This window comes from Salarias fasciatus, chromosome 5, assembly GCF_902148845.1.
Source record: "Salarias fasciatus chromosome 5, fSalaFa1.1, whole genome shotgun sequence".
In the NCBI taxonomy this organism is placed as follows: Eukaryota; Metazoa; Chordata; class Actinopteri; order Blenniiformes; family Blenniidae; genus Salarias; species Salarias fasciatus.
Genome location: NC_043749.1, coordinates 374,313 through 495,392, shown reverse-complemented (window position 1 = coordinate 495,392; position 121,080 = coordinate 374,313). Strand labels below are relative to the sequence as shown.

Here is a 121,080-nt window from a genome sequence, read left to right as displayed (position 1 = left end):
TTTAATTTACACAAACAATAAATAAAACCATTAGGAGACACTATTAACTATTAGCATGCCAAACCGACAGGCGGCAGTGTAACGAAAAGCATAACGTCCTGTTAGCCAATCAGAACCCCGAGGCCAACACTACGCAGCAGGCCAACTTCTTACCCGGGCGAATCACCATGGTAACCACTAACCTGCTCCGGGTTAGGTTCTGTTCTGGATAAGCGAACAAGTTTATTGACCTTTGGCTCAAATGACCTTCGGCGAAGCCACACCCCCCTTAGTTACTGTTGCTGACTCAGACAAGCCGCCGCCGCCGGCTGCATGTTTCAAAACGTCTGCTGTCAGTTTCAAAACCAAACCGCGACAGAAGCCAGACAACCTTTGGAGCCGACATGAATTTATTTCATCGAGGAGTCTTCGGCAAGGTCGGCACTGTACAAAGAAGGGCTCAGCGCAGAACGTCACGCTGGGCCTGAATGACTAGAACCTTCAGTTTCAGACCCGACAGCCCGAGGCTGAATCCTCATCTGACCTCCATCATTACTGAAGGCTGCTCGCCAAGTTTACCAACAGTTAGCCGCCCAGCTTACTTTATTAGCCAGCGACGCTGACACCGGGGTTCATCAGGTAAGCTAGGTGGCTAGCTTAAAGGAGGAGTGGGTTGATAAGATTATATATACGTTGCTGTATGTTGGAATGAATGCAGACGTCCTTACACTGGGCTGGCAGTGCGGCCTGTCACTCAGCTTCATCCACATGAGACTGTTGTCCAGGTGTTGTGTGTTTGGTTTGGGAAATGAGACAAAATAAACCCAGTTGCTTATCCTCGTTTCGCTCTCACATGTCACTCAGGCACATCGTTTAACCATTGTTTAATCGGAAATGACTTAAAGAGCCCAGAAAACAGCTAAAGCGTCTTCAGCTCTCGTGGTTCTCTGTAGAGTTTGATGCTGAGGATGTCTGAGGAGTCTTGTCTGGAAAGTTGGTAGTTGAATGCTTTTGGTGTGTTTGTGTTTGTTTGTGGGGCAGAGCCAAAGGTCAGTTAGTGCTCTGGACCATTTTCTAGTGAAGCTGCTGCAGGTTAAGACTGATAGGAGACTTTTACTGCACTGAGCTTCTTTACTTTGTACTTTCTCACTCACCGTGTCTCACTATTACATCCCTCTCTCTCTCTCTCTCTCTCTCTCTTGCTCTCTCCCTCTCTCTCTGCAGGACCTCTGAAAGTGGAATTTAAAGTTCCTGGTCTGGGCCTCCTGGCCCCCCATCACATCTGCAACATGTGGATTCGAGACTTAGTTAAAACAATCTGCTTTTTCAAGCGTTGCCATCCTACCAGGACCAGGGTTTGAATCCCTCCCCACAGTCTGTCTGTGTGTCCGGTCCTTTTCCTTTATTCTATCTCCTAACTCCAGCTGGAAGAGTCGAAAGTCTCCTCCTCTGAGTCTGGTTCTGCAGGTTTCTTCCTGTTAAAAGAATTTGTTTTCCTTTCCATCGTGGTTTATGCTTGCACATGTCAAATTGTTGGGTTTTTCCATTGAAATAACTGTGATCTATATGAAAACATTTGAACTGAATTGAATTCATTCTCCTACAGGTTAAATGAAGTACAATTACACCGTTGCTTGTCTTGACCTGAAGGTGTGCTCTATTTTATAAAATTATGTTCCTAAGGGCCAAAAGTCTTAATTTAAGCTCCCCGTTAGTAATTTTTTGATACCACCACTGGTGACAGTTGATATTGGACCAATGAGGGCATTTTCTGCTGCTTCGCTGTGAGAAGATGTCCAGATCTGAGCTTGTGTTCCACCACAAGGATACACAGAACACACAGCAGATTGCACACTTCCTCTCCTAATATCAGAAAAGTATGTCTCGTTATCCAGACGGTGGCACCATCTGTCGCGAAGGCTTGATGTCTAATACTGTTTTTATTTCAAAAGGCCACACAAGCTTGAGATGACGCTGGCCCTTACGGGGAAAGTAACCAACCAGTATTCATGTGAAAATGTTCGTTTTATGACGTATTTTCACTTGAAAACTTGGCTGAAACACTATGAAATTCCACAGAAAGCTCCAGTCAGTGGAAACCGTCACCAGACATACAAGAACAACTGGATTCTTGAGGGGGGGGGGGGGGGGGGGGGGGGGGTTCAACAAATGAAGTTGAAATGTGGAAATGTCTGAGGTATGGTTTCCCAGAGGAGCCAGCACCACAATGGCAAAAAGTCCCAACACAACAGCAAACAGTCACAACGCTCTCATGTAAACAAGTGGAAAACTCAACAATATTAAAACGCTCCATCTCTGAGGTTAAATATAGAGACGCTGAAAGCCATGTAGTTCTACTGTAGGGCCATGAGTTGGTGCTGTTGGTTGTATTTGTAATGAAACCACACACACAGCACAGCACACTATAAACATTACCAACCAGTACACAGACTCTTGATAGTCTGCAGGCCGCCACTGTTGTTACTGTCCATCTCCTCGCTCATGTTCAGAAGAGCTATTAAATATGGCCGTGGTCTGCGTGTGTAGCATCAGGGTTTCAGAAAACACGCATCTTCTTTCCTTGTTTCCAGGGTCCAAAAACCAAAGTTCTTTTGAACAGACCAGTGTGGTATTTGTTTGTTTACCTGACGGTTTCGAAGGCTGTCAGCCATCTTCCTCAGAGTGTTGGTCACATGATGTTGCTGTGAGTATCTTGTTAGCTTATTTATACAGGTTTTGGTTCTATTTTCCCACAAGTGGAAGCGGGAGAACGGCGACTTCTTCAGTACAGCATCCTAGGTGTGTGAAAGCAAAAAAGCTCCCTCGTCCCGGTTAAAGGGGCTGTATCATGCAAAATTCACTTTTTGCAAAACCCTAGAAATGGCATTAACATGGTAATAGTTTATTTTTGGCACTAAGTTAAAGTCATTTTGTGAGAAATAAAAAATTTTCTGGGACTAATTCTGAAACCTGGAAGAGAAAACGCTCCGTTTCACTGAAAATCCCGCCTCTCCCCCTGTGGACTTTGACTGACAGCGTACTTCAACCAATCAGTGCTTCAAAACAAATACGCTGGCTAGCTTTAGCTCTTTAGCTCTAGCTTCTCTACACGCAAAAACGTCTTTTCCTGTGAGAAACTCACCAAGTGCAGACCCTTCAGACTCTTGCTCTTGCTTGATTGTTGCTTTCAAATGATGGTTAAAGTTTATCTCCGTAATCTGAGTTATAGAAAAGCGGCAACGCTGCCTGCCGAGGGCCTGCGGGAGGGGGGCTCAGGGGAGCCATCTTCTCCGTGTGACGTCAACGTGGGAAACAGAGCGTTTTCATGGGTGCGGGAGGGGCTGCCTCTCTGAGCAGCTGAAACACGAGGAAAGCTCAAACACAGAGGCACGAAGGAAAAAAACGCTTTGGGGGTGTTTTTGGTGAGTATATAACTATATAACAAGGTTAAAACATACAAAAAGTGAATTTTGCATGATACAGCCCCTTTAAAGGTATAATACAGGATTTTCTCGAAAAGACGAAGCCAAACGTCTGTTACTCATTTTTTGAACAACGCGCATGCTCCAGACCATCCGCCCGGCTCTCCTGCTTCTCCCAGGGAACGCGGAAGTGTACGAGCGCGATCTCCTCTTCTCCAGGCGTGCACGGCTCTCTTTACAGTTTCTGCAATCGGCCTCGCTCATACATAAAGTTTGTTTTCCGTAACAGAGTTTCATTATGTCAGACTCGCCATCGGTAAGTACTAGCTCAGAAGCTCACCGGCTACACAAACACTCTGAATGCGCATGCGCAAAAGGGAGAAGCTGATTGGGCGCAAGCACGTAGAACCGCCTCACCAAAGCAGCTCATCAGAATGATTGACAAACAGACCCACCAATTATTTAGGTGATCCACCCGGAAATCAAAATCCTGTATTACACCTAAATATTAGTTAGTATTAGTAAATATTATAAATTGTCAATGGATAAAGCAGCATAAAGTTTACTGTGGTTGAAACAAAGGTCTTATGATCAAGGGGAAAAGGCGGGAAAACTCTTGGCTTGGAGAATTAAGAAATTACAGATGGAACGGGCGAATCTGATGGAAACCTAACTGTTGAGCCACAAGAAATTATTGATAATTTTCAATATTTTTATAAGCATCTATATAAATCGGGACCTGCTCAAACATTAAAGCTGTAGTGCGTAACTTCGGTCGCCCTCTAGCGGAATTCTGCGTTCTTACAACAATAAAGCCGGCGCTTCAACATGACGTACGCCCAGGTGTCCCCGGTGTCCCCCCCTCCCCCTCCCCCTCTCCCCCCAACCGCTGCCACGGTGATTCGCGTTTCCACAGCGGGAATCACCGTTTGAAACGGTTTTTATTCTGTGTGAATAAGGACAGCTTGTGAAAAAAAGATGGACTCGTCCGAAGAGGTAATTATTGTTTTCTTTTTTTTGCCACAGAAACGCAAATAGCTTATTACAAGGTGACAAGGAGACAAGGTGCCTGCTTTACAAAAAATAATAAAGTACTTATATAATTATAAACCAAGTCACTTACTTATCCAACAGCAGCAAGGCAACATCTGTGTCTGCCCTCAGCCCAATTTCTGCTTTCAACGCTCTCCACCGAGGAGAAGCCACGCCAATACAAATCCCAGTTTGCCTTCTCCGTCGGTCACTTTCCTTCTTCGCCAGCAATCCTTCTGCCGACCATCCAGGCTTTTATTTTGGTGGTAGGATCCACTAACCTGACACGCCAGATGGACAGTTTCATATGTCCGCCACGGAAATATTTCACAAGTCCATCTGGGTAGCTGCTCTTCCGATTTGATTTCAGAGGCGGGACCTTCAAAACAATCAGATATACATACACATTCATACCTGCATACATACATACATTCACACATGTGCACAATACATACATACACAAACAATTGTAAGGAAAACAACAGCCAAATAATCAAAACAATAATAACAGCAACAGAACTCTGCCACCAAGGAAACCAACAAACAAAAACAAAAAAATAATAAATAATAACGATACAAAAAGTAAATCAACAAGTAAATTATACAAAGCAAAAACAAATGAATAGCAAACGCAAGGATATCAACAGTGGCGGTGGAGGCAACAAACTCAAGCATCATGACCATCAGTGACAGCTGCAGCAAAAAAAAAAAAAAAAAATAAATAAACCTCAATATAACAACAACAATCACAACAATAACAATGATAACAACAATAAGAACAACAATAACAATAACAACAATAGGAACAACAATAACAACAATAATGACAACAACAATCACTCACCATCACTGCTACCACAACACCGACACCACTGCACCCTCTGCCACCCCCAATAATAATGATGACAACAACAACAAAAACAACAATAACAATAACAAAAACAACAATAAGTATGTTATGTGAGAGTGGTTTGCTGTGGGTCATGATTACAGAGAGTTCATGAATGTTTGCCAGATGGGGTTGTGGGGGGTGTCAGAGGAGTTTGTATTTTCTAGAGAGATGTAGTCGATGAGGAAGTTTTTCCAGTCTGTCATATGTATGGAGTTCCGTGATTTCCAGTTCATGAGGAGAGTTTTCTTGGCAACAGCTAGCGCCACAAGAAGTCAACGGTTTGGTGTATGATCAAGTTTTGATGTGGATAGGTCTCCTAATAAAGAGGGTGGGGGAAAGTGGGATGTGGCAGCCCATGATTTGTGACAGGATGTCTGTAATGTTTCTCCAGAAGTGGTGGACAGGTGTGCAGTGCCAGGTTGCATGAATGTAGGTATCTGTGCAGTTTTCTGTGCAGTGTGAACAGTTATCGGATGATGAGAAGCCCATTTTTTGCATTTTTTGTCCAGTCAGATGTGTTCTATGAATGATTTTGTATTGGATGAGTTGTAAGTAAGTTATTTTTGAACTCTGAGAAAAGACTTAATCCTGCAGTTCAGACTCCGTTCTTAAATGCAAAAGAGGCTTTCACCTATTTGGGAGCGAGGATCGCCCCTCATGTTGAGGATGTGGTTCGAATGAACTGTGATCCTTTAATATCTGAGGTGCAGCAGTCACTTGATAGATGGATGATAATGGCAATTTCAATGATGGGGCATATAAACATACAGTAGTTAAAATGCACATTTTGCCAAAGTTCCTGTATTTTTTCAAACCATACCTCTTCCATTACCAGAATCTTTTTTTGTTGGACTCAATAAGTCTATACTGAGCTTTATTTGGAACAATAAGAAAGCCATATTAAGATTCAAATTACTTTACATGCCATATGAAACTGGAGGGTTACAACTTCCCAGTTTTAAAGGTGCTGTAGGCAGGATTCCGCATCTCCGCCATCTTGCTTAGGGTTACCTAAGTAAGATGGCGATTTGACCCATCTAAGATGGCGATCTGAAACCCAGCACAGCCAATCCTGTCCTGTTTTCTCAGACATCACGCCCTTACACAAGTTAAGCCCCTCCCACAAGAACGTGTGACAAATGCCCCTCGACCAATCACGGTTAGAGTCTCAGGGGCTCTTCTGATTGGTCAAAGATACCTGGAGCTGTGGAGATTCCTTTTCAGCTCAGAACAGAGACAGATGGAAACGCTGCGCCCTCGTGGTAGTGCAATTACGCTACACTCCTAAAGGATTATCAATGGATACTCTAATATTTAATCCAAAGAAAACACAGAAAAATTAGCATCGACTAGCAAAATCCTGCCTACAGCAGCTTTAAGTGGTATTATTAGTCTGCCCAAATACGTTCAGCTATGTATTATTTCTCAACATTACCGCTACCCGTTTGAAGAACAGTAGAACAGACAACAATACCACATCTTTTGTTAAACCATTATCTCTACTCAGATGATCCTAAAGTGTTAAAAAAAAGCAGACAAATAACCCTTTCTTGAAGAACACTATTGATGTCTGGTATCGGTCACACAACCAGATCGGGGACACACCTCTGCTCTCACGCTTTCCTCCCATCTGGGTAATGTGAGAGCAGATGGAGGTCTCAAACTCTGGGCAGATAAAGGTGTAAAATTGATAGCTGATATATATGTGAATGGAGAACTCTTACTTTTTATTAACTTTCCCAAACGTTTTCCATTCCCAGTAAGCATTTTTTTTTTCAAATATCTGCAATTAAAACATTTCATGTCATCACAGTTAGAAAATATAATGCATGAGGCTTCTTTGTCTTGCTTGGAAGATATTGTCCTGTCTAATTTACAGGGAAGGAAACTGATTTCTTTGATTTACAGAAGAATCAAGCAAAGACAGGCTGGGAGCCTGGAAAATAGATATTCAAGAAAATATTGAAATAACAGACTGGGAAAGTGCATGTATCAAGGCACAGAACCAAAGAATTAATTTGAGAATGAGGTTATTACAATATAAATGGCTCATGAGGACTTATGTGACTCCTGTGAAAGTACATCAGTGGACCCCTGACATTCCAGACACCTGTAGCAAATGCTCTCATGAACAGGGTACTCTGTTTCATTGTTTATGGGACTGAGGGAAAGGTAGAACTGTTGGAAATCTGTTGTTCATATTATGTCCACAATAGTCGTAAATGGTGTTCCTCATTGTGCAACACTGTGCATTTTTAGGGATTTACCTTAAAGACTTGATGGTTCATAAAAAGACAGCCACCCTCATTGGCTTTGGTCTCCTGCAAGCCAGGAGAACGACTGCATTATTCTGGGAAAGGGTGGACATACCTCCCATAAAAGTACGATTGTTGGAAATGACATCTTAAGTTGCGCTTGAAAGACTTAGATATGTGACAAGAGGAAAAGCTGAGGTTTTTAAACAAATATGGAGGCCCTTATTAGAATTTTTGAAAAAGATTTAACTTGTGTTGTACTTGATGAATTTTGTGTTCTTTTTGAATTCACTGTTGTTGTTTTTTATCTTAATGTTTAATTAATTAATTTTATGTTACTTTAACGATCTGTGTGTGCGCACACGTGTGTGTGTGTGTGCGTGTGTGTGTGTTTTCTTGTAAAATTGTGTAAAAATCCAATAAATACGTTGTAAAAAAAATATTAATGGAAAGAATAATTTGAGATCAAAAGTGTTTTGAATTGTTTCTAAATCTTTTCAGAAAATTTTTTATTTTTAATTCTTCTACCGATTGAAATGTCATTTTGGGAAAATAGTCACCATCACTGTGATTTGTTTATTCAATAGATTTTCTGAAATATCACACAATTCGACCTGCACTTGATATGGATCATACCTGATACTTATTTGTGACTTTTAAGAATTGCATCATTTGGACTGGGGGTTTTAAACAGAATCAAAATAATCTGTGAAACAGTGAAAAGTATTGGGTGGGCATTCCTGGTCCTGGAGGGCTGCAGTCCTGCATGTATGCCATGTCTTCCTGCTTCAACACACCTGAATCTCATGAAGATTCATGGCCAAGTCCAGCAGAAAGCCAGATAACGAGCAGCTGCGTTGAAGCAGGGAGATATGGAAAACATGCAGGGCTGCAGCCCTCCAGGACCAGGAATGCTCACCTCTAGCTGCTATTTAATGAGAAGGAAAAGAAACATTAGCGGCATCTCACACAGGAAAAACCCACCTTCATATTATTATTTGCTAATTATTCTCTTTGAACTTATTGATTTTTAAAGAAAAGAGAAAAAAGAATTTGAAGCGATAACTGCTCTGAAGGTTTAACTGGAGGTGACGTGCCTCGAGTCGCTTTGTCCTGGGGCAACCTACCTGGTTGCCTCTCCATACGGATATTCTTGTGTTTGCCATTGACAATGTTTGGCGTATTGTTCTCTGTTCGCCTGGACATGGAAACCACATTGTGTTTCTGCCGTTTTCGTGTAAATGGACACAGAGGTGTCAAGAAAGTACTTTCCCACGCCATGTTTTTGTTGTGCCCAGTCACTTAACAAAGGGCTGGGCTGATTTGAATCACCTGCAACAAACAGTTCTGGGCCCAGGTGATCACAATCAGCCCAGCTCTTGAGAACTGACTGGGTACATGGAAAACATGGCATGGGAAAGTACTTTCTTGACACCTCTGAATGGACAACACTGCAGTGCAAACATGAAACTTTTTTATAACCAAATGCAAAACTGATGCATTTTCACTTGAAACGTCACATAAACAGGGCCTAAATCCATTAATATTCTATCTAAAGCTCCGGTCTGTGTACATAATCACCTCAAATAGAAGAAACAATGGATTCTCTTCTGATTCTCTTTTCCAACAGAAAAAGCTGGACTAGAGGTGAAATGTGGACATGTTTGGGCAGCAGGGGATGTTTGGTGACCCTGAATATTTCAGAAAGCCAGTCCATGGCCTGTAGCTGCAATGTTGCAGGTTTCAACGTGACCTGCACCGTCCATGCAGAGTGCTACCTGCAGCTCCTGCTGCAGCAGGTGAGGCAGGAGACAGCCAGCTCCCGGACGTGCAGGCCGCCCTCACACTGCACGGGCCGGCTGTGTGCACGCGCTGGAAGTTGCATGGTTCCACGCTGCTGTTTATGAGAGCAACGCACAAATTGAATGTTTGCATCCAACCTGAGGGCCTCTTTTTGTTTTCTTAACACTGCTTTTTCAACCGAGCCTGCTAACGGAGGCGGGGACCCGTGTGCTGGAGGCGCTGCGACGGGCAGCTGCCTCGGCCAATGGGAAGCGGAGTCCAGGTTCAAACCGGCCAATGGCGGCGCCGGAGCCGCGCGCTGCGCCTGTCAGGGCTCGGCGGGGGCGGGGCTTACCGGCGGAGACCCTCCCCTCCAGGCCGCGGGGTTTGGCTGCACACAGGCTGCAGTTTCAGTTTGTTTTATTCACCATTTTGAAGCTGAAGGTAAAAAATAAAGAATATTTGCGTTTGGAGCACGAGCCGCGGCCGCACTTTTGTTTTTCACGCGTGAGCTGGGACGGTGGAGTTGTGCGTCACCCTCGCGCCCCCCTGGGTGTTTTGCAGAGCGGGAATCTACAGTTTCTTTTTTTTCCTCCCCCCCGTGCTTTTTCTTCTCCCCCTTTTTTTCTTACATCCTTAACCTCCACAGTATTCCTGCAAAATGTCCAGACCCGTGAGGTAGGTGTGCTCCCGCCGCCCGCTTTACCCCGCCGCCGACAGCCTCACGCCGCAGATAACATGCGGCGGCTCCTTCCTCCATGTTGTCTTTTATGAGCTGGCAAATGTGTTTATTTCATGAAAAAATAATGTGAGCGAGTGTGTGTGTGTGTGTGTGTGAGTGTGAGTGTGTGTCTGTGCGCGCGCGTCCGCTTCTCGCGTGTGCAGCCTGGCTCTCTAACATGGATCCCGGCGGTGTGAGCCGCGGCTCGCCATGTCCGCCGGAGCTCCGCCGCGTCGTGTCTCGTGTCTCACGACGGGCTTTGTGCGGCGGCTCGGCGGAGGCCGAGCGGACCGTCGGCCGGGGTGATTTTAACCGGGCGGCGGCGCGCGGCTCGCCTCGGCCGGGCCCGGGGACAGTTTGGGGCTGAGAATGAGAATATGGCTACCCCATTCATCCAGGGGAGGCTCCGAGACGCTAATACCCCCCTCCCTCCCCGCCAACACGGGGGGAAAACCGGAGGAGGAGGAGGGGGTGGTCGGCCTGTTACCGCGCAGACCGAGGCTGGTCGCCATTACATCACGGCTCCGCTCGGTTTCACGCGTTTTTCGACGGTATTTAAGAGGAAACATGGGGGGAATGGTGCGGGTTGTGTTCACGGAGAGAGGGGGAGACATGGAGGGAGAGCGGCTCCACACTCCCAGCGCCGGGGCTGGCAGTAAATTAGAGCCGCTGGCTGATGTCAGAGGGAGGCGGAGAGCCGCCACACACCCCCCTCCTCCCGTGGCCCCGGAGAGCCGCCACACACCCCCTCCTCCCGTGGCCCCGGAGAGCCGCCACACACCCCCTCCTCCCGTGGCCCCGGAGAGCCGCCACACACCCCCCTCCTCCCGTGGCCCCGGAGAGCCGCCACACACCCCCTCCTCCCGTGGCCCCGGAGAGCCGCCACACACCCCCTCCTCCCGTGGCCCCGGAGAGCCGTCACACACCCCCCTCCTCCCGTGGCCCCGGAGAGCCGCCACACACCCCCCTCCTCCCGTGGCCCCGGAGAGCCGCCACACACCCCCCTCCTCCCGTGGCCCCGGAGAGCCGCCACACACCCCCGTCCTCCGGTCAGACAGGGCCGCCACACCCCCCTCCTCCGGCCCAGGAGACCGGGGCCATCCGGGCCCCATGTCTCCCACATGAGAAGCCAGACTCCCACATTTTTTTTTTTTTTTTTTTTTTTTTTTTTACACAAATCTCGCAGTTTATCGCGAGAATTGGATAGAATTGTCAGATTAAAGGTGAACATAGCTTGGCTAATAACATGCTGTTCTACTATAAAAATCCTGCAGAAGACTTTGATGTTATTTTGTCCAATTCTTTCAGGATCTTGAGGTTTATTTCATAGCTTTTGTCAGAGCAGCGTCTTCACATGTTTACCAAATGTTGTTCGGTAAGATCAAGACTTTGAAATCAGAAGTCACTGTTAGGGAAACATAGAACAATGGCACGATGACCTGACATTGTTGTGGTTTGTCGCCGAGACTGACAGATCGGTATTAGTGCATGTTTAGTGAATATTGTGGTGTTGTATTATTAAAATCTTGCCGTTTGTCTCAATGCTTCAGAAGAACAGCTCAGTATCAGAGGAGTGTCCGGCCCTCTTCTGGTCCCACATCCAAATGACTGAAGCTCAATACAACATTCAACAGCGGTTTACTAGTTTTTTTTTATCTTGAGACTTTGATAGAGCAGCACAATTCTGTGATATTAGGCAAACCTGTGATAATCACATGTTCAGCTAGTGTCGTACTGTTATCAAAATCTGGTGGTTTATGGAGAGACTTTCATAATAAAAGGCGCAATACCTGATAAGCTTGTCATAACTATATGACTTCCATTCAAAAGCTATTTAAAAATGAGGCAATCGTGGTTTTTATTGATGGATCCATTGAACAGTAGTCTTTCTCTTGTTGGACCAAATTTCAACCAGACGCAGATGTGCTGTTTATTCTATCATAGCAACAGCAATAGTTTATTTTTTGAACATTTTCCTTGATTTTTGTGAAGGTTTACTTAAGCAAAATAAGATATACACAATACAGACAGGTAGGTCAATTAACTTCATTGATCCTATGTAGGAAAAAAATGTTGCCAGGGCAGAATTAAGACAATGAACATACATGTGGAATACAGTGTTTAGTAATCATAACAGTAATTACAGTTCAACACACTGAGGAAAATGATATAACTGTTTAATTCCATGAATATGTATTATATTAAATATCGTATGATGTAGTATCTTAATATTCTATGTATCATGATATATTAAAAACAACTATGCAATGAAATAGGACTTACAATGGGCATTACTCTATTTAGAATTTAGTGTGGCTGCATTTCAACCAATAGTATTTTGGAAATTTATCTTCAAAGAGCTGAGAAATTTACAAAAAAAAAGAACATGTATACTTTTTCTTTAAGTTGCCAGGTAAAATACGAAACGGCCTGCAGACATCAGTCAGACATGTTCAGCTCAGCCTGGGACTGATAATGACCCCGGTACTTCTTCAGGGTTCCGATGACTGTAAGAAAAGTTCCTGCTGATGTTGAGTACATCAGTATATGGAAACACATTTCACTCAGATTTTTGTGATTTTAATATTCTTCAAGTGGGATTGCTCATCACAGTGATCCCCAACAACCACAGAGAGGTGCCAAACATCTGTCGGGGGTTGGGAAGACCTCCTGAGTTTAAGGGGTGGAAAAACAGAAACTATTACCAAGTTCATGCATTTAAATTAAAAGTGAATTAATTCTTAAAGTTGTAAATTTATAGTTGAAAGTGTATTTTGCGGTGAGAAAGTGGCGGAGTGACAGTTTAAAAAGGCGAACTAAAGCAGCAGCTGACCACCAAACATCCCGAGACGGTGTGTGAACCCACAGTTTATCCTCGGAGGGGTCGAGTCTCACGACAGCTGGCTCCATTTGGCTGAATCGGTAACGGAATAGCTAATCGAATAGCCAAAGTGAATAAGCAGAGCTATATGTACACCGTATACATAAGTGTGTTTATTAAATCCTATCGTTTTTGCGATTCTTGACATTATTGCATATTGCGATATCCAGTTATTGAAATATGCTTTTCAGTGGATCACCTGCTTACATTGGCCCCTTAGATAAAAAATAAAGCTTCAGTTTAGTTTATGTTTAGTTTATTCATTTATTTGATCGGGGACAATGCACAGTAAAACATTAATCCACAAAAGGAAAATATGCATGTGCCAGGTTATAGCAAAAAATGCTAATTTCCACCTGTAGTCCCTGGACAGGTTGATGTTATCAAAATCAAACTATTAAAATTTACACAAGTAAAACATCAACAATCATTTTTAAAACCAATTTCACTTGTACAGGATGGTCACAGTCACACATACAATTACTGTTTGTTCAAACTTTTTAGTTATTATTATGAAACTATCCAATCCGATGTGTGCACCTTGTTCTGTAAAGTTGTGTCAATTAAAAAGGAATTATTCAGATGATTAGACACTCTTTCTCATGATTAAAAAAAAAAACCCCATCAAATTCAGGTAAAAGTGTGTGTAAAGACCACTAACTTTAGAAAGAGTGGCACAAAATATTGATGTGCTACGAAGACTCTTTGGTCAAATCCAGAAAAAAGAGCAGTCAGTCTTCAGACAAACCGCCCGCCACTTTCACAATTAAACTCCAACATCTGTTCATGTTTATGAAATGTGAAACAGGAAACGTGTATCAAGGGACAATCGGAGCAGAATACAAGGCTTAACTACACACGTTTTCAATTTGTAAACAATTTTCTGACTTGGTTTTTGGAAGTCAGCGTTGAAACTCAGGCCCTGTTTACACGACGACGTGTCGTAAAAACGCATCGTTTCAGAAACGCCCTGTGTACATGGCAACATTTAATACTGTGTGTTCACACAGAAGCAGCAGAAACCATGAAAACAGTGCAGTTTTCATGTTAGGCCATCTGGCCTGTCCTCTCATGGTGTAAACATGTGTCTTACTCAACTCACAAAATATAGAGCAGATATTTAGCCCAATGGGTTAATGACAGGAAATAGGGCGTTACGTCGGGCTCACGCCGTGGGTTATTTTTTTAGTTTGTATAAATAGAGCTGTGAGAGTTGTTGATAAGATTACAGGGCGGACCCAGCCTGGGAAGTCTCATGGTGCACTCCAAATGGTTCGGGATCAATAAGCGCCGCTGTTGGGTCCAGATTAGATTCACATTTGTTTTCTGATCTGCAGTTTGTTTGTGCTGCGTCTCAGTGCCTGACCTGAAGCCCCTGAGACGGTTCTGATCAAGCATCGACTTGTTGTATTATCATGAGAAAGAACTGAAAGTGGACATGTGATTCACACCAAGGCTCTGATTGATCTATCGGTTCCCTTATTGACAAGTAGCTTGACTGAATTCCACATATCCTTTGGTTTCTCCTCATTCTGGGAAACAATAAGAAATGGGACGAATTAGATTACAGTTTAAATGAATGGAATGAATGACTCAAGTTCATAGAAAACAACAGAAGCGTGTTCACGTTGATGTCTTGATCCAGACTGAAGGTCCTGATTTCGTGGAGCGTCTTTAACTCCGGGGCTCTCTGGACTTTTAGTTAAGCTTATTCTGCTGTTTGGGGCAGTTGTTAGGTTCCACCGGCTTCTCTGGAGGGTAATTAAGGAGGAATAAGCTCACTGATTACTCAGGACTTTATGGTTTGTGGAATTTGGTCTGAAAAAGTGTAAATAGATGCAGTAATGAAGAATGTCCTGAGTTGAAATCCTCCCTGCTTCCTATCGACTGCGATCTTTTGGGTTCTTGAAGTGCTGGTCACAAGTTCCTCAAGTTCGGAGAAACAGATGTGTGCTTTTTGTTTTCTGGAACTAATAAAGCGTCACGCCGAGGCTGAGCTAAACCTGCTATCACCCACATCTGAGCGCGGAATCATCACACTGTGAACTTTCTGCTTCTACAACAACAAAACACATTTTCTGATCTTGGACGAGTGGAAATTCATTTGAAAGACTTATTGTGTTCAAAGTTAGCGACCATCTTGTTTTTTTTTTTTTTTTTTTAATTGTCTCCTTGCGCGGAGCTCCATCTGGTGTGAATCCACGCCGTGGAGCACGCGCCCTCCACGTCTGGGTGTCTCCTGCAGCCGGCTGTTGGCGGGTGCCGTGAATCGATCCGTCACATTCACACGTCGCCCCTTCGTCACTCTGGTGACTGTTCGCCCGGCCCGCCGGCTGTGGAGGGAGGAGGGCAGGGGCTCCTCTCCCGCCTTTGACGACAGTGACGGAGCGCAGAAGTCCTGTACAGCGTCTGCATGAGGAGTGTGTGTGAAATCCAAGTGTGTGGCTCGTTGGTCCCTCCCCTTTTCACCAGACACACACACACCACGCCGCTCCGGCACTGTCTCTCATCACACACTGATATCTGGTTCATTTCCCTGACAGCTCTGGAAGATAATCCAACAATCCAATGATTGATTTTGTTTTTACTTTTATTTAAATAAACAAGAGTGTGACGGCGGTTGGATGAGTTTCTGGTTTAAACCACACTGAGATGGTCGTCTTGTACTCAGGCTTCAGCTGCCTTCCTCCAGGTCTCATAGTCTGCAGGATCGACCCGTTAGAGCGGCGTAGGGCAGTGAAGGGACTCCAGATCCCCACGGTAACGGGACCCGCTGTGTTTCAACCTGAACCGGGGCTCCGGTGTCACTGCAGGCGTCTTTGCACACACTCTTCCAGGTCAGAAACCGAAACCGTAGCCGGCGGTCCAGTGTCCGGTTCAGCCCCAGACGGAGCCCGTCGGCGCTTTCTCACACCGAATTCCAGCTTCTGTTCCTTTTAGCGGCCATGACGTCTCATAGGTCCGACGCTCTCCTCGCTCCCAGGCGATCCTTTAATGTCGTCACGTTCTGTGATCTGACTGTTTTTTCTCCTTCTTCTTCACAGGAACAGGAAAGTGGTGAACTACTCACAATTCAACGAGTCGGATGCAGGTAAGATGCTTCTCATGAAGGACATGTCTCAAGTCATCAGGGAATCTGTCACGTGATCCGTCTGCAGCCTTTATCATCAAAACATGTTTACTGTTTAAAATGAGGAAAACTAATATAGAACAATGGACATATTTTTGTAGTTTCTTAGTTTCTTTTCAAGCTGTCTTTTGCTGTTTGAGTCTTTTTACCTTTTTTCATCCGTTTTCCTTTTTACCTTTTGAAGTGATTTTCTCCGTAAAACTATTTTAGTAATGTTGCCATTTTAATAGTTTTAACTTAGTCTTTTTTATTTTAAACTACTTTTTGTATATTTTTTCAACAGTTTCAGCTAATGTGTTTTTTGTTTTTATTTTGTTATTGTTTTAGGCATTTTTATCACTTTTCAGCTATTTTGGCTGTAATAGCAATTTTAACGATTTAAACCTGTTTCTTGTTGGAACCCTTTTCCACTTGAGCTGTTCTAACTTTTCTTCACCTTTTAACCACAAGCTGAGAGCCATTTTAGGAAATAGTACAATGTAAATGGTATGAAAATAAGATGAGCAGGTTTTTGAAACATATCAGCGGTTCCTCACCTTTTTTGGCCATGACTCAGACATTTCTGGTGAGCCCAGAGACTTTTTTTCTCTGAAATTGGTTTTTGATCATGTATGAAGTACTGGGTTACAAATACAGTTTCCAGGATTTGTGCAGAGAGTGAAAATGTTATTTTCCCTGCTCAGAATAAACCATGAGGCTGGGAAGTAACTCAACACTCATCAGTCAATCCGTCAGTGGAGTAACTCTATTAACCAATAAGTTACTGCGGCACTTTGAGCTGGGAACAGTACCGATCTGTTCATGTGAAACAAGTGCTTCTCTTTCAGATGGCGCTTGCTTTGTCGTCCATCCGCCTCTGAAATGAACCGGGAATTTTCTGAAATCATGTGACAAATGTCTTTCAGATTTGTCGTTAGTGTTTTACTTTTCCGGGGACCTTGAACGCATCCCGTCGCAGAGCCTGTTTGATTGCAGCGTCCGTCCCGCCCACGGTGTCACACAGTTCACCAACAGCCAGCCTGACCAACACAGTTATAACAGAACGGACACTGATAAAAGGACAAGTGCAGAAGTGGAGGTCAAGAATAAAATCAAGTACATACTGAATGAAAAATCAGAGAAGATTAATAATCAGTCCAGTAAATAGCTCTACCAGTTACTGATTGAGTAATTACCAGACCTTTCAGGCAGCGCCTCGATTGAAAAACACTGCGTTCCGTTGTCTGGTAGCTTCTAGAAGCCTTACAGAGGAGCTGAAGAGCTGCAGGTTAGACTCCCCTGGTCTAGTCGGAGTCTGAAGCTGGTTTTATGGCAGCGAGACTCACCGATGAACCAGGTCATAGCCAGCCACGCCCCCTGGTGGGCTCCTTCTCGAGTGGAGAATCCCTGCTTCGCTCACCTCCGAACGTTGATGGACACGCGTGGGGGAAAAATGGCGGCCTGCCTGTTCTCCTGCTCTGGTTTAGCGCTGTGGCAGGTGTGTGTTTGCGATGTGCTGCCCCCTGCAGTTTGGTGTCATGTGTCATGACTCCCAGTCCAGATCCTCCTGGTCCTGGTTCCAGTCCAGATCCTCCTGGATTTGGTAGTTTTGGAGTTGATGGTCACCGTAACAACAATCCACCTTGTTTTTTTTCTGTCACACCAGTGTCTGTACACTCCCATTGTTAATGTAAAGAGTGTATTTTTCTCTGCACACACATGTGTGTGTGTGTGTGTGTGGTTTAACTACAAAAACAATTTAAACAACCAACTATTGTCTAACTAGTATCTAGCAACATTGTTTTCAAAATGTTTCCATGTAAACGTAAAACTTTTCTGGAACTAAAATGCGATGAGTTTTCACCTGAAACGTTTTAAATGAGGCCTTCGACTGATGAGTGTTTGGAGGAAAAACCCTCATGCCCAATGGTGGATCGTGCCAACTCGTCACAGAGCGTCCACACTGGACTCAATCTGAGAAGAGCTCTGACCACGACACCAACCTTTAAATCCTGACAGGGAAAAGCCAAGACCAAGTCTGGTCCAGACCAAGTATCATGATACTTTATAGCAGAAGTGTCACCCTCACTTGGTTCGGAGGCCAAATCCTCCCCGAGTGGCCGGACCAAGAAAGTGACACCGCAGTGATCTATAAATAACTCCCAATCTTCATCCTACTCCATAGAATTGAGGAGCACGTTGGATTTCTGCAGTAGCGCCTGTCCCGCTCACCTTTCAGTTTTCATTCCTGCTTTCTGCATGAAGACCTGACCTGACCTTTGTCTCCCTGCAGAAGAGGAGTATGGCGACAACAAGCCCAAGAAGGTTCGCGCAGCCCCTCGTGAGCCCAAGCACAAGCGCTCGAAGAACTCACAGGAAGACAGGTGAGTCCTGAGTGGAGGGTTTGCCGCCGCTGGTCTCTTCATCACCGTCCCAGGATTTTCTGTGGCTCTGAAGCAGCTGAACAGCGGAAGAAGTGCGACTTGCTAGTCGGGGAGATACGGCAGCTGTCTGGAAGTCTCCGCCCTGTTCTGTGGGGTTCAGGTCTGGACTCGGTGCAGGACAGTCAAACTGGGTCCTCCAGGTCTTTCTGCGTGATGCAGCTTCCAGACTCCTGTTTTCAGAGACTTTAAAGCTGAAATGGCAAAAAAAGCTATTGAAGTAAAACATTCTCATGATGGGAATTCTAATGATTTAACAGTAGGTATGAAATTAAAAAAAAAAAAAAAAAAAAGGTTTTGTCTTTCAGAACGACAAGCTTAGCAGACACGCCTGAATTGAGTGTGCATAGATGGGGATGTAGTGATACACTATTTTACAATACACGATATTCAGCTCACGATACGATATATATCACGATTTTTGGCTAATGATATGATTCAATATGGTTCGATCCGATTTGATAAACTAACATCATTTTCCACAAGATTTTCAGGAGGAAGTGTGATTTTGGTGACTTCTTGTGACTGTTCCATTGACTTGGGTGGATTTAACCGAACTGATGAATGAATGCATCAGATGCACAATATATGGCTCTGACGAGGCAGAGACACAGTCTACAGCTTGTAAATGCTGGACACAATTAATCAAAGACGTGAGAAAATGTGTTTCTTTAATTGAAACGGTGCAAACTGTAGCTTACAAGCCTTTGAGAAGTAAATAAAATGCAACAGCATTACAATACACCCAGTCGGACAGCTTTTTAACTGTACACTTAACGTGTGAGGGTATCCCTCTGGCCACCCATAGAGGGGAGCCTGTGGGAACAGCCGGCGTGGCTGTCCAGTTTGGTTTGTTTTGGGTCACGCCGCAGCTTCCTTGGCTCCTCAGTTGGCATTACCTCGTCCGGGTGGTGACGTTTGAGGTGCGCTCGTAGGTTGGTTGTATTTCCAGAGCGTTTAACGTTTGTGTGACACAGCTTGCAAACCGCCAAACTTTTATTGCAAATCGACGCTTTCTGTCTTCTCTTTAGAACCGAAATGCTCCCACACTCAATGAGGGCGCTGGAGTTATATTCTCTGCCATTTTCTTGAACCTTCTCGCTAGGGCTGGGCGATATGGCAAAAAAAATGATCACGATTTTTTGTTTCATATCATTCAATCTCGATTATAATCACGATATGTTATATTGTTTTTAAACCAGTTTTAAAGCATCTGCACTGAAAACTAGAACTATGGAACAGTTTAACATTTTATTAACAAACCAAGTAAATAGCAATGCAAATTAAATAATATAAACAGAAAAATATAAGAACAATCTCACTTAACAGTGCAGTAAATGGAAAAAAAAATCTAGGACCAAGATAATAAAATCTTGCGATGCACCGTTTTTTCAGTAAAAGAGAAGAACTGAACCATCGTTAGTTAAAGTGTGACAGTTTACAGCCCTGAGGATTTTTGTTGCTATGAAAGATTAAAAAACTACAGAAACCCTCTGGGGATAATGAAGGTGATTTAGAATGTAAACATTATTTTCAAGTTATGATGCTAAATATGCTGCTGCCATTATTAATGCTTGAGTCAAATGTACAACATTTAAATAATCTAGATTGGACAGATTAGATTTAAAATGTAACAATACAAAACTACAATAATAAAAAAAAAATAGACCAAATTAATCGTTTTTCTCCTCTCAGAATGTTGCTCGTATGGTGCAGTGGCCTGAAAAGACGACACTGGCTCCGTTTACGTGCAGTCAATGTTCGTGTTAAGATAAATATTCTGGTTTCTGAAACATTTGGAGTAACCCCAGGAGATCCTCATTCAGACCGCGGCCACAGACGACGCCATGACTGCATTTACACTTCCTGCCACTAGGTGTGCTGTTTGCATGTTCAACCTTATTTTACACAGACACCACAGAAGAAGAAGTTCGATGCAGGCGCTGCAGGCTCTCTCTGCATGTTGTTAGAAGAAGAGTGTTAGCGGCAAGACGTGGTGATCTGTTCAATGATGCGAGGCATCGTTTTTTCAGTAAAAGAGAAGAACTGAACGATCGTTAGTTAAACTGTATCACCAGTAGTTCCTGGACTCAAAAGACCAGATTCCTTGCGGATCGCTGTGTTAGCAGCGGTGTGCTAGCAGCGGTGAGGGTGGAGCAGCCTTTCCTGTCACCAGCAGCCTCATCTTCAGAGGATAACTCCGACGCATTACTGACTTCATCTGCTTCGCTGCCCTCGGCTCCACGTTCAGCTCCATCTCTGTTTACTTCTCAGACAACTTACAGGCGGATGTTCAGCAGGAAAAATTCGACTGTGATTGGCTGTGGTCACGCACATTTCTGCCATGTCTGATCGAGTAAATGTGCCCCCAGCTGATCACCGTGATCGACGGGAAATTAATCGTGATCACCGATCACGATCATACAATCGCCCAGGCCTAGTTCTCGCTCTTTCTTCTTCTGTGTATTGACAGAATTTAGACGATAACTTACTAGAAGTGGGTCTACAGGTCAGACGGGGTGGGGGGAGGGGGCCAGCGGGCAGAGTGACGGACGGAACAAGGGGAGTTTGAATGAGAGTTAATCTGTCGATACTTACGGCTGAAAGATCGATACTTTCTGAGGAAAAAAATATATAAATTTATATCGCAGAATCAATAAAATTGCTCAGCCTTGCTCGTACAGAACGGTGTCAGGGATCGCACAGTGTTCAGGTAATGACTGACACAAGCATGTTTATGCAAATGAAGGCAGAACAACCTGATGTTTGTAAAATAAAACGGGAATTGAAATCAACTCTGATTGCCCAGGAGATTATCTCTACTCTTTCTTGAGTTAATGACCACATGAACAACTTCAGCATTTCTTCCAGTTCCTTGTTAACTAGTTGTTTATTGAAGGAAATTGTTCAGCACAGGACTGAAGTGCTGCCAGCATGTTTCACCTTCTTGCTCTGGCGAAGCATCTTCTCCTTGTAATCAGGTTTTCAAAAAAAATATTTTCCATCTGTTGAACTTCACTGAATGATCTTGGGGATTTATTTCTCTCCTTTTTTTTTTTTTTTTTTTTTTTTTTTTTTGCAGCGAGGACTCTGATGACAAGCTCTCCAAATCCAAAAATGATTCAGCAGGTAAGCCCCGCAGCCCGTCGCTCGCCGTCTCGTGGGCGGCCCCCCGACCTCCCGCTCACCGGCTCGTGTTTATGCTGTCGCCTGCAGACGACTTTGGCAGTGATGAGGAGGACAACGACTTTGGAGAGGAGGAGGAAGAAGACGGCGGGAGCGACTATGAAGAGAAAAAGGGGAAAAAGGGAAAGAAAGCCAAGGCGGAGAAGCCCAGCAAGAGGGGGCCGAAGAGGAAACGGGCCGCAGGTAACGCTCCAGCTGCGTACGTTTGGTGTGAAATGCTCCCGGATGCTGGGCGCATTAGTTTGCGATGCTGCTGCATGTGAGCGTCTGACAGCAGAGACGGGATGGAAGGAAGACGCCTCACTCCCACAGAGGTTCTGTCAGCCTGAAGTCGTCACAGATAACTCGGCTAACGTGTGGAAATCACATCCGTTTCTTTAACCTTCTCTCCCCTCTAAGCGTGAAAGCCTGTGTTTAACTCTTCCTGAAGTTAGTGAGGGATTCTCCGAGACGCACGGCAAAGATTGACAGGCGTCCCGAGCTCTGGTTGCCTGGCAACCGGCCCCGAATGAAAACATCCCGGCGCGTCACCCCGGGTGAAATCCAGCTTCTGCACATGTCAGATGGGATGTAACGCGGTCGTCGGTGACCTCTCAGAGGTCGGATGAATGTCCTAATGCCAGCGAGGAGCTGTCGGGTTTGTTGCGTGTAAGTTTTGAATGTTTGGAGGATTTCTGACTGGAAACCAGCAGAACTGGAGGTGAGCGCACTCTGACCTTGTTTCTCCGGCTTACGGAGACGAATCGAGCCGTTTCCCCCGACACTGCGACGCTCGGAGTGGCAGCCGATCTCAAAAATGTTTCCGAGCTCCACTGTCATGTAACCAGACTCCCAAACCGCGAGGGGAGGTTCTGCGTTCTCACTGCTTTTTGTTGTCGTCTAAAACGGGGCCGCGGAAGCCTGAAGTAGGCCACGCCCCCTCTGGTCATCCCGTCGCCAGTAACCGTGCACGTCTTCTCGTTTAGATGACAGCGACGACGACAGGGAAGTGAGTCGAAAGCGTACAGTGCGCCAGGCGGCCTCCAAGGCGGTGTCCAAACAGAGAGAGATCCTGCTGGGAGACGGAGGCAGCGAGGACGAGGAGCACGAAGACCCAGAAGAGCCCTACATGGACCGTACGTACCGAAAACTCTGCGAGACCACTCACAACCCAGCTCTGTCAAACTCTTCCCTCTACTAACCAGTGACGTGATGGCTCAGTGACCTGTAGATAGGTTTGGGAGGAGGGTTGGGACCGCAGGACACCGCTGTAGCGTCTGCAGCTGGCCTGTGGCGGCGCTGTAACACCGCCACGGAAAGACTGAAGAGGACGACATGAGCCTCAGTGAAATCGCATGTCTGGGCGTGGTTACCTGTACCGCCGGAGACGCCGAGCGATCGTGATCCCGCGGTTTCATCTGACCAGGCTGTTCAGTGAAAGAGTCCTGCAGACACATGGAAGAGGCTTCAGAGCTTAGAGGGAAGAGAACATCGCTCTGCAAACCCGTTCCTGTCAGATTAGAATGTTTTTAGCAACTTCTTCAAACTACAGTGAGAGGTCCGTCTGCCTCTCCTTGCTGATTGATTTGAGCTGCGAGTCCCATCTCAGTAATTTAACTCCAGGATCAGACGACTCTGATGATGTTTGAATGAAGGAAACTGTTAAATTTCACAAAGTACTTTAGAGAAAGGACCAAATTGCTGCGACCAGATCAGTTTGCAGTTGTTGTCCCCAGCCTGTAGATGTGGCCGGTTGTGTCCCGAGTGTTTGGCCGTAGCCGGTTCTGTTGGTTTCCTCCTCACGCCTCGGGGCTCGGAGCGCCAGCCGGCGTGTCGGACACCCATCGGTGTTCTTGATTGGACCGCCTCCTCCGGCTGAGTTGTAACCCGCTCGGTGTGTGTTCCAGCTGACGAGTCCGGCAGCGACGAGGACTTCATGGTGGAGGACGACGACGACAGCGACTACGGTCAGTCCAAGAAGAGAGGCAAGAAGGTGAGTCGGCGGGGACGGCCAGACAAGAAGGAGAAGAAGAGCCCCAAGCCCCGGCTAAAGGCCACAGGTGAGAGCGCCCCCTGCCCACAGTTCACTGAATCACCCACCCTCCTCTGTGAAAGTGTTCCTGCTGACAGACTGACTGTGACCCCCCCCAGTGACCCCCAGTCCCATGAAGGGCAAGGGGAAGGGGCGCCCCAGCACCAAGACCGTGGAGAAGAGCTCACCCAAAGAGGAGGAGGAGGAGGAGGAGCCCGAAAGCCCCCTGGAGGAGGAGGAGGAGGAGGCCGAGAAGAAGGAGAGCTCCCCTCCCCCCAAGACGACGAAGGAGGAGGCGGGAGCGGAGGAGGAGGAGGAGGACGAGGAGGAGGAGGACGGCTCGGAAGAGGAGGCGCCCTCTGGAGACGACTAGAAGATGGTACCCGTTTGAAGCCCATGCTCCTCGTCTCTCTCTCCCTCTCTCTCTCTTTTTCTCTCTCTCTCTCTCTCTCTCTCACCCCTCGTTTTCTTTTGTTGCCCTGCGTTTAGAGTTTGTTTTTTTTTTTTTTTTAACATTTTGTTTTCTCCTGGTGGCCTGGCTCAACGGTTTGGACTCTGCTGTGCCCCTTTTTGAACCCCCCCCCCCCCCCGTTTTCCTTCTTCTCGCTCTCGTATTTTATTCGACTCGTCTCTTCCTCGCCACGCTGAATTCCTTGCGAGCATCCGTCCCGAGCTTCTCGAAACGCTAGGCCCTTTCTTTCTTCTTCTTCTTCGTCTTTTCCCAGCTGCAGGTGCGCCTCTCCCCTCGCCTCCATCGCCCTCTCCTCGGTACTTCGCCCCGTTCGCTCGCTTGCAGCCGGTTCCCTGAGTGATCTTTTGATTAACGGCGGCGACGTCACATTTCCCGTGCACGTTAAGGCAGGGCGCCGCCTCCCATGTCGTGTTTCGGCGCCCTTTGTGGTTCACTCTGCTGCCGTGGTGAAACGGTTTCTGTCTCTATAAGTGAGGCTTTTTAACGGCGTCCTGTTACCCCCCACTGCCCCCCTTACCCCCAACATCCAGCCCCTTGGGCCAGGCACCCCTAAAATCTGCTCATCTGTAAGAAAATGCAAGAAGAGATGTGATCTTTTTTTTGTTGGGTTTTTTTTTTTTTTTTTTTTTTTTTTTGAGAGTTACAAAATGAATGTTTTTTCTCCTGTTGGTTCATTGTTCTAATTCTCTATTCAGATTTTTTTTGTAATGTTTGTTTTTTAAGAAAAGAAATAAAAATGTATCTTGATTTTAAAGAAAAAAAGTCGACCCTATCCGATCTGTTCTGCTTGCCCCGCCCCCTTCACTATAGCCCCTCCCCCTCCTCCTCCTGCTTCTGTTAGCTTAATGGTTACCGTCAGTATCCATGTCCATTTCTTTCGCCTTGCCCAAGTTGAAATGTTTTTAAATGCGGAATTCTGCCGTACGGACACTCAGTAGATTTAATCATGGGCAGCTCGGTGTTTTCCGGTGTAGCTGCCAGATCGGCAACTTCTGAATTCTCACGACGGCGACGCAGCGACCTTCTCCGAACGAACTGCTGGTCGAATGGCAGAATTACAGACGTACCGATGCAGCAAACTTCTTCTTTGGTTTGTAACATCGAGCAGCTGACTCCAGAACTACACCATGTTTTATTATAGCATCGTATTGATTCTATAATCAATGTCTGACATTACAAGAAAAAAACAGCGCTGTGAAAATGTTAGATTTTTCAGGCAGCACATCGCTCCGATAGCGCTAATCTGGTTAAATGTCGCGCTCTTGACATGACCGGACATTTACCCCATCGACTCGCCCGTCCGTTTCTAAACCTTCTGGTCATTCTGTACCGCTAACGTTAGCGTTCACGCGACGCGCCTCGCCATCCCTCGACCGGTCGCCGCTCCGCCGCCGTGGGGTTCCTGAGTTGGCCAGCTGATCGGCTCTGGGTCACGCGATCATAGACGATGCTAACTGCTGTGAAAACACGTCACGCATTAGAGTCTCCTGCACCTCCTCTTTGGGTTCCTGTCTGTTCACCAAGCTAGCTTGCGCTGCTGGCGAGGCTGCTCGGTGGTAACTCCTCCCATTGTCACTATTTACCTGTGAATAAAGCCAGCGCTGGTCCTTGCAGGTCGGACTACAGTGTGGTTCAGAGTGCTTTGTTTCTGTGAAATCAGTATTTGTTGGAAGACGAACGACAAATTGTGCACACATTTCCAGTTCTGCAGTTCATCGAAGTCATGTGATTGTTTACGATTTTTCTTCTCGGTTAGCTCCGTCGCTCTTGTATCATCAACTCTAAAAAAAAAAATTAGATGTAGCACCGACTCACTTGTGGCTAAACTTCTGGGAACGAGCTCTGCGTTTCCGTCAACAAGCTCAGTGTAGCTGTTCAATTCTCCACTCTGAGGCCAGGTGTGCTCTGAACCCGGCGTTTTGGTCCTGATCCGTGACGTCGTCTGTAACCGCGGTGCACCCAGCTGTTCTGGCGCCACACCGGCGCTCATTTGTCTGTTTAATGCCTTAATTTCCATCGAGTTGAGTTCCAGCAGTAGCTCTTGACGATATCACTGGAGGCCTGAGAATGTAAATCTGTCCTGGTCCTTTTCGGCCTTCGCCGCGAAGCGGCCGGCCGATCGGACTTAAAGACGAGTCAACAATTTGTACGATCAGCGGAGCATCCAAAGCCATAAATGATCTCAAAACTAGTGACTCGGAGATCAGGTGCAGCACTTGTGAGATTACCCTTTTCTGGTGAGACGTGTTTGATGTCAAAGAAAAAGAAAAAGGATAAAAAAAAAAAAAAATCAAAGTTAATTAGGATAAAGTTCCAATCTTGGGAATGTGTTTCCACGTGGAGTTTGCGATCGGAGTCGGTCCCGACGGACACCTTGAACCAAGGTTCTGGATTCAGAAGCACATTCGATTCATTTCCGATTGTCCTCATTGGTGTTTTGTTTCTCTACGTTCAAGGTTCTGAATTGGCACCGAAACCATTCTGTCATTTGGAGACGATTGGATCAGATTAAAAAAAAAAAAAAAAAAAAAATGAACGAAACCCTTGAGGGGTCAAAACGAGTTTGTCTGGACCAACCTAAGCAGAGCTGGGAGGGCGGTCTGCGGTGGGATCAGACCCGTCTGGACTGACGCCCCTCTCCCCTCCATCCCCCCACAAGAGGCACATGGCACAAGGCCATGAATTTCCCCTCTTCCATCCATTCTCCCACTTCGGTTCTACTGTCTCTGATGTTGTTGGTTTCTCCCTCTTCTTTCTCTGGTTTTGTTTTTCTATCTACCTTCAGTTGTACTGGCAATGTAAATGTAAGCCGAGTTGTGATTCCTACAGGAGACCAAGTGGAAAAGCTTTTGTTCAGTCGTGTGGAAAAAGGAACGCTGAACTCTTGAATCTTTTTTGCATGTTGTGGAAAAAAAAAAAGTGCGAAGCGATGATGATGATGATGCTGGTAATGGCAATATTGTGGTCTTACAAAAAGGAAAAAAACAAAACAAAAAGTATTAACGACGACGATGTTGATAATGTTTTGGTTTCCCAGCTTCTAATAAAGGCGACCTACTTTTTATACAGATTAACTACGTGTTTTGTGGCGTTGAGCTCTGTGTGGGGGTTGAGGGGATCACTGCCGGCGGGAATACACACTGTCCACCACTAGGGGGCGATAGCCTCCGTGCAGATACACCGAAACAAGGCCGCGGCTCCTCCTGGGTCCCATATCGAATTCTCTCGATCCTACCCAGCATCACCTTTACAAACCTCTGGCTCCTGCTGAACCGAGCGCCAACGATAAATCCAAACACTAACATGATTGATGCTAATGCTAATGATGCTAATGAGAAGGCGACAAAGAAAGCACATCAAGAAATTACTCAACACATAAAACTACTTTCACACTAATGTTAATTACTATATTTTCTACACGATAGTTGTTCGGCTGGTCATCAGGCATCAACACATGCTGGTAAATCTCATCTTAACCACTGGATGGCGCTGTATGACACCAGAACTCTGCTACTAAACCTCCATTGCTGCTACATTTGACTGAAAGAGCAAGAAATATGTCTTGCTCTAAATATGAATTTAAACTCATTTCACTTTCTGGCTTCACAAATGGTTGAATTGCTTATATCAGTCAAATGATAAGTAATAACCTGCTAAAGTTTATTACAGCTGAGCACACTGTATCGCCAAAGACTGACGGAAGTGCGTAAAAATTTGAAATAAAGAAAATGACAAATTATTGCCTTGTTCACAAAAACTGTCCAACTAATAAGTTTCAATTGACTGACAGCCAATTATTTCATACCTGATGTTTACCTGTTAAAGAAAATGATCAAAAATAAAATCAATGGAGGTGATCATAGGAGCTAGAGGAAGGCGGTGTCTTCATTTGGAGGGTCTGGAATCTCTGCAGCAGTCTTTATCTTCAGTTTAGGCAGAAACGAGTCGTTTGTCAGACTGAATTTGCTGCAGCCTTCAGCAGGAATGTTTCCACGAACTCACAGTGACGCTGGAGCTGCTTTTAAAAGCAATGCTTCTACCTCGCTCTTCTGTCGACAGAATTTAATATTTCATATCTGAATATACTTGATTTTTGTGGGTTTCTCTTGGCTCTGAGCCGCTTCTCTTCCTAAAACAGTGTCATATGCCAAAAATAAAGAACAGCAATTCTATTTTATCTACAGAGAAAGTTATTGTTCCCTTTCTAATTTTGATTATTTGGAGCATCATCCTCGGCCCAGTCAAATGTTTGAGTCTCTGCTCTGAGGTTCTTTTGACTTTTTCCAAGCAGGAGTCGTTTTTGTCTCCGGTCGGTGGAACCAAAAGCACTTCACACTTGTGGCCAGGCGGGGGCAGCGCAGGCGCTTTCTGAAATCCCAGTTTATTGACTGGAGTCGGAGGACGTCTTCCCGCCAAAACACAACTTGAGCCCCTGAAAATGATTCTTTACTCATTCCTCTGCAGATTGACAGAATTCAGCCCTCAAAATAACAAGAAAACACCACTGACCGGAAATGTTTAGTCCAGTGCATCCAGATGTTTGTAGAGGCGACACAGACGGCCTCGGGACTGATCGCTTGTGTGTGGAGTGCTCACAGCTCCACAACACCAAGCAGAGGTTGTAAACGGCGACGCCAAACTGCCAGCAGCATTTCTCCACCCTGCGGCGTCCGTCCAGCCTCCCGGTCCCCGCCTCGGCCTGAGTGGCCCGAACGGTGATGTCTGAGGTCGGCGCAGGACGGGGGGACGCCGTCGTCAAGGTGAGTCACTCAGACTTTATTCATCTCCATCTGCTGTTGACTCCAAACCGGCGGTACGGCGTGCAGCAGGACTCCCTCCGGCCGTCCAGTCCTTCAGCCTTCAGAGAGAACTGGGCTCTGGTTACTCTGATAAATGACGGTTAATCACCAGTTCGGTCTAGAAAGCCGAACAGTCTGAACATCCCTTTCTCCTGCTGGACCTCATGCCATTTCCAGGCAAAACACGAGAATCGAGATTTGTACGCTTTTATAGGAAGTTTTTGTGAGTTAAACAGAGTCCCGGCTGAAGTTTTGTCTTCATCTTGGGAAGGAGCTGCATTTCAGAAATAAGGACGGGGAATTAGAAATGTTTAAAGACGGAGAGGAGCTTCCACCCGCACCTCTGTAGTTTCTTCATTTTAACATCAGTCCTTGTTGCTCTCTCAGGATTTGCTTGTGATGGGTCTCTGTTTGACCGCCAGAGGGCGCCTCTGCACAAACAACCAGCAGCATCAACCCAGGAAGCTCACTCTGATGAAGATGAGATGGGTATCATCATCATCATCATCATCATCATCTTAGGAGTTTTCAAAAAGGAGCAAGATGTTTGGCTATGATTCTTCAAAAGTTTCTTCAGAAAATGTTTGTGGAAATTTGGAGGTTCTATATGTGTCATTTCATGCAGTCAGATCTGACATTGAGTCATTAATCACTCAGTCATTCTCATGTTCACACACTTGTGTCCATCACCAGACTCAGTCCGTTTGACGCGTCAGGGCAGATCTTAGGGGACGGCCTCATCGACACAACCGTGGTTTTAAGTGAAAATAGAAAACCCTCATCGCGTTTCGTTGGTCTGTTTACGGAGCTAGGAAGACTGAAAGCACAACTCTTCCAGGTTTGTCCTCAGAAACTGTCATGTCCCAAATGTGGTCCGTGATTTGTCTTTGTCAATAAAGACCTTCAGATTACCGACAGATCTCCGCCTCCTCAACAGAATGTTGTCAATACTATTAGTGAATTAATATGATTGGTAAATCAGGGAAAAACAGACACAGGCAGCAGCTTGGATTCAGGCTGTCAGGTGGAGCCCAGCGAGGGTTCGTCCGTCCGACAGACGTCTGGGTAACACGACCCTCCGGCCTCTGACGTCCGGCTCGCACAGCGAGGACCTCACATGGTCCTACATGACGTACAGCGCTCGTGTTTTCCCTGTCGGTGCTGGCAGGTCGACAGGACTCTGCTCAGAGAGCTGACCCACTTGTTGAAAGAGTTTCCTCTGATCTGATCTGGAGTCCGTCCGGAGAAACAGAATCGTCTGTCCGCCTAATAACAGCTCCTGTCACACAGCATGTGGGTAAAAACCACCAAACAGACTCAGAAATCCAAATAAAAGCTTGGAGTTGCTTTCAGATTGAGCCTCACTCATGACTTCATGTTGGAAACAGAAGCTTCTTTGTGTGACTGACACAGATGGAAAAGGTTTGTTGGGATTATTGTGGACGAAGAGTTCCTCTGGCTTAACTAGCTGGGAAGAACAGTCCAGAAAGACCCATCGGGGATTTGTTTGAAATCCCAAAATGTTTCAGTGATGTTATGAAAAGAAAAAGTGAATAAAGGCATCGACTCAGCTCAAACATCAGTCGTTTATTCAGAATGAAAACTGATCTGAGTCTGGACCATCGGCTTTGAAAAGATGGTCTCAGTCCATGTAACATTTGACTGTTTTCACCGTGTCGGTCTTCTCTCCTGCTGCTGTACCACAGCCTCGCCGCTGACGTCCTCCACACGTGTTTCCTGTGTCTCTTCCTCCAGCAGCTGCAGCTTGAGGCTCCAGTTTCCGAACTTCTTGAAGCAGCTGGCGTTGTGCTTCAGTCCTGCGCACAGCTGGAACTGCATGTACTTTGCTGTGGGAGTAATCTGAGTACTGCCTGCAGAATATCAACATTCTATAACTTCCTTGTGTGTGTTGGCATTCATGCTGATGCGTCAGGGTGTTTCCATGATGTCTCCTTGCCCCTCTCGGGGTAAATAGGGCTCCCAGTTGCCCCTCTAGGAGTAAACAGACTCCTTGTTGCCCCTCTCAGACTAAACAGGGCTCCTTGTTGCCCCTCTAGGAGTAAATAAAGCTCCTTGTTGCCCCTCTGAGTCAGTAGGACTTCTAGTTGCTGCTCTTGGGGTAAACAGGCTCCTTGTTGCCGCCCTCGGGGCAATTAGGGCTCCTTGTAGTTCCTCTAGGGATAAACAGGCTCTTTTTTTGCCCCTCTAGGAGTGAATAGAGCTCCTTGTTGCCCCTCCAGGAATAAATAGGGCTCCCTGTTGCCCCTCTTGGAATAAACAGGACTTCTTGTTGTCTCTCTAGGGGCAAATATTGCTCCTTTTTGCCCCTCTAGGTGTAAACATGATTCCTTGTTAACCTTCTATGGATAAATAGGGCTCCTTGTCGCCCCTCTAGGAGTAAATAGAGCTGCTAGTTGCCCTTCGAGGAGTAAGTAGGGCGCCTAGTTGCTCTTCGAGGAGTAAACAGAGCTACTAGTTACCCCCCTCGGGGTAACTGGAGTTCCTAGTTGCTCCTCTAGGGGTAAGTGGGGCTCCTAGTTGCCCCTCTCGGAGTAAACAGGCTCCTCGTCGCCCCTGGTCTCGGTCCACTGCCCTCCGTCCACACATGGCAGGCAGGATTTATCGAGCCAATCAGCCAATCAGCGCGCCGCTCTCAGGGCGAGCCTCCGCCGCGCGCAGCCAATCAGCGGCGCGGAAAGGGACTCGTGCCTCCAGAGCGGTCACGTGAGGCAGAGAGCAGGAATGCCAACATGGACCCGTGGCAAGGACGGAGCGCGAGCCATCCGAGGCAGTGAGGCGAGCGAAGAGCCGCAGCTCAGGCCCGCGAAGCGGCACGGAGACGGAGAGGAGGCCCGCCGGCCGCCCGCTCACCGAGCCCCGCGCCCGGGATCGCACGGTAGGTCGAGTGGGACCGCGCGGACCGTCCTGCGCGGCTCGGCCGGACTGAGCGGTATAAATAGACGCTGCTCCTCCTCCACAGGGCGAACTTGAGACGCGTGGATTCCCGTACAGTGGGATGACTGTCCGGCCTCCTGCTTGATCGATATTTACCGGGGCCGGTGGCGCTCTCTCCCCCACGCGGTAACTTTAGCTGCCGCATGTTGTTGCTGGTTGTGGCGGTGGGCGCGGCGGGGGCGGCGGCGGGGCGGCGGGCCGTGTTTACCCCGAGCAGCGCTGCCTGCCGCCCCGGGGGGAGTCCGAGGCCCCGCTGCAACATGTGCCCCGCCGTCTGACAGCGGCAACAAACATCCTTTACGTAACCGCCACGCTGTTTTTACCGCTCCGTGCTCCAAGCTGCGGCTGCGGGCCTGCAGGGGCCCCAGGTACACTCCGGGGGGGACGCCACTTCACCAAAACTCCACTTTCAGCCCCGCAGCGACACATTTCCCTTTAATTTACATCTCCTTATGGGAAACAGAGCTGCTCTGGACAATAACATGGTGGAGTTTTTTTTTTTTGTAATAGACTTTACATTAAACACACACAATGAAAAAAAACCTAAGTATTAATAATTCAGTCCAAAAAGACCTTAAAATTAAAATAGGTGCAGAATCATGTACGAATGTCTAATTGTAGATCTGGAAAAACATTTTTTGTTAAATCAAGTTTTTATTTTAGTTTTTACCTTGTACATGACAATCATACATCTTAAATGCTAACCAGTTTATTTATTTATTTATTTATTTATTTATTTATAAGCACTGTTAATTGGACACAAAGTAAAATGGTGTAAGATGTAAACACATAACACTCTTTTTTTCTTGTTTTTCTACTACTCTACACTTGGAAAACTTGAAAATGCAAGTGTTTGAAAGTGCAGCTACTCCACATGTGCACCACGACTGTAATATATTTCTGAACTTCACTGTTTGACTCAAATTATAAGTAAAATAATATCCCATTGTATTTTTTTTTCTTGCACATGAAACACTGGCATCAAGCTCATTTTAATAAAGTTGTTTTTGCCTTCAATATTTCTTATCTATACTTAAGATGTAACATTTTATTACAATCTTCTTACATAGATTTCACACCTTATTCCTTTTGGAAGTCTCACATTACTAACATAAATGTCTACATGTACACTATGTTCCCATGTAATTCAAGGCTTTTACATCCACTCATGTTAAAGATTCGACCCAAAAGGGCTTCAGCAGCTGTAAAGTAAAAAAAAAAAAAACTAGTGTAGGACCAACAGTACTTTGGTTTATAGTGAGCTAAGAAGCTTGATAGATCCTCATAAACTTGTATGTAATGATTAAGGGGAACACAAATGGAGTCCAGAGTGTGGCAGACGTTGGGTCAGCGCTGACAGTATTTACCCCAGCCAGGTTAATGAGGGCATCGGACCAGTTATTCAGTCCAGATCTCTTCCTCTCTACATGTCGTCGCTCTTTAAACACGTCAAACTGAGACGAAGCGAAGAAAACTCCGTTTCATCTTGTATCTCCTTTCTGTTTCCATTCACACTGTTTTCATTGAGTTGTTTTTCTGGAAATCTGATCACACGGCGTACTGACACCTGCAGTACACTGTTCAGCCCACATCACAAGTTATTTGCCAACATTTGTCACAGTCTTTGCTTGTTTCAACCTTTTTAATGACTGACCGAAGTTTCTGTTTCCTTTTCCATGAATCATTTGTGTTGTTGATAAAATCTCATAAAGCAGTCAACAATACTCCTGAGAACTGGAGACTATTCAAGTTAACGCTATTAATAGTTTTAGAAAAAGTGCATTCATACACTGGTTCCGTGGCTCAGTTGACAATAATAATATCTAAGAACTCATCGCTTCACCCACTCCTGATTCCACGAAGTCCTAAGTTTAATGCAGAATGGATGACAACTGGAAACGACCTCCAGGGTCCCAGGAAGACCCCTTCACATGGAACTGTTTTGAAAATATTGAATGTTTGTTGTGCTTTTGCTTTTTGACTGTGTATTTTTGCCACAACAGCGTTTGGATTCTCTGAAAATGACTGTTTCCAAAATGCACTGCTCTCAAATGCAACTTCCGTGAAACTTGCAGAACTGCACAGTCAATACATGTGCAAGTCGAATCCACACTGATAAAAACGGATTACCACAGAATGTTTGTGCTGCACAGGTTTTTGAAATTGACAGCACTTCTCCAACAAAGTGTACATTTACTCATGTTTAGCACACCATCGTCTGCATAAGTGCATTCGACAGTTATAGAGGGGATTAATGATAATAGATGATGATGACAAAAACAGCTAAAAGGAGCTAGAGTGTTGACAATAAATTGGTTGTATTAAAAAAAACAACCCCAACTAATGGCCTAGCATTAGAATTTGTAGTTTGCATGTGAGGCCACTCGTTGGTACTCTGTTTTTTTGTTTGAAGTCACATCTCATAGGCTCACTCAATGGCTCTTATCAAAAAAAAACAACAAAACAACCTATAGTGTCTGTACTTATGTCGATGACGGTGTAGCAAGTGTGAAGGTCGGTGGAGAAGATAAATAAATTCAAACCAGTGAACAGAGCGAACATACTGGATGTTCAGTGCTCTAGGTTTCTTTTCAAAGTTCATTGTTGTTCCTGTTTAGTATTTCAAAATGTTTCAGTCTCGAAGCCGATTTGAGAAAATATTGACACCGTCAAAACGAACCTTGTTCCTTGGGCCTCGGCAGTGAGACAGACGTGACTGCCTGGTTTTGTTCCCTCTGATGGGAGATAACACTGAACCTCACTGTCTGTCTTGCAGGTTTTTTTCTGTGATTCCTCTTCTGGATTGAGTTTCATCGAAGCCCCCCCTTCAGCGCTCGGCCCGGATCAATGGTGTCTCTCAGCAGCAGGACGCTGAGCTCGGAGAACGACCCGTTCAGGGACGGCAGCAGCCTGTTCTCGCTGGGCTTGGGGGATGGCGCCCGGAGCGAGGGCGGCAGCTCGGCCTCCTGCGACAGCCCCGAGGCCGGAGAGCTGGGGACCATGCACAGCTCCAGCCCCGGGCAGGAGGAGGACGATGAGGAGGAGGAGGAGGAGGAAGATGAGGGCGAGCGCCTGCATATTTTCGTCAGCGACGGGGATCCTGCCAGCCAGGATCTGAAGTTACCGGAGTTTTCTTTCCATTCGTCTTCCCCGTTCTCCCCGACTCTGGAGGACATCGAGGAGTTCCTGAGGGAGAAGATGGAACTGGTCAAAGAGGGTCTGCTGGCGCCGAAAGAGGAAGCGTCGCCTCTCCCCTGCAGCTCTGCCGACTCTCCGCCCTGCGCCGCTCTCCAGACTGCTTCCTCAGAGACTCTCCGGGACCCCGGGACTGCTGCCCCCTTTGGCACCTCCAGCCCGGGAACCCCTCAGAAGAAGAGCCCCGCTCATCCCTCCGCTCACGTGAACCCTTCTCCCTCCGCCGTGACCCCGCCGATGGTGCTGGGGGGTCCGCTGGTCCTCCAGCTCCAGCCTCTTCCCATGCCCCAGCCCCCGGCCGCCTCGCCCCCCGCCGCCCCGGGCAGCGGCATCTGGCTGACTCACCTGGTCATGGGGCTCCAGGGGGCCACGGGGCAGAACGTGACCCTGCTGGCCCCCCAGGTGTCCTCCGCCCAGACCACCCTACTGTCCCTGAACGGCGGAGACAGCAAGGCGGCCGATCAGAAGTACGTGAAGATCGCCCCGCTGCCCATCACCATGAGGACTCTAGAGATCGCCGGGGCGGCGGGGGCCGGCGGCCGCGGCGGCGGGGTGCTGAAGGCCGTGGCTCCCAGAATGACCAGAGTCCCGCCCACAGAGAGGGTCCACAAGTGCTCCCACCCGGGCTGTGGGAAGATGTACACCAAAAGCAGCCATCTGAAGGCCCACTTCCGCCGACACACGGGGGAGAAGCCGTACACCTGCAGCTGGCCCGAGTGCGGCTGGAGGTACGTAGGGGGGGGTTTGGGACCAAAAAACAACTCTCACCATGATTTTACAGCATTTGAACATTCTTAAAGTCTGACTTCTCACATCAGTGTTTTGTGTCAAAATGCAAAGAAATTGACATTCAAACAATAAAAAAACCGAGGGCTGTCCATCTGGGCACCATTCAGCACACACTGCTGCGTTTGCAGTTTTTGTGTTTTCTGTTCATCTCCTCATCCTCCAGCTCAGATGGCTTTAATAATGCACTGTTTGTGCCACCGGTCTTCTAAAAAGCCCCATGATTTTTAAATGCCAGCGAGTGATGTCAGGGAAATTCCCAACAAGCTGCCGATTCTTTCGGCCCTTTGTTATCTTTGTCTGAGCATCACCCAGATAACATCTGGAGCCCCAGAAGATGAGTGAAAGCGGTCAGCTGACGTTTGATTATGAGATAAAATTCTCTGTGGATGTGCGGGTTGAGTTTTCATCGCCCAGCCTGACCTGGATTTATCCGACTGAACATCTGGCGGCGGACGGTTGACTTCATGTTTTTGTATCTGGATGTTAGATTTGATCGTAGTACCTCAGCTTGACTCATTAGAATAGCGGTTCAAGAGGTTTTTTAAGGAAAAATAGATGTACCTGTGTTCTGTTAGTATTTCGTAATTAACTAAATTGGTACCATATGTTCTGGGGTGGGACACATTGTGGAAACTCGGAGAACCACTGGTCTGACTAACCCGTCTGCGTTTGTGCCGCCAGGTTCTCCCGATCGGACGAGCTGTCTCGCCACCGCCGCTCCCACTCGGGCGTCAAACCGTACGAGTGCTCGCTGTGCGAGAAGAAGTTCGCCCGCAGCGACCACTTGTCCAAACACACCAAGGTCCACCGCAGCTCCAGGCCCAGCAGGATCCTCAGAGCCACCGTGTGACGGCCACGCCCCCCCCGGCGCCGGGCTCCGCCCCCACCGACCCCCTCAGGACTTTTTTTCGGTGCTTCACAAGCAGAACTTTGAGAAGAATCCTGCTGTTCGCTCCTGCTCTTCCTCCGGTTCCTACCTGTCAGTGTTCCTCCTGAGCCGCCACCTCAGGAAAAGACTACCTGGCTGTAGCGTAGACACACACACACACACACACACACCGCATCACATGGCCACACACACTCCGCCGGCCCCCTAACCAATCAGGCACGACTGGGCGAGATGAGCAAATCAGACTTTGGAGAAGAGCTTGCCGGGTTTCTCACCTTCTGCTTTGTGGTTATTTTATTGTCCCTGATTTTCTCCCACGTTTGGTCTCGTGTCAGAAGCTGACTGTTCGTTCACCACTTCATCTGGACGCAATGCGTCAAAACGAAGATCCTCTTGGTGGATTTTCCAGACTTATAGAGCCTCCATAGTCTCTAGATTTCAGTCGAACAGCACACCTCAGGTAAAGAGGACAATTTGGTCCCATTTACGCCAAAACGGTTTCCAGTGAAAACGCATCGTTTTTGCGTTTTCGTTTCAGTAAATCTGTGATGCTGGAACTTCGATATGGACCAAAATCCCTGAGGAGCATTTTCAACACTAATGAAAGGAAGTCCAGCCTGGTACTGAAGAGGTGTCCCTGCTGTTTTGGCCAGTGTGTGTACTTTACAGTATTGTATATATTTGCAGACATGCTCATGAACGTATCAGTAACAGTGGTGTGGTTGGGGTTACACAGTTTGACACGTTAAGTCCAGCCAGCCGACCTCTGACCTCCACCGCGAAGGTCTGAATTTGCTCATCTCACCCACGACCTCTGCCCCCTCTCCCTCCAAACCGAACTCCAGACGACATGAAGCTTGCCCACATTGTGACTCTTGGTTTTGTCCCGTTGTGCTTGTGCTTGACGGGTGGATTCTCGGCCGTCGCCTGGGAAACGGCAAGAAACTGGACGAAGCGGTTCGGTCGACTCTTCATCGTCAGAGGCTTTGAATCTGATGAGCAAGCTGAGGAAGACTGTCCAGACCAGCGTCTTATGCAGCCACCCCAGGCCTTTGGCCGCGTCCGCGCCGACGCGGCTCCTTCAAACCCGTATGCCTTTCTTTTTAAATTTTTCTTGGTTCCCGGTCCGGACTCATTGGAAAGCTCTCAACCGATGCCTTTTGTTCGCCTGGCGACGCCGCTCTCGGTCTTTCTCCTAAGGAGTGACTGCTCTGGTTTTAAACTGTGATTCTCACCACGGGGTTGAGTCAATAAGGAACGGCGTTGCCAAACCAGAAAGCCCAGTCCTCCTGTAACAATGCAACACTTTGATCATAAGCTCTTTCCTCTCTGGAAAACATTGCGTGGCCTAAAAAAAAAACAAAAAAAAAACCTCGGCTTCGACGGTGAAAACGCTGCTCTTCCTTATTCACGGTAGCACTTACGGTTTCCTTCTTAGTCGTAACAGCAAGAAAAGCTAATCCCTCTAAACAGCTGGAAAGGCAGCTAACGTCTATCCAAACATCCGTATTAGCCGCTCACTTTAACCCCTACCCAGTATAAAAAGACTAAAGTAACTCTTGTACAGCTTGTAGCTTTTATTGTAGATGTTTTTTCTAAAAGCAAAAGGAGTTTTCAATCAGTGCATTAAGCTATTCAGTCGTGTTTCTGGAGAGGTTCGTGGTCTGTTCTGTGATTGTAGCGTGATCAATCAGTGGAATGTCGGACGGTCGGATCGCAGTCTGGGATTTTTGAAGCGTTCACGGAACATTAAGCTGAGGCCCCGTTTACACAGGAAACGAGTGAGAACGTGAAAACGGTTTGTTTGTGTTCCGTTCTGGGTTTCCGTTTACACGACGATGGCGGCCGATGCCTCTGAAAACGGTTCCATCATCTGTCCACACGATCGTCGGTTACTCCTGAGGGTTGATGTTTAATATCGCACTTGTGGATGTGCGGTTTCATCCAGCAGCGCCTCCTGGTGGCCCGGCATGCTAACTGCGTGTAAACGTGAAACTTTTCTGAAACGAAGACGCAAAAAATGACGCGTTCTCACTTGAAGTCTTGTAACCGGGGCCCAGTGCTGCTGGGCTCAAGTGCACTTGCATACCGCGGGAAGCAAGCAAAGTTCCACAAAATGTATTGGAACCTTAAAGCCGATGGACTGACAGTCCTGGTCTGCCGGTCCGGGACTCTACCTGGTGCTCGCCAGCCCTCCTTGTGCTTCATGTAACCGGATGGCTCTGCTTCCACCGGCGGTTGAAGAGTTCTTCCACTCGTTTGGCAGTGCAGCGGAACTTCGGCTGCAATCATGGTGTATTTCTCTTCACATAAAGCAAAAAAACAAGAAGCGAGTGCGCTGCGTGACAGACGGGCAGACGTGTTTATCTGCCGGCTGTCTTTGTGTCTGAGCCTCCCCAGGCTGCTTCTACTGACCTACATCCAGACCTGTTCTCTAATCATCGCCACCGCCCTCCACTCCCTCAGTCCTGTCTGTGGATCCAATCAAAGACAGGACGCTCTTCCTCTTCCTTTTGTTTTTGTTTTTATTTTTTTTGAATACCAGAAAAGCTATTTTCCTATTTGCAAAAATAAAGGAAAAAAATAAAAAAAGAAAAAGCTGAATCGGTTTCTGTGTTTTATTTTTGTGGCTATCTTTTCGTGTAAAAAAAAAAGAACCAGGTTTTCCTCCAGAGTGTCATGACTCCCAGTCCATGTTCTCCTGATCGGTCCTGGTCCTGGTCCTGGTCCTGGGACAGATCCTCCTGGACTTGGTAGTTTTAGAGTTGACAGTCTTCCATTTCTGCATTGTTTAGCAGACGCAACATGACTGGATTTCTCTCGAACTGTCCTGTGAGTCACGCTGCATGATGCTCCTGAATCCCTCCAGGATTTTCTGCAGCCTGGTTTTTACATGTGAGGGTTTCCTGCAGACGGATCCCTGAAGAGTGCAGGTCAGACCCTGCTCCGCGAACATGGTCCAGAAAACTCACGCATTTCAAAGACCTCTGATGTTTCTTTCACACTGCTTCTCGCAGTTTGAGGTGTCAGAATCTGGACCCACCCGGGCCGGGATCGCACCGCGGAGCCCGGCGCTGGCCCAGGGGCAGACAGGAAGCTGGATCTGCTCCGGAGTGGGGCCGCCGTCTGGACTCGGGAGCTGTGGACGGACGGGAAGAGGAGCGGGGCAGAAACAGGAAGACGGCAGCAGGGAGGGGGTTTCCTGGGCCGGGGGCCGCAGCTGGAGGTTACTGAAGGTCACAGCGCCAAGAGGAAGGCTCGCTGTCAACACATCGCCCGACTCCCGTAAAGCTGAAGGTCAAAGGTCGTTTGTTCTGTTCAGACAAAGATCTTTATTTCATCTCCTTCGTCCTTCTTTTTCATTTCAGTCTCAACATCGAGGCTGTTTTTGCACAGCAGCGGAGCTCTGAACACACCTGAAGTATTTTATTATAACACTGAAAACTCCCGGGAATTCTGGGAAAAGGGACTCTTCCAGTCCAGTTTCTTGGGCGGTCAGCGCGCCTTCCGGCTGGTTTTCCGGTGCAGTCAGTAGATTTCTGCCTCGCTGAGAGCTGCAGACCATCAAACCTGCAACAACCCGTCTTCTCTGCCACCAGTGGCCTGACTGCATGCTTGAATCCGGTCCAGCTTCAGTCTTATCTCTGGTGTTCCTCATGCTCACCTTCAGCCCTCCTTACTGCCTCCTGCTGGCTGCAGTCCGACACCTGCAGCTCTGCTGCTGGTTCAACTCGTGTTTATCACGTTAATTAAAAAAACAACAACATAGAAATAGTCTTAAGTATGTCTCTTAAAATAAAGGAAAAATTAAATTCACTAAAATGTAAAAATTCTTTACAAATGCTGAAAAAAAGACACGAATGTCGAAACCGGGTTCAAAAACTGCTGAAAATGTAATAAAAGTTGAATGCAACTTCATCAATGCAACACTACATCAGTGTTTTTAATTAAAGTTCAACAGCGCCCACTAGTGGCCCAGCATGAAAGCTACATCGTGTTCAGTGTTTCTGTCATTTCCCATAACCACACGAGGTTCTTTATAGATTCTTGTGTTGTGATTTTACGCAGATGAAAGTGTGCTGCTTATCCTGAAATGAGGAGTGTTTTACACCAGTGGACTGAAACAAGCAGAACTTCAGGGAACAACACACACAAAACAAGACACTCTCCATGGCGCTCTCAACACATCGTCCACAATAAGGACGATGAAAATAAAAAAAATAAATAAATAAAAATTGCATGACAATCCACACACAGTGTGAGAGAAGAACTAAACATTTTTCAGCTCCTGTGTGTAAACTATATATATTGAAAACCAAAAGGTTAAGAAACACTGAAATGTTCATCATTATCATCCACACAGAGGATTTCAGTTGACATAAATTCAATTAAAAACGGTTAGGCCAACCGATATTGTGCCGATAATATCGTGCATCCCTAAACCCTACTGGTTAGGGTTTAGGGATGCACGACATTATCGGCACAATATCGGTATCGGCTGATAAAAGCTTAAAAACCATAGATTGTTAATATAATGGATAGAGCTTTCGTGACGTCACCCATTGCGTTCCCAAATGCCGTTCTGCAGACTTCAGCGAGTCCAGCAGGACGTCTCCATACCGAACATTTGAAACCGGATGTAAATGTGATTGGTCCAGCCCGTCACGTGACCGCATCACGTGGACAGAGGAGGCGCTGTGATAGGGCGATTTATGCAAAACTTTAACTCGTAATATAAAATCAACAGATGATTTATCTGAAAATCAGAGTCTGGTGAAGCAGCACGGTTGTAGAAACTCGTGATAGAGACCACAACATGTTCTGAAACTGGGCGCTTTATATGTTTATTTTCACTCTGAAAATCGGCATTTTTGAATGGGTTCCAATGAGACCGGGGCTCTTTTTGAAACCAGCATCATCGCCCCCTGCTGGAATTTCCCCGGAATTACAGCTTTTTTGCACTTCCGCATTATCTTCACGTTTTATGAGCGGAGGTTGGCGCTTGTTAAAAACATGTTTATTGGTATCTGCAGATATGAAAATTTCTGCCGATAGGCACAGCCGATAAGGTGACGTAGTAACTGGGCGTGCGCGGTGACATCCATAGTGCGCCAAGAGCAAGTCTCAACATGTCGGCTGTGTGGAGGTATTTTAGTATCTCAGAAACAGACAAGAAATTAGCAGTTTGCAATGATTGTAAAGCTTAAGTGATGCGAGGAGGACAAAAGCAACACTCCTTTAACACTACCAATTTAATCGTGCATCTCAAGAGCCGTCATCCTGAACAGCACCGAGAGTTTCTGAAAAGCAAGGAGGAAAAAGCGCCAGCGAAAACCTGGCAGCAGCTTCTCCTTCAGTCATTCAACAAAGCTAAGGCATTTAACAGTGACCACCCCAAGGTAAAGGAGATCAACAAGAAAATAATCTAAATCATTGCTCTTGATAATCAGCCATTCAGTGTGGTTGAAGATGCGGGTTTCCGCAGACTAATGATTCATCTGGAGCCCCGCCACACCATTCCTCGCCGGCGTTTCTTCTCAGATGTAGCCTTACATCGACTGTCAGTGCTGTCAGCATGTTGAGTCTTATGTTGAGCACAGTGGATAGACGAGGATTATACGAGGATTTTAATAATACATATGTTAATAATGCAAATATAATACAAATGTTTTTTGTCTTGTTTTATGTGTGTTTCTTAAACAAATAAGACTGTCGTAATAAGAGTAACACGTAAATTCCAGTACAGGAGAGACTTAACTTTTGTTACAGTGAAAAAAAAAACAACTTGTGATTATTGGTATCAGTATCGGTATCGGCCAAAAGGGGTTTCGATATATTGGCATATCGGATATCGGCAAAAATTCAATATCGTGCATCCCTAATAGGGTTACATGAACCTAACCCTAACCCTGAAAGTTTTATTTAAAGGGGCTGTATCATGCAAAATTCACTTTTTGTATGTTTTAACCTTGTTATATAGTTATGTACTCACCAAAAACACCCCCAAAGCGTTTTTTTTCCTTCATGCCTGTGTGTTTGAGCTTTCCTGGTGTTTGTGCTGCTCAGAGAGGCAGCCCCTCCCCTCCCCGTGAAAACGCTCTGTTTCCCACGTTCACGTCACACGGTGAAGAAGGCTCCCCTGAGCCCCCCTCCTGCAGGCCCTCGGCAATCAGCGTTGCCGCTTTTTGTAACTCCGATTACGAAGATAAACTTTCACCATCGTCTGAAAGCAACAGTCAAGCAAGAGCAAGAGTCTGAAGGGTCTGCGCTGCGTGTAGAGAAGCTAGAGCTAAAGAGCTAAAGCTAGCCAGCGTATTTGTTTTGAAGCGTTGATTGGTTGAAGTAGCTGTCAGTCAAAGTCCACAGGGGGAGAGGCGGGATTTCAGTGAAACAGAGCGTTTTCTCTTCCGGGTTTCAGAATTAGCCCCAGAAAATCTTTTATTTCACACAAAATGACTTTAACTTAGCGCCAAAAATAAACTATTACCATGTTAATGCCATTTCTAGGGTTTGGACGAGCTAAAAAAGCATGATACAGCCCCTTTAAAGTTAGGGTAGACGATGTTGTCCAAAAGCATTTTTTGTCATACTGAGTGAAATGCATTACATTATGTGGACGGAAAAAAGTGCGGAAAAAATCTGACCACTGTAGCGGCCACAGGAGTGTAAAAACTCCGACCAATCGTATCGCACGGACCGCTCTTCAGGAACCAATCAAATCCCTTCGCCCTGCGCGCTCATTTCAATGGCGTGCACTGGCCCTGGTTCAGAGCGTGCGCGCGTTGCCAAGGAGCTCTCGGCGCTCGCAGCTCGCGTGAAAAATAGAAGAAGAAGCGGAGCGCGCTGCGCTCCTATGTGCGTTGTGTGCGGGCAGTCAGAAAGGTTAATAACATTGGAGGCGATCACAAACTCCGCGCGCGCTGCGCTTCTGCGTCCAGTGCGTTCGCGCCCAACGGGAGCTCCTCCAATGGGGTGGGAGCTGGGCGGAGCCTTGGGGAGATGCTACATTCGTGCTGCATGCTAGTTTTCCAAGATCTTCGACCCTAGCTTTAAATGGATTAAAATAGAAAAAAATTTAAATTGAAAAAAATTCAAAAAGCAAAATAAAAACAATTAAAATAAGCATAAAATTAAAAAAATAAGAATAAAACTCTGAATTAAAAATAAAAATGTAATAACCATAAGAAAAATTTAGGTGAATACAAGATAAAATGAAATGTCTAATGAATAAAATGATATCCACATTTCTTTATTCATCTATTTTTTTAGCGACTTTTTGAAAACAAGACAATCAAACACTTCTGTGTCCTCACCGACGTCTCATATTGTTCCATTAGGTATATAAAAAAGCATACATTTCAGCCCTTTCCATGCATTTATTTAACCAACTAATGACTAATGCTGTCTTACAAGGTAATATTTTATTAGATTAATTTAATTAAATGAGTCCAAATGGAACTATTTAGATAAAATGCACATCGTATATGCACAAAATAATCAAATATTGGCCTGAAGTAGTGAAAGACAATGATTTTTATCTTTATAAATGTGCCAAATAATTACAGTTTATGTGTGAAATGCATAGGGAAAACAGCTTTTTTCACAAAAATCAAAGTTGCACTCTCACATGAAACTGGGACAAACATTCAAAACCAGTTTTTGTTTAATAAATCTTCAATCTGCTGAAACAAATGAGACAATAAGTTGATTTGTAACACATTTCCATGAAAATCATTTCAGATTTCAGTTTGTGCTTGTGTGAAGCAATAAAAAAGGGAACCGAAAACAGTCTCATGTGGAGTGTGCTGGGTTTATCTGGGTGAAATCTGTCAGAAAGAAATAAAACAACAAACAAACAAAACAACAAGACAACAAACAGCACAAATAAAAATGTGTGAAAGAAAAACAAGAAAACAAGCAGAAAAAGTGAGACGTGTGAGCAAAATAAAAAACAACCGAACAAGAAAAACAACAACATAAAGGAAAAAAAATCTAGAGAAAACAACCAAAACAATCAGAAGCAACAAGCAGCAGAAAGCGGAAGTGATCTCAGCGGGAGTTTAATGAGGCTTTCAAGGCTCACTGGATTGTAGGAATTCTGAGGTTCTCCATTTCTTTCACTTCAAACAACAAAACAAATAGAAACTCTTCTGTTGCTGTATATTCCATGTATTCTGAGCTCTTCTTTGACTTTTACTGGGCAAAACGAAGGTTTGAAGATGACCTTTTCTTTGTCTTAACTCTCCCACATTACACCAGATGAAAAACCAGAGAATTAATCTCAGTTTATAATAAAACAAACCTTGAGCGACACAAAGCTGCTCTCTGATGATTTAAACAAATAAAGAAAACCATCTGGTTCCCACAGTCAGCTGTGGAGGTCAGTAGCCAAGCAAGGCCCCACGGGATTCTGACTTTTACCCAAAATTCAGATTTTTTCTGAACAGAACTATAGTTTAAATCTCAATATTCAGAAACCAAAGCTTAAAAAATAATATTCATATTTCATTATGTCCTGTTTGAATTAAGGCTTTCTTGTCTTCAATCCCTGAAATCTGATCCCAGAATTTTTCATTTTATTTCAAACCAAACATAAACTCAGAATAAAGACTTTTCCCCTGTCCTAATTATGATTTTAAGCTCAGAGTTCATATTTATTTTAATTAGATAATTTTTGAATATTTTTCATGTCAGAATTCAGGTATATTTCCCGTAATCACATAATCCAACAACTGAAGTTTTTGGTGACTCCTGTCTTTTCCCTTTCGGTTTCTCAAACTGATTTTCTTCACACGGACAGGTTGTTTGTGTTTCCTGGAGGCGGGTCTGAGTGGGAGGCGGGCTGTCCGAGGCGGCCGTGAAGGCAGCATTATTTCCTGTACCGAGCAGAGCAGATCTGCGGGACTCGAACGCACTTTAATGTTCCTGTGCGGGCTTTCCACTGCACACCGCGCCTCCCACCGCTCCCCGAGGGCCCATGCCGGCCTAGCACGCTTCTTTCGGACATGATTGGGGAATACCTGGACGCGGCTCGACGACTCGGAAACCCAGCGGGCTGCGCGAGCGAGGTGAGGTTAGCACGGGGAGCTACATGCTAGCCGGAGGAGGCTGGGTTTGTTTACCCGCTCCGTCCGGGAGTCAAACCCCGCGGCGGGGCGGCGGGCGGCTCCCGCTCCGTCCAGGTGTGAAACCCCCGCCGCGGGGCTCCGGGCGGCCCGGGACGGGGACGCGAGCGTTCCCCGGTAGGGAAGCAGCAGGAGCCGCCTCGGTCCCCATCAACAAGTGGTTCTCCGCCGCTGTGTGGAGGCTCGCTGGCGGGGTGACAGCTGGACGCAGCCGCCACCGGACCGGGATCCAGCTCCCGGACCGGGGTCCAGCTCCCGGCTCCGCTCCGGTGCTGTCTCACGTTACATAAGCGGTAATCTCTGTCCGGGGCTGCGGGTCTGACTCTGCCCTATTTTCTGCCCGCATATCGCCTCCGTTTAACGTGACAGATTGTGTGCGTGTGTGTGTCTGTGTGTGTGTGTGTGTGTGCGCGCGCGCGCGTGTGTGTCCGTTCATAGCAGCAGGTCCCGATGAGTCAAGGCAGATTTATTCATCTCTATAAGAAGATTACATACACACACACACACACACACACACACACACACACACACAGAGATGCTGTCATGTCAGAAAGTGTCCACATGGAGCAGAACTCACACAGATGTTCAGCTCGACCTGTCAAACCAAAGTTTTCAGCGGATGAATGAAGTTTAACTTCTCACAGCTCCTTCAGACATTTAGACAGTAGAGTAGAATAATGAGCCCATGAGAGCGTCAGGTGTTTGATAAATACAGGTTATTACAGTGTTATTACAGTGTTATGAAAGCGTTATTGCAGTGTTATTGCAGTGTTATTGCAGTGTTATTGCAGTGTGAATGTTCAGCGTGCGGGATGAAGCGGACGCTGGACGTACTGGAGTTATATTCATCATCTGTTCTGTTCAGGAACACGTTGGCGCGTCAGTGAGAAACCTGTCAAGACGGCCTGTTTTCACTACTGTCTTTTTGATTTCAGTGTTTTACAGATTACAGATTACTGCAGATTACAACGTATTTTAATAATCTTGCAGACTAAGTTAGTGCTGAAACTTCCTGAACTGTCGTCACGTGACGCTCCTCTGACCAGGTCCACTCTGGCCCTCCCTGGACCTCTGTTCTCGCCGTTCTCCTGAGCTCCTCCATCCTCCTCCATCCTCCTCCTCCTCTGTTGCTCAGTTTTCAGTCTGGCTGCTGAGTTTTTATCTCTCATCAGACTGAACCCGCTCAGCCTCCAGCAGGCGAGCGGGAACGAGCGCTCCTCCTGGTGACAGCGCGGCCTTGGCGCCGTGCTCGGTGTTGGTGCGCTCTCCCAGGCCAGGTGCTGGACGGCCTGGTTTGGACCAGCAGGGGGCCTCCTGAGCACCAGACCACGGTGGTCCACCTAAAGACACGTTAGATCCATCCTCTGGACGTTCCTCAGGTTTTTACAGTCCGTGAGCCTCCGCCGCCGGCTCAGGGTGAGGCTGGCTGCTGCCACTTCCTGTACGCCGCCGTACCGCCGATGACTCAGGAACCAGTTATCTGGTGGAACTAGTCAACACGCTTTATTCTGAAGGAGTTCTGACCGACAGCGTCTCTTGCTTCCTGCGTTTTTTTTTTTTTCTTTGTTTTTGGCTTTAAAAAAATCCGTCCTGGTCTCAGACCTGAGGTCAACGGTGTTCAACCTGTGGCTCTGCAGCAACATGGGGTCATTTGGTTCTTTATGAAGTTTCCAGAAAATTAAAAAAAACATTTCGTCTTGTTTTGATTCATTCACACAGCAGAGTCCATTTAAATTGACATTTTTGTTTTTAAAGCACAAAAATTTCTAAAACCACAAGAAATGTGGGGAAACGCTAAAACGACTGAACAGTTCTCGTGGAGAAAAGAGATAAAATGTCTTAAATGTTCTTCATAAGACTCCATAGCTGCTCCCTGTAAACAGTGTCGGATGAGTTCTGCTTATTTTCATCTTAGTCACCGTTAAGCTTTAATATTTATTATTTAACAGGACAGATTGTTTGTCATCCCGTATTTTTTGATTTTCAACTTTCTGTTTATTCAGGGTGAAACAAGGCTTAAAGGACTTTACTGGAAAGGATTTCTTGTCTCTTCTAAAACGTTGACATGTCTGAAAAGGAAACTGTTAAAAACAGACACAAAAACATCAGAGAACGTCGTGAATCTTAAATCATGAACCGTCATTTATCCTGCTTCTGTCCTGTCTGGAAACTGGGATCTGTGGATATAAATGTGATTATTTTCTCTTGAAGATGACTGAACGACGTTTCAGGCCGCCCTGCCAGCCACATCCACTCATTTCCCAGAATGCACGGCGGTGGTTTTGACCTTTCTTTCATGCTTGGGGTGTGTTGAGTCGAGTTCGTCGCTCAGGTGTGACGAGACCTCAGATCCTGATATTCCCTCACAGTCCCAGCAGGCCGAGGAGTGTTTTCAGGAAGCGCAGGGTGTTGTCACACTCCTGCTCCCCCCCACCACACACACACAAACACACACACACACACACACGCACACACCCCTACAGCCTCACTCGATGTGAAAACCATGCAGCCGGCGCAGGAAGCCGCTTTTCCTCCTCTTTCATGTGCGGAGCGAGCGCCGGCGGTCAGGATGTAGCAGGAGCAGCGGGACCCTCCGGAGTGAAGGCACAGGGCGCCCGTCCCCCCGTCCCCCTGTCCCCCCGTCCCCCCGTCCACCTGTCCACCCGTCCACCTGTCCACCTGTCCAGCCGTCCTCCCATCCCAGCTCCTCGCCCGTCCTCTCGGAGCGACTCCGCCCGTCTCGGATCGGTTTGTCCCTCCAGAGGAAGCCAGCCTCTCATTTCGTGCCGTTAGCTGACCCCGGAGAGCCGCTCCCGGGACGAGGGGACGGCTGGCAGGACCGTCAGTGACGGCGCCACCTTCTGGCTGGCGGTTTACGCCTCAGCTTGGTCCAGGAAGTCTCCACTCGGCCCAGAAGGCTTTGATAACAAAGGAGTCAATGATGAGTCTTTAATCACTGGATTAAAGTCTTTTCTCCTTTAAGCTTCACAGTGAATCTTTCTTTATGTGTGATTTAATTTAAAAAAAAAAAAAAAAAAAAAACAGCTCCCACTAGTGGCCCAGCAGGAGAACTACAGCGTTCTCATGGAGATGGAGCGACGGAGCATTCTGTGTGAACAAGAACCTTTTCAGAAGCGTTTTCCGTTGCGGTGTCGTCGTGTTAATAAATCGAACTCTGTGGCGTCAAACGGCGAATTCCCGGCGTTTCTTGTGGCTCCAGGCAGAGTTCAGACCTGCGTCCCTCCTGCGGTGGAGCCTCCGGTGAGAGTTCCACCATGTGAAGCCTGTTAACTCTGTCGGTGTGGATCGGCGCTGATGAACTGCGGCGCTTTAGCTCTTTCTCTCGCCGTGGCGCCGCAGCGGCTGTTGAACCAGATGTTGGCCTGATGTTTGGCTCCGCCGGAAGCTTCACCTGTTGTCCTGCAGGTGATGGAAACCCTCTGTTCCTTTCTTTAACGCCGAGTTTTCAAAAGCAGTCAGGAAGGTAAAGACCGACCTTTCCCCCCGGTGGTAGACGCTCCAGAGAGGTTTCAGTGAATCCAGCTGTGGAGAAACTCTTTCCTCCATTAGGAGGCTGAACTGTGGCTTCATCCTCCTGGAATGTGGGAACCAGATGAGGGTTGTAGCAGACGGAGCACCTGGACCCAGAAACCCCCCTCTGCACTGCGTTCGCTGTGTTCTGACCGTACCTGTGGTGTGTGTGTGTGTGTGTGTGTGTGTTCCCAGTGAGAGGCATGGACAGCTCGGTCACCCTGTGGCAGTTCCTGCTCCAGCTCCTGCTGGACTCCAGCCACGAGCAGCTCATCTGCTGGACCAACCAGGAGGGCGAGTTCAAGCTGCTGCAGGCGGAGGAGGTGGCCCGGCTGTGGGGCGCCCGCAAGAACAAGCCCAACATGAACTACGACAAGCTCAGCAGGGCGCTCCGATACTACTACGACAAGGTGAGCGCCGTCCGGCACGCCGTCCAGCACGCCGTCCAGCATGCTCAGCCAGGAAGTCAGAGTCTTATGAATGTTTATGGTGTGAAGAAGTCAGATTTCACTACAAAGAACCCTCTATAGTGAAATCTCACTTCTTCACAATCAATGCAGATGGAGCCTGCAGGAGTCCTGTAATGCCTCTTCTGCCAGGAGGGGGCAGCATGGAGCCTCAGCTGGAATCACTCAGCTGAATGGCATTCTCACTATCACAGCATGCAGTTGAAGGTTTTTCTTAAGGGAGCGCGAGGCCTGTGAGTCCAGCGCTCCGTCAGGTTCCAGAAACAGTCCCGTCTGTCCTCCTTTAGCTTTTATTAGTTGGTTCTGCAGCGCAGCAGAAACCAGACGTCGGGGTTGGAAACATGGTTATTCCTGGAGTTCGTGGTCACAGACGGTCTCCCGTCCCAGAGTGTACAGACCCAGGCTGCTGTTCCCGTTCAGAGCCGAGTCAGACCGCATGCCCCCCCCCCCCCCCCCCCCCCCCCCCCCCCCCCGCCTGCCGGTTGACTCTTTCCTCTCCGTTTCCTCCAGAACATCATCAAGAAGGTGAACGGGCAGAAGTTCGTCTACCGCTTCGTGTCCTACCCCGACATCCTGAAGGGAGACGTGTCCGGCCGGCCGGAGGGCGGGGACGCGGCGGGGGCCCCCCCGCCGCCCAAGAGGGGCGACATCGGTCCACAGGAGGGCGAGTCCGGGGACCGGAGCAAGGCGGGGGGCGGCCCGGCCCCCCCGGGCGGCGGCGCCAAGCAGTCCAGCCGCAACGACTACATCCACTCCGGCCTCTACACCTCCTTCACCCTCAACTCGCTGCAGAACGGCCGGCAGCTCTTCAAGTCCATCAAGATGGAGAATCCCGGCGAGAAGATGGCGGAGAGGAGGGGTGGGGGAGGGGGAGGGGGAGGGGGCGGCGCCACGCAGAGCCTGGAGGCGCTGCCGCCGCCGCAGCAGACCCCCCTACCCTCCGTCATTAAGTTCGTGAACACCCCTCCCAAACTGGCGCCGGCCCCCGCCCCCCCTCCCCCTCCCGCCGCCATGGAGCTCACGCTGATGCCGGGCAGCTTCGACCCCCTCCCGGCGCCGCCGCCGCCGCGGCCCGACGACATGCTGGCGCCGCAGTACGCCTTCGAGCAGCTGCGGCCGTCGGAGCCGCCGTTCGGCCTGCCGGACCTGCCGCCCGCCAGCCCCTCCCCCGGCCCCTCCCCCGGCCTGGCGCTGGACTCTCAGGAGCTGGTGATCGACAGCGACCTGGAGTCGTCGCAGCCGGCCAACCCGCCGCCGCCGCCGCAGCACGCCCCCGCCCTCCCGTCCGTCCCGCCCTGCCCCGTCCAGCAGGGGGACGGCTGCCGCCTCGGGGACGACGGCGGCCCGGCGGACGCCGAGACCGGCTCGTCCTCGGCGAGCGGCGGCGCCGCCGTCGGCACGCAGAGCTCGGGGAAGATCCGCAAGCCCCCCAAGGTCCTGCAGCTCAGCCCGCCCGCCCTGCTGGTCACCGGCCCGGACTTCTCCCCCATGAACCTGTGCAGCCCGTCGCTGCCCACCGCCTCGCTCACGCCCGCCATGCTCCAGGTCAGTCCCGTCGACCGCCATCGAGAGCGTCTCCACCGTCTCACTGCACAGCCTGAAGTTCAGCGTCCTCACCAGCAGGGGGCAGCAGAGCTCCGTGGAGCCACACCAGCAGTCAGACTGTCTTCAGAGATCTGGTCATTTAATTTAATCCTTTTTTAGTGATTGAGGCTGTTTCAGCGGCTCCGTCCAGGAGATTAAACCGTTTTAGAAAAACAGTTTCTTTGCACATTAAATGTAAATAAAAGCAAAAGTTAAAGTTTGTTCAGAGGAGCTGAAGAGACACCGGGTCTCCATTAATCCACAATCAGTACTTCTTGACACTCTGCAGCGTTTTCTTATGTCAGGGCGAGGTTAGGGTGAACCCTGACCTGACCCTGACCCTGCAGGAGCCAGAACTCTCATGCTTGTGTTCTGCCCCCCCCCTCCAGACCCCCACCCTCCTGCTGACCCCCAGCCCTCTGCTGCCCAACATCCACTTCTGGAGCACGCTCAGCCCGGTGGCCCCGCTCAGCCCGGCCACCCGGCGCCAGGGAGCCCACCTGTTCCAGGTGAGGAGGAGGACCGCCGGGCTCCCCCCCCCCGCTGTGGTCTCACCCCCCCGTTAATTGTGTCCCTCTGCTCTGTCCCGCAGTTCCCGTCCGTCCTCACCCCGCAGTTCCAGATCCCCGTGCACAGCATGGACGGGACCAACACGCCGGGCCCCATTTCCCCGGACCCCCAGAAGACATAGGATCACAACAGCCCCCCCGCCCCCCCAGACTGCCCCCCCCTTACAAATCGGGGACAGTGAGACGGGAGCGGAGCCGTCGCTCTGGTGCTTAAACGTCCACAGGATTCACACTACATCAGCTGTGTGGAGGGAGGGGGGAGGGAGGGGGTCGTCCTGAAGCCCCCGTCCCCCCCGTCCCCCCCGTCCTCCCCGTCCCCCCACACTTGATCAGACCAGTTCCTGTCCTCATTCCGCTCTGCGCTCCGTCCTCAAGCGGCCGCCTGCACCTCGACCCGTTTTTATCCGGATTTGATCCAGAACCTGATTGCCAAGCCTTGCCCCCCCCCCCGCTGCTGCTGCTGGGGGGTGGGGGGGGCTGGGGTCCTCTCCCTCCTGCCTGACCTGTCTTACGAGTGGCCATAACCCTCCAGTCCAGCCTCAGCTGCCACCTGCAGCGATGAAGCGCTCTGAAAGCCGCCGCCCTTCCTGCCTTCGTTTGCTAGTTTTCACGTGTGAATGAATGAAAGTGAAGCCATAACCGTCTCTGGTTCCACGCTGCAAGCAACCGAACACTCTGACGAGGTAGTCTCGCTGCCCCCTAGTGGCTGTTTGCGGTATGACTGACTCCCGGCACACCTCCGATGTTCCTCCTGGCGGTTCTCACGGCTCGGGGAGGTTTTCTCGGTGCTTGCAGCGTCTGAACGTGGAGACGCTCCAGATGTTGGAGGCTGGACTCAGTCTGGCCTCGACCTTCACACGGCCTTACCGGTTTAAAACACGGACGAGCCGAAGCATTCCGGTGACGGGTTCTCTCCGTGGTTCGGCTCGTCCGTCTCTAGAAACCCTCAGACGTTCTGGAGCGTGAGCTCCTCCCCCCCCCCCCCCTCAGCCATGAGAGGCTCACGCCTGCTCTCCCACCGACTCTAAAGCCATAAGTCTGGAGACTCAGACTCACAGGAAGTCCCGCCTCGCCGCGCTGCCCAGCAACGTGACGCCTGTTTACAGCGACGCCGGGAGGGACGCTTCACCGGCGTCACCCGACTAACCCAGGGATAGACGACCAGCGAATCTCGTAGTGGGTGGGGGGAGGGATGGGGTGGGAGGGGGGGGGGGGTTTAACACTCATTTTCACTCAATGACCAGACAGCAGCTCCCCGTCCAGCCTGCGGTCCGTCACAGCGACCGGTCAGCAGTGAGGACCAGTCCTCTGGGGTCTGTGTTCAGGTTCCTCTGAAAAACTCTGACTTTTGAAGGATTCCTCAGTGATCTGGGCGTGTTGGTCATGAAATGGGATCCGATCCAAGTACTCAACTGTTAGCTCAACCTCAAGCAGAAGAAGTTGCAAACCCAACTTGGAAGACTCCAGTCTGGTTTGCAGTTCCATAGACAAACACAATCAGGCATGGTGGAGGCAGCATCATGGCTGGAAGCTGCATTACTGCTCGTCTGTACTGAAGATCAGAACCTGTCACTTGCCTTTCAGAGTAAAAGCTTTGGGATTGGCTCCTCCTCCTGACCGCCGGTGGCGACGGAGCCTCGTCGCGGTGCCTTACCACAGCCCAGCCCCAGTTTCTGACGCTCCCGGCTCCTCAGACCAGAACCCCGGCCGGTCGGAGTCTCCTGCCCTCCTGGGGTCCTTATGCACAGTGTGTGAAATTCAATCAGGCCATGTACAGACAGCTACCTGCTCCTGTTTCTGACAGATCGACATGGAAAGCATCAAATATATAAATATAAATATGAATATATAGAGAAAATCTGTTTAGCAATTTTTGTGTAATCTCCTTTTATTTTCCTGTAACGCCAATAGATTTTTAAAATTAATTTCTATTTTTGTAACAGCCAAATAGTTAGACGTCTGCTGTTTGAGTTCTCCGTTCTCTCCGTGCACGTTTTGTTCCCCCCCTCCCCTCGTTCTCTGGATTCTGGGAGGCGTGCACAGCGCCCCCCCGTGGTGACGTCGGACACTCGCGGGAATGGAAGCCTTACGCCGGGGGAGCCGGCGACGCCTGTTTTCTATGTGCCGTGTTTTGATATGGTGTTGATATTGTACACGCAGATGTTGTGACGAGACGTTTGCACTTGAAGCCCGGGGTTCCTGTCGTATTGGATTCCGTCTCTTTTCTATGACGCAGGTCTTTTGAGATGTGCTTTTTTTTTGCTTACTGATGAGAAATGTATTTTTTCCCCCCAAAAGCAGGGATACGGTTTATGCACTTGGTATTTTGTACGGCAAAGTTTAATCTTTTACGGTGTCTATCGAATCATTTACAAGAATTTGTAATCAGGCACTACCATACAATATTTATTTATTAGAATTATAGTATATAACCCAATAGAATTGGTGAATCTATACTGCATTTTTGGCAGTAATTTTAATACAAAAAAAAAAGAAATTACAGATTAGCTGTGAATACGCCTCAAAGCCCATTACAGAGGAAGTGACTTAACGTTTGGTCAGATAAGCTAATTTTAAAACAGGCGTCAGGTTTGTTCAACTTTTTGTGTTTACATGTGAAAAATGACATTTTTGTAATTTTCCCAAAGCGAGGATGAACTTTAAACTGGTTCATTTGCAAGCTGGGTATTCGGTTCTGCTATTTCCAGGCCTGAAAGATGAATTGAGAGAAGCAGGGATGGTATCATAAAATAGTTTAATGGTACAGGAGGAGGATTTGATGTCAGAATGAATGAATCATCTTTTTATAATCTTGTAAAGTTTGATTGAAAATGTAAAATAAGTCATGTTTTCTCCTACTGGAACATGAGCCTTTTCGCACCGAACAGCCAGCAGTGTGTTTTGATGAAATCCCTTTCTGAACTAAAACCAGAAGCACTTCTCTCCAGCGTCGGGAAAATCAGGGAACTGCAGATTTGACCAAACTTGACTCTTGCTTTCGAACTAGTCTTGTTTTTTTAACCGAACCTCACGTCGCCGACTCTTCAACCGACTATTCTGTTTCCTGATGCTGTTTCTCTTCTACTGTACCTTCTCGTGTTAAAAAAGAAAAAAGAAACCTTTGGAATGGATCGACGTGGTTCTTTGCTTTGTTCTGTCCGTTTTCTCCATTTGTTTGACGCTTTTTTCCAAATGTTTACAAGCTGCTTGTCTTAAGTGGCGTATCGATGTGCGAGAGGTGGAAGAGTTCGTTGAGACCAACAATAAAAGATCTCTAACTGTAAGCACCAGTGCCTGCCAGTGCCCTTCATGTCTCTATGTCTCTCTCTCTCACACACACACACACACACACACTGCCAGCAGCGAGTGGTCCTGGAGAGCTCAGTTTGTTCTGTGTGATTTGGAGGTGAAGCTTCTCGCTGGGGTTTCCCTGCGTGGTCAGGAGCCGCTCGGCGGTTTCTCTGTCATGGCCGTTCCCTGAGACGAGTCTGGAGGGTAAACGGGAGAAAAGCAGATTTGTTCCAGCCTCACAGCATCACATCGTCAGCGTAACGTCTGGTGCTGGAGCGCAGTCACACCTGGGAGCTGCTTCCTGTGGACTCGCTCGGCGTAGAGGAACAGCAGGAAGAGGACGGAGGCCAGGACGGACGAGACGGTGCAGCACAGCGGGAAGGAGTAGCTGCCCCAGCTGTGGATCACCTGCAGCAGCAACGACAACAACAACACGCCGTCTCCGGTCACCACGCCTGCAGAAAGCTGTGCTGTTTCCAGGTGGGCCTCGTCCTCTGAGGAGCGAGGCGCCGGATGAATTGAGGTGGCTGAATGTATTTTTTTTTTTTACCGAGCCGACGAGCAGCTGCAGAGTCATCTCTCCTGTGCCGGCGCTGGTCACCAGGACGGTGGTGGCACAGCCTGAAGCAACACCCACACAAGCAAAAGAAGAAAACATTTGAAGGACAAAACAATCATATTCTTTATTAATAAAAAAAAAAGAAAATAAACACCAAAAAAACTCAACAGAAAAATTCCAACAATTCAATTTAATTTTACTAAACAAAAAAAGTTAAATGCATTAAAAAAGCTATAAAATAAATTTGAATAAAAAATAATGTTTTGATGAGTGACTCAGATTTAACAAATGAACAATTTACACATAATTTAAAACTAACTAAAATTATTTAATAGTGTTAAAATCAGATCGTGTAACACTGTGTGTGTGTGTGTGTCTGACCCTGGTAGTTCAATATGTCCTCGGTGAAGGCCAACATGGAGGGAAACACACTGCTGATACACACACCCAACACACACGTCCCGACGAAGAGGAACACACTGCTGGTGTAGAAGGTCAGCAGGAGGCAGTGAACCAGTGTGACACCGACCTGGACACACACACACACACACACACACACACACACACACACACACACACACACACACACACACACACACACACACACACACACACACACACACACACACACACACACACACACACACACACACACACACACACACACACACACACACACACACACTATTAATACTTATTGAATATTGTTCAAAGGGGCGGGGCTTGTTTCTAAACTCAAGCTGGTTGATTAGAACCATGAAGGTCAGAAACCGTCCACACACAGAGAGACATGCGTCCTGCTGGTCTGTGTTAATGTGTGATCAGGATTAAGAGTCTTGTGGAGCTGGACGCTCATCGAGGCGCGTCACACAAACACACACTGCTCAAGTGTTAATCTTCATAAAACAATAAAGCTCGATAATCCAAGGAGGTTTCTCATTCGCCTCCCCGCCCACATCAAATATTTGGTCTGATCAATCAGGCAGCAGCTGTGCCGGACACCTTCTGGCCTCTCTGGAGGCTCCGCCCCAAGCTCCGTCCCGTCCCTGCCTTGAGCGGGGCATGTGTGTTCGTACCAGACTGGCGGCGAGCAGCCTGGGAGGCGGGAATCTGTAGGACAGGTAGACGGAGGCCAGTCTCCCGGCGGTGACGGACGCCCAGAACACGCTGTCCAGACAGCCGGCCGTCTTCCGGCCCATCAGCAGAGGGGGGGAGACGGCGTAGGTGTAGACGAAGCCGGCGTAGGCGCCCTGCGGGACCAGGACACCCGGCTTAGCTCTGTCTGTCCGTCTGCTGGCATCAGCGTGAAGGGAAAGGTTTAGGAGAGTACTGGAGGGATTCAAAATCACTACGACTTAAACAGTTCATGTCAGCACCGATTAGCATTCTGCTCATTTACATCTGACCCTATGAAGCATTTCTGAATGTTTCCTTGTGACTGTAAAGTCCGATCCTCCTTCCCTCGTGTGTTTATTCTTTCTGATAACGTCTGACGAAGCAGCCTTTTAATTAATAACAAATAAAGCTGTAGTTTGAACAATATGAGTTTTTATGTTAAACATGGACTTCAGACTCTGGTTTCACCTGGTTAACCACGGTCAATATTATCCCAAACCTGCAGGAGGGGAATTAACAGCTGAGCTGATTTCTAATGTACTGAAAGTTTCATCTGGATGAACCTGATCTCTCCTCTGGGGTCACGTCCAGAAACCCTCTGACTCTCCTTCCACTAACACAAAGCCTTCGCTGGTATCCGTAGTGATACCCGGTGTGGGTTTTGGTGAGTTGTGTGTGCAGCCTCGGCAGAGAGCCTCACTATGATCCCGTCGGTGAGGAAGAGGATGGCTCCACCCAGAAGGTGGAGGATGAAGAAAGAGGCGGAGCGTCCTCGGAGCTCTGCGGGGTGACAGCAGCCCAACACGGCGCCGTGTCCTGGAGAGACAGCCACACTCAGAACCAACCGTACGCTCAGAGGTCACAGAGGTCACAGACGGGGGGGGGGGCTCACCTGGACCGCCGCCCTCCGGGGGGCTGGAGCCCGGCTGGACGTCGTGGTTGAGCAGACGGGGACTCTTGTGGGACCAAGGCAGCAGCCTCTCGCGGTGCATCAAGGCCAAGACTGCGGCGGGGACAGGAAGCTGCCGGGAGACGCACAAAGACACTTGTGTTCGGCTGATGAACCGTCAACAGGCCCGGTCAGATGATTCCTGCTCTCATTAGAAGAGAATCTGTGTTGTCTTTTCAGCTGAAACACGTCCAACTCAAACAGAAGGTTCTCCGCCACGTGACCGGGGGAAACTCCTGCTCCCGTTGAGGTTGAGAGGCGACACCCCGGCTGAACGGTTCAGAGAAGAAACCAGCACCGACCCCAGTTCAACCAGCCACCTCCACGTGGGGCCTCTTCAGATGAACTGATCTCCGCTCGCATGAGGAACCGAGTCATGAGTTTTAGGGATGATTTGATTATGAGGACAAAACTCTTTGCTGAGCTCCCTGAAGGGAATCGGTGCTGCCCAGCCTTCTTCCTCACCAGCTACAGATGGAAGGACGACGTCGGACTGACGCGGACTCACGTTGATCAGCGCCATGATCCAGAAGGCGTACGACACCCTGGTGACCACCACGCCGCTGGTGTGCAGAGGATACTGGGAGATGTTGTGCAGCGTCGCTCCCTGTCCCACCAGGCTGCTCCGGAGGTGGTCCAGGTCGGAGGAGGGGGACGGGTCCGCCGTCCAGTTGGCCCCCAGGACACAGCTGTCTTCTGCCAGGAAGGGCTCCGCCACCAGGGGGCTGACCAGAGCCCCCAGGCCGATGAAGCAATGCAAGGCCTGCGGGGAGACGCCACATCCAATCAGAGGGTCTATCATCAGGGTCAGGATGTTTCCGACCAGATGGAAGTAAAGACGTCAGGTCAAGGCTCTAAGAGTTTATTTATTAATCGGGGATATCAGTGTCAGTCAGCATTTTCACATCAGAGCATCCCTAATGGCAAATCCATCTACTGGATCTAATTCAGGGTCATGACGGCCTGGAAGTGATGGAATCAGGTGAAGGACGGGTCCAGCAGCAGCAGATCACCAGGAGATAGAAGACTAATCATTAACCTGTTCTGGTTAATGATGGATTCAGAACAAACTTTCTGGACATGCTGTCTTTCTCCCATTGTTAGAGATGGAGAATGTCGCCCATAGAAGCTCGTCAATGGACACTACGAAAAGAAGTCTATAGATGTCGCAGAAAACACCAAAATAAAAAGAAAGGTAGAAAAGTTTTATAAGTGAGAACCAACAAACTCATGACAACAACCAGTAAGACCCAAAAATGACTCTAAACCATTGATCCTGGACAGATACCCCCCCAAGTTCCACAGAAGCATTAATCTGCGATTCTGTTATTATCAGAGGAGCTGAAAGATAAACTCAGTCGGTGATGAGGAGGCTCCTCAGGCTGCGTGACTTTGGGATTATCATTAAACCTCATGTTTGCCAGATGTCTGAACAACTTGCTCGTCCTCACCTGTCATCGTGTATTATCAGACGTCGTTTCTTCAAAAGCAGATTCGGTAAACTTGCCTGTCGTGTTCTAAGAGGGTTAGGGTTAGTACAAAAACCCAAATTCTGTTTGAGTTAGTATCATTTACCATTCCTGAAAAACCCATATGTTACACCTCCACAGGTTCTAACAGTTCAGGGAAAACAAATTCTAAAAAACTACAACAATAATTGTATTTTGTTGTCCAGGGCAAAAATGGCTTCCAAAAACAACCCGGACCCTTAAAAGAAGCTGTTTTTATTGCACCGGATCAGCCAAAAGCCAGTGGTTTGATGGGGAAGCATCCGTAGAAATGGCTGCAGCTGAAGACTCCTTCACATGACGGCTTGAAACAGGAGCAGTAAGCTGTGCTGAAAGATGGACTCAGAATGCCATTTGGAGACTGTTTGGGTTGTGTTACTTAGGGATTATAATTAAAGTTCGTATGTGCCAGATGTCTGAACAGCGTCATTACTTCAGCAGGACAAGCAGTGAGTATTCCTGTATTGTCATAAAGTCTCATAAATGTTACCGGACAAAGCAACAGAGCCTTCAACAGCTCTGCAGGGCTTCTGCGTCGCCCAACGAGCACTTCCACAAATTTTTAACTAGGCATTTAAAAGATGCAGTCCTCCAATTGCTCTGAAAATGGAATTATTTCCTATCCTGGGCATAATAATCGGTCTGACACAATTTATTAAAACTGGAAATGATCTTCAAGAGCAAGTGTTTCTCCTGGATTCAGAATGTGATCTGGATCTCACTAAAAAATACTGATTTGTCTGATTATGTGATAGCTTGGCAATTTAAAGCGACACTAAGGAACTTTTCAACCTTAATAAAACATTTTAATATCTTTTGTGATGATACATCGACTTACAACGGGTTGAATGACCCCTCTGTCACGGGCTGAGGGCGTCAGTATTGCTTTCACTTGGACTAAGAAACTGTGAGGAGGGTGGTAGGAACCCAGCACACGGCATGCGTCACATTATGATATAATATTGTTTAGCCACCATTAGATTCATTACCTCGTCGCTATCCGTCCTTCACACAGCCACTGGAAACAAATGTAGGCGAGTTCAGTCTGACAGCATGCCACCGGGAGCAGCATTTTACGACGTCACGCACTAGTCCTCATGGGAACTGTAGTATTCCTTTAGGCAAAACACTACCGCTTTTGTCCACTGGCGCCGCCAAAATCAACGGAAACTGAAAGTTCCTTAGTGTTACTTTAAATCAATCATTAAGGTTTTCACTTATCCTGTTTGTCAACCAACCAGCCAGCCAGTCAACCAACTAATCAACCAACCAACTAATCAACCAACCAGCCAGCCAGCCAGCCAGCCAACCAACTAACCAGCCAGGCAGCCAACCAACCAGCCAGCGAGCCAGCCAGCCAACCAACCAACCAACCAGCCAGCCAACTAATCAACCAGCCAGCCAGCCAGCCAGCCAGCCAGCCAGCCAACCAACCAACTAACCAGCCAGGCAGCCAACCAACCAGCCAGCCAGCGAGCCAGCCAGCCAGCCAACCAACCAACCAGCCAGTCAGCCAGCCAACCAACCAACCAGCCAGCCAACCAACCAACCAGCCAGCCAACTAATCAACCAGCCAGCCAGCCAGCCAACCAACCAGCCAGCCAGCCAGCCAGTCAACCAACCAGTCAACCAACCAGCCAGCAAGCCAGCCAGCCAGCCAGCCAACCAACCAACCAACCAGCCAGCCAACCAACCAGCCAGCGAGCCAGCCAGCCAACCAACCAGCCAGCCAGCCAGCCAGTCAACCAACCAGTCAACCAACCAGCCAGCAAGCCAGCCAGCCAGCCAGCCAACCAACCAACCAACCAGCCAGCCAACCAACCAGGCAGCCAGCCAGCCAACCAACCAACCGACCAACCAACCAGCCAGCCAGCGAGCCAGCCAACCAACCAACCAACCAGGCGGCCAGCCAATCAACCAACCAACCAACTAACCAGCCAGTCAGCCAACCAACCAACCAACCAACCAGCCAGCCAGCCAGCCAGCCAACCAACCAATCAACCAACCAACTAGCCAGCCAGCCAGCCAACCAACCAACCAGCCAGCCAGCCAGCCAGCCAGCCAACCAACCAATCAACCAACCAACCAACTAACCAGCCAGTCAGCCAACCAACCAACTAACCAGCCAGCCAACCAATCAACCAACCAACCAACTAACCAGCCAGCCAGCCAGCCAGCCAGGCAGAAAGCCCACAGAAGAAACAGAGACAAATTCAAGAACACTTCACCAGAACAAGCCAGGAGCTGTTCTGATGTTTGACGCTCACAGTCACATGACACACTGTTCCTAACAAACGTAGTATGAAGGTTGTTGGTTCTGTGAGGAGTCTTCATGTTCTCCCTGTGCGAACATGGGTTTTTGCTTCAAAACATACATGTGGGGTTATTTGGTGGCTGTCTGCCTCTCTGTGTTACGGATGGAAGTATCTCAGCAATTTAAGACATGCTAACTATTACAGAGATTGTGAAAAGACATTCCTTACATACAGTATCTGACACGAATCTGTCAGCAGCTGTGGAAACATGGTTGTAGGATAAATACAGACGTTCGATCCAAGTCAGTCTGAAGGGAAATAAACACGTCAGCTATAAGTAACATGGTTCAACACGCCACGAAGCAGTCCATGGAACAAAAGAAGAAAATATGTGTTCATTACTGAGAAAAAAACACAAAAAACAAAACATTTCTTTTTCTGTCATGATTGCTGATCTTGCTGATTGGTGGGTTTCGACTGACCTGGAGAAAAATGGCGGCGTCTTTCTGGTAAAGCTTCACCAGCTCCACATTGGCGATGGTGTCGATCACCCCCATGGCCTTCCCGGCCAGCGCCATGGCGACGGACAACAGCATCACGTCGTGGCACAGCGGGATGACGGCAAACACCAGCGAGATGATGAAGGTGCAGAAGAAGAGGGCCAACAGAGACGACAGGAGGCTGAAGAGGACACAGTGGATTAACACGGAAACAAACGCATGAAACAGTAGACTGAAAGATCTGAAACCACAAGAGAAGCTAGAGGAAACAGATAAAAAGAGATGGAACGACGATAAAACAGCTAAAAATAAGGTGAAACTGAAAAAAAAAAGAAAAAACCAGGAGTGGCTCCCTGCAGCTTTAACTACGTCATAAGAATAAATCTTTTCTCGGTGTGATTCTTCTGTTATTTGCAAGGCAGAATATTTGTAAAAATTCTCTGACCTAATGGCTGAAAAGACAGAAAAATGTGAAAAATGAAATACAGCCCAAAGTTCCAGGATTTGCATAAATGGCAAAGCAGAGGGGAAAAACAAAACAACCGAAATGTCTCAGAATGATCACACTTAAAGCAGCTGAGAGGCTAAAATAGTTCAAATTACTGAAATTCTCTGAAAACACAAAATCAGGTAAAAAATAAACAAAAAGAAGCAAAACAGCTGAAAGAGTTCCAATGGCTGAAAGAGTTAAAGGGATACTTCAACATTTTGGCAAATTGGCCCATTTAGTGCAATTCCTTAGTCATTTCAAACAGCATACTTACTTTTTTGGGGGGCGAGCTGTTGTTTATCCAGAGGTGAGTCGGGGAAGGTTTTCGGGACGGACACAATGGAAGTGAATGGTATTTTCGTTCCCCCTCGTCAAACTCATCAAATACACAATCCAACAACCCCAAAACACTTTGGTGGACACGTTATAATCCGCACATTCACTACGCTGTGAAATAATAATGCAAAATTACGAGATTGAGTTGTTTATGCGAAGATTGCTAAGAAGGATCTACTTACTAAACATGGCGTCTGGGCGTAGTGATTTCAAAAGAAAAAGTAGTTCCCAGTATTTGCTTCAGTGTCGTAACGCTACAATATTATTTGTTGGTGTTCCACAGCGTAGTGAATGTGCGGATTATAACGTGTCCACCAAAGTGTTTTGGGGTTGTTGAATTGTGTATTTGATGAGTTTGACGAGGGGAACCAAAAATACCATCCACTTCCATTGTGTCCGTCCCGAAAACCTTCCCCGACTCACCTCTGAATAAACAACAGCTCGCCCTCACAAAAAAAATTACGTATGCTGTTCGAAATGACTAAGGAATCGCGCTAAATGGGCCAATTTGCCAAAATGTTGAAGTATCACTTTAAAACGGCTTCAAACAGCAAACATGGCTACAAAGAGTAAATCTCTGCTGACCTCCACTTCCTGAAGCTTTCATGGTTTAAAGTGACCTTTCTGTTATATATGATCATATGGTCTGGACTGTATAAAACTTCACATCAGGCGTCCCCCAAGGTTCTGCCCTGGTGCCACCTCTATTTACTCTCCATGTGAAGAACCTGGGTGGATTCAGAGCACAGGGCTCATGGAGATGAAGCCACAAAGAGGAAGGGTTCTGTCAGACAAGTGCTTCACACGGAGAGAGCAGCTGAAAACACGAAGCAGCCATCAGGTATTCAGCTGCTGGAGCCTCAGGCGAACAGTCTGAGAGGCGCCCCTCAAATCCAGTTCTACAAAACTACAGACCACATTTTATCATCAAAGCAGCTGAAGAATCTCTCAGTTTAATCATTCACAAAATGTACTCAACAGTGACACAAGATCCAGTTACGCAGCCTGTGAGCTCGATTATTCCTCCGCCGTGCCCCACAGAGGGCCTTGTTCATTTGGTGGCCTTCAGTAGGATGTTTTTTAAATTGTTGCTCAGTCCCTCCATGTGCAGGAAGCACCTTGGAGCATTGTCTGATTTTCTGGTAGCATCTGAAATGCAGTGGATTGCTTCATTTGTGTCAGCTCAACGTGTTTTTAGGTGGTTTCTTAGTGAACAGGTTCATTTTTAAAGTCTTCTCTCTGGAATAAGAGGAGACGTTCGTCACTGTACGGACTGCAGCAGGTAATGATTACACTGAGACGCCCTGACAACGCCGCGCCTCCTCCCACTCAGCCCGGCGCTCTGGATTTCCACCTTTCCCTTACAGTAAAGTCATGAGCCTCTTTCACGCCTCGCTGACTTTTATTGACCTTGTGAAAGTTTATCACAGCCCGGCGGCGGCGGTGCACGTCCAGCCGATCTTTACTCTGCACACTCCACTTCTCCACGGCCCGTTCGTCCTGTTGACCTTGTTGGCGGGTTTCATGATCCTCAACAGAAACATTAAAGTGTTGGAAGTCTGCAGACTCAGAGGGAACTAAGCCTGCTTTATGGATCCAATTAAATGTTCCTGCTGACCACCAGCCCAAAAAGTAATTATTCTTGAAACGGCTAAAAACAAGCAAAAAACAAATAAAAAAACAAATTTCATAATTAAACGTATAATGAATCAAATCATCAGTGATTAAAGTAATAGAAAAAATGAATTAGACCAGCAGTATTAGAAGAAGCACACATCCTCCTCCCCTCTCTCCTCTCTGCTGCTTCCCGTCACCCATTTGAATGCTGCAGGTTTGACTTTGAAAGTCAAACATCAGCATCTAAAAGTTTCTTACAATGATTTAAACTGAAAAAAAGAACATTTCATTTTGCTTTCACCGCAGTTGGCCTTCATGAAAAGAGTGAAAAACATATTTTCTCAGTTCTTCAGTGGTTCAGCGTCCTGTAATGAAGAAAGGAAGGCTTCTTCTAAACATCAGATCACAGAGATATTTATCCATGGACGGTTACATTTGTTGTGTTTGAACATTTTTCCTTGATTTTTTAGTTTCTGTTGTCTGCCCGGTGGCCATGGGTGTTACGAGTAACAGGAAAATAAAATAGAATCCGACTGACTTCATCCGACAGTGTGTTTGTAGGACACCGTTTCAAATGAAAACGTATGGTTTTGTGGTTTCACGTTTCGAAAACGACGACTGTTTACATGGAAATGGCACGAAATGCTGAAATCGACGTAGTTTTGACGTGGGGCCACTAGTGGGAGCTGCTGGTTGTTTCAGTCTCTGAGACATAGACAAACAAAACACAATGGAAGTTTAGTGTTTTTATCCAGCCGAACAATCAAATAAATTCAATCAATAAAACTTTAACTCTGGCAGTTTCTGTACATTTTACCTGAATATTTTAAAAAAACTTTTACTTGGAATTGAATAGTTTCACTGCAACAGTCGCTTTACTTCCCTGTTCGTTTGGATATTCCTCCTTTCCCGGTCTGGAGCTGCTTCAGTTTTCAGTCTCCAACTTTCATTCCACACTTTTCCACCACAAAAGAAACATCCGGCTCGGATTTTGTCCATTTCTTCACTGAAGGGATTCTCTATGTGACTCTCTTGGTACATTTTAATTTTCTTTCTGACCAATTCATATTTGTCTTTGACTATGGATTTCTTATCCTAGCTTTAAAATAAATGATTTACTTCCATTAAGCAGTTTTGTGACATAAATGACTTAAATTGTGCTTTACCTATTTTTTTAAGCCATCAAAAGTTTTATACACGTGTAGGAATCGAACTCACGTCCTGTGGAAGAGGCCCCCGACGCTGCTGCCCAGCAGCAGGAAGAGCTGCTGGGAGAAGAAGACCCAGGTGATCTGCTGCAGGCTGGTCCGGGTCTGGCAGCGCAGGTCCAGGATGGTGGGCCCCAGGAAGGCGACGCACAGGCCGAAGCTGAAGAACACGCTCCAGTAGGTCAGGGTCTGCCGCCAGTGGCGCTGCAGCAGGCGGCGGATCCGCTCGTCCGCGAGCTGCATGCTGCGGGGTCCGGGGGGTTCCGGGTCCGGGTCCGGGGGGGTCCGGGGGGGTCTGGGTCCTGGTCCGGGGTCCGGAGAGCTGCGGGGGTCCTCTGCCTGCCAGCTGCTCACCTCCCGCGGACACAGAGCTCGCGCTCCGCGGGTCACCTGAGTGTTTGGGACTGTTTTGGAGCGCAGTGACGTCACCGACGGACAGATCGCTGATTGGCCGAGCAGCCGAAGTCCCGCCCCTTCCAATCAGCCCTTGAAGGCGACATCTGGCGCGGGTCGGTTCCTTCTCACACCCCCCAGACACATCAGGAGGGTTCACAGGTCTCCTCGTGAGTCACACGCAAGTTAGTATTTAAAAGAGTCAATAAAAAATGAAATAATGAAATAATGAAATAATGAAAGAGGACTTTCTGTTGTTTTTTTTTTCACAGCTTCTCTAGAAACTGCTCGCAAAACGTATTATTTCACTGCCCGTTTGCTTATTGCTCTCTGTGCCGTCTTTTTCTCTCCTGCCATCCCCAAACAGCAGGAAGTCTCCTCTGACTCTGGTTCTGCAGTTTTCTCACTTGTCGTGGAAATTCTGCACTGACAGCCTTGGGTGAAAAGAATCCTCAGCGAATGGTTTTTTGAATGGTTTATTTGGAGCTCAGAGGTCATACAGACCGCCGGCCTGCCCGCAGGACAAAGACTCTCGAGAGACAGATAGAGAAGAATAAAGTTCTACCCCTCCCAAGCCGGAGGAGTGTTGGACAGTTTAGACCTTGGAAGACAATGCAGACATTACTGAGATCCACAACTCTGCAGGAAGTGGACGTCTTCTCAGAAGGTTTTCCAGGCCTGAATCTCACGGCAAAATTTCTCTGGTGAGTTATTGAAAAAATAATGTATCATGAAGGTAACTGTAAGAACAAGAGGAACATTCAGTCATGTGATTCAACAAAAACACTACAATATTTCATTTTACCATAACATCCCTCTTTTCTCTTTCCTCTGTCTTCTCTGTTCTCTACTTGCTGTTGTTGAATTGTTAATCTTGAAATAACTTGTATTTTGCCCTGTGGAAATAAAATTGAATTGAATTGGTAATAAAAGATACTCCAACATTTTATTTCGTACTTTAATTAATTTTAAGTCAAGTTAAAAAAATGTAATTTGCAATAATCAGCCTAAAACTTCAGATTTTAGATAAGTTTTCCACTGTGTAAAGTCCTAAAGCATAAACTCGTCAATAGTAGCCAGATAGTAATAGTAAGCCAGAGGAGCTGATGGTCTCTGACTTAGTTTTATTTTAATGCCACGTTCTCTTTCTGTAATGGTGATAAGAAGAAACAGTGACGAGTCAGAAATAATTGCTCACATGATGTTAACAATCCTCCTTTCAACGGAGCGCCTGTAGACATTCTACCGTCTGATAGCACCACCTGCCGTCTGCCTGCGGTACTGCAGAGAGCTGTTCACCTGCAATTTGGGATCACCCCTTTTTAATGTCAAATTATGGAAGCCTAAACAAAGACACACAATTCAGTTATATTCACAAACAAAAAATGTCTCAATCGAAATGAAATCAAAACAAAATAAAAAAGGAAAGATGAGCCAGAGGAGTGTTTCTTTCAATTTCAATAGTTTATTTATCCATCAGTTAATCAATTATTCAATCAATTTTATGCCCGTTGGCCATCACAGTACATTCAATTTCTCATTGTATAACAGTGTAGACAAATCACACAAAATATCACATCTCATACAAAATCTAGACTTATCTTTTAAAAAACATTTAAACATCCGCTTTATTTCCTCCATATTTTTATCTTTAAATACTCTATTGTTTGTTTGTTTGTTTGTTTTGCCTCACTGAGAAAGAAGAAAACATCTGTTAAAATACATATATTATTTCTTTTTCATTACAGTATTTAAAATAGCTTCACATCTAGACACAGAGTAATACTTTAGCCGTGGAGGGAGGGCCGTGGGACAGCTGGAGGGAATCCACAGAATCCACGTCTCTCTGTTCAGATGTTGGAAACCTCTGCAGTGTCCAACAGTGCTTAGCTCAAGGGCACGAGAACACACGCTCCTCCTCTCCACCACACCTGAAAATATGATCTATATGCGTCTAATTGAAATCTGTTCTGTGAATCAAGCTGGACTTGTTGTAGATTTCTACCAGATGTTTCCATCAACTGCACCTCTTTAAAGAAGGAAACTGAAGAAACCCGGAAAAAACATTTTACCTCCAAGAAATTCACCAGTTTACAAATCGGAACATGACTGACCGAGGCTTCTCCACTCTGGCTTCTGAGACGCTACTACACCCATCCATCCATCCATCATCCATCCATCCATCCAGCCTATCATCCATCCAATTGTCCATCCATCCTATCATCCACCCATCCATCCATCCATCCTTCCTTCCATCCATCCTATCATCCATCCATCCATCCATCCATCCATGCTCTCTTGACCAGTTCCTGCCCTCAGACCCGCCTATACCTGTTTGTGACCGCTAGCTGTTAGCGTTAGCATCTCCTGTAAACCAAGCCGAGGAGGCTGACTGAGTTCAGCTGTGATTCCCTCAGAAGAGGAGCTACTGAAAGACAAATGAAACTCATCAAACTGAATCAACGAGTCTGAACCTCATCTCGTACAGCTTCATGGTCCAATCTGAGTTACCAGTAAAATAGTTAGAGTTGATAACTTTTCCCACCAAAACCATCTGCAGAAAGATCAGGATGTACCCTGGAGGTCCTGGACCTGGAACCTCAAGTCAACCAAGTTATCTTCTCAAAAGGCTCTGGATCCTCGAAGATCGTTCTCATGGAAACTGCTTACCGCTGCTGCAATAAAGGGACGTCGGCTGTCACTACATCTTATTTATAGACACGGGTTCAGAAAGACTTCATGTAAATGCATCAAGAAAAAACAGGAGGAATCCTCTTCCAGTGGAGCACTGTTGAAAAACTGCAGCAAGTCCAGCTAGATTTCACTTCACGCTGCAAGCCTGTGCTGGAGAACAAATTCAACGGCTATCAATTTTCTTTTTCAGCAAATAGGTGAAGCATTGCTTCCTGTCTGTGTGGATCAGGTCAGCTGATGGGAGGAGGCTGCAGAGTCACGGCCTGATACCACAGGTTGGAAACACACATGTGGAAGTGGATTAATTAACCGTACGCACTGAGGACTGCATCTGTCTAAACCTGGGAGTTAAACATGAGGCCCACAGTGCTTCTCTCATATTGCCTTTATAATCCAACACCTTGGCGTTACGTGAGGATCCCCCAGTTCTCTCTTCCTGCAGGATCTCTGCAGCTCTGGATTACGAGGACCTAAACCACAGCCGGATCACTGATCGTCACCAAAGAGTGTCAACGGACGGACGGCCAAAAGCGACTCCGGCACTGTGCAAAATATAAGGGGTAGTGGTGAGTTCCTCTGGGAGCAAAGTGCTACTGAGAAGCTCCTGTCAGACAAACTCTACTCGTCCACCGGTGGAGGAGTTCGGGACGCGATGCTTTATACGAGAACCACTTGAGGAAAAGCACAGAGGGGAAGGGAGCAGGCTTCAGAGGACACTTCTGGTTTGTGCAAAATAGGAGACTAAGAAGTACATACACTCATAGAGAGTTATTTACAGACACGAAGCGATGCCTCCTAACACTGGCTACACTAGATCAAATATAGAGTCTTCACAAGCCAAAGTATCATGCACGGTTTACTAAGGCAACTTCAAACAACTGGAGTGAGAGTCAGCCGTCAACACTGCATGGAACAAACAGCAAGGCGAGTCCGCTCCGCCTCCGAGGCTCGTATTCACAATGAAGGTAGAGATGGTGGAAGGCTCCGAGTGTGAGAGGAGGTGTGAGCAGAGGTAAGGTGGATGAACTGAGTGATGCTACCGCAACGCTGAGTGTCTCAGACGGACCTGGAGTTCCACAGAGCGGGATTTCCAGAAATCCAGTGTTGTTTTAATCGTGTCAGCTGGTTTGGAATGATTGGACGCAGCTCCGGTAAAAGCTCCGAGTTTGACCGATTCCTGGCATCAAAATACACTCTTTTGACGAAAAGCTTTTAATTTGAAAGGGTGTAGAAGATTTGCTCCTTGTACACTTTGCCCCCCCCCTCTTTTAATTTTAACTTGCAGCCCTGTTTACACGACATTTTCAAGTGAAAACAGAAAACTTTTGAAATGTTTTGGGTGTCTGTTTACACAACAATGATGAAAATGCAATTTTTTGAAAGCACGCCCATGGCAATGGCGGAAAACGCAATTTTTTGCGAACGCTCCTTCTGCACCTCCGTGGAATTGAGGGAATTTACAGTTTTTGAAAACAGTCCCAACATGCTAACTGCAGGGTTTTCAGAACGAACCTTCTCTGAAACCTAAACGGTGCGTTTTCACTTGAAACGTGGTGGAAACAGGTCTCAGCTAGCGAGCTAGCTAGCTAGCTAGCTTCCAGCAGCAACACGCTGCGTCTGAGCTTCTCCTCTTTCCTGGTTGAATTCTTGATAAACTGCTCTTTAGCACATTTTTAGCTAATATAATTTCGTCTTAAACAGAAGCACCCCAAGTCATTGCTATTTATCCACAACCATTTAAAAAACAGATTTTAAGAAAGTAATTTTAGAGAGAATCTATTTTTTTTTCAACATCTCAATCGATACCTGAATATTACAAGTAAGACATTCAGTCGAGCTTCAGCTGCTGTTTGAGGCCTGAACCTGTAGATCTCCTCCTCTCAGTAGTTTATAAACTGTTTTCTGTGTTTGGAGCTTCGGGAGCATCACGAGGAAGAAACTGAGGCCAAGAAACAGAGAATTCTGGGAATCCTGTTCAGGCTTGATTCATAACCAAAAATACTTGAACGCGTCTTTGGGTTTGTTCCAGCAGAACTTGGACAATACTTGCAGTGTTCTCGCTCTGACTTCAGATAACTCGGTAGAAATTAGATTTGTTTTTTTTTTTTCTCCTTTAGCTGACATGAGAGTGTGTGTGTATGAATCTCTGAGTGTGTGTGGCGTTGAAGTGTGTTTCAGCTCCGGCTGGTGATGTGGTCTGAAAAGGCAGCTCCTCCGTTCCTCCCGCTCTTCTTCCTCCTGCCGTCTAGAAGATGCTCTGTCTTCGGTTCTTCCCTCGAGCTGAAATCAAAGTTTGAAACGAGGCTTTTACTCCCGAGACGCCTGAACGTGAGCCTTCCTCCGAAGTCAGAGCGAGGTCTGCAGTGAAGGCCACAGCTTTACTTATCTCCACTCTCCTCGCAGCTCCTCTGAGACTTCTGTCTGTGGTAATTTTATAAGTGTCAAAGTAAACAAACCCGGCAGGCCGGCTGCTCGCAGAGCTTTACTAATTAGCCGAAAGACATTTCAACATTTCACAGGTTGTGGTCAGGATGAAAACAGAGCTGCTGCTCGGATCATTAAGAGCTCCTCGGCTTTCAGAGAACTGTTTAAATCACTGGTATTATCACAGAAAGTAAAAAAACAAACAATGGCAGCGGAAAAAGAAAGTATGAAACACTCCGAGATGTATAATCTGACACAAATTTACATTTTCAAACACTGACTTCAGAACAACTCTGATCTCGACCTCGGCTTCTGGGACGGTGGTAGAGACTAAAACGCTGTTCCAGACAGAACGAGACAGTCGGTCACCCTAAACCCGATACCCGGCACTGGTACCAGCGTTCTGGGTTTTAAATGATGGTCTTCTTACCTAAAGGCTGGAACACTGAGCTGCGGTGACCTGGATCCTTCTGGAGCTGAATCTCTCCCAGGGAAAACACTGATGCAGCTGAAAAGGAGAGAAGGGAGAGGAAGACCTGAGGGCCTCTGCAGTCCTGGTGGGAGGATTTAGGGTTCGGTTTCAGGGTTTAGGGTTAGGGTCATAGGTTTAGGATCATAGGGTTTGAGTGAGGGTTCAGGGTTCGGGGCCTATGAGAATGACAGAGCGACATCACACAGAAGACTTCACATCGTACAAGTTTAAACTTTAAAAAAAGTGTGTGAGTGTGTGTGTGTGTGTGTGTGTGTGTGTGTGTGTGTGTGTGTGTGTGTGTGTGCTTACTGTCAGCCAGGTTGTGTATGGTATCCCCCAGACTGGTGAAGTACGGGTGCCGTAGAGCAGCTTCGGAGGAGATCCTGCTCCTGGTGTCGTACTGCAGGCAAACAAACAGGCCTCAGAGCTTCACCCAGCAGGTTTGTGTTACAGTCACACACATAGGGAGGACTGTGTCTGAGTTTCTTACCAGCAGCAACGCAGACAGAAGCTCAATTCCATCCAGGTCCAACCTGACAAGACAAAGTAAAACACTGAGTTACACTGAACGAGACAGTGTGTTCAGTCAGACTTCTTCCAGAAGAGCTTGAGGAGTGTTTCTGGCTGTACCTCGGCACATGGTTGAGCAGAGCTTGAGGTCTGTATTGTGGAAAGAGGTAGGACCTAAACTCTTCACTGCTGCTGATCCCGGGCCAAGTTTCTTCTGTCGGAGTCCCTGGAAGACAAAGAAAGAGGAACAGGCTACATTTTCACCACCATTCTTTCCAGACTTAACGTCACTCTGTTGCAGATATTTCCAGAAGCCTGACTTGATCCTGCCACTGTCTGGTTTCTAGTGTGGGCTTCATCTTACCCATGAGCCTAAAGATGAGGTGCAGCTCCTCCTTCACCGTGGCCCCAGGAAACATGGGGCGGCCCGTTGCCATCTCGTAGAGGATGCAGCCCACGCCCCTGGAAGACAAGGCAGAGAGGTGGAGACGCCTGAGGGTGGAGCTGGCAACACCACGGCCGAAACACACACTTCAGAGCGGTGTGGGTGGGCCGCTTTGTTCCAGGCAGCTCGGCGCGGTGGGGGGGCGCCGCGCCGTCTGATGGCAGGCTACGTAACTCGCCGCGCTCACGAGTCGTGTCGCCACAAAGACACTTTTAATCCGATGTGGTTACCGGAGCTGTGGGGGTGTTCTCACCGCGGCAAACCGCTAATGGGCAGGAGCTCAGGAGTAAAATGGATCCAAATGAAGGGCCCCGTTCGGTGTGTCTGCTGACTCATCGCTCCGCTCAGCCAGGGACGTTTAAATAAGACCCAAATGATTCATGAGAATCGCCCAGGAGGGTGTAGCTGCTGGGGATGGTGTGTTAGCGTGACGGAGCCCGGCGCTGGTCTCAGGCCTGGTGGGTCTCTTTAAAAACAAGCTCAATGTTTACACTGACTTTCTCGCTTTAGGAATACACACTGTGGTGAGAAGTTTCTGTATTGCTGCAATTTTTCAACCAACCAATAAAACCAACCCCTCTAAGACTTCCTTTAAACAGATACACATATAAAAGACAAAAAAACAACAGAAACCTTGCTGAATAAAGACTGCTGTGTCTCTTCACTGCGTCCAGGTTGTTGGACCCAGGCGGTGCTTCAGAGTCGTAACACCAGGGGGCGTAGGAGGGTCTGTCATGACACTTCATCAAACTCGTTGACTGTGTGTGTTTTCTGGTCAGAATGAGCAGTTTGGCACTAAGATCCACAGTGATGCTGCAGATTTTAGCCTCAGGTGCTAGCCAGCAGATTAGCGGTGAACTACAAGCTAGCTTCCTGCACGGCGCTGTCCAGATTATCAGCGGCGTGCGAAGTCTAGTGGAAGACAACAAAAGTGGACTTTTTTTGCAGTGTGTGTTGTTCTCTTTTCAGTTTGATACCTTTTACAATAAAGTGCACATTTTACTTCACATGAATCTCAGTTAAAAGCAAGGCATCAGGGCAGGATTAGACCTCAGTTCAGTTTAGGAGTGACAGGCAGCTGCTTTGATAGATGACAATAAATGTTTTTTCGTAAAACATGAACAAGAAAAACGTTTGCTTTCACTGTTTCAGCTTCAGTGTTTATGGATGCTTCTTGTGTATCTCTGCTACAACGATGTGAAGTCCTCCCTCTCCTCACTTTGCCTGGTTTCTGCAGCCTGTAGTTCTCCGCTGTTTCATGCTTCTCTTACTAAAACTGAGAATAATGAACACAGAGTGATGACTTTAATGGAACAAAAAGGGTTGTGCAGTTTTACACAAAACAAGACATTTATTCTTGACTAAAATCATGACAATCAGGAACTCTCATCAGACTGTTGGGATCAGAGTGTGTTGGGATCAGGGTGTGTGTTGGGATCAGAGTGTGTTGGGATCAGGGTGTGTGTTGGGATCAGAGTGTGTGCTGGGATCAGAGTGTGTGTTGGGATCAGAGTGTGTTGGGATCAGAGTGTGTTGGGATCAGAGTGTGTTGGGATCAGAGTGTGTTGGGATCAGGGTGTGTGTTGGGATCAGAGTGTGTTGGGATCAGAGTGTGTTGGGATCAGAGTGTGTTGGGATCAGAGTGTGTTGGGATCAGAGTGTGTTGGGATCAGAGTGTGTTGGGATCAGAGTGTGTTGGGATCAGGGTGTGTGTTGGGATCAGAGTGTGTTGGGATCAGAGTGTGTTGGGATCAGAGTGTGTTGGGATCAGAGTGTGTGTTGGGATCAGAGTGTGTGTTGGGATCAGAGTGTGTGTTGTGGGACTCACCACATGTCGATGGGGGTGGAGTACTCCGTGGAGCCCAGCAGCACGTCGGGGGGCCGGTACCACAGAGTCACCACCTCGTTGGAGTAGGTTTTGGTCGGGACGGACTTGGCCCTCGCCAGACCTGCGGGGTTTGAGACTTCGGTGAGAGCGGCTAACGTTCGGTCTGCGACTCCCGACGGCGTCTTCAGCTCCGGCACGCCACGGGAGGAGCAGCAGAACAAAGATACACCGGTGGAACGTCTGGGCTTTTGTTGGAGCTGCTGAAGAATAATGAGGGACCACTGGAGGGTTTATCGACTCACCTCCTGCACCAAACCGAGAAAACTCGGCGCGAGGGGCTCAGTTGCTAGGATACAGGGAGTAAGGGTGCTAAAGTAATCAGGATAGAACATCTCAGAGTGGCACTAAAATAAAATTGGAAAGCGGTTGTGGTAGAAAAAGTGCCATTTTACTCCCGAGTGTGTTGGCGTCTGTACATCTGCACGCACGCGAGTGTGTGTGTGTGTGTGTGTGTGTGTGTGTGTGTGTGTGTTTTCTCTTCCTACCGAAGTCGGCCAGCTTGAGCTCTCCCTTGTCGTTGATGAGCAGGTTCTGAGGCTTCAGGTCTCGGTGGAGGATCTTCCTCTTGTGACAGTAGGACAGACCGCGCAGCAGCTGGAACATGAAGATCTGCAGAGGCCAGAATCAGAACAGGATGATTTGCATGCCCTCGGCCTCTCTTTCATCTGACTGAAACTCTGTCAGGACTTGAAACGGCGCTCCGTGCTCCTGAAGCAGCCTGGACAGTCGCGCCACGCCGTTCGGTCCTGACTCACCTTGACATTGTGCATGCTCATCAGATTCCCGCAGTTGTCCAAGTACTGCTTGAGGTCGCTGTCCTGGAAAACAGAGCGGCGGCAGCGTTCACACACCCTCCCACCTGCAGGCCTCAGTGTGCCGAGCAGCGAGGATCAGCGTTCACTCACCAGATACTCAAACACCAGGGTGAGGCAGCGGTCGGTGTGGATGATGTCGTGCAGCGTGACGATGTTGGCATGTTTCAGGTTCTTCAACAGAGACACTGGAAGGATGCAGGAAAGGAGGCATGTTCACTGAAGGTGTGTGTGAAGTCCTGGGGTCTGTGAGCGTGTTTACTGATGGTGCTGAGTCTGAACAGCCAGATCTGTGGAAACTGCGGCTGCAAAACGCAGTGGAAACATTTTAAGGTCATGGAGTTCGAGTGAAGACAGGTAGAGTCTATTTCAAATCCCAAAGAAGGCAGCACGGCGGTGTCAGGATGAGAAAACGCTGTACTGACTTTTAAAAGCTGCAATTACAGCCTTAGTTTCCTTCGTAATGTAATGTGACAAAGTAAAGGTCATTTCACCAAAGGCCATTTATCACTACGGCAGAAACGCTGCGGGAGAACCCGTCTCTCCAGCCGCAGCCTGGTGAATTCCCACTTAATAGGTGAGAAAGTTTCAACTCTTCAAGACTGTATCCAGATGACGCAGATCAAGCACTGACTCTGCAGAACGTCTAGAAACACTCTCTTTTAGACTGTAGGTTGCATTTTAAAAAAAAAATGTGAGGGTGTGTTAAAAACCCAGTGTGATTGTCATTTATTTCTCCACAGCCGGATGTAGCTGTAGATAATCCATCAGTCGATCTCTGCTTCCTGCCAATCCATCAAATATTAAATACATCAGTAGAATACAGGCTGAACAGGTGAATTTCAATGTGTTTTTCTTTTTTCACTGAGAGATGAGATCAGGTGGACTTCTGATGTGTGTCTTATCGTGTCCGTACCCTCCCTGATAGCCGTGCACGGTGCTCCCTCCTCGTGCTCCAGCCGGATCTCCTTCAGCGCCACCAGGTTCTCCGTCAGCTTGCTCCGACCTTTGAACACGGTGGCGTACGTCCCCTGTAACCAGACCGGGAAAATCAGCTGACTGAAGGTGAATTCAGAGGGAGAGGAGAGTCTCGGTGGGTCAGAAGGCGCCACTCCTTTTTGCAGATGATGCAGTTCTGTTAGTTTGTGTCGGGTTTACACTACAGCGGTGGGGAGAGTCACTGGAAGTGTCACTTAAAATGTTACTACAGCACATCTGCTGCTGTCCTGACCTGGCTAAGCAAAGGCTAAAATGAAATAATAAAAACAATAGTCTGCATCATGGCTGTGGTAAATACAGCTGCATGCTGTCAGTGGACAGTCACAATGTTTTCATCCAGAGTGTCATGACTCCCAGTCCATACTCTCCTGGTCCTGGTCCTGGTCCTGGTCCTGGTCCTGGTCCTGGTCCCAACAACAACAGCAGTGACTAGTGGTTCAACATGAAAACTACATTTTCAGTGTCTCTGCCATTTTCATGTAAGTGGAAGAGTGTCTCGGGACAAAACTTGATGATCAATGAAGTAACACGTTGATCTGGAAAGAAGTTTTTTCAGAAAATAGATGACTGACTTATTGTTGTCTGCAGCTCAGACTCACATAACAACCTAACTTCAGTTCATCGTGAAAGCTTATCCTGCTTGATTGAAGCTTTCTCCATCAGTTTAACAGCGAACACACCAGCAGACGGCAGAGCTGCTCTCCGTTCATTAATGGAACCAACCAGAATGGTCCTGACGGTGATTTGACTGCAGCGTGTTTACCTTCCCTGTCTGGTGGCTTGTTCATCACCATCCATTGTGCAGCGCGTAAACACGGAGCTTAAACATGCCGTTAATTGTGCCTGACTGAATGAGGTTAGCAGTTTTCGCTGCCGTCGTTGGTGAACTCCGTCCAAACCTCCCATCAGGCTAAAGGAGCTGCTCTAATCCGTGTGATCGAATACGTTCTTCGGATGAACTTGTGGCGGGATTTAAGAAATGGAATTTTTTGCTATCTTAACAGAAACAGCTCCTTTCAGCTTCTCCACACCTGCTGAGCCTTTAGACGGAGACAAACTCATCTAGATTCTGTCTCCAAGCATCCGTCAATCCTCACAATACTAAGTGTTCTTATATTAATACTGCGGGATTTAAGAGGCTTGGCTTGTAATCCTTCTTCCTTCTGAACAAGTCCACCAACTGTGACGCTGCAGAGCGAACGGCCAACATTTTAACATTTATAAATATGAAAAGGTACACCGGTCGACATGTAGGAACAGTCTGCTGCAGACTGCTGAGGCCCCTCCGGAGCCCTGACTCACTGCCAGACAGTGGGAGTTGGTATGGTCATCACCGTCCACATCGTCCACCGGAGAGCAGCTTTATCTTCACCCGAGGCTTCTGACTCCCGGTTATTGCTCTGAGGCCACCGCAGTGGGTGTACATGTTACACACTCATCACTCCGCCCAGTCTCCGTCAGCAGCCTCCCATCCACCCTCTGAAAACTGAAATAAAGAAATCCCCCGTTCACCTACCTCACCCAGCTTCCCCAGCTTCACATACGTCTCCAGTTTTCCAAATCCGATGTCCGACTAGAGACACAATGGAGAAAGGTTATTCTTTCACTGTTCGGCACACAAACCAGCTGAGACGACCAGAATGTGAAAAGAAGAACAAAACAGATTGGTCACCCTGCAGTACAACAGACAGCTGCTACAGACATTGAGTATTTTAGCCTAAACGTTTCATTTTGTCTTTACATTTTATGGCATCTCTTCAAAAACACGAAAGAAGTTGTGCTGCAACAGTAAATGTTCACGTTGACTCGTTATCATTCATAAAGATATATTATTACCGTTCTGTGTGAACAAGGTAATGATAATCTAGCAAGAACGCTACGTAACAGGTCCAGTCATTTACAGAGGTAGAATGGATGGATGGATGACGGATGGATGACGGATGATGCCTCACCAGAGAGGCCCGTCTGGACATGCGGCTGAGCGGTTTGCAGAGCGGGGAGTTTTCACTCTCCAGCTGCAGCTTCTTGAGGAACTCTGGAGGCAGACGGATGTCCATGGGCAGAGACATCCTCTTACTGACGTCCTGGAAGAGACACAGAACACCCAGTCAGCTTCAGTCACTCATTCACAACATTTTAGGCTTTTATTGGGCCTGTTTTTAGTTTCTTCTGGATGTTTTATAGGAAAAAATCAATTTGGATTCAAATCCTAAAGCACTGACGTGGTGTTTTTATTCTGAGTGTGTGTCAGTGCTTGTTGTTGTAACAGTTCTAGATTTCCTGTTGGAAGTGGCTCCATGCAAAGCTCAATCTTTTTTAAAAAATTGAGTTGCTGCTTCGAGTTGCAGCAACGTGTTTTACGGCTGTGTGTGAGTTTTCAGTCAGAAACGGTTTAATTGCCGCTCCATCAGTGTGTTCAGTCCCATCACAGCTGCTACTTTACAATGAGTTCCTGCTGCGCAACAGATTTATTTAATCTGCCTTCATAAAATCAGCGCGCCGTGATGTGGGAGCATCCCGTCCTAAAAGAATCGTTTCCAGCAGACGCTGACTCGGACTCGCCGCAGTACGGGCTTCACATCACTGTTTCTCAGCTGTCAGTGATCGACGACAAGCCACGAGCCGCGTCAAGAGAAGTACTGCAGTCTTCATGTTCTGTGGATTTGAACAGGTCTACGTGACATTTCTCAACACATTCAACACTTTTTTTAAAAAATAGATCTTTCCTGAGGTGTGTTGTCAAAAACGTTTATTGTCTTGTGTTTGTTCCTGATCTAATAAAAGTAATAACATCGATATCAATGTGTGTTTCATTATCCCTGGTTAGATGTGTAAATAAACCTCAAACCTTCTACGCTTATAATTAACAAAGGCAAACAGATAAACCGCACATTGACTTTTATCTACAAACAGGCTGTCATATTAAATATACCTCATTAGAATTTCATTTTCAGTTCAGGACAAACTTAAAAACTACTTGTCCAGCTATGGAGACCATTTAGCATTTCCATTAACATTTACAATAAAAAAAACATACATTAGTCTTGATGTGTCATTTTTTTCATATCGGATAAAGAAAGTGTCGATCCTTAAAAACGGTTCTCTCTTCCAGTCTGAGCTTGTCAGTCATAATCTTGAATCCCCCGTGGGGGCGAGAGGCCGCTGGTTAATTAATGAAGCAATTTTCCTCGACAGTGCTGAGTCACACGTGGGGCTGTAAACGTTAATGAGATGTCTCAACAATCGATTCTGCTCCTCGAAGCCCATCGGCTCCGTTCCACAGGTAACATCCCGACATTCCTCACACCATCCATTATTGATCATCTGTGGATCACTGATTGATTTGAATCTGTAACCGAGTATTATCAATCAATCAATCAATCAATTTATTTTTGTATAGCCCAGTATCACAACAACAGTTGCCTCAGAGGGCTTCAAGATGTTACATTTGTCGGTAAAAGTAAAAACAGTGAATAAGCATAATGGTAATATGTCAATATTTACAGTATTAGAAAAGAGTAGCATGCATGTTTCTGTATGTGGAGAAAAGCTTTTGAGCCAGGAGTGGGAATAAAGCCAGGCCGTTTCACAGAAATGACAGAACAAGAGACACCAACACGAGTCATGTTAGTTTGTGGAAACTTGCTGTAGCAGCAGTGTGTGGTCACACAGTGACATCTAGTGGTCACAGCTGGTATGCCTGCAAAATGTTTAAGTTATTAAACAAATGAACAACCAAACGACAACTGAAAGAACTGCAGCACAACAACGCACCACCAGCAGGGTAAAGACAACATGTCTCTGGACTCAGCTCGCGCTCAGCAGACCATCAAGCCAACGCGCAGGGACAGCGATGGGCGCTATGAGCCCCTCCCTGATACCGAGTGCTGATCTGGATACTTGTTAAATGTCATTCACCCCAATTTATCCTCTTCATGCAAATTCTATGCAAATACCATGCATTGCTGCGAACCTCCTCCGCACAGAGCCTGTGATTAAGTCGCTGGTGTTTCCTCTCCTCTTGGTATTTTGATAGAACACATGTTTCAGTCTGTCTTCATTTTGTCTTCCTCATTAACGTTAACGGCCGCCGCTCGGGCTCTTCTCGCCTGTCACCATCCGATGCAGGTGAAGTCCTCTCACTGTGTTAACCGACGCTGTTTGGGCTCCAGGCGGAACGCTGATGATTCCTCAGGCGCCACATCCGTCTTGGCGTCACTACACTCGGGCGTCTGGAGTGAATCACGCTTCCCCAGGTGGGATTTTCACTGAAAAGGTGGCAGAACTGTGAACAGGGTGAGGTGTCGACGGTTAAAACTCGCCTGAGGTGACTCATTTTTTCAAGCTGGCAGGGCTGGAAATAGATAAACAACCCCTGGGGAAGGGCTTTAAAAGGAGAACAAACCGGCTCGTAGCCACGTCTGACTGACTTTTCATCTGCAGCTCTGGAAGAACCATTTAGTGGAAATTCTAATGAACACTCTCCCCAGAAAACCTGAAAACCAAAGGAGACATTTTGCCCACTTTCATCTACATATATTTTGGTCTGGAGCAACAAAACGTCTTCACCCTTTCACGGCGTTCAGCCCTCCAGCGCTCTGGAAGCCGCCACAGCTACAGTTCATCTATCCGCGCATGAGCAGGAGACGCTTCGCTGCGGCCGTCAGTGAAATCGGCCACATGCGCGGCGCTCTTCGACCGTCTTGCTCTTACCTCCATGGAGAAGCGTCTGTGCTGGGCCTTGCTGTGGTAGTGCAGGTGGGAAGGAGACTGCGCCCCCGGGGTGGTGGGCTCCGGACTCACTGGACTGGCATCGCTGGAGGGGGGACCCAGCCTGTCCGGGGTCAGGCCTGGCACAGGAGACACGGGGCCGTCAGGACACACTTGTGTTTTGTGCAAAACATTTCACACGGCGAGCGCGGCGGCACGAGCGGCCTTTGAAGCTCATCGCCGAGCGCCGTCCGCCCGTTTGATGCCTCGCCGCCGTCTTTTGAACGCTCCCTGCTGGGCCGGTTTGATCTCGCGCCCGAGCGCCGAGTGTCTGCCGCCTCACCGGTACGGTGGACATGTGTGTGTGTCACATCGGAGGTGTTAGAGTACACTACTGCATGTGCTTAAGCGTGTGTGTGTGTGCGTGTGTGTGTGTGCTGTACAAGTGGTCCTTGTTTCCATGGGGACGGCGACTAACAAGGACGGCAGGTTGAAGGAAGGGTCTTTCACTGAGCGTCCCTCTTCAGGCGTGTACAAAGACATGAATATGTAACGTGACCTCTGACCTCTTCAGTGCTGTATGCAAACACACACAGCAAGACGGAGCTCCTCCCTTCAAAAGACGTTTGAAAGACTTTCAGAAGACATTTCACCGGAGATATAGAGACGCTTTGAACAAGCCTCATCACGAGACATTGACTGGCAGTGTTAATGGGGGGGGGACGACACTGTCTGCTAGTAATTTGAATATCACAGCTACAGTGCGCCTTTGATCTCCACATGCTAATTAGGGTCAGTGAAGCCGACAATCAATTGAGCACACACACACACACAAGCAGACACACACACACACACACAGTGTCTGATTGCTGCGAGACACGTGGAAGCCTGCCAGACATCGCTGTAAGATGATACTATCAGCCACATGAGCTCAGAGTGAAGCTGTGGACGGAAATCCAGGTTAATTCTGACACTTTCACCCACAAGCTGCCCAGTACACTCATTCACCAAACTGACCTCAGGATGTGTTTACAGGAACACACTTCCTGATGAAGACCAGCCAGAAGGAGACTCCGCCCCCGGGAAGCTACATACGGTACAAACATGCACATCTGGAGGCTCTTTCAGGGTTGATCCTGCTTGAGGCCGTCGTCATGTCAAGTTCACCTCTGAACCTGAAGGAAATCACCTGAAATTCATCTCCTGATCTGTGGTCGTCTCACAACCTCCTGGATCCAGGCTCGGCAGGAGCTGGAGCCTCATTTACACAACAACGTTCTGAAAACGTTTTAGGAGCCTGTTCACACCAAAACAATGCTGGACTCACTGAAGGTGCAACTTTCTGAGAGTGGCCGCCAAGGTGGAACTTTCTGAAAACACTTTGTCTGCGTGTAAACGGGCCAAAACATAACTTTAAGAAAACATTTAGATTCTGGATCGGTGTGAACGACAGAAACGCTGCTACTGTGCCTGAGAACCTGTTTTCTGCACATGCTGAGTAGATGGAATCTAACAGTGTCTTCCTCCAGAGTGTCATGACTCCCAGTCCAGATTCTCCTGGTCCTGATCCTGATCCTGGTTCTTATGATTCTGGACTTGGTAGTTTTATCACTGCAGTAACAGTCCATTTACTTGCTATTGTTTATATCATATTGTTTTCTTGCATGTGTGTGTGTGTGTGTGTGATTTCATTACAATAACAATCAGTGTTTCTGCTGTTTCCATGTAAACAACCATCATTTTCAAAACGTTGCCGTGTTAATGAAAAAGCTTTCTGAAAGTTTCATGTGAAAATGATGCATTTTGAGCTGAAACGCCGTCACATGAAGAGGCTTCTGGATGAGAGTTTCCTGGCCTGGCAGTTGAGGCTTTCAGTGTGCGATCGGCTGCTAACTCGTGAGACTGTGGAGCTTGATTGGCTTGAATAACTATTTATTTTTTGCACTCGGATCTTCTGACATCACTGGAAAACGTTTAAGAAGACGCTGTCATCAACGTCGCTGATGTGCCGCAATTACTCAACGTAGCATTAGCGTTCGGTGCTCCATCACATCAGGCGTTCATCAGGCGGTGTCGGGAAACCCTCCCGACGCTGACGGCCCACTCAGCCCCGGGTCTTCGGCTGATGCCGATGAGGTGATTGTGCTCTTTGAACTGCGCCTGATTGGCTTTCTTTCTTCTGGAGTGTCGGTTTGACCCCACTGCTCTTCACTTGAGATGAGACAAACAGTCTCACTCAATCTACTCTCTGGATGGAAGTCTTTAAAGTCCTCTATGCCTATAGGGTCTCATCAGTCGGACGCCGTCAGCTTCCGGAACAGAAAGGACTCTTTGAGTTTGATGTGCTGGGAACGTTTCACCGTCTGGACTGGAAGAAGTTTGCTCCAGTCGAAGGTTTAGTTTTCTATACTTGCTTTTTTCAGCTCAGGAGTGCGCTAGCTGTATTGTTTTCAATGTTTCTGTCGTTACCGTGGAAACGGACATGGCGTTGTGTTAACATGAATGTTTTCTGAGTTGTAATTTGAAATATTGTGTAAACGGAATGTTTTGATAACTTTTTCCTTCAACACCTGCTTTGAAATCCTCTGTACATTAAATACAAAACAAAACAAAACAAAAAAAACAACTGGAATCATGTTTGAAGGATTGCCTGCCGGGTCGGCCTTCACGCCGGCTGAACACACCCCAGAGCGCGGTGAAACCCCAGCCGGCTCGGTCTGGACCAGACCCCGGTGTGTTTGCCTCGCTCGCCCTGTCCTCTCGCTCGCTCTCCCCGCTGTCTGGTTGCCTCCTCTGTGACCTTCAGGAGCAGACAGTGATGCAGACTGATGGACTCTGGGGGGTTAAACTACATCGCCAGCTGCTTCTCGCTCCGGCGGCCGGCTGGAAAACAGCCTCATTTAACCCAAATGTTCACAAAGGAGAGGGGAGAGCTTCCCGTCTGTTTACAGCGCAGAGCCTCAACACCGATTCAGCTGAATGATTGTGAAGTCGCACCGCAGATCATCGGCTTCATTTTATTTCCGGTTTTTGTCGCCTTTTAAGTGAATAAAGCAGTTAATCCGCCGCATTATTTCATTTTAATTTAAGCTCTGGCTGCATTGTTGTAGCATTTCTTTGAATTGTGCACTCAGAGACCTAATTCTGCATCCGTTTGGCTCCTGTGCTTTATCAGCTCCTTCTTATCCCCCGTAACCCTCGTTTCCCTTTGAAGCCAGCTGATCCTCTGGGGCTCGATGGCGGTACCAGCCGTCGCCGGAAAAAACCCGCTTAATCTGCGGAGTTCTGCCGCAGACACAGGCGGGAAGGAGGAAGTGAGGAAAGAAAGAAGGAAGGAGGGATTTGTACGTGCTCTCAGAGCCGAAGTGGGCTTTTCTGTTTGCGCTCTATTCTTAGACGAGGGCTGTTTATTCACGCTGAGACACGGGGACACACACATGTGGAGCTCCGGCCTCAGGACTCTGAATGAGATTAATTACTCACAGCTTTATTGGTTATAAAATGGTTTGTTTAGCTGCTGAATGCCCTGTTGAAACCTTTAAACCCAGAATAGCCGTTTTTAAAAGGACCTGGCGTTATATTTTGTTGGACAGCCTCAGATTTTTCACACGTTGAAGGTAAAAAAAAAAAAAAAGCATTTACTTGACAAGTTTTCATTCTGTTTTTGGCTTCATTTCTGTTCTTCACCAGGAAGTCATGGCGATAGGTCTTTAGCAGTAAATTATCGAAGTATATTCGGGAGCAAATGACTGTTTCTTTCAGGTCGCAGTGAAACATTTGACACATAATATTTCAGCAGTTGATGCTCTCTTGAGAAGGGTTTCTATGTTGTCATATAAACAGTACGGATTGCGTTGTTCTGTAAAGGGAATTGTGGTTCATTTGGCTGAGCGTTTATTAGCTTGATCTGACATTTCAGCCATTTCCTGACAAATAGGAAGCTTACATTCATCTTGATCTTTGCTTCTAAGTCATATTAGCTGCGGGTTTGGTGAGTCTGAGGTCCAGCATTCCTGCCGTCTACACGAAGGCAGAGCCTGGGCGTTTTCAAAAAGTTCTACCTTAGAAGTGACCTTCAAAAAGTTGTACTTTCAGTGGAGGAGCTCACGTTCTGTTTGGCACCGGAGTCTAACAGGGTGCGGATCTGCACCTTCACCCTGAGGTTCCCCTCCTCTCGGCCCCTCAGCTCGGCGAGTGTGTGACGGACGGACGGCGGCTCTCTCACCCTGAGTGTGCCGTATGTTGAGCTGATTGATCTGCTCGGTGAACTCGTTCTCCTCGATGGTCTCGGTGCGAGGAACCGACAGCGAGAAACGCCTCTTGAAGTTCTTCATCTTGTTCATGGTGCTGGGGGTCAGATTCTGGCAGGAGAGGAGCGGAGAGAGAGAGAGAGAGAGAAAACAACCTTCACCGGAAAGTCACCATCAACCCGACGGAGCTTTGTTGTCTGAGCCAGAGAAAAGTTCAGTAGATCACAGGGAAAACGATCATTTTAATGTGAGCTGTTTCAAAGATGTTGCACAGAGGAGAAGATCAATAGGAGTGTAAACACCGCGGCCACGAGCAGCGCGGCGCCGGGCCAGTGTGACGGAGCTCAGGCCGAGACGGCAGCCGCCGTCACCTGATAATGAGGCACAGAGCAGCGGGAAGGCAGCTGATCAATATGCTCTCTTACGCAACCACGAGCGGCCCTCCTAGTTAGTGTCTCGGGGGTCTCTGGGGTTTCTCTCACAGCCGTGGACTTGTGCGTCCGTGTCTTCCTGCTCATTACCGTGCAGCGCTGAGGGACGTGTGCAGCGGGCGCGATTAAAGCGAGACTCTCCCTTCCACGGCTATTTTCAGGCCTCCGCTTTTCGTGGGGATATTATTGTCTCGCTGGAACGGTTGCGTATGTTCGCATTATAGCGCCTGCTGCAGATCAGATGGCTGCCCCAGCCCTGCCAAGAAGATCCTGTGAAGACGTGCACGTCACCACACGGACTGAAATACGTGCACGGTCTGTTCCAGTTGGAGTGACGAGAGTCGAACCGAGCTGTCAGGACATGCTGCCCCCTCAAACACCAGAGAGCATCTTCGGCCCTCTTTGGGTTCAAAGTCAACTAGCTGTGTATTTCTTGGTTAAGTTGTAGAAAGTTCTGACTCTGCAGCGGTAAGAGTCTGTGGTCATTCTGTGTCTCATCTGCATAGTTATGACAGGAGCTGCTGTAATGTTCATGATCTGAGGAGATGCTAAATGAAAAAAGGCCCGAGGACAGAGCCTTGAGGAACCCCATGAGTGAGTTTTATTTGTTCGGATTCATAATTAGATTCAGATTCAGATTCAGATTCAGAAAACTTTATTGATCCCATAGGGCAATTCATTTGCAGCACATCTCGAGCAGTTTCACACATATATACAACATGAGACAGTCCAGTTCAGCCACAAGTGGAACTCAGGTTGAACGATATTAAAACAAGCAATACAATAAACAATTTAAGAACTGGAATTCAGTAATTTGATTGCAGAAGGCACAAAGGAGTTTGAAAAACGATTCGTTTTCCGAGCTGGAGCATAATACCGGCGTCCCGAAGGCTCAAGATAAACTCTGGAGTCAGACGAAGAGGCTGAGCCAAGATACTCTGTGCTTTACTCAGCACCTGCTGCTCCCACAGAGAATGACAGTCTCTCAGTTTAACACCTGTGATTTTAGAACAGGTCTTGACAATGTTCTGCAGTTTCTTTTTGTCCCTCACAGACAAGGATTGAAACCAACAGATAAAAGAAAATGTGAGTAAACTCTCAATAAACGAGCAGTAAAAATTATTTAAAAGAGTTACCAATTCACACAGAATTCTGTCTTGCAAGCAGGACATCAGCCAACTTCACGCATCGCTCTCTCATTCAGTTTGGAGAGTTTGCTGTCAAAAAGACCAGTTCAAAAGTCCAGAGAAAATTCTCACTGCGCTCCAGGTGTCCTTTTACACCACAATGCTGCTCGCAACTTTTAGAAAACGACAAATTTTTATTGTTCAAATAAAAGACGAGCTGTGCTCTGGTGAGTACAGAGAGCAAAGTTTCTCCAGAGCGCTGTGCGTCGGCGCCATAGCATTCCTCATACACCTGAAAGGCCCCCTGCTGTGGGCACTGAATGTTCTCTGATGATCAGGGTGACAAGCCGTCATGTCGACGGCTACAGCAGCAGCAGCAGCAGCAGCAGCAGCACTGCAGGCTAATGGAATTAACTGGAAAATGCATTAGTTATCCCTGTAATGCTTCAGTGAAAAATAGTTAGAAACAGGTGGGCATGATTCTGAATTAATGATTAGCATAATCTCATTTAATGATGCTTATTAAACCTGGATTTAACACAGCTAGAAATCAGTAAAGCTGTAAAGTGAGGATCTTCTACAAGGAATGGAAAGCGCCCAGGTAAGCAGCGGGGGTTTAATATATTGTCGAGACGAAGCTCTCGTCGGGTTAATAGCTAGTTATAGCCGGGTTAATGACGGTAACAGTGACTGGGCGTCGATAAACATTAATTCTGCACAACCTGATGAAGGATTTTGTTCATAATACTGAAGAAATCCCCCATGAAGAAAGCAGAAATAGCTAAACAATCTACAGAGGTGAGTTTTGGTGATGCAGTTGTTTGAAGGGGATTGTCTTTCAATCGTTGCGGGTTCGAGTCCACATTTGTCTCTATGTCGAAGTACTTTTGAGCAAGACACTGAACCCCAAGCTTCTCCCACTGGATGGACTGAGAACCTCCATCGATGAATGAAGGCTTCATGACAAAAACAAACATAAGCGCCCACTAGTGGTCCAATATGAGAACTGCACCATTTTCAAAATACTGCTGTGTAAATGTAAAAAACCTTTTGGTAAAAACGGTGCGTCTTCCCTCGATAACATTGTGGTGTGTAAATCCTGCGGTACTAACAGAGTGTTGGGTCCAGTAAGCCTCCCCCTCACCCTTTTTTCCTCGTCATTTTTTCACACAGCTGGACTCGTTAGCTGTGTTTGGCCTGCCTGTTATGCAAGTCCACTATATGAGCTATAAATGGAAGCATGCCATTTGGGAGTGCTGTTTGAATGCCAGATGAGAACGACTGCGCTCTCCGTGTTGTTGGACGCAGGAGGATAACGAGAGGAGCCGCTCAGGATCAATGTTACTGCGAAATGATGTGTTAAGTCACCGAGTTCAGTGGCTGTGAAATCTGATTAAAGCACCAGACAAATTGCACACTCTCACTGGAAGAGGTGGGAACCACGTCTATGTATAGAAAAATATAAAAACGTGTAACATATGTGCTCAGCGCTTGGTGCTAAGAGGAGATAATGAAGGCGAGAGCAGAGGTGTGTAGGTGGCAGCCATAATCCGAACAGAGAGAGAGAGAGAGAGAGAGGCAGAGAGAGAGAGAGAGAGAGAGAGAGAGAGAGAGAGAGAGAGAGAGACAGAGGATCCAGCTTGGAGAACACAGGAAGACGGGGAAACCTTCAGATATCGATCTGATTCAGCACACGTGAGCGTTCGCTGCCAGAAGCAGGGCGGATAACCTTTCCAACGCTGCTCAGAAATCAAAATCAATGCATGCTTTCACCTCAGGTGAATGTGAGCACCACCACGACCAGGTGAGGGTCTTCTAAACATCTGCTCTCCGGTCGTTTACGACAGTAAGCGCTCAATGTGAGCATGTAAACAAGACAATCCATTTACACGAACCATACATCGACTTCAGTGTTTCTGTCGTTGCCATGGCAACGGACATCTTTTCCATGTAGGTGTGAGAAGGTTGCGTTTTCACCTGAAACGTCGTGTAAACAAGGCCTTAGTGAGAAAACAGGCTGGTTGAATAAAAAGTGTCACACAGGAAGCAGATGAAGGCCGACAGAGGAAAGAGGCTTCCTGTGCGGGGAGAAAACAACACCACCGGGCTTCCCGGCAAAGCCCCCTGAAAACAGCGTCTGTCTCCCACACTTCACACGGGACTTCTGATCTACAAAAGCTCGCTGTCGGCGCCGCAAAGCAGAAGTGTGTCGGGCAAATTGGTAACGACGACACAAAGACCTCTCTGTGTGACGAGCTGAGAGGCAGCGGTGGGGTTACTGATCTGCTGCTGATGAAAAAGGAGCTTTTCTCTGCTGTTCCTGCTCAGGCATCTTTAAATGATGCAGCACTGATGCTCCTGAAGGTGGCTCAGGCTTGACAAGTTTCCTTTATTAGCACACTAACATCATCTGATTAAATGAAGGTCAGGCTAAAGCTCTCTGTTTCGGTTTACAGTCAAAACGTATTGTTTTTGAGTTTTGGTTTCAGGGAAGTTTCACGTTTACATGGCAAGGTTTTCAAAACAATGTCCATTTATAAAGAATTGACCGTGTAGTTCTCATGTCGGGCCACCAGGCGGTGCTGAAACCACAATGAAGATGATGTCCGTTTACATGGAAACGGCAGAAACACAAAGAACAATATACGCCATAAACATTAACGCTGGGAGAACACAGACACTCGTTTAAACTGATGACCGAATTGGACTGTTATGAATTGGCAGAGAGCCAAGAGAGAGCGGTCAGCCCCCCCCCCCCCCCCCCAGCAAGGTGGAAGTAACATTTCAAATCATGATAATAAAGATACTCGCCTGCCTTCAGCTCTTCTGTTGCTCTAAACTTCCATGTTTAACAAAAGCAGGAGCTCCGCCTGCGGCCGTCAGCTGGAGCGATGAAGCTCCACGGTCGCAGCGCGTGTCTGAAATAACTTCATTTCCAAACATTTGTCTAAAAAAATGATGGAATATGTTCTCCTCAGAGCTTCCTGTTTACAGTTTTGAGGGAGGATTTAGTGTTAAAACATCTTCTCTCAAACAGTTCTATGCACTGTGTACAGTCACGCACAGTCGGTCAAACAGCCACACACACACTCAGAGTGTGTTCAGGTTCCAGGTTTGTCAGGAGTGTTTGGCTTCACTCTCACAGTTTCACTGCATCAAAGCGGAGAAATGCGTCTGAGTTCCAGCAGCTCTGTGATCCTCTCTGGACTCGCTCTCGCTTCTTGCCGCCCGCCGCCCACCGCCTCTCTTCTTTTAAGTTTTCAGAATCCCCATTCATCCCTCTTCCATGTCTTTCACCGCCGTCACCCACTCGTCTCTGGATCTTTGTTTCCTTTCTGCTCCACGGGCTGCATTCATTCTGCAGCGGCGGCTCCTCGCCGCTTCATTCACCAGCCCATTTCCTGCCGCGCTGGAAACGTGACCAGCGAGTCGTTCAGCGCACGCGATGATCGGCTGCACCGAGCCGATCGGGGATCAATAGGACCGGCTCGGTTCTGGCATGCTGGATCCACCTGCTGCAGGAGCTCCTCTAATTTCCAGTTTGCATGTTTAAAGTCTGTCAGACCAGAATGTTGAGTCTCTGCATGTTTTTATATCAAGACAAGATGTAGTTCTTTATTCCTTCTGCCTTGTCCGTTACTGGAGTGGTCTAAAAAGTACTTTACACTGTTGATAACATTCACCCGTTCATGGAGGCAGCTGCCGTGCAAGAAGCTCAATCCATCCAGCGGGAACAGTTTGGGGTTCAGATTCTTGCTCAACGGCACTCCAGCATGTGGACGCCGTCTCAGCCCGGAAGAACACTAACGGTCGCCGGTGCTGTTGGTCAAAATGCAGTCATGACGAGCAGAACGTCAATCATTCCCAGAAACCAGCGCTCCCCAATGTTTTCTTCAACGAAACATTTGCTTCAGTGTCAGTTCAGATTTATGTCACTGCTGTGTTTCTCCTTGCGTTCCTCGTCATCTTGTACATTTCTGCAGAAACCAGTAGCAGAGGTGACGCTGCTGGAGTCGGTGTCGCGGTTTTATTCGCTTCATCAGCAGCTGTTCTTGCATCATGTTGTTGCTTCAGTTCGCTCCCGATCTGAAGCCAGCAGAAACAGGTCAGTTTGTTTTGGTCACAGGAATCAGGCTGATGCTTCTTTCTAAGCTCTGCTCTTTTGCAGGACTGATCTAAATCTTGTGATTCTCATCCCTGTTTTATACTGAGTTTGACGTTTGTCGGACATGAATGAAATCACATTAGTAGCCCAGTAGATCAAACACCTAAATACACCTATTAGCTTGGGCGCAAACATGAGCCGCCGCCGTTAACACAATCTGGTGCTTTGGTTTGGCGATCACGTGCGTGAAAGTGAGCGACTCAGCGGTTGTTGCCCGGAGGGGATTTGGAGGTGAAAACACTGCGCTTTACTCACTAAAAAGGCATACGCCGTGGGTCCAGTGACCCATGACGGCTCCGGCTAAATTAATAACACGACCGCCCCTGTGTGTGCTCGTTTCCAACGGGGCCAGCCGACGAAGAGACGCGGGGCTTCGCAGTTTCACTCAGGTCAGTGGGCAGACATCAGGACGCAGGACGCATCCAGCAGGCCGTCTGCACGCAGGGCGGGCGGCGCAGCACGAGTTCCTCTCCTCTCACCCTCCGTCCAGGTCTTTCCGAGAGGCCGGTGCAGCGTCGGCAGCGTGCCAGAGGCCGGCCGATGCGGGGCGCTCAGCTTCACCCCTCCGCTGTCTGGACGGTGAAACCTGGCACGGCCGCTTCCTGCGTCTGACAGGCTGCCAACACAAGCTGTGATCCCTGGGACGGTCAAGAGGACGGTCAAGAGGACGGTGGATGGCGAGACAAAGAAAGGGACTCTGAGGTTTAATATCTGGAGCCGGAAAACTACAAAGACTTCATTTCAGTGGAAATCATGTTGCGAGTCTGCTGACTTCCAGGTTCTGTTCAAGGCAAAAGGAACTGTACTCGTCAGTTGTTGTTTAAAAGTACAATTCTTACACTTAAATAGCGCTTTTACACTGCATTTGACAGAGCCCAAAGCGCTTTACACTGCATTAACACATTCACAGTGGAGGCGGCTGCCATGCAAGGCGCTCAGTCCATCCACTGGGGGCAGTTCAGGGTTCAGTGTCTTGCCCAAGGACACTTCGACATGCAGAGACAGGAATCGAACTAACAACCTCCCGATTGCAAGACGACTGCTCTCCCCACTGAACCACAGCCGCCCACTTAGAGAGCGACACACTGACCGTCCGACAGTCCACCGTCACAGGACACCGCTGACGAGATGAGACCTATAGTCCCTCACTTTCTTTTTGGAAAGACACAACATCAATCATAATAGCAACAGTGAAGGGCTCATGAAGAGAAAAGTCCTCCGCAGAGTCTTAGACCACGTCTGCACCACGCTTTCAAGTGAAAAACAAAACTTTAATGTCAACAGTGGTCAGAGCTGCTGAAAAAGCAATTATGTGAAAACGGTTCTGAGGTGGAACTTAATGGAAATCCTCCCAGTGTGAGAGAGCATGAGCTGCACGGCCAGACAGGTCTTCTATGAGACGATTCCAGCGTCTGGCTCTAGAGTCGGGACTCTGACGGGACCCAAACGTTCACAGAGCTGCAGCTCCTCATTCCTCACGTTCACTTAACTTCATTCACGGGATTTTCTGTCCTAACTGTGTTAGCGACCTCGTCTTTGATTGGTTTGCTCTGGCACACATCCATTAACCCTCGACGGGGTAAATGACTCTATTTGGTATTTTCCTCATTTCTTCAAAAAAACAGGAAGTTTATGAAGAAACGCTGAATCTGTGATTAAACATTTGAGCCACACAGCATGCAGCATTTTGTGAATTCATGAAAATAAAAAATTATGACATAAATTCTCTCCTAAAATGATCAGCATGACATTGGCTTTGTTTTTATTGGCTTTGACTAAAATAAATGTTACTTGATTTAAAATAATAAAAAAGATGATTATTGTTTCATTATGTTCAATCACTGTTTACAACTGTGATGGAAAAAAAAAATAAAAAGTCTTCTAAGTCACAACGACATAATTTGTTGCATAAAACAATTTAATGAATTGCTGAATTTAAGTTAAAATTGAGCAAGAAAGGCTGGACTTAAAGCTGCTGTAGGCAGGATTTTACTAGTCAATGCTAATTTTTCTGTGTTTTCTTTGGATTAAATGTTAGAGTATCCATTGATAATCCTTTAGGATTATGCGTAGCGTAATTGCACTACCGTGAGGGTGCAGCGTTTCCATCTGTCTCTGTTCTGAGCTGAAAAGGAATCTAAACAGCTCCAGTTATCTTTGACCAATCAGAAGAGCCCCTGAGGCTCTAACCGTGACTGGTCGAGGGGCATTTGTCATACGTTCTTGTGGGAGGGGCTTAACTTGTGTAAGGGCGAGATGTCAGAGAAAACAGGACAGGATTGGCTGTGCTGGGTTTCAAATCGCCATCTTAGATGGGTCAAATCGCCATCTTGCTTAGGTAAACCTAAGCAAGATGGCGGAGATGCGGAATCCTGCCTACAGCACCTTTAACATTTAATTTTTACAGCTCCTCTTTAAATTTATGATTGTTGACAGTTTGAAAGCAGATTTTGACTTTTGTTACACAGAACTGTGCAAACAATCAACGCTGATAATACAATTACAATTAATAAAACGATACCGTGTGTTTGAGCTGGGTTCAGATTAATACATTAATTCAGCTGCTGACACACAAACCCGCTGCAGCTCCGAGCTTCAGCAGATGAACTTTAACCGGTTGGGAACGAGACATCAGTGATGAAGCCGAGCTGTGTGTGTGAAACACCTGCCACCACTCAGCATCGTCTGCGGGAGGAGAGGGGAGACGCTCGGGTTTTGGAGGACCCTTCACATCCTGCCAGTCTCCACCTTGAAAGCTTCGGTCTGGGCGCTTACCGCAGGTCGGCAGGGAAACACGTGTGAGACAGGTGGAGGCGCTCATGAGAGACGGTCGTCACGCCGTGTTCACGGAAAAACAAGATTGAGCTGTGCTGGTTCTGCTGTTCAGTCTATCAAATTCTGGAAAAGAGGTGGTTTGGTGTCACAAGTTAAGATCTGGTCCCTTGTTTTCTAGTAAAAACAGAAAACTACTTTACAAAATCACTGGGTTTTTTTTTGTTTGTTTCTAGTCTCAGAAATTGTGTGGTGTGAGTAATAACACTGGGAATAACCGTAGCATCAGCTGGTGGCTACATGATTAGCATCATGGTGATTCTGGTTTTGTTCCACAACTCATTATAATAGTCCAAGTCCCAGATTTTATCGATCTGTTTCAGAAGACGGCAATCGGTCACACTCTCTGTGAACTTCACAGATGTGTCTTTTTCTGATCCGGACGGTTCGAACCAGAGACGAAGAACGTTAACAGTCTCACCTCTTATGTGTTTCCCTTCGCTGCGCTCTCTCATTCTCTCATTGTGTGTGTATATGTGTGTGCAGACAGAGAAAAACAGAGGAACACATCTGTGTGTGTGTGTGTGTGTGTGTGTGTGTGTGTGTGTGTGTGTGTGTGTGTGTGTGTGTGTGTGTGTGTGCAGGCAGAGAAAAACAGAGGAACACATCTGTGTGTGTGTTTGATGGGTCGTTCGCTGTAAAACTGACCTTGAGCCTGAGGTTAAATTACTTCGTGCTCCAGTGCTTCATATGGACTAAAAAAAAACAGCAACTCGGCCTGTGCAACTGCTTTCATGCAAACACACACACACACACACACACACACACACACACACACACACACACACACGCACGCACAGGTCTCCCCTGAAGGAGGCGGGTGGTGGTGCCGGTGTGGAACAGCTGGTGATCGCGGCCCTCAATGCGTCTGGAACAACGTGAGACGTGGGAACACGCCGAGGCGTCGCCGCCACAACACACGTCTCTGCAGCGGCGGTGGTGAAATGCACCGCGGCGTTACATAAGCCGGCCTCTGCGCGCCGTTTTGTCATGCTAACACATTTGGTCTCATAATGAAACCACACACACCTGCTGCAGGGAACAACCGGCGATAAACATCAACGGAGAACACGGACATAAAAGGATCCATATTCCATCTAATTCCCTGGGTGTGTTTCAGTCCAGTCACTCAGACGTACTTTATGAAGAAGTCCTAACTTGAGCGCGCTGCTCTAGAAACTCGTCCACATTCTGCAGTCGTAGTAAAAATGACCTTTTGTTTGCTCCGGCTCTTCTTCTGGACTCACGTTTCAGTAAACAATAGCAGCCTTCTTTTCTGTGCCCCCCCCCCCCCCCCCCCCCCCCCCCCTTCCCCAACTGTCCAAGGTCACTTTTACACACACCAATTAGCAGAAGCGGCTGTGTGTCACGAGCAGGAAAAGTGACGGGTGTTTTGACAGTAACAATAAATCTCCTTTGTCCGGGTCTCTTGTTTTCCGTCTGCGTGTCACCGACTGTCTCCATGTCAACAGAGGACCGACTGTATTCCAGGAACAACAGCAGAGCAGAGGTCAACATCAGACCGCTGTGTTATATCCCCGTCCGCCACCGCCGCCGCCGCCGCCGTCATGCCGTCTCTTTCTCATAGCTTGATTCGGACGTTGACACAGAAATTCCACTAAATTCAATGAATAAAATTTGGAACTGAAGTCCCGTTTACAGGACCAGGTTTCTGGAGAAAACTCAAAACTTCTTTTCGAACACACGTACACCAATGTGTGTGTGTGTGTTTTTTCAATACTAAATCAAACCCCAGCTCCCACTAGTGGCCCGACATGATAACTACATTGTCTTCCTCTCACTGTGGACTCATGGTCAGCAGTTCAGCTGCGACCGGCTGTAATTATTTCACTGAATTCTTGTTTTTGGAACGAATGTTTCCGGGAAGTTCATCTCCATGTCATCTTTTGAACGGGCTGTGGCTGTTAGTGCTCAATGAGCCTCAGGAGATTTGCTGATTTTAAGTGGGCTGTGATGTTTCTTTCAGTACTGTACTGGCGTTTCTCCTTTTGGCGATAAAACCGGGTCTGTTGGTGATTTCTGATCAGCGTTTATTTCCCTCCGTTGAACCTTTGAACGTTTCATCGCTGGGGTTGTTTTTCATTGCTAATAGCTAGCATGTTGTAGCCTGAGCGGATTGTGACCGTTCACAGGTAATGTCATTCAGTCCTCATCCCCTCCTCGAGGCCACATGTGGAAGCTTTCGCCGCTCTCTGCAGCCTCAGTCCTCCGCCTGACCTGGAATCCCCTTCATTTGCTCTCAGTTACTCAAAGCAGCCCGACATGTGAAGCTGAGAGTCATTACTGTAACGTCAGCCCAGACACACTGTTCCAGTCTCTTCAGGAGCGGCGGGAAGGACCTCAGTTCATCATCAGCAGGTTTCACCAGCAGTTCACCAACAGGAGCGCCACTGATCACAAAGAAGCTGGAATGATTCAAACACTTAGACCAAAAAGAGACAGAAATATCAGCATCTGTACGAGTGGCGCCGGGTATTATCCTCCACCCGTTGTGGAAAAGGTTGAAGGGAGGAGGAGGAGGATGGTGGCGCCGGGACGAGAGCAGCATGTGGTCAACAGCGGCGCTAATAGCACTGAGAGAATTATCACCAACAGAGAGGTATAAAAAGAAATCCTTCATGCTGTTCGCTCCTCAACACGCTGCGCATCTTCACAGGAGGCGGCTCTCCGCGGTCTGGATGCCGCCTCTCCTGAGCTCTGTGTTCAGCGCGAAGAAATCAGCACTCAGCGTGAGTGAAGCCTCCAGCCAGCTGAGCATCCGGGTCTACTGGAGAACTCTGAGCTCAACGCTGCACTTCCTGGGTGGACGAGAACGAATCCCGTCAGCAAATAAAGACACAGTGCTGGTGTCCACCAAAAAAACCACCATGAGCCCAGAAAACATGACAGGACTCCGGTTCCTCCAGACAAACCCTCAGCAGAGCAACGATCCGCGTGAAGCAGGGAGTTCAACTCATTCAGCCCGTCTTCTCTGGAAACGCCGGTAAACTGGGCCTTCGTCCAGCTGCAGGTGGAGGATTTCCAGCCGACTGGCTGGAGTTTGAGCTCAGGAAGGCCCTGGAGTGGACCGTAACATTTCCTGGCCTTTACGTTTCCTGCTCTTCCTTCACTGTCCTGCTTTTCTTTATTCATTCCAGTCGGTGGCTTCAACCAACAGGACCCAGCGCAGTGATGAGCTGATTTATCCAGAAATGAACATTTACTCATGTACACCAGAGGATGTGAGGACCAGTGGGATATTTCTGTATGAACTGTAACAGTCGACAGGTCGGTGTTGGACAGGAAGTGGAGCGGGACTTCTCCAACACTGATGCATTTCAGAACATGGGGCAGAATGACGGAGAACAGCGTGAGTCCTGACTGCTTCATCCCTGTTTCTTAGAAGAGACTACAGTCAAACTGTGGATTACTTTAATACTCTACAGTACATCGGTAACCTAGATCACATCTGCCTCCATCAGATATCGAGGATTTTCTCTTTCTGCTCTCGGAGGAAACAGTCTTTGTTCTCATTATTTCAATAAAGTGGGAACAATTTGAGGCGGAGTAGCTGAGTTCACCTTTTAGCACCAGCTCTATTTCTGCCGCGACTCCTCGAGTTAATAAAGAATCACTGCTGCAATAATCTGATAACAGTGCAGCCGATGTTATCACTCTCAGCTCACGGCAGGATTTTCTGCTGCTCCAGTCCAGGCTCCGCTGTTCCTGACAAGAATCTGCATCTTCTAACTGGCTCCAACCATAAGTTAACAGATATCTGACCTTAAAACTATCGGGTTGAGGGTATCGACGTCCTCAACTGACTCAACCAAACTTCTCACTGAGTCTCGTCTTTAAAGAAGCTTTTCACAGGACTTGGTGTGGTTGGAGCAGGTTAACGTGTTGCCACGCTAGCTTTGATCAGCTCGGTCTTTTCATTTCCCACCCTGCTGTCTGGATGTTGCTCAGCAGCTCCGACTAGTGGTGGGCGTGTGTTTGGCAGTTCAGTAGCCATTTCTGCTGCAGACTGTCAAGGGTTTGAACATTTAACTGTTTAACCAACTCAAAAGAGCGAGTTTTAATTTGAAAATGATCTGTCAGTGTCCATTATTGTGATGTTGATGCTTGCATGCTCAGCCTTGTGTGTGTGTGTGTGTGTGTGTGTGTGTTCCAGATCCTGATGACATTATGACACACAGCGGCTGTGTAAAAGCCTCACATGATGATAATAGCTCCATTTTTAACACGGTCAGCCCCTCGCCAGCCTTTTCCTCTGCGATTTGGAGTTTAAAAAAAGCAACCTTTTTTTTCTTTTTTCTTTTTGGTGCATTATGCTGCTGCTGAGGCACAATGGTAATGTTTACATAAGCAGCTTATTATTGAGTCCTTGATTCAGCAGGCGGCCTCAGGCCCACTCAGCCATGATAATGTGAAGATAGGCCCGGCCGTATTCCACAATAGCCCCGGCAGCAGCGCTAAACACCACTCACAGATAAGCAAACACATGCAAGCCGTGGCCAAACACATCAAACGCAGGCCGGTTGTGTTTTATGTGGCACCGTGACGCTCTGATAGCCGCTGTCATCCAACGCTGGAAGGGTGAATGCTTCAACACGATTCGGCCTTTTTACACAACAAATCTCAGAGTCGGGTCTGTTTTTATTGCTGAATGCTGCAGCACGACTTCAGTTTTAACCCTCCAGGAATTATCCTGCTGACTAATTTCTGTGTCGATGAAACAGATTTTAATTAGGACCGACTGATTAGTCTGAAAAACGACTGCTCTGAAAACAGTCAAAATATTTTGACTGAAGTAGGTTGTGTGCATAAAGAGCCATTTGAAGCCTTTAAACTCAGCCTTCAGCAGCTCAATCAGATCAAGTTGGAGCCTCTTTGCTCCCTGCAGTCATCTGGAGGTTAGCATTTAGCATTTAGCAGTTAATGTCTGCACCGTGAATTCAGACTCCACCAGGAAACCTCTGGGTGTCCATCTGGAGAATGCAAACCAAACAGCGCGTAAACTGTTCCAGAAAGACGTCCGACGTGTAATCCCTCCACTGGAGCAACGCACTTTAGATATCAGCCATGCTAGCTGCTAGCAGCTAGCTCGCCATGCTCGGACGAGTTTGACATGTTGAAGGTGTGAGAAGCTCAATGATCTGCTTCACTTCGCTTATTGAAGCTTTACGGCTTCAGGAAGCTCCCAGAAGATCCCGGATACACAGTGCAGGGATGCTAAATGCTAACGGCTAACCTCCAGGGCACTGCAGGGAACAACACCAGCAGCTTTCAAAATCTGATTGGTGTTGAGAATTGTGCAGAATTCTGAGTCTAACTTCTCAGTTTTCTCATTTTCAGCTCATCGCTGTGGATCTTCTCGTCTGAAACCGCCGTAAGATTTTACGACCTCTGAGTTAGCTAATCCCATTTAAACTCTGTCTCTTCCTGACCTATTTCATAATGAGAAGAGCAAGACGGACTTTTATTTCAACACAAAATGAGAAACAACAGAAATGAAAAAGCTGATTGGAAGTAACGGCTGTGGCTCAGCCGATGACTTTTCATGGCACCATGTGAGTAAAACCAGAACCAGAAAGCTGAATTAGAACAGCGAACAGCAGATCGGCTGCACAGAGGGCTTAATGAGGCGGCGGTCAAACAGCCATTTCACCACATCTTCTTCCCAGTAAGGATGAATTTTAACAAGGGCTGCAGAAATCCAGTCTTTTACCAGCATCAGTGGGAGGATAAACTCTGTGGCAGATGTGTTTTCAGACCGATTGTCAGATTGAGAAAACCAAACAAAGCAGAAATCAAACACATGAACTGAAGGAGGAAACATCCAGGTCCAACATAATGCTGCCTGCAAAAGTCATTATTTTCTTTTGTCAAGGATCTCAGGATTTCTGGAAATTCAACAGGAGAGTGACAAACTCTGGAAAAATAGGCTAAACATGCAGAATTAATCTAAAAATCCAAACTGCATTCAGGTAGAAGAGAACAGCAGGAACATCATGAAGGCTTCTTAACACACTGACAGGACAGCCGTCTCAAACCTCTGGGCCTCAAATCTTCTACTTCTGGCTCTTTTTAAGAAAGTGGCATCAAACAATGAACAATTGCAAATTAAATAAAAGCTAATGCTTTCTGGAAGTGTAACTTCTCACAGACATGATGAACCTCGTCACGATTCAACAGACTGGAAGAGAATAAATAGATTACAGTTATGGAAAAGGGAAGTAGGTTTACACACACACACACACACACACACACACACACACACACACACACGCACAGTCTTGTATTTCTATCCTTGTGGGGACCGTCCATTGACTCCCATTCATGTCTAGCCCCTAACCCTGACCCTTACCCTAACCCTAACCCACACCACAACAAAGCCTAACCCTAAAGAAATGTTTTTGACCTTTTACTTTTTTCAGTAACAACAACATGGTCAAGAAAACACTGTTTCTCCTACTTAGGACCGGAAAAAGGTCCCCACAAGGCACGTCGTTTCACGTTTTGCTATCCTTGTGGGGACATTTGGCCCCAACAAGGATAGAAATACAAGAACGCACACACACACACGCACACACACACGCACGCACACACACACACACACACGCACACACACAGATAAGTAAACAGTGCAGTGTTTGCGGTGGTTATAGGTGTGTGAGCGAGCAGACGCTTCACTGTGTCGAGTTAGATGTGAGCACTAATGTAGACTCATCGGAGGAGACAGGAGGGGGTCTGCAGGTCTGGGGGTCTGGAGGTCTGGGGGTCTGGAGGTCTGGAGGTCTGGGGGTCTGGGGTCTGGGGGTCTGGAGGTTTGGGGGTCTGGGGGTCTGCAGTAGGGGTCTGTGGGACTGTGGTTCTCTGGGCCTGGGTCTCTCGCCTTGGGAGTATATAGCTCTGTGGGGTTCTGGGTCTGGAGCTCTCAGTGTGGGGATCTCTGGGTTTCGAGGTCTGGGATCTGTGGGACCATGGATCTCTGGATCTGGGTCTCTAGGTTTGAGCGTCTCTGGATCTGGGGAGCTGAAGCCCTGAGGGTCTCGGAGTCCGTGAGACTGTAATTCTCTGAGTCTCGGTCTGGGTGTGTCTGGGTCTCTATGTCTGGATCTCTGGTTCTGGATCTCTTAATGTGGGGGTGTCTGGGGCTCTGAGGGTCTGGGGGTCTGGGGGTCTGGGGAGAGATGCTTGGATCTTCTGGCTGCAGAATCAGCGGTCTCTGGTGTGAAAGTTTCCGACAGTCCAGCACCTGTTGTGCTTCCTGCTCGTTACACAACACCTGGTGTGTGGCTGTCGAGGAATGACCTTGTTTTGGTGACAAGCTCTTTCCTCCGAGCTCATGCACCCTCTCACCCTCTCACCCTCTCACCCCCAACACATCCTCACGCCGTGATGTAATCCAGGGACTTCATTACATAAAGAGGGTCGCAAAAGATCAACCTGAAGACGGGGTAATGTGGGCCATTAGCAGCGTCCAGCTGAGCGGCGAGGACGTCCGGCGAGCGCCTAATGAGAGCAGAGCCGCGTCCCGGCTGACCCCCGACCCCTCGTCGTGACACCGACACAAGACGCCGCGGTGCTTACTTACTTCACAGAGGAGCCGAGGTCATCTGCGGCGTGGAGGGGGGGAGGGACTTCCTGCCTCAGGTTCCCCCCCCAGGTGGCAGAGAGATAAATCCACGGGATGCCGGCGGCTCTGTTCGGCTGCTGGACAGAGGGGAAGGGGACAGGAGGAGGGGGTGGGAGGGGGCGAGGGGGGGCAGAGATGGAGCGACCTGTCCGGGCGAGGTGGCGTGACGGCGTGACGGCTCGCCGTCCCTCCGCACGCCTCGCTGCAGACGAGCCGAGGACGGGCTACATGGAGAGGAGGCGCAGGGCGACGGAGGAGACGGCTCCAGCAGGAGAGGAGGAAGCTGCTGCTTCAGGAGGGGCTTTATAAGCAGCGACCCCCCCCCCCCTCCTCTCCGACACCAGCCTCCCACTCCGGACCGCCTCCGTTACCATGGCAACCGCCAACAGGAACACTCCTCCGAATAAGACTCCACCTCTCTCTCCATCAGCCTCCTCCCTCTACTCCTACTCTCCCCGTTTGAGCTGGTGTTCACACACACACACACACACACACACACACACACACACACACACACACGGAAGCATGTGTTTGCGTGAGTGTGTGTGAAAGAATGTGTGCAGAAGCACTGACGTATTTGTGAGTCAAAAAACATGTGCAGTGATGTCTCTGCATATGTTAATGCACACCTGCAAGTGTGTGTGTGTGTGTGTGTGTGTGTGTGTGTGTGTGTGTGAGAGAGAACCAGAGTGTGGTGAGGTCTTGCAGCAGTGGTGAGTGGAGCTCTGGCTGGATCAGGTGTTTTCTGACTGACAGTTTCAGGAGGAAGTCCTCAGGACGGAGGCTGAACCTTTAACGTCCATCAGGTGATCAACAGAGGCTCGCTCACAAGTGAAAACAAAAACTTTCCCGGTGTTTTGGCGGACTGTTTACAACAACTTTTGGTCATTTGTTCCTATACCATCTCCATGGAAGCGAGTGAAAATGCAACTTTTCGAAAAATGTTTATCACAAACATTTGTTTGTTTTTTGTGTTTTCATGACAGTTTCATGTTAGAACAGTGCAGTTTTCATGTCGGGCCACTAGTGGACGCTGTTGTTTGTGTAATGAAACCACACATGAACACAGAGAACAATCAGCTCTAAATATAAACAATGGGAGAACATGGAGATTCAAATGGACAGGCCACCTAGTTGTTATTTTGTTTTTTTTAATTCATTTATCTTTCTTGGTTTTAGTCTAAATATCTCCTTCCACTTGATTTAAGATACATTTATCTAATGAGTAATTCCCAGCTTGTTCAAAAAACTTACCTAGACAATTTTAAGATTTATTTCAAGGTGAAAGTGCCTGGAAATAAGCGTTTTTATTTTATTTTTACCAGTGCACAATGCTACTGAAGTAAATTATCGTCACCTGATTGTGATCGGTTTGCCCACATGGTCTGACTGAAAGCCCTGCAACTCGCTGGAAAACACGTCACACGATGGAAGAAGGTTTGGTTCGAACTCTGATGAAGTGACTGCAGAGTGAACCACAGGTTGCAGACCCCTGCCTTGCTCATTGCCCTGCTGTTTCTAGCCGGTACAGCTGTGAAGGGAAAGGTTAAGAGGGGAGATTTCACCCTCCCGGCTGCAGAGAAACCACCTCATGTCTGATTATGTGTGTGTTTGCTGTTGTTTCATTAATAGCAGTGGAGCTAATTACGCCCACGTCTAATAGGGTTTGTTTGTTCATCCATCACCGCTCATTATTAAAAAAACAGTGGCTGCTGATAGCATGAATCATGTTCAGTCATCTCTGTACTGCAGAATATCATGTTGGAGAAATATTCAGGAATATGAGGGTGTCTGCAGTTACTTATTCACACATTGTTCTGAGGCTGAGGAGAAACTAGATGCTGCAAGTCATTCTTAGTGGAAGCATTTTCAAAAATTTGCATTTTTCAGTGGCTCCAGCTGTTTACTGTGACTCCGCTACACATGTGCAGGAGCAGCGTTTCCTCCGTTTCCATGGTGACGGAGCATTTTTAAAAGTTCCATCTGGAAGTCGCTTCAGAGAAAGTTGCGTTTTCAGCGTCTCCGAGCGCCGTTGTCTAAATGGACGCCCACAACACAACCAAGGTTTTGTGTTTCCACTTGAAATTCCGAAAACCTGCTGCTGATAAAAGGACCGGCGTGGACATCTCCTCCTCGCTCTGGACAGAGAAACATCCTGATCAACCAGACATAGAAACTGCTTCTGCCCCGTTTTTAGATAAACTAATATATTAAAGCTAGTTTTGGGGTCATGAAAAGTTGTTAATCCTTTTGCACAACATGTCTTCACGCTGGGCTTGGAAAAGGTTTTCTCTCATCAGGCGGACGCCTGTTTTCATGCGGGAAGTTATTGAATTTGAGAAACTTCCATTGATTCAATATTTGCTGTAGCTTATTGCTGCGGGGAACGTGAGCTCCTCTGGAAAACCTTCTGCTAAAACTATCAGAAGAACTGCAGTTTATCTTTGAGTCCGTGTTTCCTGAGAGCCGTGCTGGACGGCGATGGAGCTGGAGGTACTGAAGTCTGTCCGACGCGACGTAGCGTTAGCTTGTTCGTCACTGTGTGGAGATCAAAACACCGAGCTGCTCTTCCCACGTCTGGTCAGTGTTCTGAGTCAGGAGCTGCCGTTTTCCCACTTCCCGCACAGCACAAAGGAAGAACAAGGCATATTTCATGATGTATCACAGAGAAGAGTTGATCTCTGGAGTTTATTCGAAGTCGACTCCGCGGGACTCCAACCCACAACCTCTGGAGTTCTGCTGCTGCCACACAGTCAAACCGGTCGTAGTGAAATGTAACGAAGGCAGCAGTGAGTCAACAGCCACCACAGTGCTGCCATGATTACTGACGGGGGCGTCGAGAGTCGGCTCACTGAAATATTGAGCCTGAGCTACGAACTGTTGAAAAAAAAAAACAGGTGCAGACTTGATAATGTGCAGGTAGAAGCTGGTCTCCTCACAGAAAACCTTGATTTCACTCATGAATAACAGACGTCTTCCGAATTGTGCAAAACACTTAAAGGAATGTATTCCTTCTCAATGAACTTGAGGTGGTTAAAACACTTTCTCTTGTTTTTGTTCCCTCTCTTCTCATCTTTACTTGAGGTTTCAGAGAGTCACGGCCACTGTATGTATCCACTGTGAAAAGTCCTGTTTCACCACCGAAGCTGTGTTGAATTTTGGAGTGATCACAATCAGCAGTAAGACCAACTCAAAAACAACAAAGGTGAGAGGTCAACTCTGGAAATAAAGATAAAAATCTCCCCATCAGAGTCTTCTGAGCAGGTGAAGTGTCTCAGTTACAGATTTGGAGAACAGAAATCCCCTCTGGATCCAGTTCCTCCTTCCCATACTGTGGAATCTCAGTTCTTCCTTCTCTCTGGACTTCCTCTACACCCCCACCAAGTTCAATAAATCTTCAGCTCACCTCAAACCAGTCACGTCTTCGTTTTTCATGTCTGATCTAAATTCATACGTGGCCCATCTTTGTATTTCTTATTAATGTTAAATGATCAGCGTTGCAAAAGTTGAGGAAAATCGTTTGTGGAACTGTTCCCATCATGACTCTTTCGTCCATTTTTCAGTATCAATAAAAAGTGAAGAGGTTCTGTTCATGAGTGACTAATTTGTAATATTTTAGGATTTATAATCTTTAGAGTGAAAGAAAAAATACATCAACGTTCTTCAAAGTTTTCAGAATTACATGCTGAAGGTGTAAAGTCCTGAGAGTTGACCTTTCCCTTGGTGTCGGGGACTCTTTCTGGTGGTGTTTGCATGTTCTCACTGCTCCTGTGTGGGAACTCCGTCTTCATCCCACAGCCCATGCTTCTCAAGGTGCTTTTACACTGGACCAGGACCAGGACCAGGACCAGGTGCAGGACCAGGTGCAGGACAAACAAGTGAAGTCTGGCTCTCGACTCCTGACGCTGCCAGTCTGAGGAATCTGGGGTAAACGAAGATGACGTCTGAAGAATGTGTCATGGGCTGACGTGGATTCCATTTACTGTGAGTCATACAGTTATGATATGTTCAATTCATTTTTATCTTCATAGTTCCACATACAACAGTCATTTCAAGGTACTTTTATAAAGAAAATCCAACAATTCAACATGCGCAAGAATAGGAGACGGTCGAAAGAGAAACTAGCTTTTAGCAAAGGGAAACCTGCAGAACCAGACTCAGAGGAGACTTTCTGTAGATATAGCCCAAGTGTTGGCTTCATGTTCATTTAGTGGGAGGATCCAACGTTCAGCTGTTGTGCCACCAAATGGACTGAGGCAGCTGCTCTAATGAAAGCAGAAGGTAAATTCATCAGTACAAGCTTTGTCCAGTGCATCGGTGTCAGAAACACTTGGAGAGGCAGAACCTACGCTTGAAGCCCCTGAGGTGCTACTACTGGATTTATGTCTGACACACCGACACCCCTCCCGGCGTGGATGAAGTGACAGAAGCAATCGCTTGCTGGTGAAAGACATAGCCATTTATTTCCCCCACAAAACAAACTCAAAACCAAACACACACATCACCGAACCAGCTTCTTAGGTGACAACGATGGCGGCGGTCAAAAATCGTTTTTCCTTCTGGGCAGCAACACCTGCCGGGCAAAGACCAGTTCTCTATTTAAAGCGGGCCTATTATGCTATTTTTCAGTCACGTCATATCGGTCACAGAAGCCCAAAAACATAGTATATAAGTTTGTTTGCCCCAAATTCATCCTATGTTTGGAGTTTGAGCGGTCTAAAAAGTGGCTCTGAGGAGCCCTCCTGATTTTCACAGCCTACTTTCCGGGATGCACTTGAACGCATCTGGCCACGCCCACTCTCTGGCTGTGTTCGAAACCGCATACTTACCTACTACTCATGCTAACTTATTGAGTATGCAGTGCGTTTACACTGGCAGTATGCGATTTGTGAGTATGCGAGAAGTTCCCGGATGCATACTGCATTCGCCAGAAATGTTGAGTATATGTAACCCTATCCGCGGGTCGCTTCTGGCTCCCGTCGCATCCGACTCTGCGTTGTGTTTTGGAAGTGTGATCGTGCGGATGTAGTGCTGAAGGAGCCGGACACACGGTGGCGTTGAATCGTGGCTCTGACCGTTTATTTCCACTTTCGATTCCTTACAGCAACAGAACAGAGACTGCGGCTTAGCAACAGACATGGATTGCATAGCAATGGCAAGATAACTATCAGAAATTACAGAGACCAGCTCACAACATCCTTACCTTACTGCAACAGAACAGAGACTGAAGGAAAATAGCGTTTTCGCGTGTTCTAGCTGCTGCGCTACTACGGTGGCCTCTAAGGACCAACAGTCCTAATCACTGAACTCCAAAACAATACAAACCAAAAGAAAAATGAGGTTGCAGCACCATCTAGCGACCCTAATGGGCAACTGTCCTACATATACATCGTGGGTTTAGTACTCATACTGAAATGACCCAAGATGCAACGCGACGGACGTGACGGATGGTTATAGAGATAATTTTCCCTCCAATGTTTGTGCTAGTAGGTATGTCATGTTAGAGATTTCTGATCAGATTTACACTGATTAAAAATAGGTAAAAAAAAACAAACAAACAAAAAAAAACACTCACATCTGACAACAAGTGCATGTTGAAAGCGACCATGATGTACCGAAGACGGCGAGCCGATCTTCGATGAAGAGCCGAAAAAACTCTCCGTCGGTAAGGCATCGTAACTGGTCCAATTCCGTTAACGGGACACTGGTCCAAACGGCGATGTCAAGTGAGATGTATTGCTGGAAGGTTGGCTTCTTGTTTTCAAAGTAAAAGCACAGATTCATCACTCAGGTTTTCTTGCATGAGAAAGGGAAAGGGGTGGTTTATTTTTGTGAAAATAACCGGAAGTGCGTTGCTCACTGCGGCTGGCTTAAATTTTGCCAAATTCGTCCGAACAAAATCATAAACGGCTGGTATTCGGACAAATAAACGACACACTCAGCTTTAAACCACCACTTTGTCGCCTAATTAAAAAAAAATCTCGATAAACTTATACATTTGAAGAGTTTAGAGCTAAAGTGAAATCAGCTTTAGCCGAACGATTTCGGCTCGGGGAGGAGTGCAATGCATTGTGGGTTATGTAGTATGCTGTAGTGTAAACGCTGTGCATACTGTCTGATGGACTGGGTATGCAGTATGCAGTATGGACAGTATGGGTATGGAAGTATGTAGTAGGCAGTATGCGGTTTCGAACACAGCCTCTCACACAGGGTGGGCACAGTCAGAAGCACGTCCCCTCTAACGTTTCAGCTTAAGTTTCAGTTTCATTTTCAAAAATGTGGAGTAGCGAGACAAGGAGGAAAAAGACCATTTTCAAATTTGAACGTCTTAATGAGGCTATGGCAGCACGTACTACGATAACCACATATCCGGGGCCCCCCAAAGGCTGGATTCTCTTCCGGGGGGGAATGGTGTTCCTCTTAATGATGTAGACAAAAGTAAGATTTCAGAACCGCGTGTTTGAGTGTATATTTCCTTAAAAGTGGAGTGTGCAATTGAGGGAGGTGACTGAATGTTTCACTTCTGGGGGATCATACAGAGGCTCTGGGAGGCAATATGACTGTAAAGACACCTTTTTTTAAAGTGAATTTTGCATAAGATGACTCCTTTAACGCCTTGAACTAATTAGCTCCTACAACACTTCTAAAAGAACCTTCATTCATGTGAGAAATTCCTTCAACTCAAACACTGCCATCAGAAAAATGCCACAATAAACGTTACAAGTCCTCATTTCCTGGAACACAAGGCACCAATTTGTCAAGCAATTCTGCCTCCAACAACTTTTACCTTGTGTTTTGAGCCTGACATTTACAGAAATTAAATTGAATGGTTTTGTTGCTGACAGCTTTCCTTCCCTCTTCTTTTTCTCGACACGCTCAACAATCAGGGGATTACCTTGACACAGCTGAAAATGAAAAAGCATGATTGCTCTCAGGCAGGGTCCACAGTTTTTGATCGTTGCCTTTACAGGGGGTTTTATAGATGTTTACTCAGAGTTGATTTCCCCACGATGCCTCTCACTGAATCTGAAAATGTTTGTTTTACATCCGTCCTAAAATGGCATCACGAAATGTCTGAATGTGTGTGTGAGGGACGATGGAGCTCGGCTCGCAGATGGCTCTGCAGCTCAGTCTCAGGCTGCCAGGGCATGAAGATCTGTGGAAGCTATTTTATTTGGTTTGTGCAAAATTCATTGCTTTAAACTGTTTGGCTTGGCAAGCTTCACTTTCCTTCCAGTTCCCTCCTAACATAGTGTTCATATCACAGCACTCAGCAGCTGAATGTTTTTAATGAGGCGTGTATCAGAAGAACATCATTTGAAGTGATAATATCACGATAACAATGTGATTTTCAATGGATATAAAAACACTTACGCAGATGATGTTAATGTTTTTGTGTTTTGAGCTTTGTTCTTCCAGAAAACCTTTTTTCCATTCATAATCTTGGATTCTCACTGAGCTGAGTATCATTCATTAGAAATCCGCTGGTGTTTCACAACAATTAGAGTAAATAGATTGATATCACCATTAATTTAGGCTACACGGTGCAGCTGGAGTCAACACCACCTGTTTCTAAGGAAAAGATTTTTCATCAAAAAGGAAAAAAAAAAAAAAACTATTTTATCCTGAAATGTAATGCTGTTCTTGATACAGCACATGTAAAAGTATCAGAATACACACAATTACTGGCAAAAGAAAATCGGAACTGCAGTAATTATCACTCACCTGGCAGTACAGTAGACCGGGATGCATTATGGGAACAAGGCAGACTGATTGTATGGGTAAAGCTCTGCTTTAGGACCTTGATTGATGCCATCCATGAAGATGGGACCACTTTTAAAGCCTCTTTCAGCAGCATCCTGCAACAAACCACATGTGGTTCAGGTGAGGATCAAGGGACAGAAAAAACAGTCTGAGGTTTGATTTCACCTCCAGTTTCCCCAGATCTGAACGCAACGGAGAGTCTTTGAGGTGAGCCTTTCGTTTCCAGGGAGTCATTCATAAAAAAGGAAAGTAGAAGTCAGACAGGCGGACATGTGGGATATCTGCTGGACCGTGCTGGTGGTCTGTCATTGTGAATCATTCCACACAAACCCATGAGGGCAAAATCAGAGCCCGGGTTTTAATGTGATGACTAACAAAGTCATGCATGCTGCGCTTCACTACACATCCTCCCCCGGTGGTCGGGGCGCCGCGAACCTCCAAAAAAACAAAGGCAGCGACGACCCGCCCAGCCCGACACCGTTACTCCACCGTCATGTGGCCACGGACGAGGCGCAGTGGAATCAAGTTATCTCTAATAGCCTTCACTGTGGTATCATGTCGCCTCCATTACATTTGCTTTCCTTCAGGAAAAAACAGGAAAACTACTTTTTGTTTCCTCACATCACAACGCCGATGGAGACGTCACATGTTGTTTTAGTCAGTGAACCGTCACGAGGACACGTCCACGACGGCGCACACAGCCACATGGGGAGCCTGAAACATTCCTAGACGGCCCCGCCGTCCAATGCAGGGCGAGTTTCCCTCGTTCTCTCTCACTCACTAACACACACACACACACACACACACACACACACACACACACACACACACACACACACGGATGCAGACAGAGTGTGAGCATTACAGAAAATTAAAATCTATCCTGTGGAGCTGCTGGCACCGAGCAGCCTGTTCCCTATTTGATGAGCAAACACGGAGCTCACGCTCTTTTCTTTTCCTTCCTGAGACTGAGAAGCAGTTCAGCCTGTGAAAAACTTCATTTGGATCTTCTTAACTTCATTATTCTGTGTGCAGAGCGCTAACCTCCAGCGTGGCTGTGGAAATGAGGCACTGCAGTGATGGTATGTGAAGCGGAGGCAGGAGCTGCTGCTCAGGATGAGGAATCATTTCACACTCTGCAGCGAAGCCAACTAATTACTTCTCTGGAAACACAACCCGAGGATCCCTTTGCTGAATAGGCAGATGTCCTGTTTTTGCCGTGCATGTTGGAAGTGGCGTGCTTTGCATTTATCTGAAAAAAAAAAAAAAAACCCCAACTAATCTGATAACATTTGTCCAGAAGGTAATCCTGAGGCGCTGGGAATTTAAATTAAATGAACCTGTTATCTGTGGCGATCACACACAGTCTGAGGAAGCGTGCACAGCAGCAGAGAGTCCACCGTCTTCAAAGTTGTGTTTTCAGTGGCTCCGAGCTCCGCTGTCATGTAGACGAACACCCAGAATGCAGCAAGACTTTCATGTTCTCACTTGAAAACGTGTAAAAGAGGCCTTAGATTTGCACACATCAAAGACACCCATAAAAAGACGCCCCCTAGTGCCTCGAGCCGACCTGGTGAACTGTCCATCGTCTCTGTTTGGAAGACTTGCTGTCAGAGTGGACGTGTCCTTTACTGCCGTTCATTCCTTGATCGCAGATCCCCGACGTTTCCCAAAATAATGTTCAAGTGAAAATGGTTTTGTTCAACTTGCACACCTCAATCTGAAAAGTACTCTGATTACAGAAAAGGGATGAAGAGCTAAAACTAAACTAAAAGCGTCAAAGCCTTAACCCAACAGGAAACAGTTTTCAGCAGTTCTGGTGTTACCGTGTAAACGACATAGTTGCTTAGTTAATAATGTCTAAACTGCATGTTTTTCTGTGAAGTTAGTCTTTTACAATCTCTATTTTACATACGTTGACATAACAGAATATGTTTTTATTGAGCAGTACGCTGAGGGACAAATACAAAATCAATCTTTAACCTTCTGCAGAAATCCAACGGTTGCTGGCTTCACAGAGAAGATTCAGAGGCACTGGAGCCACAAGCGAACGCAGTCTGTATGGAGCATGGATCTGTACCAGGATGCACCCAGCAGGCCATTTGGCTCCAGCTTCAGGATTAATGATCATCCTCAGATGTCCATGACTTCCTACAAATGTGGATTACCCAGAAACACTCCGACTACACACACTGCTTAAACTGGAGAAGATCAATTTTCTTACTAACTGTAGGAGTAACACAGGCTGGGAGTCACTGCACAAATAAATCCCTGAAGTGAATCGTTCCAATAAACGAGGAAGTGTTGAGCCGAACGAGGCGCTGTTATAAATAGTGAGCAGAACATTTAGAGGCCTGCCGCATACAGCGAGAAGGGACGAGTAACTTCAGGCTTCAGCTGAGTCATTTCCAGTGGAAAACATGGCAGCTACAGCAAGACAGAGACGCTTCATCAGAAGGAAATGCTTCAGCAGGAAGAGACACACTCGACGTACGGCCAGCTAGGTGTGACTGAGTGTTTATATGGAGATATATAATTAATATTTACTGTTCGTACGTCACAGTTAAAGAGCTCTTTCTACACGAATAGCAGGCCATCTATTCCAGATGAAGGTGATTTTTAAACATTTGGCTAACTGGTCATGTTCGCTTCTAATCGATGTGTCCAGTTCTTCTACTTCCTTTTTCTGAATATAAGTGAAGACAGAACCCTGTATTTCATTCACAAGAACACAGTTAGCGCAACTTCAAGAATGTACAATTTCTTCAACTTGAAAAACATGATGTGACTTTTTTCCTGTGCTATCACTCAGTGTAATAAGCTAGGTTAGCATTAGCATCTTTGCATCGAGTTAGACGTCATATTGAATCAATCCTGTTTTTATCTGTGCTTCATTGACAGCAGGTGTGTGTAGTTACAACTATTACTTACCCAAAGTTCAGCCGTCACATATCCTCACGGGATCGCTAAGTTTCCATTTTAGTGGACTAACTGAAACGAGAGCTAATCCTCCGTGCTTATTGGAGATATTTCAAAAATAAACCCTGCATCCTCATTATACCTTCATGGAGTGGCAGCTGCAAACATCAGCACAGAGAGGGAGGCTGTTCAATAATTCACAGTGAACAAGCAGTTCTTCTCATGTTCTCACCATAAAGGCACGGTGTGTGTGTTTCCGGTGTGTTTCGTTGTTTTCAGCATTAACTCATGACACACTGACGGTCAGGCTGTCCAGCGTCTTCACCTGAAGCTCCAGGCTGGGTCAGCAGGGCGCCTCTCCCCCTCAGGGGGAGTGTTCCCCCCCCTCTGTGGACCCCCTGCAGGAGGATAAATACACCCCTCCTGCCTCCACCCTGCATGGACAGCTGCTCCACCTCCAGCAGCAGGGGTGCGCTCTGGAGCTCCGTCACTTCTCTGCACACTGAAGAGGGAAACATCGACTGATGCTGCCTGAAAAGGCCAAATCTGGGAGCTGAAGGGCGTCACGTCCATCCGAGCTCAACTACAATAAAGTTTACTCCAGATCAGCATTTGAGAAGACGCGCAATAACTTCCATAGCTAAGTCCTGGTCCCTTTTCGTCTCGACTGCACGGCAGACCTGGAAACCCATCAGGATCATCCCTGATCGGGGCATAGCCACAGGACATGAGGGTCAGAACTAGTCCTCGAGGTAACCAAGGCACAAGATCTTCTGGAACTCATCCTCTATACCAAGTCCTTACCTATCTTCTCAAACTGCTCACAGAACAAAACCACTGCATACTAAAGAACAACCACCTCTGAAGAGGATCCAGCTGATTCCCACCCGACTCCTCACACCGATTCATTTTCAGTTGATAGAAATCAAAGTGGCTCGTCTACACACACTCTTTAACAGTCAATAACGACACCTTGGATTTTGAATTCACATATTTCATCCTCTCCGGTGGGATCCATTAACATATCCTTATTTTTAAAAATCTGTTTTAAACGGTTGAAGTTGCAGGTCTGTCTTTTTTGTCTGAATGATGCTGTAGAAAGAACCTTCAGTCTTGAGTTAAAAACATGGTGCAGTTGATCCAAAAACAGGATGAAAATATCAGCTCTCTCCTGTTAGAAGGAGCTGTTGTCCTTTAACCGTAAAAGGAGGTGTAAAGCACTCTGTAATTAGGCATGTTTGCCCACGTCGTCAATACCGACACCATTTTCATAATAAATTATGCAGCCGGGGCTCTCAGACCGGGAGATGAAAGGAGAGTGGACGCTGAGGGCTGTGAGATGGACAGATGGTTCCCAAGAAAGAACAGAGAGCTGAATAAAGAGCGGCCCGCCGTGGTGTGGATTCACTGCAGGGAAGGGCGCCGCTGGGTCTCAATACACACACTGGACTTCCTGCGGACGTCTCCAGAAGCACAGTTATTCTGGTAATTGTTACAACGTAAAGAAACTTATAAGAAAACACGGATGTAAACGCCTGAAAACTTTGTTCGGAATTAAGTTTGAAGCTCGTGTCCGGAGTTTTGAAAGAACGAGAGGTTTTTTTTTTAATCCAATGTCTCGAAGCTCCGCCCTCCCTCTGCTTTCTGAGCGACCAAGCCACGCCCCTTTAATTGTGCATGTGTATTACCCCTGGGATGAAAATGAGTGCTTCCGAGTCCGCAAGCATCCTACATGTTTAGCTGTTTCTGGTGGATGTTCAGCAGACAGTGGATATATCGAGGTAAGCGGGGCGGCTGCTGCGCAGCTAAAGGCCTCAGTATGCTCCCCCGTCACCGCAACGGCGTTCCTACGACGTCCACGCCGTAGCCCTACGTCAGGCTACGCTAGGGCTTGATGCGCACCTCCCGAAAATCCTGACTTCGCATCGAGGCGACGCGTGGTGACGTGAACGTCAAGGGATGTGATTGGTCCGCTTTCGCGTTGTTTATAGAATGAAGTAGAACTCACCCCGAATGCTTTTCTGATCCGAACAGTGCTTCAGGAGAAATTTAGATCCAAAATTGAGCGGCGCACATCCCGTTAGCGGACTGTCAGCAGTGTTAGCACTGTTAGCAGACGGGGCTATCTGTATAGTCGCTCCTAAAACAGCTTTAATCATCCAAAAGCTCATTAGTTTCACCAATATTTCATCACGGTCTGCTCACGCTACTCCTCCACGACAGCCCGGTGTCACCAGATATGTCATATATGCAGATATGTTTATTCAGTGCACGTGTGTCTAGATATGTACGTCTAGAAATCTATGTCTATACATCTATGTCTAGGTAAAGCCAGAGCTACGGAAGCCGCATTGTTGTTGTGACTGCTAGCAGCTTGGCAGTGAAATTGCAGAGGAGGGCGTTCCCTTGACGCAGGAGCAAGATATGTTCAGTGGCGGCGTAGGAACGACGTCGCTGCGACGGGGAAGCATACTGAGGCCTTAACTCACCTCTGCCTGGGCGAGCGGCCGTGCTCTCTGGCTGCTCCACGCGTTGACTGACAGCATGACAAAGCGGAAGCTCGACGTCTATTGGCTGAAGCTGACCGGCGCTTTTTCGGATAACATGGGGGTCTATGAGACGAAGGCGGGGCTCATAAATACATTTTTATATTGCTTTATGCTAATATTATATTGTAGCATCGAACCAGACTGACACATTTAAGCTCTGTTGAAAAATGATACATACATTGGAAACGAACGGAAACTCCGGACACGAGCTTTAAATCAGAACAGACCGGTGGGTTTTTTTCTCCTTCTAAAGCAGAATTTTGTGTCAGTTAGAAAAAACACTGCCAAAATGCTTTGTTTACTTCCGGGAGACGTCACTGTCCCGTCCAATCAGAACACTTCGTTAAAGAGGATGTAATTCTTCATTTTTCCCCTGTAAAAAACGAGATTAGGAATATAATTCTGAATTGCTTAGTTTGGGATAAACAAAGTCCGAATGAAAACACCCACACTGAATGAGAGTTTTGTTTTCCCTTTTAAACCTTGTCGTGTAATCAGGCCTTTAACGTCTGACGTTTCAATGACCGGTGGCCTGTTAAAGGACCACATTTCAATTATTTGGTCAAGAAATGCAAATCTGCATCATTTTAGAGAATTCCTGAGAATATGAATGAGCTGGTGGATTTGCAGTATAAAAAGGTTCTCGGAAAAGAAATGCAGCAGAGAGTTGTGTGTGAACAGATAAAGAAGGGAAATGGAAAATCACATCTGAAGCTCTGAGGTTGACATACGGGATTCAGCTCCACGAGGTGGAAAGATACAGACGTCTCGGCAGGGAGCCAGTCGGAAAGTCTGACAGACGGATTGCCAAAAAGCTGGAGCGTGGGTCCTGGTGCAGCAGTCATCCAGACAGCGAGACGGCGAGGAGAGACGAGGGACGGAACGAGTAACGCTGCTGTGACTGGAGCTGCCAGCGGATCGGCTCCATGATGAAACTGTCAGAACATGAAGCACTGATAATTATCTGAGAGCACACTGGGCTGGAGCCTCCTCATTAGCAGCACCTGCAGGCGGCGCAGCTCATTACACACAACACAGCTCCGACTGCTGGGGATCTGACGTGACTGGAGTCAGGAAGTGTCCAATGTGGGACGATCCAGATGGTCTCTGCAGCGGTGGAGGTTTTACTTAGTCACCATGTTGCTGCTGCTTTCCCCACAGCGGAAAGTAGACGTTCGATTAGCACTTTAATCATGTTTAGCATGTAGAATCAGTGGAGTGTGAGCTCTGACACTCTTCAGCATGTAGCTTGTCGCATGTAGCATCACTGGTGTGTGAGGCCTGAAACTCTTTAGCATGTAGCATTACTGGTGTGTGAGCCCTGAAGCTCTTTAGCATGTAGCATTACTGGTGTGTGACCTACAAAACTCTTCAGCATGTAGCATGTAGCATCACTAGTGTGTAAGCGCTGAAACTCTTTAGCATGTAGCTTGTAGCATGTAGCATCACTGGTGTGTGAGCCCTGAAACTCTTTAGCGTGTAGCATGACTCGGGGTAAAATCCTCCTGATCCACTGAGCAGTTAAATGACTGAGCCACATCGTTGTAACTCACTGCTGGTGAAGCGACTGGATGCTGTTGTAGCCTTTGAAAGCTAATATCCAGCAGAAGTTGGTGCATTTTCCTGTCTTTCATTGAAAATAAAGGAATTTTCAAGAGAAGCAACATGGTGCTGAGAAAGTTCTGCGCCTCTCTGATGTTGTTGCTAACGCTCGATAGCGACTGGAGCTTCACCAGCTCCGTCAGGTGGAGGTTGGGGAGGGTCTGTGGTTCCCTGGCGGGGCTGTGAGGGAGGGGAGGGGTTACTAAATAAAGACAGACGGACCTGCGGGGCTGGAGTATTTGAAAGTCAAAGAACCAGTGTGACATTCAGCATTAAAGTTAGTGTTGCTGTTATGTAACGCTGCGCTTTAGTTCACCAGAAGAATATTTATGAGCTGCAGTTTGGTGTTTGTCTGCCGGCTGACGATGCAGTAATGCCCCCCCACCCCCACCCCTCCGGCCCCCCCGGCTCGACCTCGTCCTGGAGGCTTGACATTAATTAAGCAGGCAGACACTAATTACCAGCGTCCAACATGGGAGTGCGGCGGCGGCGGCGGCGGCTTGACGTCTGGAGGGAAGCTCTGGAGTCAGGCGCTGTGAGGACAGGTGGGTGGTGGGGGGGGGCGTGGGGGGTGGGGGGGCTCAGGCCTGCCTCAGGGTGAAGCAGTGATGCAGCAGGAGAGAAAACACACATCACTTCACGTTTAGCTTCACGGGCTCCAGCAGCTGCTTCGCTGGAAACGTTCTGAACTCAGCAAAACGCTGGAAAGTCACACCGATCCGGGAGAAGACACAGCTGGTGGAAAAACTGCTGGCTGCTGCTCAGACTTTCATTCAGCCCGGTGTTCAGCCTCTTTTCACGTGCCGTGAAGCAACCCATCAAGTCAGAGCAGCCAGTAATGAAAGAATTTAACTCTTACACAGCTGATAATGACTTGGCAGTAACTTCATCAGCTTCCTCAGGAATAAACATAACTAAGCAAACTGAGCAAAAACACACATATTATAACGATTTTTGATATAGTCATTATATTTACAAAGTACGTTTTGACGATACTTCAATAATGTACAATATTTTCTTACAATATTGGCTCAAATATTTAACCACGCTATCAGCTAGTTATTATTTTTTGGGCTTTATTCCATTTGAAATTACAAAATGATGACGCTTTAAAGGAATACTCCGAAGATTTTGGACCCACGCCCTATCCCTATCATTTTTATAGTGAGACAAGATCATACATACCTTGTCTCTCTGTGTCCAGCTGCTCGCTCCCAGCTGTTAGCATCGTAGTTAGCTTAGCTCAGCTGCAGGAGGTGAAGAGGAAACAGAGCCGGACTGACGAAAGTGGACAAAATACTCCTTCCAGTGGTCTAGGGGACGGCGTATTAGCACGTGAAGTAAATCCGAATGGTTATAAAACATTTTAAAAGATGTGTTTTCCTTTTCAATCCCTTAAAATAACGTTTTGATACACACAGACCTGCGCATGCGCAGTGCTCCGCAGAAGGATATACCGGAGCACAGCAGTAGAAGCCATAGACTCAGCCGCGGCCGAGTATTTTGGCGCTGGGATCAAGGGGTGGAATTTTGTCGGCGATGCGTTTCAGGTGAGCTGCATCAGGCGTAGGAATCTCTGTGCGAACATTAGGGATTTGGTTGCACTTTAGCAGTGTAGGCAAAGGAATGCTTACTGATCCATCCACAGGCTCCACGGTGTAACTGCTGGCTCTTCTGCCCGCCGTCTCTGTACACCCTGCACAGGTCTTGAGCGTATATGGGTAGGAGCTTCCCGAGATCTTGAAGGCCTCAAAGAACTCTGACCGGGCCAGGGAGCGATTGCTCTGCTCATCCAAAATGGCGTACATTCTTTTGGACTCCTCTTTGCGTCCGTTTGGGAAGACGCTGACGAGACAGATTTTGGCACATGCTCTTGCGCTCGATCCTTCACCACATGTGTGCACACTGAATTAACCTCCTGGCTGTCTGCTTTGTCCTCCTCCCCGCCGTCATCTGAGGTGGAAACAGACGACTTGGATTTCCAGGTAGGGGAATCGGGGTGTAATGCTGTCACATGAGGAGTACTGTCACACTCTGTGTATTTTATTTCAGTGGTGCAGTTCTTTGCAAGATGTTCTGTGGATGAGCAGCAATGAAAGCAGATGCGATAATCTTTCAAAAGCTGTTTCCTTTCATTTATGCCCTTCTCACAAAAGCCTCTACATTTATTCAGGGGATGAGGTTTTTTATGCAGGGGGCAGTGTTCATTTGGATCGGCTAGTTCTCTGCTTTCTCTGGGCTCGAACTTTGTAGACCGTGAAACTTGCGTCTTGTTAACATACACAGATGTCTTGATGTCTGACCTCTCCCACTTGCTCTTTCTCTCTGCTGGGGCTGGGGCTTGAGTGAAGAGGCTGAAGCTTGGATCTCTGCGAGCCTTTGCCTCTGTAGAGATGAAGTTTACCAACACGCAGAAAGGTGGGAAGGTGACCAGGTGCTCTTGTTTGTATCTTGTCCCGAAGTAGAGCCCTTTTTCTTGTAGATTATATGGGAGTTTCTCAATGATAGGCCTGACTCCCCTGGAGGTGTCCAAGTATGACAGGCCAGCGAGGTAGCCGTCTTCCTTGGCGGCTTGCAGCTCGGACAGCTGGATGACAGTTGAGAGCCTGATTGTAGCTTTGTTGTGGTGGTGGGCCGCTAGTCTGAGAGGCTTGGAGATCCTGATCTGGCATAATATCGGTAGAAGCAGAAACTTGTGCTTGGCTCGTCTCTGGCAGGTGAGATGTTGAAGTATTGACGTCAGTTGGTTGGGGATGTAGACAACAACGTGTCAGCGAGGTGTCGTTGATCTCTCCGTTAGCAGGTAAACTTAAGCTGGACATGCCAACTTGCTCTGAAATACAGGAGGCAATTTGCTCATCTTTGGTGGATTGGAGGACCGTGCTGTTAGCCTCGCTGCCCATATCTTGTAAACCCGCCTCAAGAGTATTTGCTTCTGCTATGACAGCATCCTTTTCTTTTTCAGCATTTAATGCATCGAGATTGGCTTTAATGTGGGCCTGTTCCACCTTTAATTCAATTTCTCTCTGTGAATGTACCGCTCGAGCCTGTGCTGCTTTGGCCTTTGCTCTAGCCGTAGCGATAGCTATGCTAACCTTTGAGTTGGAAGATGCACCAGATGAGCTGCTGCTACTCGAGCGCACGGATTCAGACTGGTTATCTTCATTTCCTTTCTTGCCGATGCTGCGTTGTGACATCTTGACTCACCGTGTTTCCAGAACTCAGAGAAGGAGGCTAATATGAAGCTGTCTGGAAGCTGTAGAGTTAGCCACTTATCTGCTGATATGGAGTTGCTCCGTAGTATGGTGATTCTCGTATCCCTCGTTGGCTGTATGCCATCTTTTCACTGTCATGGGCAACTTCCCAATCAGCTTAAACAGTCTTCAAAAAAACTCTGACACAGTAGCTTCATTTCCAGAAGTTTTAGTGAAGAGTTCTGTGAAACTGAAATAAACAATACAGTCTCACACTGCATTACACATTTCACATGACTTATGCACAATACACAGTGCAGCTGAGCCACTCTGGCCTTATAACTAGCAAAGCAACTACAAAAAGCTTAAATGCCATTAACAATATGAAACATGATACTAACTAGTGTTAGCATTTACCAGTTAGCATACGCTAGTTAGCATCGTGGCTAATGCAGTAATCCCATTACAATCCAAACAAGATACAATGTAAAACAACAGCATTAGAAACACTCAGACGTTGCCTCAGCAAAGGGGAGAGAGAAGGAGAACCGCACAAGGAAGGACAACGGCTGGAGCTCAAATGACAGCAGCCGATCACGGCACAGCAGCTTACTTTATTCTGCTAGCACACCTACTGCTTCCTGTGGCACGCTGGCTACTTCCGGTGACACGCCGAGTACGGGGTGCCATGGTAATGAACATAAAAAAAAAACACATAAATGTTGAAACAACTAAATAACATACATAGGGGCATAACACTAAATGATGAAACAAACACAAGTTATCGTGCTGTGTTTTATCACATGATCAGTTCTGACCTTCACTGTGAAACAGTTTGGACCCAGTCAGTCCAGCTGGATTTAATGGTGAATATCAGAGCTTCTGGATCTGCTGGGATTTAATGAAAACAGGAGCTGAAGAAACACTGGATCCCTCCCTGACTCACTGCTGCCCTCTAACGCACAGAAGAGGCTTTACTTTATCTTTACAGGTTGTTTCACTGTTATAAAACCAAAAGTTTTCAGGTTTCCTGCTGTCCTTGAACTACACCACACCTGCCTGCTCCCCTAGAGCAGGTACATTAACAACAGAAGCTGTTGATTGCTGAAGAAGCAGTTTATAGCTGTAAACAAGCCAGATGAGGCTCTGAGGGTGGACAGATAGAGAGTACAAGCAGCCTGTGTCCAGCAGAGGGCAGTGTCTACCAGGGCAGCTCACACACCCATGATGGCTTCACTCCTCTCACACTCACACACACTGTCCATTCTCTTTTCATTTGCAGGAACTGTGATCAGGTTGGGATTATTTCTGCTGCTGATGGAAAACAAGATTCAGAATACGTC

The 121,080-nt window shown here is 47.3% G+C and overlaps 5 protein-coding genes across 6 annotated transcripts; 3 read left to right on the top strand and 2 right to left on the bottom strand.

Annotated features, from left to right (window-relative positions):
- The first annotated feature begins 9,743 nt into the window (after positions 1 to 9,743).
- nucks1a (nuclear casein kinase and cyclin-dependent kinase substrate 1a) lies at positions 9,744 to 27,247 on the top strand. 2 transcript variants are annotated; one of them, XM_030092259.1, is made up of 8 exons: positions 9,748 to 10,040; positions 16,009 to 16,055; positions 18,367 to 18,457; positions 21,597 to 21,643; positions 21,731 to 21,883; positions 22,666 to 22,815; positions 23,587 to 23,739; positions 23,831 to 27,247. In XM_030092259.1, the coding sequence occupies exons 1-8, from the start codon at positions 10,024 to 10,026 to the stop codon at positions 24,082 to 24,084; spliced, it is 912 nt and encodes a 303-aa protein (XP_029948119.1). In that variant the 5' UTR covers positions 9,748 to 10,023; the 3' UTR covers positions 24,085 to 27,247. The 2 variants fall into 2 exon arrangements, with proteins under 2 accessions (XP_029948120.1, XP_029948119.1); XM_030092260.1 differs by lacking the exon at positions 22,666 to 22,815 and having other exon boundaries at positions 9,744 to 10,040.
- A 4,447-nt stretch (positions 27,248 to 31,694) lies between these two features.
- LOC115389209 (Krueppel-like factor 15) lies at positions 31,695 to 38,339 on the top strand. The gene is made up of 3 exons (XM_030092677.1): positions 31,695 to 31,878; positions 34,714 to 35,860; positions 36,603 to 38,339. Exons 2-3 carry the CDS (start codon positions 34,785 to 34,787, stop codon positions 36,769 to 36,771), a joined length of 1,245 nt encoding a protein of 414 aa, XP_029948537.1. The 5' UTR covers positions 31,695 to 31,878; positions 34,714 to 34,784; the 3' UTR covers positions 36,772 to 38,339.
- Positions 38,340 to 45,679: 7,340 nt separating this feature from the next.
- Positions 45,680 to 53,118, top strand: elk4 (ETS transcription factor ELK4). Its single transcript, XM_030092255.1, has 5 exons — positions 45,680 to 45,878; positions 49,662 to 49,876; positions 50,444 to 51,478; positions 51,907 to 52,026; positions 52,110 to 53,118. The coding sequence occupies exons 2-5, from the start codon at positions 49,670 to 49,672 to the stop codon at positions 52,206 to 52,208; spliced, it is 1,461 nt and encodes a 486-aa protein (XP_029948115.1). The 5' UTR covers positions 45,680 to 45,878; positions 49,662 to 49,669; the 3' UTR covers positions 52,209 to 53,118.
- A 1,706-nt stretch (positions 53,119 to 54,824) lies between these two features.
- On the bottom strand, positions 54,825 to 66,247 carry mfsd4aa (major facilitator superfamily domain containing 4Aa). The gene is made up of 10 exons (XM_030092254.1): positions 65,926 to 66,247; positions 62,247 to 62,445; positions 58,510 to 58,764; positions 57,945 to 58,074; positions 57,753 to 57,868; positions 57,013 to 57,186; positions 56,318 to 56,465; positions 55,928 to 55,998; positions 55,665 to 55,785; positions 54,825 to 55,574 (listed from the first exon to the last, which is right to left on the bottom strand). The coding sequence occupies exons 1-10, from the start codon at positions 66,156 to 66,158 to the stop codon at positions 55,525 to 55,527; spliced, it is 1,497 nt and encodes a 498-aa protein (XP_029948114.1). The 5' UTR covers positions 66,159 to 66,247; the 3' UTR covers positions 54,825 to 55,524.
- A 2,360-nt stretch (positions 66,248 to 68,607) lies between these two features.
- On the bottom strand, positions 68,608 to 101,961 carry cdk18 (cyclin dependent kinase 18). Its single transcript, XM_030092314.1, has 16 exons — positions 101,668 to 101,961; positions 85,488 to 85,623; positions 81,266 to 81,402; positions 78,505 to 78,636; positions 78,069 to 78,125; positions 76,470 to 76,584; positions 75,647 to 75,741; positions 75,497 to 75,559; positions 75,227 to 75,350; positions 74,682 to 74,802; positions 72,773 to 72,870; positions 72,529 to 72,634; positions 72,389 to 72,431; positions 72,208 to 72,298; positions 71,857 to 71,934; positions 68,608 to 71,282 (listed from the first exon to the last, which is right to left on the bottom strand). Exons 2-16 carry the CDS (start codon positions 85,603 to 85,605, stop codon positions 71,248 to 71,250), a joined length of 1,413 nt encoding a protein of 470 aa, XP_029948174.1. The 5' UTR covers positions 85,606 to 85,623; positions 101,668 to 101,961; the 3' UTR covers positions 68,608 to 71,247.
- Positions 101,962 to 121,080: the final 19,119 nt, after the last annotated feature.

Bases quoted from the DNA above. Each gene is read 5' to 3' on its own strand.
- nucks1a (XM_030092259.1), top strand. The intron at 18,458-21,596 runs GTGAGTCCTGAG...TTTTTTTTGCAG, and splicing joins AAGAACTCACAGGAAGACAG to CGAGGACTCTGATGACAAGC. The intron at 21,644-21,730 runs GTAAGCCCCGCA...TGTCGCCTGCAG, and splicing joins ATCCAAAAATGATTCAGCAG to ACGACTTTGGCAGTGATGAG.
- LOC115389209 (XM_030092677.1), top strand. From the start codon at position 34,785: ATGGTGTCTCTCAGCAGCAGGACGCTGAGCTCGGAGAACGACCCGTTC. The intron at 35,861-36,602 runs GTACGTAGGGGG...TTGTGCCGCCAG, and splicing joins TGGCCCGAGTGCGGCTGGAG to GTTCTCCCGATCGGACGAGC.
- elk4 (XM_030092255.1), top strand. From the start codon at position 49,670: ATGGACAGCTCGGTCACCCTGTGGCAGTTCCTGCTCCAGCTCCTGCTG. The intron at 49,877-50,443 runs GTGAGCGCCGTC...CGTTTCCTCCAG, and splicing joins TCCGATACTACTACGACAAG to AACATCATCAAGAAGGTGAA. The intron at 52,027-52,109 runs GTGAGGAGGAGG...TCTGTCCCGCAG, and splicing joins AGGGAGCCCACCTGTTCCAG to TTCCCGTCCGTCCTCACCCC.
- mfsd4aa (XM_030092254.1), bottom strand. From the start codon at position 66,158: ATGCAGCTCGCGGACGAGCGGATCCGCCGCCTGCTGCAGCGCCACTGG. The intron at 62,446-65,925 runs GTGAGTTCGATT...TGTCCTCTTCAG, and splicing joins GGGGGCCTCTTCCACAGGAC to CCTCCTGTCGTCTCTGTTGG. The intron at 58,075-58,509 runs GTGAGTCCGCGT...GTCTCCCGGCAG, and splicing joins GGATCATGGCGCTGATCAAC to CTTCCTGTCCCCGCCGCAGT.
- cdk18 (XM_030092314.1), bottom strand. From the start codon at position 85,605: ATGAACAAGATGAAGAACTTCAAGAGGCGTTTCTCGCTGTCGGTTCCT. The intron at 75,351-75,496 runs GTGAGTCAGGAC...TGGCCTCTGCAG, and splicing joins TGAGCATGCACAATGTCAAG to ATCTTCATGTTCCAGCTGCT. The intron at 74,803-75,226 runs GTAGGAAGAGAA...CAAACCCCGCAG, and splicing joins GCTCAAGCTGGCCGACTTCG to GTCTGGCGAGGGCCAAGTCC.